This window comes from Sphaerodactylus townsendi, linkage group LG09 (assembly GCF_021028975.2).
Source record: "Sphaerodactylus townsendi isolate TG3544 linkage group LG09, MPM_Stown_v2.3, whole genome shotgun sequence".
Lineage (NCBI taxonomy): Eukaryota > Metazoa > Chordata > Lepidosauria > Squamata > Sphaerodactylidae > Sphaerodactylus > Sphaerodactylus townsendi.
Genome location: NC_059433.1, coordinates 67,449,442 through 67,570,550, shown reverse-complemented (window position 1 = coordinate 67,570,550; position 121,109 = coordinate 67,449,442). Strand labels below are relative to the sequence as shown.

The 121,109-nt window shown below is 50.7% G+C and overlaps 1 protein-coding gene across 1 annotated transcript; it reads right to left on the bottom strand.

Annotated features, from left to right (window-relative positions):
* Nucleotides 1–15,864: 15,864 nt before the first annotated feature.
* Nucleotides 15,865–102,170, bottom strand: LOC125439376 (collagen alpha-1(XXII) chain-like). Its single transcript, XM_048508470.1, has 5 exons — nucleotides 101,847–102,170; nucleotides 54,882–55,030; nucleotides 48,673–49,239; nucleotides 17,649–17,717; nucleotides 15,865–15,974 (listed from the first exon to the last, which is right to left on the bottom strand). The coding sequence occupies exons 2-5, from the start codon at nucleotides 54,970–54,972 to the stop codon at nucleotides 15,967–15,969; spliced, it is 735 nt and encodes a 244-aa protein (XP_048364427.1). The 5' UTR covers nucleotides 54,973–55,030; nucleotides 101,847–102,170; the 3' UTR covers nucleotides 15,865–15,966.
* Between the last annotated feature and the right edge of the window lie 18,939 nt (nucleotides 102,171–121,109).

The following is a 121,109-nucleotide window of genomic DNA, read 5'->3' as shown; positions in this document are numbered from 1 at the left end:
GGGGTGGGGGGGGGGGGGGGTGGGGGGGGGGGGGGGTGGGGGGGGGGGGGGGTGGGGGGGGGGGGGGGTGGGGGGGGGGGGGGGTGGGGGGGGGGGGGGGTGGGGGGGGGGGGGGGTGGGGGGGGGGGGGGGTGGGGGGGGGGGGGGGTGGGGGGGGGGGGGGGTGGGGGGGGGGGGGGGTGGGGGGGGGGGGGGGTGGGGGGGGGGGGGGGTGGGGGGGGGGGGGGGTGGGGGGGGGGGGGGGTGGGGGGGGGGGGGGGTGGGGGGGGGGGGGGGTGGGGGGGGGGGGGGGTGGGGGGGGGGGGGGGTGGGGGGGGGGGGGGGTGGGGGGGGGGGGGGGTGGGGGGGGGGGGGGGTGGGGGGGGGGGGGGGTGGGGGGGGGGGGGGGTGGGGGGGGGGGGGGGTGGGGGGGGGGGGGGGTGGGGGGGGGGGGGGGTGGGGGGGGGGGGGGGTGGGGGGGGGGGGGGGTGGGGGGGGGGGGGGGTGGGGGGGGGGGGGGGTGGGGGGGGGGGGGGGTGGGGGGGGGGGGGGGTGGGGGGGGGGGGGGGTGGGGGGGGGGGGGGGTGGGGGGGGGGGGGGGTGGGGGGGGGGGGGGGTGGGGGGGGGGGGGGGTGGGGGGGGGGGGGGGTGGGGGGGGGGGGGGGTGGGGGGGGGGGGGGGTGGGGGGGGGGGGGGGTGGGGGGGGGGGGGGGTGGGGGGGGGGGGGGGTGGGGGGGGGGGGGGGTGGGGGGGGGGGGGGGTGGGGGGGGGGGGGGGTGGGGGGGGGGGGGGGTGGGGGGGGGGGGGGGTGGGGGGGGGGGGGGGTGGGGGGGGGGGGGGGTGGGGGGGGGGGGGGGTGGGGGGGGGGGGGGGTGGGGGGGGGGGGGGGTGGGGGGGGGGGGGGGTGGGGGGGGGGGGGGGTGGGGGGGGGGGGGGGTGGGGGGGGGGGGGGGTGGGGGGGGGGGGGGGTGGGGGGGGGGGGGGGTGGGGGGGGGGGGGGGTGGGGGGGGGGGGGGGTGGGGGGGGGGGGGGGTGGGGGGGGGGGGGGGTGGGGGGGGGGGGGGGTGGGGGGGGGGGGGGGTGGGGGGGGGGGGGGGTGGGGGGGGGGGGGGGTGGGGGGGGGGGGGGGTGGGGGGGGGGGGGGGTGGGGGGGGGGGGGGGTGGGGGGGGGGGGGGGTGGGGGGGGGGGGGGGTGGGGGGGGGGGGGGGTGGGGGGGGGGGGGGGTGGGGGGGGGGGGGGGTGGGGGGGGGGGGGGGTGGGGGGGGGGGGGGGTGGGGGGGGGGGGGGGTGGGGGGGGGGGGGGGTGGGGGGGGGGGGGGGTGGGGGGGGGGGGGGGTGGGGGGGGGGGGGGGTGGGGGGGGGGGGGGGTGGGGGGGGGGGGGGGTGGGGGGGGGGGGGGGTGGGGGGGGGGGGGGGTGGGGGGGGGGGGGGGTGGGGGGGGGGGGGGGTGGGGGGGGGGGGGGGTGGGGGGGGGGGGGGGTGGGGGGGGGGGGGGGTGGGGGGGGGGGGGGGTGGGGGGGGGGGGGGGTGGGGGGGGGGGGGGGTGGGGGGGGGGGGGGGTGGGGGGGGGGGGGGGTGGGGGGGGGGGGGGGTGGGGGGGGGGGGGGGTGGGGGGGGGGGGGGGTGGGGGGGGGGGGGGGTGGGGGGGGGGGGGGGTGGGGGGGGGGGGGGGTGGGGGGGGGGGGGGGTGGGGGGGGGGGGGGGTGGGGGGGGGGGGGGGTGGGGGGGGGGGGGGGTGGGGGGGGGGGGGGGTGGGGGGGGGGGGGGGTGGGGGGGGGGGGGGGTGGGGGGGGGGGGGGGTGGGGGGGGGGGGGGGTGGGGGGGGGGGGGGGTGGGGGGGGGGGGGGGTGGGGGGGGGGGGGGGTGGGGGGGGGGGGGGGTGGGGGGGGGGGGGGGTGGGGGGGGGGGGGGGTGGGGGGGGGGGGGGGTGGGGGGGGGGGGGGGTGGGGGGGGGGGGGGGTGGGGGGGGGGGGGGGTGGGGGGGGGGGGGGGTGGGGGGGGGGGGGGGTGGGGGGGGGGGGGGGTGGGGGGGGGGGGGGGTGGGGGGGGGGGGGGGTGGGGGGGGGGGGGGGTGGGGGGGGGGGGGGGTGGGGGGGGGGGGGGGTGGGGGGGGGGGGGGGTGGGGGGGGGGGGGGGTGGGGGGGGGGGGGGGTGGGGGGGGGGGGGGGTGGGGGGGGGGGGGGGTGGGGGGGGGGGGGGGTGGGGGGGGGGGGGGGTGGGGGGGGGGGGGGGTGGGGGGGGGGGGGGGTGGGGGGGGGGGGGGGTGGGGGGGGGGGGGGGTGGGGGGGGGGGGGGGTGGGGGGGGGGGGGGGTGGGGGGGGGGGGGGGTGGGGGGGGGGGGGGGTGGGGGGGGGGGGGGGTGGGGGGGGGGGGGGGTGGGGGGGGGGGGGGGTGGGGGGGGGGGGGGGTGGGGGGGGGGGGGGGTGGGGGGGGGGGGGGGTGGGGGGGGGGGGGGGTGGGGGGGGGGGGGGGTGGGGGGGGGGGGGGGTGGGGGGGGGGGGGGGTGGGGGGGGGGGGGGGTGGGGGGGGGGGGGGGTGGGGGGGGGGGGGGGTGGGGGGGGGGGGGGGTGGGGGGGGGGGGGGGTGGGGGGGGGGGGGGGTGGGGGGGGGGGGGGGTGGGGGGGGGGGGGGGTGGGGGGGGGGGGGGGTGGGGGGGGGGGGGGGTGGGGGGGGGGGGGGGTGGGGGGGGGGGGGGGTGGGGGGGGGGGGGGGTGGGGGGGGGGGGGGGTGGGGGGGGGGGGGGGTGGGGGGGGGGGGGGGTGGGGGGGGGGGGGGGTGGGGGGGGGGGGGGGTGGGGGGGGGGGGGGGTGGGGGGGGGGGGGGGTGGGGGGGGGGGGGGGTGGGGGGGGGGGGGGGTGGGGGGGGGGGGGGGTGGGGGGGGGGGGGGGTGGGGGGGGGGGGGGGTGGGGGGGGGGGGGGGTGGGGGGGGGGGGGGGTGGGGGGGGGGGGGGGTGGGGGGGGGGGGGGGTGGGGGGGGGGGGGGGTGGGGGGGGGGGGGGGTGGGGGGGGGGGGGGGTGGGGGGGGGGGGGGGTGGGGGGGGGGGGGGGTGGGGGGGGGGGGGGGTGGGGGGGGGGGGGGGTGGGGGGGGGGGGGGGTGGGGGGGGGGGGGGGTGGGGGGGGGGGGGGGTGGGGGGGGGGGGGGGTGGGGGGGGGGGGGGGTGGGGGGGGGGGGGGGTGGGGGGGGGGGGGGGTGGGGGGGGGGGGGGGTGGGGGGGGGGGGGGGTGGGGGGGGGGGGGGGTGGGGGGGGGGGGGGGTGGGGGGGGGGGGGGGTGGGGGGGGGGGGGGGTGGGGGGGGGGGGGGGTGGGGGGGGGGGGGGGTGGGGGGGGGGGGGGGTGGGGGGGGGGGGGGGTGGGGGGGGGGGGGGGTGGGGGGGGGGGGGGGTGGGGGGGGGGGGGGGTGGGGGGGGGGGGGGGTGGGGGGGGGGGGGGGTGGGGGGGGGGGGGGGTGGGGGGGGGGGGGGGTGGGGGGGGGGGGGGGTGGGGGGGGGGGGGGGTGGGGGGGGGGGGGGGTGGGGGGGGGGGGGGGTGGGGGGGGGGGGGGGTGGGGGGGGGGGGGGGTGGGGGGGGGGGGGGGTGGGGGGGGGGGGGGGTGGGGGGGGGGGGGGGTGGGGGGGGGGGGGGGTGGGGGGGGGGGGGGGTGGGGGGGGGGGGGGGTGGGGGGGGGGGGGGGTGGGGGGGGGGGGGGGTGGGGGGGGGGGGGGGTGGGGGGGGGGGGGGGTGGGGGGGGGGGGGGGTGGGGGGGGGGGGGGGTGGGGGGGGGGGGGGGTGGGGGGGGGGGGGGGTGGGGGGGGGGGGGGGTGGGGGGGGGGGGGGGTGGGGGGGGGGGGGGGTGGGGGGGGGGGGGGGTGGGGGGGGGGGGGGGTGGGGGGGGGGGGGGGTGGGGGGGGGGGGGGGTGGGGGGGGGGGGGGGTGGGGGGGGGGGGGGGTGGGGGGGGGGGGGGGTGGGGGGGGGGGGGGGTGGGGGGGGGGGGGGGTGGGGGGGGGGGGGGGTGGGGGGGGGGGGGGGTGGGGGGGGGGGGGGGTGGGGGGGGGGGGGGGTGGGGGGGGGGGGGGGTGGGGGGGGGGGGGGGTGGGGGGGGGGGGGGGTGGGGGGGGGGGGGGGTGGGGGGGGGGGGGGGTGGGGGGGGGGGGGGGTGGGGGGGGGGGGGGGTGGGGGGGGGGGGGGGTGGGGGGGGGGGGGGGTGGGGGGGGGGGGGGGTGGGGGGGGGGGGGGGTGGGGGGGGGGGGGGGTGGGGGGGGGGGGGGGTGGGGGGGGGGGGGGGTGGGGGGGGGGGGGGGTGGGGGGGGGGGGGGGTGGGGGGGGGGGGGGGTGGGGGGGGGGGGGGGTGGGGGGGGGGGGGGGTGGGGGGGGGGGGGGGTGGGGGGGGGGGGGGGTGGGGGGGGGGGGGGGTGGGGGGGGGGGGGGGTGGGGGGGGGGGGGGGTGGGGGGGGGGGGGGGTGGGGGGGGGGGGGGGTGGGGGGGGGGGGGGGTGGGGGGGGGGGGGGGTGGGGGGGGGGGGGGGTGGGGGGGGGGGGGGGTGGGGGGGGGGGGGGGTGGGGGGGGGGGGGGGTGGGGGGGGGGGGGGGTGGGGGGGGGGGGGGGTGGGGGGGGGGGGGGGTGGGGGGGGGGGGGGGTGGGGGGGGGGGGGGGTGGGGGGGGGGGGGGGTGGGGGGGGGGGGGGGTGGGGGGGGGGGGGGGTGGGGGGGGGGGGGGGTGGGGGGGGGGGGGGGTGGGGGGGGGGGGGGGTGGGGGGGGGGGGGGGTGGGGGGGGGGGGGGGTGGGGGGGGGGGGGGGTGGGGGGGGGGGGGGGTGGGGGGGGGGGGGGGTGGGGGGGGGGGGGGGTGGGGGGGGGGGGGGGTGGGGGGGGGGGGGGGTGGGGGGGGGGGGGGGTGGGGGGGGGGGGGGGTGGGGGGGGGGGGGGGTGGGGGGGGGGGGGGGTGGGGGGGGGGGGGGGTGGGGGGGGGGGGGGGTGGGGGGGGGGGGGGGTGGGGGGGGGGGGGGGTGGGGGGGGGGGGGGGTGGGGGGGGGGGGGGGTGGGGGGGGGGGGGGGTGGGGGGGGGGGGGGGTGGGGGGGGGGGGGGGTGGGGGGGGGGGGGGGTGGGGGGGGGGGGGGGTGGGGGGGGGGGGGGGTGGGGGGGGGGGGGGGTGGGGGGGGGGGGGGGTGGGGGGGGGGGGGGGTGGGGGGGGGGGGGGGTGGGGGGGGGGGGGGGTGGGGGGGGGGGGGGGTGGGGGGGGGGGGGGGTGGGGGGGGGGGGGGGTGGGGGGGGGGGGGGGTGGGGGGGGGGGGGGGTGGGGGGGGGGGGGGGTGGGGGGGGGGGGGGGTGGGGGGGGGGGGGGGTGGGGGGGGGGGGGGGTGGGGGGGGGGGGGGGTGGGGGGGGGGGGGGGTGGGGGGGGGGGGGGGTGGGGGGGGGGGGGGGTGGGGGGGGGGGGGGGTGGGGGGGGGGGGGGGTGGGGGGGGGGGGGGGTGGGGGGGGGGGGGGGTGGGGGGGGGGGGGGGTGGGGGGGGGGGGGGGTGGGGGGGGGGGGGGGTGGGGGGGGGGGGGGGTGGGGGGGGGGGGGGGTGGGGGGGGGGGGGGGTGGGGGGGGGGGGGGGTGGGGGGGGGGGGGGGTGGGGGGGGGGGGGGGTGGGGGGGGGGGGGGGTGGGGGGGGGGGGGGGTGGGGGGGGGGGGGGGTGGGGGGGGGGGGGGGTGGGGGGGGGGGGGGGTGGGGGGGGGGGGGGGTGGGGGGGGGGGGGGGTGGGGGGGGGGGGGGGTGGGGGGGGGGGGGGGTGGGGGGGGGGGGGGGTGGGGGGGGGGGGGGGTGGGGGGGGGGGGGGGTGGGGGGGGGGGGGGGTGGGGGGGGGGGGGGGTGGGGGGGGGGGGGGGTGGGGGGGGGGGGGGGTGGGGGGGGGGGGGGGTGGGGGGGGGGGGGGGTGGGGGGGGGGGGGGGTGGGGGGGGGGGGGGGTGGGGGGGGGGGGGGGTGGGGGGGGGGGGGGGTGGGGGGGGGGGGGGGTGGGGGGGGGGGGGGGTGGGGGGGGGGGGGGGTGGGGGGGGGGGGGGGTGGGGGGGGGGGGGGGTGGGGGGGGGGGGGGGTGGGGGGGGGGGGGGGTGGGGGGGGGGGGGGGTGGGGGGGGGGGGGGGTGGGGGGGGGGGGGGGTGGGGGGGGGGGGGGGTGGGGGGGGGGGGGGGTGGGGGGGGGGGGGGGTGGGGGGGGGGGGGGGTGGGGGGGGGGGGGGGTGGGGGGGGGGGGGGGTGGGGGGGGGGGGGGGTGGGGGGGGGGGGGGGTGGGGGGGGGGGGGGGTGGGGGGGGGGGGGGGTGGGGGGGGGGGGGGGTGGGGGGGGGGGGGGGTGGGGGGGGGGGGGGGTGGGGGGGGGGGGGGGTGGGGGGGGGGGGGGGTGGGGGGGGGGGGGGGTGGGGGGGGGGGGGGGTGGGGGGGGGGGGGGGTGGGGGGGGGGGGGGGTGGGGGGGGGGGGGGGTGGGGGGGGGGGGGGGTGGGGGGGGGGGGGGGTGGGGGGGGGGGGGGGTGGGGGGGGGGGGGGGTGGGGGGGGGGGGGGGTGGGGGGGGGGGGGGGTGGGGGGGGGGGGGGGTGGGGGGGGGGGGGGGTGGGGGGGGGGGGGGGTGGGGGGGGGGGGGGGTGGGGGGGGGGGGGGGTGGGGGGGGGGGGGGGTGGGGGGGGGGGGGGGTGGGGGGGGGGGGGGGTGGGGGGGGGGGGGGGTGGGGGGGGGGGGGGGTGGGGGGGGGGGGGGGTGGGGGGGGGGGGGGGTGGGGGGGGGGGGGGGTGGGGGGGGGGGGGGGTGGGGGGGGGGGGGGGTGGGGGGGGGGGGGGGTGGGGGGGGGGGGGGGTGGGGGGGGGGGGGGGTGGGGGGGGGGGGGGGTGGGGGGGGGGGGGGGTGGGGGGGGGGGGGGGTGGGGGGGGGGGGGGGTGGGGGGGGGGGGGGGTGGGGGGGGGGGGGGGTGGGGGGGGGGGGGGGTGGGGGGGGGGGGGGGTGGGGGGGGGGGGGGGTGGGGGGGGGGGGGGGTGGGGGGGGGGGGGGGTGGGGGGGGGGGGGGGTGGGGGGGGGGGGGGGTGGGGGGGGGGGGGGGTGGGGGGGGGGGGGGGTGGGGGGGGGGGGGGGTGGGGGGGGGGGGGGGTGGGGGGGGGGGGGGGTGGGGGGGGGGGGGGGTGGGGGGGGGGGGGGGTGGGGGGGGGGGGGGGTGGGGGGGGGGGGGGGTGGGGGGGGGGGGGGGTGGGGGGGGGGGGGGGTGGGGGGGGGGGGGGGTGGGGGGGGGGGGGGGTGGGGGGGGGGGGGGGTGGGGGGGGGGGGGGGTGGGGGGGGGGGGGGGTGGGGGGGGGGGGGGGTGGGGGGGGGGGGGGGTGGGGGGGGGGGGGGGTGGGGGGGGGGGGGGGTGGGGGGGGGGGGGGGTGGGGGGGGGGGGGGGTGGGGGGGGGGGGGGGTGGGGGGGGGGGGGGGTGGGGGGGGGGGGGGGTGGGGGGGGGGGGGGGTGGGGGGGGGGGGGGGTGGGGGGGGGGGGGGGTGGGGGGGGGGGGGGGTGGGGGGGGGGGGGGGTGGGGGGGGGGGGGGGTGGGGGGGGGGGGGGGTGGGGGGGGGGGGGGGTGGGGGGGGGGGGGGGTGGGGGGGGGGGGGGGTGGGGGGGGGGGGGGGTGGGGGGGGGGGGGGGTGGGGGGGGGGGGGGGTGGGGGGGGGGGGGGGTGGGGGGGGGGGGGGGTGGGGGGGGGGGGGGGTGGGGGGGGGGGGGGGTGGGGGGGGGGGGGGGTGGGGGGGGGGGGGGGTGGGGGGGGGGGGGGGTGGGGGGGGGGGGGGGTGGGGGGGGGGGGGGGTGGGGGGGGGGGGGGGTGGGGGGGGGGGGGGGTGGGGGGGGGGGGGGGTGGGGGGGGGGGGGGGTGGGGGGGGGGGGGGGTGGGGGGGGGGGGGGGTGGGGGGGGGGGGGGGTGGGGGGGGGGGGGGGTGGGGGGGGGGGGGGGTGGGGGGGGGGGGGGGTGGGGGGGGGGGGGGGTGGGGGGGGGGGGGGGTGGGGGGGGGGGGGGGTGGGGGGGGGGGGGGGTGGGGGGGGGGGGGGGTGGGGGGGGGGGGGGGTGGGGGGGGGGGGGGGTGGGGGGGGGGGGGGGTGGGGGGGGGGGGGGGTGGGGGGGGGGGGGGGTGGGGGGGGGGGGGGGTGGGGGGGGGGGGGGGTGGGGGGGGGGGGGGGTGGGGGGGGGGGGGGGTGGGGGGGGGGGGGGGTGGGGGGGGGGGGGGGTGGGGGGGGGGGGGGGTGGGGGGGGGGGGGGGTGGGGGGGGGGGGGGGTGGGGGGGGGGGGGGGTGGGGGGGGGGGGGGGTGGGGGGGGGGGGGGGTGGGGGGGGGGGGGGGTGGGGGGGGGGGGGGGTGGGGGGGGGGGGGGGTGGGGGGGGGGGGGGGTGGGGGGGGGGGGGGGTGGGGGGGGGGGGGGGTGGGGGGGGGGGGGGGTGGGGGGGGGGGGGGGTGGGGGGGGGGGGGGGTGGGGGGGGGGGGGGGTGGGGGGGGGGGGGGGTGGGGGGGGGGGGGGGTGGGGGGGGGGGGGGGTGGGGGGGGGGGGGGGTGGGGGGGGGGGGGGGTGGGGGGGGGGGGGGGTGGGGGGGGGGGGGGGTGGGGGGGGGGGGGGGTGGGGGGGGGGGGGGGTGGGGGGGGGGGGGGGTGGGGGGGGGGGGGGGTGGGGGGGGGGGGGGGTGGGGGGGGGGGGGGGTGGGGGGGGGGGGGGGTGGGGGGGGGGGGGGGTGGGGGGGGGGGGGGGTGGGGGGGGGGGGGGGTGGGGGGGGGGGGGGGTGGGGGGGGGGGGGGGTGGGGGGGGGGGGGGGTGGGGGGGGGGGGGGGTGGGGGGGGGGGGGGGTGGGGGGGGGGGGGGGTGGGGGGGGGGGGGGGTGGGGGGGGGGGGGGGTGGGGGGGGGGGGGGGTGGGGGGGGGGGGGGGTGGGGGGGGGGGGGGGTGGGGGGGGGGGGGGGTGGGGGGGGGGGGGGGTGGGGGGGGGGGGGGGTGGGGGGGGGGGGGGGTGGGGGGGGGGGGGGGTGGGGGGGGGGGGGGGTGGGGGGGGGGGGGGGTGGGGGGGGGGGGGGGTGGGGGGGGGGGGGGGTGGGGGGGGGGGGGGGTGGGGGGGGGGGGGGGTGGGGGGGGGGGGGGGTGGGGGGGGGGGGGGGTGGGGGGGGGGGGGGGTGGGGGGGGGGGGGGGTGGGGGGGGGGGGGGGTGGGGGGGGGGGGGGGTGGGGGGGGGGGGGGGTGGGGGGGGGGGGGGGTGGGGGGGGGGGGGGGTGGGGGGGGGGGGGGGTGGGGGGGGGGGGGGGTGGGGGGGGGGGGGGGTGGGGGGGGGGGGGGGTGGGGGGGGGGGGGGGTGGGGGGGGGGGGGGGTGGGGGGGGGGGGGGGTGGGGGGGGGGGGGGGTGGGGGGGGGGGGGGGTGGGGGGGGGGGGGGGTGGGGGGGGGGGGGGGTGGGGGGGGGGGGGGGTGGGGGGGGGGGGGGGTGGGGGGGGGGGGGGGTGGGGGGGGGGGGGGGTGGGGGGGGGGGGGGGTGGGGGGGGGGGGGGGTGGGGGGGGGGGGGGGTGGGGGGGGGGGGGGGTGGGGGGGGGGGGGGGTGGGGGGGGGGGGGGGTGGGGGGGGGGGGGGGTGGGGGGGGGGGGGGGTGGGGGGGGGGGGGGGTGGGGGGGGGGGGGGGTGGGGGGGGGGGGGGGTGGGGGGGGGGGGGGGTGGGGGGGGGGGGGGGTGGGGGGGGGGGGGGGTGGGGGGGGGGGGGGGTGGGGGGGGGGGGGGGTGGGGGGGGGGGGGGGTGGGGGGGGGGGGGGGTGGGGGGGGGGGGGGGTGGGGGGGGGGGGGGGTGGGGGGGGGGGGGGGTGGGGGGGGGGGGGGGTGGGGGGGGGGGGGGGTGGGGGGGGGGGGGGGTGGGGGGGGGGGGGGGTGGGGGGGGGGGGGGGTGGGGGGGGGGGGGGGTGGGGGGGGGGGGGGGTGGGGGGGGGGGGGGGTGGGGGGGGGGGGGGGTGGGGGGGGGGGGGGGTGGGGGGGGGGGGGGGTGGGGGGGGGGGGGGGTGGGGGGGGGGGGGGGTGGGGGGGGGGGGGGGTGGGGGGGGGGGGGGGTGGGGGGGGGGGGGGGTGGGGGGGGGGGGGGGTGGGGGGGGGGGGGGGTGGGGGGGGGGGGGGGTGGGGGGGGGGGGGGGTGGGGGGGGGGGGGGGTGGGGGGGGGGGGGGGTGGGGGGGGGGGGGGGTGGGGGGGGGGGGGGGTGGGGGGGGGGGGGGGTGGGGGGGGGGGGGGGTGGGGGGGGGGGGGGGTGGGGGGGGGGGGGGGTGGGGGGGGGGGGGGGTGGGGGGGGGGGGGGGTGGGGGGGGGGGGGGGTGGGGGGGGGGGGGGGTGGGGGGGGGGGGGGGTGGGGGGGGGGGGGGGTGGGGGGGGGGGGGGGTGGGGGGGGGGGGGGGTGGGGGGGGGGGGGGGTGGGGGGGGGGGGGGGTGGGGGGGGGGGGGGGTGGGGGGGGGGGGGGGTGGGGGGGGGGGGGGGTGGGGGGGGGGGGGGGTGGGGGGGGGGGGGGGTGGGGGGGGGGGGGGGTGGGGGGGGGGGGGGGTGGGGGGGGGGGGGGGTGGGGGGGGGGGGGGGTGGGGGGGGGGGGGGGTGGGGGGGGGGGGGGGTGGGGGGGGGGGGGGGTGGGGGGGGGGGGGGGTGGGGGGGGGGGGGGGTGGGGGGGGGGGGGGGTGGGGGGGGGGGGGGGTGGGGGGGGGGGGGGGTGGGGGGGGGGGGGGGTGGGGGGGGGGGGGGGTGGGGGGGGGGGGGGGTGGGGGGGGGGGGGGGTGGGGGGGGGGGGGGGTGGGGGGGGGGGGGGGTGGGGGGGGGGGGGGGTGGGGGGGGGGGGGGGTGGGGGGGGGGGGGGGTGGGGGGGGGGGGGGGTGGGGGGGGGGGGGGGTGGGGGGGGGGGGGGGTGGGGGGGGGGGGGGGTGGGGGGGGGGGGGGGTGGGGGGGGGGGGGGGTGGGGGGGGGGGGGGGTGGGGGGGGGGGGGGGTGGGGGGGGGGGGGGGTGGGGGGGGGGGGGGGTGGGGGGGGGGGGGGGTGGGGGGGGGGGGGGGTGGGGGGGGGGGGGGGTGGGGGGGGGGGGGGGTGGGGGGGGGGGGGGGTGGGGGGGGGGGGGGGTGGGGGGGGGGGGGGGTGGGGGGGGGGGGGGGTGGGGGGGGGGGGGGGTGGGGGGGGGGGGGGGTGGGGGGGGGGGGGGGTGGGGGGGGGGGGGGGTGGGGGGGGGGGGGGGTGGGGGGGGGGGGGGGTGGGGGGGGGGGGGGGTGGGGGGGGGGGGGGGTGGGGGGGGGGGGGGGGGGGGGTGAGGGTGGGTGTGGGGGGGGGGGGGGTGGGTGTGGGGGGGGGGGTGGGGGGAGGGGGGGGGGGGGGGGGGGGGGGTCTTCTTCTTCTTCTTCTTCTTCTTCTTCTTCTTCTTCTTCTTCTTCTAAACATCAGGAAAAACCTCCTGACAGTAAGGGCTGTTCGACAGTGGAATGTATTACCTCTGTGTGTGGTGGAGTCTCCTTGTTTGGAAGTTTTTAAACAAAGGTGGAGGCCCACCTGTCAGGAGTGCTTTGATTATGTATTCCAGCATTGCAGGGAGTTGAACATGGCTCTTGTGGTCTCTTCCAACTCCATGATTCTATGATTCTAACTGCTCAGCCTACCAAAAATGGGAAAAAATGCCACTCTGGCAGTACTTGTGACATGTGCCTCCATGGAAAGGGAGGAGTCCAGAGTCACACCCAGGTTCTCGATGGTGTTAGTTCCACTCCATCTAACTCTGGCAGCTGCTTTCCCAGCTCTGAAACTCCCCAGCCAAACCACAGGCTCTCCATCTTTGATGCATTAACTGTCAGCTGGCTCTGCTTCAACTGTTTCACCACCACTAGAGTGATACCCTCTCTGCCCGTGCTACCTTGTGATGGTGCCTTTCCCTTTGACCTTTCCTGAAGCCAAGGGAAGAAGACTCAAGTTCAAGCAGAAGAAAATAGAAACTCACTGGTATTCCCAGAAGTTTCTGCAACTATTATTTATTTTTATTGCGGGTGCCTCAAGGCCAAAACTGCCAGCAGAGGAGCTCGTAACAGTTGGGTTGAGTCAGTGTTAATAGTGTGTGGCAGCCCTTCTGGCCGACGTGGTGTTTTCAAACCAAGATACAGATGTGCGGCTCCAGATTCACCCAGTGGAGGAATGTAAACAGTGACTAATGGTGCAATTCAGGCAACAGGTCATGAGATGGAAAATAGATTAAGCCTGTTTGCTGTTTCCCCCCCATTGTAATCAGTGCTGTATAATACCAGCTGAGGCCAGCCCCGTCGACGACCTCTACCGCACCACAATGTGCCTGAGGACGCATAAAGGAATGACGGAAAGTTGGCACAAGTTTTCGACTGGCCAGCTCTGTAAGAACACTGTTACTGTTAAGAGGTTTTCAAAAACAGCTTTGGAAATGATGTGTTTTCTTTTGCCCAGGAAGTGTGGCACTCCCAAGAAATCTCAGTAGTCTTCTTGGCTGATTTTTGAATTTCACGCAACTTCTGCAGCTGTTTCATCCAAGATGGAGACCCTAATTTTGCCCAGAAAATTAATTTAGGCTGCTTACATATAATGGCCTTGAAATCTACACCAATAGTATAACTGCAGCACCTGGATCCTAGTAGAGGTGGGAGCAGAGGTGGGATCCAGCAGGTTCTCATCAGTTCCCGAGAGTGGGTTACTAATCGTTTGTGTGTGCCGAGAGGGGGTTACTAATCAGGTCCGCTTTTCCATTAGAAATCCCATTAGGTCCAAAAATCATAAAGTCCTGTTGTTTCCTATGTGGCTGATTAGCGAAGGTAGAAAACGGGATAATTCTCCCTGTTGGGCTGTTTTAAAAACATGTTTTAGAAATATGGTAAAGTTCCTTGTTTAAGGAAAGTATCCTTCTTTTGATTTCTAGAAACAAAATTAATTATTATTATTATTATTATTATTATTATTTATTTGATTTAATATACCGCCCTATCCCCAAAGGGCTCAGGGCGGTGAACAATATAAAAACATATATAAACATAACATATAAAAGTTTAAAATTTTCATTCTAAAACAGTATCCCACGAACCCATATGCAACCCTCCCAAGAAGAATGATGGGTCCCGATGATGTTAGGGACCCTATACAGCAGGGGGGAGGATGAAAGCAGGGCACCCCTCAGCGGGCTGGTCTCGCCCAAGGCACTGGTGGAACAATGCTGGTCTCTTGCAGGCCCTAATGGGACTCTCTCCCAAGGTCCCACATGGGCCCTCGGACAGCTGGGTGGTAGAGTGTTCCACCAGGCGGGGCCAGAGCCAGAAAGGCCCTGGCCCGAGTGGGAGGCCAGCCAGATTGGCTGAGGGGCCAGGGATCTCCCAGTAAATTGGCCCCCTGCTGAGCGCAGAGGCTTCCACTTCGGGACATATGTGGGTAATGCGGTCCCTAAGGTACGTAGGGTCCCAGTCAGCGTAAGGCCTTTTAAAGGTCAACACCAACACCTTGAAGATGATTCTGAACTCCACTGGGGAGCCAAATGCAGCTGGTGCAACACAGGCTGATATGATCCCAGGATGGCACTGCCTGTGAGCAGGACGCGGCAGCTGCAATTTGGACCAGTTTTAGCTTCCGAATCAGACGCGAAGGGAAGGCCCGCTGAGAGCGAAGCTACAATAGTCTAGCCTGGAGGTGACCGCTGTAGGCTGATCACAGTGGCTAGGTCAGCTTGAGAGGAAGGGAGCCAGCCGGCTCGGGCCTGTCAAGATGGAAAACGCAGCCCGGGTTGTATGGGCCATCTGGGTCTCCATTGAAAGAGAGACGCAATCCAGGTGGACTCCCCAGGCTGGGGCATGGACGGAGGAGGTCGGGCGCCAATGTGACCCCTCCCACACCGCAGCTGGAATTCCCCAATCTCTCCCCCCCCCGCCAAGCTACAGAGGATCTCCGCTCCTGGATGGATTAAGTTTTAACCTGCTCTGTTGTAAATCCAACCAGCAACCGCCTCCCAAACAATGCTGTAGAGCTGCAGGGGCGTGACAGCTCCCGCTTCCATCGACAGGTGAATGAGCTGGAGTGTCACTACCAGCATACTGATGGCAGACCAGCCCAAAGCTCCGTAATTCAACTGGAGCAAGGGGTCGTGATATAGATGTTAAAATAACAGTGGGGACAACAATACCCCCTGAGGCACACCACAATGAAGCGGGCACCTCTGGGAAGCTTTGTCCCCACACCACACTTGCTGACTCCGCCCCCGGAGGAACGAGACAACCCATTGAAGGACAGTGCCCCGGACCCCGGAGGCGGCCAGGCGGTGGGCCAAAAGGTCGGGTCGCAAATCGGGGAGGATGAAAGCAGGGCACCCCCCAGCTGCTCTAAATACCCCCCTATAGGGATGTTCAGCAGCTTCAGCCACGAAGCTCTCCACACTCGCTCCGGCCAGACGCCTGAGCACCTGTTTCATCCATGCAAGCTCCTCTGTATACCATGGAGCCTGCCGTGAACGTGGGGCTTAGAGGACGCCGGGGAGCAACAGTCTCGATGGCATCAGAGAGGTGGGAATTCCAATCCTCCACTTGCTCATCGAAAGGTGCCGGCTGGTTCAGGGTCCCGCAGGAGCATTCAGGAAACCAAGTGGGATCCATAAGTCTCTGTGGGCTGGCATAAATCGGCCCGTCTGCCAGCTTCTAGATATTCAGGGCGGCGCAGCATGTCAAGCCAAGCGAGCTCTTCAGGGCATAGTGGTCGGACTCATGGCACTCTATCAATAGAGGATACAACCAGATTAACCCCTCGGACCCAAAAGACCAAATCCAGCCTGCAGCCCGACATCTCATGGGTGTGTTTTGCCAGAATTCTATTAAGGAGAGGCCTAGAGTCAGCCATGGATGACACTTAGGTCCAAGAGTCGCTTATACATGAGGGCGGTGGTTGATGCATGGACATTGAAGTCACCCAGGACAATAAGTCTGGGAAACCTCAACGCCCAGTCAGCCACCACAATTCTAGCAGCCGCAGAAGGTTATTGGTCCCCCGGCGCGCTAGGGTATTAACGGGGTACACCAGAAGGACCACCAACCTCTCCCATGGCCAACCACTCCAGGCCGGCTACACTCCATGCTTCGGGTGATCTCCGGGACGGGACTGCCCTGAAGGGAAATGGAATTCATGGATGAACACGCTTACACCCACCACCCCGCCCCTGGGGGGTAAGTGCATTTGAAAGTATTGGGCATTTGACAGGCAGTCGCATTAGAGGAGAAGTAAGTTTGTTTCCTGTTGGCAGAAGACGAGTAGGAACTTAAGCTATAATGAGTTTAAATCTATGGACAGAAAGATACCTTCCAGCTGGAAATTCAGGGAACTTTTTTTTTTACAGTAAGAGTTTTATACAGTAACAGAGAAATTATTAATGCCTCCGCCCTCTGGAATGCCCGCCACGCCCCTATCAGTGTGTCTCCGCCCCAGCCCCATTGGCACTACACCACTGTTTGAATCCCACCACCATGGGAACCTGTTACTAAAATTTTTGGATCCCACCACTGGGTGGGAGATTTTCTGATGAGGGGGGGTGCTGCCCCAGTGTCAATCACTAATTAGGCTAAGAGCTGAAAGCTTACATATCAAGAACTTAATGGTGTCCCAAGCAGGATTTGGATTTGGCTGTTGGGTCCTCGGAACTTTCATTCCCTGCACCATCAATGCTGCAATAAACAGATCCTCCGGGACTTTACAACTCTTTGGTCACTGTTTTGGAATGAAATCCCAAGCTCACAAAGAAGAAGATGATAAATGGCCAAGGGAAGCCCTTGCTTCACCGGACTGCAACAAGAGGAAAAGCTATCGAGCTGCTGTTGTTTAAAAACTTTTACAACTGTTAATCTACTGATGGGTTATAGATAGCTTTATTAATCTTTTGTAAACTTGGTATCCTAGGAGAGAAACAAAGCCTTGCTAAATGACTGCCTTCTGCCATGTATCTGACCAGGTGCATCGCATCATTCTTCATCCGTTAAGTGCAAACATTGCATATTGATCAACTGCCTAGGACAAGTGAAAGATAGAGATGAGCACAAACGAAGCAAAGAACAAAAAAAGTTATCATCCGGGTGGAATAGCAAGGTTCTCAGCCAATTAGAAAATAACTTTGGTAGGAGCTACTGACACGGAAACAGAGTGATTTATGTTCTTTCTTCGCATCCAGGAGAAAAGACACTGCACTACCTTTAGGAGCTGCTCAATACAAAATGCAGCAGATTGTGGACTCAGGGGTGTTCCCCCCAGGGGGACATATGGGGTCAAATGTCCCCAGGCTGTGGCCATTTAGTCATGTGGGAGTGGAAAATTGCCCCCCACACCCCTCCTCCTTCCCCCTGGTACATACACTGACTTCAAGAACTGGTGCCAAAAAAATTTGTTTGATCGTGGTAGGGAAGGGCGGCCACGTACACAGGGGCAGAGCGGAAAACTCTGGGCTACATTTTCCCTAGATACACCTCTGATTGTGGTCCATACTAAATGTCCAAATCGTAGTCCAGAAATACCGTATATACTCGCATATAAGTTGAGTTTCTCAGCACATTTTTGGTGCAAAAAAAAAAAGCCCCTCCTCAGTTTTTCTTATATGGGGCGAAAGCCAATCACTGCCACCGGCCCGCCCTACCACTGCAGGACTGCCGCTGCCCGGCCACATCCCTGAAGCCAGTTGGGGCACCACTCATCTTTTCCTTTCCCCGCAGGCTCTGAGGCTTGGCTTCAGGGAAACTGCCACTCGGGAAGGGTGTCTCTATGATTTTCTTAAAAGGACAATGCTCCAAAGATTGCTTAAGCAAGGAAACCCCAAAAGCAGTCGAATGCTCCGTCTGGCGTTTCCTTGTTTGCAAGCAAGGAAACGCCAGAGCAGCCAAGGGCTGGGGCTACTGTGGGGATCCAGGAGGCGGCGGGGGAGGGGGAAGTGATCTGGTGGGAAGCAGGCGCCCCAGCTCTTCCCTGCCCCCACCTGCTTTGGAGTTACCACCCTAGACTTATACATGAGTCAATAAATTTTCCCAGGTTTTGGTGGTAAAATTAGGTGCCTCGAGTTATACACGGGCTGACTTATACACGAGTATATACGGTACATCTCCCTTGAGCATCAAAATAATGTTGAGGGATACTTTCTCTTCCCAAGAAGGGTCTCAGATTGAAAATGGAACATTGAGATGTTCCCTGTTTTTGTTCTTGGAAAATCCGCTCAAGTATCTGGGATAAAAGGTATGGGAAGAGACCTGTGCCTAAAGGCTAAAATAGGACATGGAAAAATATGTAAAATGTTCATCAAAAAGCTAGATATTGAGCTAGATAGATGGAGAATCTGACTCAGCAAGAGATAATTGCATAAGTTCAGTTCTGGTAAGCCCAGATGATTTCCTCGAGGTTCTGGTCAGTTTTCCCATCAAGCAAAATTCAAACAGTCAGAAATTCTTCCAAAGGAGGAATTATGGGGAAAGCTCAAAACAATACATTTCAGCACATCTCATCAGATTTCTTAGGCAACGTTGCAAGAAAACAGATCGCTCAGCCACTTGATCGTACTCTCCTTCTTGGCAGACAAATGAATTAAATAGTCTCCCCTCTCTTTCCAGTGGTCGGAATTCAGGAGCACTGGTGAAAGCTGTGTTTTTATATAAAGGGGCCCCCAAAGCTTGCAGTAAGTGGTTATACATGGTATTTCGTTACCTGGAATAGTTGCTCCTTTGGTCTCTTTGAACCTGTCTCCTTCCACGCGGACTCTTGGACACAGCACATCTGAAATGAGAAAAGAATACAAAAGATTACGCTTGTTTATCCAGCATTAAGACTTCCTTGCATATGAAACTTTCCTCAGTTAAGGGATTGTTGTGTTGCTTAAGAACAGCTTCTGGACATAGTAAAGGTAAAGTTAAATGTTTAAAATGCATTGATTTTGTTAGAAGCCACAGAGCTCTATCCGGCATTCCCTGGGCAGAAATATTATGGATCTTTCCCATGTCCTTCTCATACTAATGGAAAAATGATTTGGGAGGCTGCATGACCCGTGTGGAATGGCAGACACACAAGTCCCAGAGTTTCATCGGAGAGAGTGTGAATTTGCTTTTTCATCCCTCATTTATCAGCTATAATCTACAGCAGATGAAGCAGGAACTGACTTTTTTGTTTCTTTTCCCTTCCAATTCCACCAACCTGACCGGTATGTGCTGTTGTTGATCCAACCTGTGCTCTATGTCACATTAAAATAGTGTTTCCCAGGGTTCTCTGAACTGCCTTTGGTTTTGATTGCACTGTATGCCAGACGTCACCCCTCTTTCTCTCCACCAACATGGGCATCAGATTCTGCCTCCTTGGACCTTCCTCTTCTACATCATGTAATTATCACCCTTCCCCCAATGACCTCTACTATTCCCAACCTATCTTTAACCTCTATCTAAATCTTAGGCTTCTTCCAATTTTCTCTGCGTGTGTATTTGGCCAAACCTGCATATATACTTTTATTATTTTTGCTTTTTCCCAATACAATTGTTAAACTTCTAATTCTGGTCTCTTGTGGCTTTTTAAAGGGGGGAAAAATCCCCATAAACTTTGATGGAGATCTCACGGTCCAAACCTCTTGCGTAGTTGGGTTTGTTCCTGCTAATTCCTCAAATTAAAAGGAAACAAACTTCAGACCAGTTTGGGAAACAACGGCAGCTTGCCCCATTCTTCATTTTATCCTCACAACAACAATGCTGTGAATTCGTACCAAATGATTATTATTCTTTTTAAATCTCCAGCTCTTTCAAAAGGATATAATTCTATATCATGATTTCTCCCTATCTTTCTCTTTCTGGACCTATGCCCACGGGAAGCTATTTTTTTTATGTTGTTTTCCTAGATCAATAGTTAATTTCACACTTCTACACAACAGTGAAAAACCAGTCAAGGTAGTGAGTTAATAAAGATTATGAAAAATCTCCAGCTGTATTTCAGAGATTCAACCAAGTTTTCTTTCCCACTACTTTACTGGGTAGTCTGATGAGACACAGAGCACAAGTTCGATCAGCAACAGCCCACACAGGTGCGAGATGCACTGTACAAAATGGTTCACAAACTTGCTTGGATAAATGATCTACACTGGTCTACAATGCGGCATATAGCTCACTATAAGCAGGATCCTATTGTGTAGTTTCGATACTGCTTAAAGTTTCATGGCAATCTTTTTGTTATGCTTCAGATTTTCTCCAGAGGACCTGGTTCCTGAAAATTTGGAGTTCGGTTATCATTCCAGATCTCCAAGCCCCAACTGGAGGATGATGTCAGGATGCCATTACTGGGAGAGGGGAATAGCCGGGGAGAGCTTTAGCTTTTGCAGGTGCCGCTTATCTGTTTCCCTGGTCTCGAAGCTCTGAGCTGGGGCAAGACTTCAGACTGTTTCTACTGTATTGGTTCACATGTGGGGGGTTGGGAATTGCTACATCATATTATCAACTGTTCTGGCACCAACTTGCCAGAACAGTCTTCTGCTGTCTTTCTCATGTCTTCAATAAAATCCTTGAACCCATCAAGTGAGTTCAGAGGTGGGATCCAGCAGGTTCTCACAGGTTCCCGAGAGTAGGTTACTAATAATTTGTGTGTGCCGAGAGGGGGTTACTAATTGGTGATTTTGCCACGTGATTTTTGCCTTAGTTACGCCCCTCCTCTCAGCAGTAGCGGGCAGAACTTGAAGCAGTCTAGCAGGAGGTGCACCGGTGTGCGTGGCAGCCTGCGCCTGCGTGCATTTGTTTCCCACCCAAGGACCGGCGCAGTGGCTGCGTCCTTGCCACAGCCCCACCCAGGAATGCCCCACCCCTGGAATGCCTGGCCACGCCCCTGTTGTGCCCCGCCCCACCCCATTGGTGCTACGCCACAGTTTGAATCCCACCACCATGGGAACCTGTTACTAAAATTTTTGGATCCCACCACTGAGTGAGTTATTGTTTCAACAGGGAATTTGACAGATGATAACCTAGAGACAGCAAGAGCACCACTCTGACCTAATTTCAGAACTCCTCCTGGCATGTTCTAGCAACAAAAGATGGGGCAAATGTCTCCATCCCTTTTAGAGAGCTTGGTCTTTGGTTTACCCCAAGTGATGTTTTGAGGTCTAGATGTGATCATCTTCATAGTTTCCGTGAATGTCATGGGGTTGTTTATGAACCCTTCCACTGACATTTTGAGGACTGGCAATTTTTAGGCAAGGGATCCATCCCCCAAGCAGGCCACGTACTTGTGTGATGACTGTACAGAAAGAAGCCAGAGCAGGCCAACGACGCCATCTCAAGCAAGAGGAAAACATCATAAAATGTCCAACGAGAACACCAGCTCTATCAGGAGACTGTTTTTTCTATCTGACAGCCATCTCATTCCTCTTCAGTCTGGTTTTTTCCTTTCCAGTGTTTGCATCTCAGCCACTGAATAAGAGTTTCCTTTCCTTGGCTGGCCAGAAAAGTCAGAGTTACCGTGCTCCTTTTAGGGCATGACTTGTGTACCTTCAAAGTTTCCCTCATGAAGATGTGACTTTGATAGACTTACACTTGTTAAGCTTATTTTTATTGATATTCCACTTTTGTCTCTGATTGGGGACCAAAGCTGCTTTTCGCATCATTTCCCCAGTCTCCACCCAATCCTCAAAACAACCTCTTTGTGAGGTGACAGGGACGTATCTGCCAAAAACGGTGCCCAGGGCAAGCATTATGGCTTGCCCCACCCCCAAACTCCATGTAGAGTTCAGAGTCAATGTGTGCCAGTTCAACACGGTGCTCAGCTGGGTAGAATTTTAAAGCTCAACCCAGACAGGTTCATCCCAGTGTCAAACTGAGCCCAGGGTCTGACTGGCATACTACTGACTCTCCCACAAGCTCCACCTGACCTTCAGAGGTGGAGCTTGGGGGCGGAGCCAACAGCATAAAGCCAGAGCTGGACAAGAGTGCTCAGTTTGTCCCTGAGCTCAGCTTGGCTAGGTCAGGGTTTAAACAGCAGGCTCAAAGTCCAGCATTGGATAGGGGCACCCTGTTCCCAAATTCCATGTGGAGTTTGGGGGCGGGGAGAGCCCAGTTGAACACTGATTGGATTCAGCATTCACCTGCACACCTGCCCAGAAATGGCAGGTGGAGTCCCTGCCTTTCCCCATCCTACATATGCCTGTGGATGGGTGGTTAGGCTAAGAAATGGTGATGGTCACCTGCGGGATCCTCTAGGGGATTCAAGTTCTGTTGTCCCACGTCCTGGTCTGACACTCTAACCACTGCACCACACCAGCACACTGGTGTTTCCTGCAAAAAAAACCCCTCCTGCTGAGGCCTGGGACCCTCGTACCTTTGGGACCGCATTACCCCATACGTCCCTACTAGGTCTCTGCGTTGAGCAGAGGCCAATCTGCTGCTGGTTCCCGGCCCCTCAATGATGCGGCTGGCCTCCACTCGGGCCAGGGCTTTTATGGCCCTGGCCCCTGCCTGCTGGAACGCTCTTCCTCCAGCTGTCCAGGCCCTGCGGGATCTTGGTGAGTTCCGCAGGGCCTGTAAGACGGAGTTGTTCCGCCGGGCTTTTGGAGTGTCCGGCCGCTGATGTGCTCCCTCCCCCTCCCCTCCCCTACTTTAGCCTCCTGCGTTTGGGGTCCCTTTGCCATCTATGGAACCCCTCCCCCCTCTGGGAGGGTTTTATTAAGGATTTATTGCGGACGCTGTTTTTATATGCTGACCGCTGTTGTTTATTTTAAATGGGTTTTAATTGTATGTCGTATCACTATGTTGTTCACTGCCCAGAGCCCTTTGGGGGTAGGGCGGTATAAAAAACTCAAAAATAAATAAATAAATAATAATTAAAAACACTTCGATGTGAAGTGCAGGGAACGAACATATAGTCTCTGAGAGCTGATGGGATCAAGCTATGCCAAGTTGCCTTCCCTCCCAGCAATAAGTGGTTAAAAAGACTAACAGAGCCCAATCTAGGCAGAGTTATGTGCATATATGTCCTCGAGTCACAGTTGACTTATGGTGACCCCAGCAAGGGGTTTCCAAGGTAAGTAAGAAGCAGAGATGGTTTGCCGTTGCCTTCCACTGCAGAATCTTCCTTAGGGGTCCACCATCCAAATACCAGCCCTGCTGAGTTTTCAAAATCAGATCATACCATCCTATCCCACATCCCCTTTAGGCAGAGTTGCTCCCTTCTGCATCCATTGAAGCTACCCAGGCTTATGAATGTGTAAATCTACTTCTTACTACTTGGTTAGTGCCCCCATTAGCAATATGATCATATCACAAAGACCATCGGACACTGGAGGTGCATTACACAGTAGTAGCTGTAGTATTGTCATCCCACTAATCTCAACCTCTTCATGTCATTCATTCCTCCTTTACCATAACTGTCCTATCAGCTTTTCCTTTGCTGTCTTCTAATGTTTCCAGACAACGACGCTGGATTACTTAGCCGAACGCTCCTCTCAAAAATTGCTGAAACATCATCTCTGCATCTGTGAAAGTGCGGTGGAAGATCTTCCACATTATGTCTTAGATTGCCCTCTGTACGTAGAAGAAGAAGAAGAGTTTAGATTTATATCCCCCCTTTCTCTCCTGCAGGAGACTCAAAGGGGCTTACAATCTCCTTGCCCTTCCCCCCTCACAACAAACACCCTGTGAGGTGGGTGGGGCTGAGAGAGCTCTGAGAAGCTGTGACTAGCCCAAGGTCACCCAGCTGGCGTGTGTGGGAGTGTACAGGCTAATCTGAATCCCCCAGATAAGCCTCCACAGCTCAGGCGGCAGAGCTGGGAATCAAACCCTGTTCCTCCAGATTAGATACATGAGCTCTTAACCTCCTACGCCACTGCTGCTCCTACCTTCATGTAGAACTCTACCTTCACGTAGAACCCAGATCTAAATTGCTTTCCAGGATCTCAATGATGATGCAGTTTCATCCTGACCTTGATAAACCAAACTTTCTGCTTTCAGACACTGACTCTTTTGTATCCAATAGGGTGGCTCTGTTTGCACTGGCAGCCACCAAGATTATAGCCAAGGAGGTAGCAAAGAAAGCCGTCTACTCGGAATAACTTTACTATTATCCTCTACCCTTAAAAGGGTTTTAACACTGTCTATTTGGCTACTGGGAAGAATGTTAAAGTGGGAGTCTTGAGATGGTTGATTTTACATGCCTCTGTAATTTATATTGGATTTCTTTATTTATCTTTTGTTTGATGTCCTGCATTGTGAAGGCCTATGGCTATACAATAAAATCTTTGATATTTGATACTCTAACACTGAACTGTGCCTCCTCTTAACAGATGCGCTCATTCTAGCATGTGATGCCAGCATCACAATTATCCTAGCTGTAGCACATTTTAATGGGTGTACAAATGTGTCATCTGGCTAACTCCAGCACAGCGACCCGCCTAAACGCTCTACCCTGGAGACAGCGAGGATGTCGGGACAAGAATCGGTCTGTGCAAAAATGCCATCTCAATGTGACAGATTTGTTTCTCTGTCTAGTGCATGCCCCAGTTGCCAAAAGAAACAAACCCCCTCCTTCAGCAAACGAGAGCTGAGCTGGGGAACGCCAGCGCTTTCCCCCCTCCGATCGACCTTTGATGGAGTCAGCTCCAGAAATGGTTTGAGGAAATGAAGGGTGAAGAGGAACAAAAAACCTAACATTGAGAAAGCCAGAGGTGAGGTCATCGCCATGGAAACACACGCGCTTCTAATACAGCACGCACTGAAGCCTGTAAGATTGAGTCCTAGGCCCTGCAGCCTTTAATTAACTTGGGAGCGAGGAGAAAAGAAGAGGATTGGTTGGATTGTTAAGGGTGAGCACGTAGGGTTGCCAGCTCCAGGTTGGGATTATGATACAAGAAGAAGAAGAAGACGAAGAGCGTAAGAAGACCGAAAGAAGACGCGTAAGAAGCACTTTTAAGGCAAGACGTAAGAAGACGGGCAGACCTAAGAAGAGCGTAAGAAGAGCGTAAGAAGAAGAAGAGTTTGATTTATATCCCCCCTTTCTCTCCTGCAGGAGACTCCAAAGGGGCGGCGTGACAGATAACTCCTGGCCCTTCCCCCTACAACAAACACCCTGTGAGGTGGGTAGGAGCTGAGAGAGGCTCCGAAGCTGTGGACTAGCTCCAAGGCTGGGTCACCATTTCAGCCATGGCGTGTGTGGGAGTGCACAGGCTAATCTGAATTCCCCAGATAAGCCTCCACAGCTCAGGCGGCAGAGCGGGGAATCAAACCCGGTTCCTCCAGATTAGATACACGCGCTCTTAACCTCCTCCGCCACTGCTGCTCCCTATAAGTATTTATTCGGTCACTGACCCACAAATAAATAAAGGATATACAAACAAGCGGACGATCTTCTAAAGATTAACAATCATTCTATCACAGTATCCTCAACCATAGTTAGTTAACAAATCAATGCTTCAATGCTTCGCAGATTCATTCTCCATAGCTTGTATAATCAATGCATCAAAGGTTACCCCTACCCAGAGGTGGGATGCAGCCTATTCGCACCTATTCGATAGAACCGGTTACTAAAATTTTCTCAGTTCGAAGAACCGGTTATTAATGATTAATTCCACTAGGGACAAGGGGGTAATCTCTGTCCCCGGGTTCAGCAAATCTCGTCAAGTGGGGGATGCAAAATCTCCCCCAGGGCCCCCTGCCCCCCATGGCACCCCCCATGTGTGTGTGAACTGTATGAAATAATACAATATATAGTAATTCTATTTTTTTTGTTCATTGGTATAAAGGTTGGGAAAGTATTATAGGTACAGATTTTTCATTTTCTTTTTTTCCCTTGAAATTTATATTGGAAAGAGAGGACTTTAAACTAGTCTTTTCGATTAAGGATTTTGGATCTCTACCTCTGTTAGTTTTCTTTCAAGTGGAATAGATGAAGTAGTTATAGGAATCTGAAGGGGAAGTAGAAAGTAGGGAGGGAGGGAAATATTATTATTATTATTATTATTATTATTATTATTATTATTATTATTATTATTATTATTATTATTATTATTATTATTAATTCAATTTATATACCACCCGATCCCCATAGGGAAGGAGGGAGGCAATATAGGATGTTTTAGTTGGTGGGGGGGGTTGAGAGAGATAGATAATTAGATATGTTTGTAATATGTTAACAGTTGTAAACAGTTTTTGGTTTCTCTCCTTATGTTAGTATTTAAAATCAATCAATATAATTATATAAAAAAGAAATAATACATTACCATACGGTATATTGCTTTTTTAATACTTTAAACAGTCATTATTCTGGAATTTTTTTAGAAGGCGGGGCTTATAAGGGGAATCATGCACCAGGTATGCTTGCCACAGCCTACTGTCTCCAGGAATGCGTTTCACTTCCCAGAACTCCTCCTGGCTACACGCCTCCCCATCGTGCCCCGCCCAGCCCCATTGGCGCTACGCCACTGTTTGAATCCCACCACCATCGGAACCTGTTACTAAATTTTTTGAATCCCACCACTTCCCCTACCCAACTTTTAAAAAAACATCACATAAATGGGGCGGTGTAGAAGCCCAAAGTATAAATAAATAAATAAATAAAATAAATAAACAGGAGAGGTGAAAGGGAGAGTGAGTTCAGAAAATGGCACTGAGAAAAAAAATCCAGGGACAACAGAGGGGCACGGAAAATGTATTAAGGAGATCGCACAGCAGTGGAGATGTTTCGCTTTTAAAATGTTTCACTGAAAACAGTTTGAGGCTGGAAAGAAAACGTTTTCAGAACCGAAGGGGGAAGAAACGATGCAGAACTCCATGGAGGAAACATTTTATTCCCTGCCTCAGAACATCTTAAAAGGTTTGTGCGGAAAGGGCCTGTGTTGCTAACAGGTATATATGCTCTGGATCAAACCACTGGTCCGTCGAGTCCAGCACTCTGCTTCACACTGTGATCAACATGGCACAGACAAAGGACTTATATACCAGTGCCTCCTACCAATGCAGTTGGCCTTAAGAACCTAAGAACATGAAGAAGAAGAAGAAGAAGAAGAAGAAGAAGAAGAAGAAGAAGAAGAAGAAGAAGAAGGAGGAGGAGGAGGAGGAGGAGGAGGAGGAGGAGGAGGAGGAGTTTGGATTTATATCCCCCTTTCTCTCCTGCAGGAGACTCAAAGGGGCTGACAATCTCCTTGCCCTTCCCCCCTCACAACAAACACCCTGTGAGGTAGGTGGGGCTGAGAGAGCTCTGAGAAGCTGTGACTAGCCTAAGAACATAAGAACTAGCCTGCTGGATCAGACCAGAGTCCATCTAGTCCAGTGGCCCACCAGGTGCCTTTGGGAGCTCATGTGCAGGATGTGAAAGCAATGGCCTTCTGCTGCTGCTGCTGCTCCTGAGCACCTGAGCATTCTCCAGTGGGCCTGGACCAAAACTACAACTTTGTTCCAGACCACAGAGATCAGTTCCCTTGAAGAAAATAGCTCCTCTGTAGAGTAGATTCTATGGCATGATGCTTCTCCGATGTCCTTCCCCATCCTTCTCAAGCCCCAACCCGAAATCTTCAGGAATTTCTCAACCAAGAGCTGCCAACCCTTTCCGGCTCTGATATTTAGCCAGATTCTTGTTTTGGGGCGATGGTTGCTTGCTTTAAACGCCGTTTCACAACATAAATCTGACTGACAGCTGTACAAAAACTCTAGCGCGCTCATATTTCCCCCTTAAAATCTTATTAACAGCTAAGCAAAGTAGGTAAGCTGAAGTTTTTGTTTTAAAAAAAAAACTAAACAAAACGGGGCAGACTATATAAAACCACTCACGCTGGCCTGCGACCAGCTCGCATTTTATTGCCGCTTTGTCCGCTGTGAATTATAGGGAACAGAGAAACAATTACAGTGACTGAGGATCTCGCTGCAAAATCTCAGCCAGGGAGTTTCACGGCCCAGTCGCTTGTGCCTGTGCAGAGTCAGTGCCAGTCCGGCAGGCCATCAATCCAAGCCAGCTGGAGTTCTGTTTTAAAAGGCTATTTCCAGAGGCAAAATGAGAGGCCCGCCTGGCTGGCAGCTGCTCTTCTCATTTGGCGGCCGCCTTCCCCCGAGGCTAAAGCGAGCGTTAACAAAAGAGCCAAAAACGCTGCCTTTGCCGAACGTCAGCGGTGGAGCCGACCGGTAGCGTCGTTTGGCTGGGAAAGTCCGAAGCCTTGTGGGGGAAACAAAACAATTCCTTCTGAATCCTCCAGAAGAGGCCAGGCAGCCAAAATCCCAACAGGTTGTCAGGTTAGCCGAGCCGTTCCCTCACTTTTCATACTGCGTTAGCAGAAAGAGATGCAGGCCTTTCCAATTCCCAATTCCCCAGTAAAGAGGGAAAACAGGGGTCCGTTTGCCAGACGAAGGCATTCCTGCAACTACTTATCCAATATTGAACTACTTGTTGTACTGCATCTGAAGGCCTTTGGCCAATTTTGCTCTTCTTTCCATCAGTTATTGAGGCTATACCCCATGTATGGGGAAATACTGTATGTTTCCACGTAAAAAGCATTTTACATCATTTTCCCTGTCCATTCTGTAAGGAGCTTAGAAGAAGAAGAAGAAGAAGAAGAAGAAGAAGAAGAAGAAGAAGAAGAAGAAGAAGAAGAAGAAGAAGAAGAAGAAGAAGAGGAGGAGGAGGAGGAGGAGGAGGAGGAGGAGGAGGAGGAGGAGGAGTTTGGATTTATATCCCCCCTTTCTCTCCTGCAGGAGACTCAAAGGGGCTTACAATCTCTTTGCCCTTCCCCCCTCACAACAAATACCCTGTGAGGTAGGTGGGGCTGAGAGAGCTCCGAGAAGCTGTGACTAGCCCAAGGTCACCCAGCTGGCGTGTGTGGGAGTGTACAGGCTAATCTGAATTCCCCAGAGAAGCCTCCACAGCTCAGGAGGCAGAGCTGGGAATCAAACCCGGTTCCTCCAGATTAGATACACGAGCTCTTAACCTCCTACGCCACTGCTGCTCCTTAGTGGGGTATCCTTATCTTTCCCCCATTTATTGGCCACAACTGTTGTGAGACTCCTATCAAATACTGGCACCCATGGGATAATGGTTTTTAGTTGCCCTCTTTTTTCTTGTTCTATCCTGTTGTTGGTATTTTATTGTATTCTGTTTTAATTATTCATTACTGTTTTAATATTGTATTATTTGATTATTGTTGGGTGCCGCCCTGTGCCCTTCAGGAATGGGCAGGGTATAAATATGAGAAATAAATACATAACTCAAGGTGGCTTATAAGATCCTTTCCCTTCCTCTCCCCACAACAGACACCCTGTGAGGTAGGTGGGGCTGAGAGAGTTCTGACAGAGAACTGTGACTAGCCCAAGGTCACCCAGCAGGAATGTAGAAGTGCAGAAAAGCATCTGGTACACCAGATAAGCCTCTGCCACTCAGGTGGAGGAGTGGGGACTCAAACCCGGTTCTCCAGATTAGAATCCATCTGCTCTTCACCACTACACCACGCTGGCTTTTCAATGGGCAGAGCGGGACAGAGGGGGTTCAGTCAAATGAGTTCTGTATCCAGTGGACAATAATGGCCTCAGTAAATTATCTGGGTATGGCCTGGGTAAATTATCTGGGTGTGGCCTGGGTAAATTATCTGGGTGTAGCCTAGGTAAATGATCTGGGTGTGGCCTGGGTAAATTATCTGGTGTGTGGGTGGAGTGGGGAGCTCACCAGGTTGTGAAAATAGGACTTTCACAAGCATATAGGTGTGCCCCTATTTTCATCATTTAAAAACTGTACAATTCTCCTTTCCTGTCGCAGCAGCAAATCCCAGCTTGAGAAATGCTAACCTAACACCCAAGAACCCGTATCCTCCTCTGGTCTCCGTTAAACCAGGCTTTCAGAGCAGCAGTGGCGTAGTGGCTAAGAGCAGGTGCACTCTGATCTGGAGGAACCGGGCTTGATTCCCAGCTCTGCCGCCTGAGCTGTGGAGGCTCATCTGGGGAATTCAGATTAGCCTGTGCCCTCCCACACACGCCAGCTGGGTGACCGTGGGGTAGTCACAGCTCTTCGGAGCTCTCAGCCCCACCCACCTCACAGGGTGTTTGTTGTGAGGGGGGAAGGGCAAGGAGCTTGTAAGCCCCTTTGAGTCTCCTATAGGAGAGAAAGGGGGGATATAAATCCAAACTCCTCTTCTTCTTTCGGTTTTGGTTGGGTTTTTTGTTTCCTTTTCACGGTGAGCAAGCCTTCATCCGTCAGAGCAGCCCTTCTGGGCCTGGTGTAAATTGAATGTTGAACATGTGTAACTGACAGGTTTTACAAGACTCAAGCAAGGGAGGTTAGAGGAGAGATCTAAAGAGTCTGAGGCTTGGGATGTTTCACTGAAAGACAGCTGGCTCTCTTTTAAATAAAGAATCTTACAAGTTCTGAATATTCAATTGCTGGGACGGAATGCTCGTTATAGGAATGAGATTTTAAACTTTCTGCAGCCTGGTGTTGCCATGTAAACCACCTGGAGCCCGTAAAGAAAGGAGCAGAACTACAGATATACTCCCAGCATGGTGTAGTGGTTAAGAGTGGCAGACTCTAACCTGGGGAAGTGGATTTGATTCCTCACTCCTACACATGAAGCCTGCTGGGTGACCTTGGGCCAGTCACAGTTCTCTCAGAACTCTCTCAGTCCCACCTGCCTCACAAAGAACCTGTTGCGGGGAGAGGAAGGGAATGCAGTTGTGAGTCACTTTGTGACTCCTTAAAGGTAGAGAAAAGTGGTGTATGAAAAACAATTCTTCTTCTCCTGACATTTTCCCCCTCCCGGCCTTTAGATCAGGCGCCTGTTGTTAATTTGCTTGCCTTAACTGCATTATTTAGTTTTAAAGTAATTTGCTGCTACTCCTAAATTAATTGATTATTTTAATGAATTGTTTTAATGAGATTGTTATTATGCATTTTATGGATTGTTGGTGCTACTACTCGAATCCTTCGAGGGGATGAGGCTGCCTTCCATAAATCCAATCCTATGAATCAATGGAGAGTAGATAGATAGGATAGATAGGATAGATAGATAGATAGATAGATAAGATAGAATAGATAGATAGGATAGATAGATAGATAGATAGATAGATAGATAAGATAGATAGATAGATAGAATAGAATAGATATGATAGATAGATATATAGATAGATAAGATAGATCTCGTCAGATAGATAGACAGGTAGGCAGGTAGGCTAGGTAGGTAGGCAGGCAGAGTGCAGAGTAGGTGCAGAGCAGGCAGGCAGGCTAGGCAGGCAAGGCAGGCATTGGTGCAGGCTAGGGTAGGTAGGTAGCTAGCTAGCTAGCTAGATAGATAGATAGATAGATAGATAGATAGATAGATAGATAGATAGATAGATAGATAGATAGATAGATAGATAGATAGATAGATAGATAGATAGATAGATAGATAGATAGATAGATAGATAGATAGATAGATAGATAGATAGACCAACTGCAGGAAAACTGGGAGCTCGGTTTCAATTTTTTAAAAAAATCAATTTTCCTTTCTTGCTCAGCCTGGCTTTTAAATCGTTTCCTCACAATGTCTCTTCCGTGGATTGATGGAAATCTGATCTTTTCCGCGTCTGTTTTGGCCCATAGTCTGAAGCCTTTGGTTTCAAATCAGCCTTTTGCCCTGGGGACAGTTCAATTCCATCTCCAAAATGGGGAATGACACACAGCAGCTGAGCTCTCCTCCATGAGCAAATTGTCGCATGGGCCCTAACCCAACAGCAAAGTGCACTTTGGACGAAAATAAATACACTGAAAAAGCAACAACAGGGTCCTGAGATGTTACAAAGACACTAGGCATATTGTTCGATCCGTCACAAAGTCGCGTTAATAAATGTGTCGAACAGCTGTTCCTGTCCAGCACGCAGACCCCAATACAACTGTTCTTAGCCTTGAATCCCCAGACCACCTTGGCCTCACAGTATGGCCCCATCTGGCCGGGCAATAAAGCATATAGTGGGATGATCTCTGTCAAGACCCCCAGAAGAAATGAAGACAAATAGCCCTTCTGAAACGCAGCCGGCTTCTACAGCTGTCGACTCCTGCAGGTCACCTCCAAACTCAATAGTGCACGCCAGTCTCCCAGCAAGAATCTTGACAGGTCAACCAGCATGAGGCTATGTTGACGATGATTGGGCTGCCAAAGACAGAAGCCGGAGCTCTGAAGCTGGCGTGTTTTTGTGCATTAGCATCTCTGTGGCCCTTCTGAGAGGGAGAGGGAGAGGGAGGCCTTTCCGCAAGTCGCATGCTCTCGGCCGTCAGTGAGAGGGCCCCCGTTTAGCCGAGCAACCTCTATGGCTGTTGAGTGAGTCATTGGGAATCCTGTTATCTGTTTAGAGCAGAGGTGGGATCCAGCAGGTTCTCACAGGTTCCCGAGAGTAGGTTACTAATTATTTGTGTGTGCCGAGAGGGGGTTAATAATGGGTGATTTTGCCACGTGATTTTTGCCTTAGTTACGCCCCTCCTCTCAGCAGTAGCGTGCAGAACTTGAAGCAGTCTAGCAGGAGGTGCACCGGCGTGCGTGGCAGCCTGCGCCTGCGTGCATTCGTTTCCCGCCCAAGGACTGGGGCAGCGGCTGCGTCCTTGCCACAGCCCCACCCAGGAATGCCCCGCCCCTGGAATGCCCCGCCCCCTGAATGCCCCACCCAGCCCCATTGGTGCTATGCCACAATTTAGAGGTATGCCACTGGTTTAGAGGTATGTCAGGAAAATCTAGTGGTATAGTTTTCTATGGATTATGCTGTTTTGGAGGAGAGGGATTACATTAAAATAATCCACTCACAGGGGTGTTGTGTGGTTTCCAGGTTGTATGGCTGTGTTCTAGAGCATTTTCTCCTGACATTTCACCTGCATCTGTGGCTGGCACCTTCCACAATACAAATCCACACACATTTTTTTTTAAGTGCATATCATCCTGGATGCGTCAACTTGGCCATTTCCCTAACATCTCTTTTATTATATTTATTTATTTTGTTGGATTTATATCCCGCCCTATCCCCAAACGGCTCTGGGCGGGTTCCAACCTAATTTAAAACAATCCATAAACGTTAAGCATAAAAAATATAAATCCAGACCAAATCATCATTTAAAAAACACTGAGATGGTCATTAAAAGAAATTCATCATTCCCACCTTCCACCTTACCCACCTCCTTCTCCCCCTCCCCCCCCCAGAGGCTGAAGATGTTATAGTATGCTCAATCAACCATAAGAACGTAAGAAAGAGCCTGCTGGATCAGACCAGAGTCCATCCAGTCCAGCACTCTGCTACTCGCAGTGGCCCACCAGGTGCCTTTGGGAGCTCACGTGCAGGAGGTGAAAGCAATGGCCTTCTGCTGCTGCTGCTCCCGAGCACCTGGTCTGCTAAGGCATTTGCAATCTCAGATCAAGGAGGATCAAGATTGGTAGCCATAGATCGACTTCTCCTCCATAAATCTGTCCAAGCCCTTTTTAAAGCTATCCAGGTGAGTGGCCATCACCACCTCCTGTGGCAGCATATTCCAAACACTGATCATGCATTGCGTGAAGAAGTGTTTCCTTTTATTAGTCCTAATTCTTCCCCCCAGAATTTTCAATCCAGCTGGCTAGCTGGGAAAGGCCTGGTGGAACAGCCTGGTCTTGCAGGCCCTGCGGAACTGACACAACTCCGGCAGGGCCCTGACGTCACCAGGCAGCCTCTCCCAGCCCACAAGTTTGCCACCTCCACACCTGAACTCAGAAGCTGCTTTCTACAGAATCACTGCCTTGGTCAATCTACCTTGGCAGCATCCATTTTTGGCTGGCAGTGACCCTCCATGGTCTCAAACAGTGAAAGACCATGCCTAGCACTCGCTCTCTGACATCTTTAAATTTGGGACCACCTCCATACAGAGCACCTACTAGGGCAGCCAGGCAATGCCTGACAAGTGCTGGAAGAACTGTGGGGCAGGGATATGGGGTGTGTGTGATCCAGGCTGTAGCATCATGTCAGTTTCATTCTGAAAGGAAGTGACAATGGGTAGCTCTAGGAATTACTAAAAACTCTATGGTTTTACTTAGATTCCTAGAGCTACCTTTTCTCACTTTTGCTCTTTTAATAGATGTGACATGAAGCGGCAGCTGGCACTGAATTTTTAAGAAGAAGAGTTTGGATTTATATCCTCCCTTTCTCTCCTACAGGAGACTCAAAGGGGCTTACAATCTCCTTGCCCTTCCCCCCTCACAACAAACACCCTGTGAGGTAGGTGGGGCTGAGAGAGCTCCGAGAAGCTGTGACTAACCCAAGGTGATCCTGGCGTGTGTGGGAGTGCGCAGGCTAATCTGAATTCCCCAGATAAGCCTCCACAGCTCAGGCGGCAGAGCGGGGAATCAAACCCGGTTCCTCCAGATTAGATACACGAGCTCTTAACCTCCTACGCCACTGCTGCTCCTGCTTGCACTCACTGTGATGGCAGGCAATGGAAGTGTGGGGCAGGGGACCCACTGGTCTGGAAGTCATGGTACCTACCCTGCTACAGAGTCCCAACTCTTCCCCAGTAGCTGCCGTACCACTTCCAGGTCCATATATAATCAAAAATTTCATAGTGGGGCTAGTTATCACATGAAATAATCCTGTGAGAGAAATGTAACGAAGTTCGAGCTTTAATAATAATTTAATTCACCTTCCTAAGAGCGGATCAGCAACCTCACTGGTGCACCCTAAAAGGTACTCAAAGCAGGATGGACTGAGCACAGCCAGCTCTTCTGCTGATGAAAAAAGGGAGACGGGTCCTCTCTAAGCACCCAAAAAAGCTATGCTAAAGGTCATGTGCAGAGGTGGGATCCAGCAGGTTCTCACCAGTTCCCGAGAGTGGGTTACTAATTATTTGTATGTGCCGAGAGGGGGTTACTAATTGGGTCCGCTTTTCCATTAGAAATTCCATTAGGTCCAACAATCATAAAGTCCTGTTGTTTCCTATATGGCTGGTTAGCGAAGGTAGAAAACGGGATAATTCTCCCTGTTGGGCTGTTTTAAAAACATGTTTTAGAAATATGGTAAAGTTCCTTGTTTCAGGAAAGTATCCTTCTTTTGATTTCTAGGAACAAAATTAAGTATTTGAAAGTATTAAGTATTAGACAGGCAGTCAATTAGAGGAGAAGTCGTTTCTGTTGGCAGTAGACGATAGGACTTGCTATAATGAGTTTAAATTATGGACAGAAAGATACCAGCTGGAAATTAGGAACTTTTTTTTTACAGTAGGAGTTTTTTACAGTAACAGAGAAATTATTAATGCCCCGCCCCCAGAATGCCCGGCCACGCCCCCGTCATGCCCCGCCCAGCCCCATTGGCACTACACCACTGTTTGAATCCCACCACCATGGGAACCTGTTACTAAAATTTTTGGATCCCACCACTGGTCATGTGACTTGCATGTGGCATGGGGGATCTAATAAGGATGGGAATCGGATGGGATGTCATGGAAAACTCTGGTGGGATCGAGTCTGTTAATTCTTGAGGAATCAACATGTGAATCCAGCCAATTTTTGCTAACCGTCATTTTGGTTTTAATCTATTCAATCGTAACCCCCTTCCAATATCTTGGCAGGAAAGTGGCACATTACCTGCATTACCAAACAAACAAACACTCCTGTGCTGCCTTTCTTTGCAGACAGAGGCTCTCTGTCCTCGATGGAAATCTTTTGGTGAGGCTTATTTCCACCTTCGGCCAAGCCGGAAGGGGGCAAAAAGTGAAACGTCCCTGTCGACCCAGCTGTTGATCTTGGGACTTGGGCAGGGAATTTAAATGCCAGGATAATGATCTGGTAGAGCGAGACAGGAAGAGCACAGGGCCTTTGATTATTCTGACACCTCATTAAAAAGTAACCCAGGACGCATTAATAATAGCAATCAGAACGGGACCGGTGTCACAGTGCTTTGTCAAAGTTAAGAGCTATTTGGTAACAGGGCTGTCGAGAAGCCGAATTAGCCCCAGAGGACGGAGGAAACAAAGCAGGGGGAATTGGCAGCTGTCCAATAAAAGACACCACCTTCCCCATTTCCGCATTTTCAGGTGTCGGTGTAAGGATGCTGAGGCTCAGCCTAATAGCCTCACCTGCCTGTGTGGGAGGCAGAGGGCCACAGGTTGTAAATCACAGCCAGGCGTCAAGCTGATCTCTGTCCCTTTTGCCAGGTGCTGAGATTTGTCAAAACAGACACTGTTTCTTCCCTCCTCCGTCCCTGCTCAGTGACCGTTGAAGGTCAACTGGGCCACTCTTTGCCAGGGAAAAAGAAAGATGTACTAGAACAAGCTTTTCCAACAAGCTATTCCTGCCCCCCATTCTAAATTGCCTTTGGAAGGATTTCAGTAAATAATGTGGAGGGAAGGGGCATCACCAGAAGTGGGATCCAGCAGGTTCTCACAGGTTCCCAAGAGTAGGTTACTAATTATTTGTGTGTGCTGAGAGGGGGTTACTAATTGGTGATTTTGCCACGTGATTTTTGCCTTAGTTATGCCCCTCCTCTCAGCAGTAGCGCGCAGAACTTGAAGCAGTCTAGCAGGAGGTGCACCGGTGTGTGTGGCAGCCTGCGCCTGCGTGCATTCGTTTCCCGCCCAAGGACCGGCGCAGCGGCTGCGTCCTTGCCACAGCCCCGCCCAGGAATGCCCCGCCTCCGGAATGCCCGGCCATGCCCCCGTCGTGCCCCGCCCAGCCCCATTGTTGCTACGCCACAGTTTGAATCCCACCACTATGGGAACCTGTTACTAAAATTTTTGGATCCCACCACTGGGCATCACTGACAGCATATATACGGTTGCCAATTTGACGGTGGGAAATTCCTGGAGAGTTGGGGTGGAGCCTGAAGGGGGTGGAGTTTGAGGAGAGGCGGGAGCTCAACAATAATGTAAAATGGAAATGCTCACCCTTCAACGCTGGTGCAGTTCTGCAGGGCCTTCAAGACGGAGCTGCTCAGCCAGGTTTATGGTTAAAGGCAGCAACAATATTCCAGTACTGAGAGTACTGAGAGCCAGTGTGGTGTAGTGGGTATAAGCAGTGGAATCTAATCTGGAGAACTGGGTTTGATTCCCCATTCCTCCACATGAGAGGCGGACTCCTATCTGGTGAACTGCATTTGTTTCCCCACTGCTCCACAAGAAACCTGCTGGGTGGCCTTGGGTAGGCTGACCAGACGTCCCGCTTTTGGCGGGACAGTCCCGCCTTATAACAATTCGTCCCACGTCCCGCGGGTTTTATCAAGTGTCCCGATTTTTGGAAGGCACTGCCTTCTGGTGTGCAAAGCAGTGTGGCAGCCTCCTGCGTGCGCGGCCGCAGGGGCGCATGGTCTTCTGGGGCGCTCCCATTTCCCGCCCTGTCTTACAGGGCGGGAAACAGGAGCACCCAGAAGGCCGTGAGCTCCTGCGGCTGTGTGCGCGGCCACCCGCCTACCCGCCCGTCCCGGTTCACAAAGGTGACCATCTGGTCACCTTAGCCTTGGGTCAATCCCAGTTCTCTCAGAACTCTCTCAGCCCCACTTGCCTCACAAGGAACCTATTGTGGGGAGAGGAAGGGAATGCAGTTGTGAGTCACTTTGTGACTCCTTAAAGGTAGAGGAAAGCAGCGTATAAGAACCAATTCTTCTTCTTCTCCATAAACGCAAGTGCAGGAAAGCTGGAAGCTTGGTTTCAATTAAAAAACAAAAAAAATCAATTTTCCTTTCTTGCTCAGCCTTGTTTTAAATCATTTCCTCACAATGTCTCTTTCATGGATTGATGGAAGTTTGATCTTTTCCACGACTGTTTTGGCCCATAGCCTGTGGTTTTAAATCAGCCTTTTGCCCTGGGGAGAGTTCAGTTCCATCTCCAAAATGGGAAATGACATGCCGCAGCCGAATTCTCCTCCATGAGCAAATTGTTGCATAGGCCCTAACCCAACAGCAAAATATGGTTTGGAGGGGAAAAAAATAAACTTAAAAAAGCAACAACATGGTCCTGGGATGTTATAAAGGCACTAGGCGTATTGTTTGATTGATCACAAAGGTGTGTTAATAAATGTGCTAGACAGCTGTTCTCTCAGAACTCTTTCAGCCCTGCCTACCTCACAAGGTGCCTGTTGCAGGGAATGGAAGGGAAAGGAGTTTGTACACAGCCTTGAGTCTCCTTACAGGAAAGAAAGGCAGCATATAAGTCAAAATGCGTCTTCATTTTTTTGGCTTTCCTTCTTTTCCTTCTTTTTCTTGTTTTTCCTTTTCCTTTCCATTTTTCCAATCCTTCCATTTTCTAGACCAATATGAATGGGGCTGTCAATATGATTTTTTATTCCCCGCCCCTTAAAATGATTTTACGGTGCTGCCCCTGCTGGAATACGTGAGGATTTCACTGTATTTATGATGTCTATGTTGTATGACGCCGTGAGCCCATTTGGGGAAGGCCATCTCATAAATTTAATTAATTAATTGGTTGATTCATTAATTTCCTCCAGGGGAATGAATCTCTGTCATCTGGGAGATTTCCAGCCCCATCTGGAGCTCAATAACCCCAGACAGCATGGCAGAGAAGTTGAAACAGCATTTGAGTTTTCTAACTTTAAACAGTATTTTTTTTTCCGCCGCGAGATAAAGGAGCCGAGCAGTTTTTGAGTTGAATAAACACAGTAAATGGAAATTTGTAGCCCTATTCTCAGACACTCAAGGTAGTTACAAATGCAAGCAATTATACAATCATATAAAATGCTATACACTTCAGCAGAAACCATAAACGAAGTGCAGATCGATGATAATATAAAACACAGCCGACAACAAACCCTAAAATTTTTTGTGATAGGACATGGTCAGCGGATCTCCTGATATCTAGAAGAGATGAAACTTGGTAAATCAATATTAAGAAGGAATTCTAAAACTTACCACTTCTGGCTAGAACACCTAGCAGGAGCCTTGGGTTCAAATCCTCACTCCATCATGAAGCTTTTTTAGTGAGAGCCAGAGCGGTGTAGTGGTTTAGAACAGGTGGGTTCTAATTTGGAGAACTGGGTTTGATTCCACACTTCTCTACCTGAGTGGCAGAGGCTTACCTGGTGAATCAGATGTGTTTCCGCACTCCGCCATTCCTGCTGAGTTCTAGTCACAGTTCTTTGGAACTCTCTCAGCCCCACCTACCTCACAAGGTGTCTGTTGTGGGGAGAGGAAGGGAAAGGAGCTTGTAAGCCACCTTGAGTCTTCTTACAACTCCTTGTGTCTCCTTGAAACTCTTCCTTCTCCTCCTCCTCCTTTCTTTCTTTCTTTCTTTCTTTCTTTCTTTCTTTCTTTCTTTCTTTCTTTCTTTCTTTCTTTCTTTCTTTCTTTCTTTCTTTCTTTCTTTCTTTTTCTTCTTCATAATTTTGGATCAGTCCTCATCTTCCAACAACAAATTGCGATCACTACTGATTATCCCTGTTGATTATACACACTCTAGGCTACAGTCCATCAAATACTCACCTGGGAGTCAGTCAACCCACTGAATGACTAAAGACGTGCAGGATTGCAATGCAAACGTATAACCTCTGGTTCGCAGATTTTGATTTGAGCTTCAGTTATTCCTTTATTTTTCGATCAAGTGCAAAGCATGAAGATTATTTTACGCCTCCTTTTCTTTTTGCATTGACATGGAAACTGCTCTTTATGGGGCATACATCTCCCAAGTGACAGAAGGGGGGAGGACCATTATTGAATCCCAGGCACCGTTCAAGCCAACCAGTTAATTTGCTTCAATCTATATCACAGGCAATATTGGCTCAACAGAAACTCGAATCAATAGCCTCTCTGCCCTGCGTTGGGCAACCCTCTTCATCATACAGAGGCAGAACAAAGATGCACAATTAATAAAGTTTCTAGGCCTGGGAGAGTGGCCCAAATCTCCCCGGCTCTAGCATTCTCAGCTTCCCAGTAATTAAGACAAGGGGCACAATGAAGAAGGAAGGGTCAGTTCGTTTCACTGTGCCTCCTTCTCCTTCACAACTCAACATTACCTTTAAGGCTGTTAGCCGTCTTGGACCTGCATACCTGAGGGACCGCGTCTTCCCGTATTTAAGGTGACCAAATTTTCACCTTTTAAAAGCGGGGTGCGCGTGCGCGCATGCACGCACACAGCCGCAGCAGCGCACTGCCTTCTGGGGCGCTCCCCTGTGACAGGGCAGGAAACGGGAGCACCCCAGAAGGCAGTGCGGCAGCGCGGGAGGTAGTGACCAAACCCCTGTTTCCCACCCTGCCACAGGGGAGCACCCCAGAAGGCAGTGTGACAGCCTCCCACGCTGCCGTGCTGCCTTCTGGGGCGCTCTTATTTCCCGCCCTGTAACAGGGTGGGAAAAGGGGAGCGCCCCAGGAGGCAGTGCGGCAGCCTTCTAAAAATCGGGACATTTTAAAAACCCCGCGGGACACGGGACGAGGGACAAATCTGTCAAAAGCGGGACTGTCCCGCCAAAAGCGGGACGTCTGGTCACACTACCCGTATTGCCCTGTTCGGTCTCTCCGCTCCTTGGAGGGAAATCTTTTGGAGGTCCCAGGCCCACAGGATATCCAGTTGGCCACTACGAGTGCCAGGGTTTTTGTGGCCCTGGCTCCTATCTGGTGGAATAAGCCCCCGAATGAGATCAGAGCCTTGTGGGACCTGCATTGTTTTCGCAGGGCCTGTAACACAGAGCTTTTCCACCAAGTATTTTGCCAGCCAGCCTGACTTGAATGTTACTCTTGGCCCTGCGGACACGGCAGGGAGGAAGGAAAGTCGCCATCTGAGTTGAGTTGCTTTATTGTTGTTTTTATTGGGTTTTATGTATTTTATAGTGTTTTGTGGTTATGTGTTGTTTGCCGTCCTGAGCCCTATGGGGGAGGGCGGAATATAAATGAAAAAATAAAATAAATAAACATTTAGGAGCCAAGCGCCATTAGGATTTTTCCTTGTCCTACTGGAGGGAATCGTTTGCCTTAGGGGGTAACCTAGTGGTAACCTAGATGACCCAGGACAGCCAGAACTTACGAGACCTTGAAAGCTAAGCAGGGTCTGCCCCTGTTAGTATTTGGATCAGAGGTGGGATCCAGCAGGTTCTCACCAGTTCCCGAGAGTGGGTTAAGTACAACAACAACAACAACCTTTATTTGGCATTTAAAAATAGGTTCTAGAGACCGAGAGTGGGTTACTAATTATTTGTGTGTGCCGAGAATGGGTTACTAATTGGGTCTGCTTTTCCGCTAAAAATTCCATTAGGTCCAAAAATCATAAAGTCCTATGTGGCTGGTTAGCGAAGGTAGAAAACGGGATAAATTCTCCCTGTTGGGCTGTTTTAAAAACATGATTTAGAAATATGGTCAAGTTCCTTGTTTAAGGAAAGTATCCTTCTTTTGATTTCTAGAAACAAAATTAAGTATTTGAAAGTATTAAGTATTTGACAGACAACCCGGTTTCTCCAGATCAGAGTGCACCTGCTCTTAGCCACTGCTCTTAGCCACTACGCCACTGCTGCTCAAATTGTAATGAGGCTCAAATTGTAATCAAAGACCAATAACCAGCTAAAGAACTGGCAGCTGCGATATCAACCAACAACCAGCTAAAGCACAGACAGCTGTGATAGTAAAGAAAATTGAAGAATAATAATACATTAAAACCTTGTATTCATTACATAGGGTGACATGGATTTTTTTTAAGTACGCTGAAGTTTTAAACAATTCCCAGTAGGTGGCACTGCAGCTCACCAAAGCATAGCTTTCTTAATTTGCATTTTAAAGTATGAGATTTTCCTCCCAGGCTTAAAAGAGAAACTGATCTAAAAAAAATCTCACCTGACACCATGTCAAAAAACAGAGATTCAAGAGGACCTGTACTGCTGCATAAATCTTATTGTAAGTAAGATCCTATTATGTATTTCTGTATTAGTATTATTATTATTACTACTACTATTTATTCGATTATTAGACAGCTCCCCTATCGCCCATTTGTATGGGCTTGGTGTTGTTCACATCAAAGTTCTTCCATACAGTTAGATTAATTAAAATATCATAGAAGAAGAAGAAGAAGAAGAAGAAGAAGAAGAGGAGGAGGAGGAGGAGGAGGAGGAGGAGGAGGAGGAGGAGGAGGAGGAGGAGGAGGAGTTTGAATTTATATCCCCCTTTCTCTCCTGTAGGAGACTCAAAGTGGCTTACAATCTCCTTGACCTTCTCCCCTCACAAGAAACACCCTGTGAGGTAGGTGGAGCTGAGAGAGCTCCGAGAAGCTGTGACTAGCCCAAGGTCACCCAGCTGGCGTGTGTGGGAGTGTACAGGCTAATCTGAATTCCCCAGATAAGCCTCCACAGCTCAGGTGGCAGAGCTGGGAATCAAACCCAGTTCCTCCAGATTAGATACACGAGCTCTTAACCTGGTGGGCCACTGCAAGTAGCAGAGAGCTGGACTAGATGGACTCTGGTCCAATCCAGCAGGCTAGTTCTTATGTTCTTATGAACACCCACACCCCTCCAAAAACAACCTGGTACAAAAAATTATCCAGGAGCTGGTAAGGGGAGGGAAGAGTTAACTGAGCATCCTTAGCACTAGGGCACAGGTGTCAAACTTGCAGCCCTCCAGATGTTATGGACTACAGTTCCCATCATCACCTGCCACGAGTTTGACACCTATGCACCAGGGCATCAGTTCCTACCACAGGCACCTCCTGTGGCTACATTTCAAGCACATTTCGATGATATTTGATCTCGAACTCCTAACCTAAGATGCAGCCTAGCCCCCACTGTGCAACCTTTATCATATTATCTATTGGAGCAGAATGCTCTGTAAGTCGACCGCACAGGTGATGCTCAGCAATGTTTCAGTTGTTTTTGTGCACCACACAGTACATTGGATCTGGCAAAAAGCACACACATGTCAAAAATGAATGTGAGAAGCTGACTGGGTGATTTGCAGAATCCAGTTCCTTTCTGGCCAAACGAGGAGGACCAGCAACACAACACGCATGGTCTGTCCTGCCACGCAGCCCTGCAATACGTTCGCGCATTTTGGCAGACCCAAAGCTGACAACCGCAATTTGTTCTCCAGATTCCCATCGCTCCCTGAAGAAGGAACTCAAATGAGAAAGCGTTTGCACGCTTCAACATTCCTTGAGCAACTGAAATGGAATCTGAGGAAGGAAAAGCAATTTGGGGACCCGGGAGGCAGACAAAGGCTGCTTAGGCCGTTCCGGCTTAGCGTGGGATTTTACGATCTCATTGCAGATCCATGGAGAATGGCATTGAGGGGGCGGAGAAATATTCAGAACTGAAAAGCTGACAGTTTCTGGAACGGGAACAAGTTGGAAACTGGAGGAGAAGTGAAAGGGAGAGAGAGAGAGAGAGAGAGAGAGAGAGAGAAATAAAACCCAACAGCTGGGACCAGTACCCCCTCGCTCGGGCCCTGATGGCCAGGTCTCCTGTTATAAAGGAAGCCCTCCTGCCCTCGGTCCAACTGTTGCTTAGTAGAGCAGCAGGAGCAATGCTTCAGGTGCAAGCCAGGAAGTGATGTCACTGCACTGAGGTGATACTGTAAGATTCACCCAGTGGTGGGATCCAAAAATTTTAGTAACAGGTTCCCTCGTCAGCCCCCCATCAGCAAAGGGGGCAGAGGCATACCTAGGCAAACCTGAGCCCTGGGCAAAACTTGAGTTGGATGCCCCCCATGGGCAGCCACCCCACCACGACCCCCCAAAGTTTTTTGGGACCAGGTCATTTCTAAATCATCATCATATTATAGAAAATGCCCCAACTCACAAATCTGAACACAGCAATGGTGAAACACATAGGTTCTTTGATAGAGACTGGTGAGATAAAAGGTACGAAATGCTGAGAATCCATGAATTGCCGTACCTGAAAGGGATTAACCCAGTTCAGGGAGTTACATTATTAGTTGCAATTGCTCTATGGAACCTTCACGTTCAAAGGCAGGATGCCTCTCGGGGAGGCGAGGGCGTGGAGGTGGGAAAGCGGACCCAATTAGTAACCCCCTCTCGGCACACACAAATAATTAGTAACCCACTCTCGGGTACTGGTGAGAACCTGCTGGATCCCACCTCTGGATTCACCCCAAACACTGTAGTTGTTCCCTCCACCCCACCCCAATGTCTCCCACTGCTTGGCTGGCAACCCTGTAGCTAGGACAGGATTCTTCTCAAAATTAACCCCTTCCCAAGAAAAAAGTACGTTCCCAAGTACTGGCCAGGAATTCTCAAGGAAGAATCTTGTCCAAATGATTGATGCACCCAGAGGTTATCAAGGATTATTCTCTTACACATAAAGCTCGACCTGGTTGTGTGTTGTGTAACCATTGGATTTTTTAGTATGGAGATTTTACCCACACTGATCCCAAGAAATTAAGAGGCTGGGTGTAACTGCTTAAGGTCTCGAGGGAGACTGAACGCCTTACCCTGCAATTTTAGCTAACAAAAATAACCCGCTGGCTTCAAACTGAGTTTGTTTGCTGCACCGTGGAGGAAGCAGTATTCTTAGCTGACCAGGGCAACGTGATCAGCCTTAATTGCTACTATGTCTGTGTGTAAAGTACATGTAGAACAAAGTGTAGGCTGAGATTCCTGCATTTCTCTGGAAATCTCAGGAGACTGATTTGTGCAGCTTTTTTTGTACAATTAGGATAGAATGTTTGCATATGAATATTTGTGTTGTAAAAAGATAAATACAGGCTTGGGGGCAGATATAAAACTTATTTGCTATTTCAATTAACTGTATATATGATCTCAGCAGCAAGAAAATTAATAGCCAGAAACTGGAAATCTGAAGATATTCCAACTGCTGAAGACTGGCTGAATGGGCTACTGGTATATGCTGCGATAGATAAGTTACTGACATTGTTAAAATATAAACATGTTAGAAACTTCTCTTAAATATTGGAACCCGCTTATGAATTATACTAAGCAAATAAATGTTTTCATGCATTTGTGAACATATTTACAACATTAAGATTAAGAACAGTCTGTAGGATTAAGACATAAGAACATACGAACTAGCCTGCTGGATCAGACCAGAGTCCATCTAGTCCAGCACTCTGCTACTCGCAGTGGCCCACCAGGTGCCTTTGGGAGCTCACCTGCAGGAGGTGAAAGCAATGGCCTTCTGCTGCTGCTGCTCCCAAGCACCTGGTCTGCTAAGGCATTTGCAATCTGAGATCAAGGAGGATCAAGATTGGTAGCCAGAGATCGACTTCTCCTCCATAAATCTGTCCAAGCCCTTTTTAAAGCGATCCAGGTTAGTGGCCATCACCACCTCCTGTGGCAGCATATTCCAAACACCAATCACACGTTGCGTGAAGAAGTGTTTCCTTTTATTAGTCCTAATTCTTCCCCCCAGCAGTACAGTAGGAGTACAGTAGCAGTACAGTAGCAGTAATTTAAAATATATATACTAATTTAGAAAACTGTAAGAATCTAGACCAGAGGTGTCCAACTCTGGCGCTTCAGATGTTCGTGGACTACAATTCTTATCAGCCCCTGCTGGCATGACCAATTGGCTATGCCAGCAAGGGCTGATGGGAATTGTAGTCCATGAACATCTGAAATGCCAGAGTTGGACACCCCTGACCTTGACTAAGGATTGTTAAAAATTATATTATGATGAAAACTTGAGGCTAGTAGGAAGTGAACCAGATGCGTATTTTTGTTTGTTTTTTATAGTTGTATAAATTGTGTATAATGGTTTTATGAGTGATATATTGTTTGTTTTGTGTTTTGACCGCAGGGGCGTACTGCCCAGGGGAACATATGGGGTCAAATGTCCCCTGACTGTGGCCATTTAGTCATGTGTGGGGTTTAAAATCGCTCCCCCCCCCACACACACACACACACCCCGGGTCCATACTCTGACTTCAAGACCTGGTGCAAAAAAAATTTGGTTGTGGTGGGAGAGGGTGGCCGCCCATACGGGAGGCAGGGTGGTGGTGGTAAACTCAGATTTTGCACTGGGCTACATTTTCCCTCTGATCGACCGAACTATCATATTCCTGTATTGTCGAAGGCTTTCACGGCCGGAATCACTGGAGTGCTGTGTGGTTTCCGGGCTGTATGGCCGTGTTCTAGCAGCATTCTCTCCTGATGTTTTGCCTGCATCTGTGGCTGGCATCTTCAGAGGATCTGATGTAAGAAAGGAAAGCAAGCGTAGTATATATACTGTGAAGTCAATAGGTGAGGCCATCTGAATAGAAGTAGCTTGGCATGTGAGTAACAATGAAGTCTGTAGCATGTGAGTCACAATTGACCTTTCTATCTTCATTGTGACTCACATGCTACAGACTTCATTGTTACCCACATGCCAAGCTACTTCTATTCAGATGGCCTCACCTATTGACCTCACAGTATATATACTACACTTGCTTTCCTTTCTTACATCAGATCCTCTGAAGATGCCAGCCACAGATGCAGGCGAAACGTCAGGAGAGAATGCTGCTAGAACACGGCCATACAGCCCAGAAACCACACAGCACTATTATATTCCTGTGCAACAGAGTATAAAAACAGTGACCCCAGACAACCAGGACTCTGATGACATTGGGGCATCACTCAGCCAAAAAGAATTTGGCTTTGTGAAGACATCATAAAGTCAGTTCAGAGCAAAGGACAATTATTGTTCTTCTGCCTCTGACAGTTTGATTCTCTAAATTTTCATTCTTAGTTGCTTTGCTGCTTGTTTTAGGATAATGTCAGCTGATAGTTTTAGATTATCCTGGGGCTTCCCTGTTTTCTGATGATCATTTTGTAATGATCGTTTGATTGCCGTTTTTTCATTATTTTATTTGATGGTTGTAAATCACATCTAAAACAATTTCATGTATCTGTTTAAAAATATGCATAGAATTGTTTCTCCATGAACATGCACCCAACAGTACACAATTCAGTTCGAAACCATCTCATTATGAGATAAACCAAAATAACATTTTACATCAAATTAATAGAACAATGAAAACCAGACAAAGCAATTCATTATGCTACCACTAAGACGATCACTTTCAAGGTATATCTGGAGGACCGTGAACCTACAGCATTGTCCTTGATAGTTAAAATGGGGAATGGCTAAACACTTGGGATCACTCCAAATACTACATAGCAAAGAATGTATGTCTGATGGCATGTGTACATGCTACAAAAGGCTGTAGCTGATTCTATCATGCACCCTGCAGCATGCATTCATATTTACTTATTTATAGATAGATAGATAGATAGATAGATAGATAGAGAGAGAGAGAGAGAGAGAGAGAGAGAGAGAGAGAGAGAGAGAGAGAGAGAGAGAGAGAGAGAGAGAGATACTCTGCTTTTCTCCCCCATGGTAACAGCTTACAACATTGTCGAAGGCTTTCATGGCTGGAATCACTGGGGTGCTGTGTGGTTTCCGGGCTGTATGGCCGTGTTCTATCAGCATTCTCTCCTGATGTTCCGCCTGCATCTGTGGCTGGCATCTTCAGAGGATAGTCTGAAGATGCCAGCCACAGATGCAGGTGAAACATCAGGAGAGAATGCTGACAGAACACAGCCATACAGCCCGGAAACCACACAGCACCCCAGCTTACAACATTATTCTACCCTCTTCTACATTATCTTCACAACAAAAACCTTCTGAGGTGGGTTTCAAACCTGTGTCTCTGAGATCCTAATCTAATACACTATCCACTATACCACACTAGTTCATCTTACAACAGTTGCATGCGCATACAGCCAAACATTCTCAGCATGCAGCTATTACGGTATCACAGGAATAAAGTCTGTAAAGAAGGATCTAAAACAGTGGTGGCGAACCTATGGCATGGGTGCCAGAGGTGGCACTCAGAGCCCTCTCTGTGGCCACGCGTGCACAGAGTTTGTCATGTGGGGGGGGGAAATCCCCCCCAATCTAGGCTGGCATGAGCTGCTGGACTTGATGTGCGTGCACCTCAGCGAGCAGGGAGGACTCGGCTGGTGGGTCTGGTGCCTGTGCTCCAGGTGGTTGTTGCCCGAGGGGAGGGGGCAGAGGCAGCAGAGATGCTAGAGCAGCGCACAGCGGCGCATGTGGGACTTGCTGTAGGCTTCAGCAGTGCTGTAGGCTTCAGAATTGCTGCGTTGGCACTTTGCGATAAATAAGTGGGTTTTGGGTTGCAATTTGGGCACTCGGTCTCGAAAAGGTTCGCCATCACTGATCTAAAACATATCATCCTCCAAAAAAATACAGTGGCTTCCAAACAATTGATTTTTTTCCCCGCCACCCCCACATACAAAATTGTTGTGCAGTTTTTCACCATGGTGGTTTTCCCCAAGTTTGATGACTCACTAATATGGCACTACTCCTTTGTCAATGTGGGTTAAATCCTATCAACTTTTTATCTAAGTCTTATCCCAATTATCTTCCTTTTTACATCCCCCCTAATACATAGTTTTGGTCCATAGAGTTCTCACAGTCCCCAGCACAGTATTTTTGGGTAGTTCTTTTTCCAGTAATGAAAAACCTGGTAGGATCCAACCTTACGCATGCGATAAGAAATGTACAGATTTGATCTAGCTAGCATTCCTTAGGACAAGGAATGAGAGGTATAATATATAAAAGATGGTACAGGAAATTTTACACTATGACAGGAAATGTGGTTTAAGGAAAGAACACATGCTTTATAAGGAGATAGCCTCTCAGTTCAAACCTCAATATCTCCATCTAGATAAGCTCAAGTATTAGATATAAACCAGCGGGGGATCCACAAGGACTTCGAGGAGCATTTCATTTCCCCTTCCCTGACTATTTCTTGTTTCTCTTCCTTGACAGTCTTCACAGCATCTTCCTTTCCCTCCTTCCTTCTCTCTTTTTACTCATCAACCAGCTCTCCTTTATCTGCCTCTCTGTCTTTAGTTTAGAGTTGCCAATACAAGACTGGCAACCTGTGGAAAGCTGGCCACTGGCGAGAAGAACTCACTGGCAACCAGAGGAGTAGCAAGGGGGGAAAGCACCTGGTGCACTGGTGCGTCCTCTGCCCCCACCCCAGAATGATCCTGGAACACCCCTGGAATGCCCTTGCCACACCCCCACAGGGGTGCGCACCTGGTGCGTCACTCACCCCCCAGTCCCCTTAGAGATACGCCTCTGCTGGCAATGTAATGATGTTGCTATCAATGCACTGATAGCCCACAAGATAGAAAACAGTGTGCCAAGCACAATGCAATAGAACCGAACAACTCAAAATTTCAAAATTGGCACACTGACCTGGATTTGTATGTAGACATCATTTACAATAATTCAAAGCAACATTTACTCAAATTTATTTTTTCATTGTTATTGCACACCTATAAATCCACTTACACTAATGCTAACCCTATTCTAATATACTATAATGAAAAAAATTAAAGTGCATAATATATATAGTGTCAATACATCATATCAATGTACAATTTCATAATTTCGTTCAAGATATAATGACAAGGTCCATATGAGACTTCCAACTAATGAGTTCCAAAAATTTCTTGATATGATTTATTTATATGATTTATTGACACTGGCACTCTTTATATATTATGCACTTTAATGTTTTTCATTGTAGTATATTAGAATAGGGTTAGCATTAGTGCAAGTGGATTTATATGTGTGCAATAACAATGAAAAAATAAATTTGAGTAAATGTTGCTTTGAATTATTGTAAATGATGTCTACATACAAATCCAGGTCAGTGTGCCAATTTTGAATTTTTGAGTTGTTCGGTTCTATTGCATCAATGCACTGATGTCATGACTTGTCATTGGCAGTGCTCTAACATTTGGCCCAAACTCCATTTTAACCGCAGAGTTTTGACTAAGGAAAGGCGTTACTCACTCTCACAAAGCCGTTTCCTCAGCTGTTCTCGTATCTTGTCGATCGCGTTGTAGTCGGAAACATGGAACGTGTAAGCAGACTTTGGTTCGGAGGCAATTTCTTCCAACTCTTCCTTAAGAGCTTCGCCAACTCCCAGAGCAAAGATTTTGATGCCTGCTTTGTGCGCCGCCGCCGCCGGCTCCAAGACGTGATCCTGACTCCTGCCATCGGTCAGAAGGATGGCCACTTTTTTAATGCTGGGATCACTGGGCCTCCCACCAGCCCCTGCGGAAAAGCTGTGGGTGGTGATGTACCGCAGGGCATCCCCCGTGTTTGTGTTGCCCCCGTGGTATCTGATCTTCCTTGCAGCTGCCTTGACCTGCTCTCCGGTGCTGTAGGTGCCAAGTTCAAACTCTGTCATCGGCTGAGTGCTGTAACGGACGACGCCGACGCGGGTTTTGTCTGGGCCAATCTCAAAACTGTCCACCAGATCGACCACCCACTGGCGGACCTTCTGGAAGTCGTCAATGCCAACGCTGGAAGACGCGTCCAAGAGGAAGATGAGGTCATAGTGAACACTCTTGCAACCTGGAAGGGAAACACAAGGGACTCCTGAGAGGTAGCTGAGGAGAAAAGTCATCATCCCCGCTGACTCCACATACATTCCTGTTCTTGTTAGTCTCCTTCACCCAAAGTGGGTGTGCCATCTTGGAGCACCATTGTTCTCCGATTCTTCCTTTTGTTCTAAAGGGGATCTGAACAGAACTGTTGCCTTGTTATGCATACTTTCTCTCTCTCTTTCTCTCTCTGCAGTGTTTCAGTCCAGCCCTTTCGCCTACTCCTGTCTGAATGTCTATGAGACAGCTATTTTGCTTTGAAATCCCAACAAACTTCTCTCTGTTTCTCTTTTAATGCAATATGCTGGGGGGGGGAGGGGGCAGATTTATTGAGGCCAGCCATCACTCTGCCTTTGGGGATGGAAAACAAGTCACCACTGACTTAACGTGAATCCTCAGGGTCTTAAAGGCAAGAGACAAACCAAGGCGGTCTGCCGTTGCTTGCCTCTTTAGAGCAACCCTTTTGGAGCACCTTCCTTATGAGGAGAGGCTGCAGCGTTTGGGACTCTTGCAGCAGTGGCGTAGGAGGTTAAGAGCTCATATGTCTAATCTGGAGGAACCGGGTTTGATTCCCAGCTCTGCCGCCTGAGCTGTGGAGGCTTATCTGGGGAATTCAGATTAGCCTGTGCACTCCCACACACGCCAGCTGGGTGACCTTGGGCTAGTCACAGCTTTCTGGAGCTCTCTCAGCCCCACCTACCTCACAGGGTGTTTGTTGTGAGGGGGGAAGGGCAAGGAGATTGTAAGCCCCTTTGAGTCTCCTGCAGGAGAGAAAGGGGATATAAATCCAAACTTTGCTAATGCTTTAGTTTTGGAGAGGAGACGTCTGAGGGGGGGATATGATTGAAGTCTATAAAAAATGATGCATGGGGTAGAAAATGTTGACAGAGAGAATTTTTTCTCTCTTTCTCACAATACTAGAACCAGGGGGCATACATTGAAAATGCTGGGGGGAAGAATTAGGACTAATAAAAGGAAACACTTCTTCACGCAACGTGTGATTGGTGTTTGGAATATGCTGCCGCAGGAGGTGGTGATGGCCACTAACCTGGATAGCTTTAAAAGGGGCTTGGACAGATTTATGGAGGAGAAGTCGATCTCTGGCTACCAATCTCTGCCTCATGGCCTTCTACATCTGGGACCTGCCATTCCTCCCTCTTGGGGAGAGGATTTTGAATATGGAGCTGCTGGACGCCATTTATATTTATTATTGTATTTTTATTGTATTTTATTGTATTGTATTTATAAGATTTAGCTTTTACTGTTTTATCACTGCTTTTAAAGATTTAGCCATTTTATGTTCTATTATTATTATTATTATTATTATTATTATTATTATTATTATTATTATTATTATTATTATTATTATTATTATTATTATTATTATTTATTAAACTTGCTATACCGCCCTATCCCCGGAGGGCTCAGGGCGGTGAACAACATAAAATCATACAAAACATAAAATCTTAAACAGGTATATTCTACAATAGGGCCCAAGGTGACCCATATACCACCCTCTTCCAGTAAAATGAGGAGGGTCCTAATGATGTTAGGGGACCCTACTAGCAGGGCGGGCATTATCGGGCGGTTGGACTCTCCAAAGGCCCGGAATAATTCGTTTCTTTACAGGCTCTATGAACTTCCAAGGTCCCGGTGAGGTCTGAATAGCTGGTGGTAATGTGTTCCACCAGGCCGTGCTAGGGTTGTGAAAGCCCTGGCTCAGGTGGAGGCCAGCCGCCATCATGCCTGGATCTCCAGTAGATCTCGCTTCTCTGCTGATCGCAGAGGACGAGCCGATTATGGGGTACGCGTCCCGGCGGCACGAGGTCCCACGCGATAGCCCCAGCTGTCAACACCTGGCCACCTGAACATGATTCGAATTGATAGGTAACTGGGAATGCAGGCGCGCAACACAGGGAGATGTGTTCACGAAAGGCACCCTTCAGGAGCAACCGCAGATGTTGACCACCCCAGTTTCCGATCAGCGCAGCGGGAAGCCGCCCGTGAGAGCCGAAGCAATAGTCCAGTCTGGAGGTGACCGCTGTAATGGATCAAGGTGGCTGTGGCCGCGTTAGAGAAAAGGCCAGCCGACGGCCTGTCGTAAGATGGAAAAAACGCGAACCCGGCTATATGGGCCACCCGGGTCTCCATTGAAAAGAGACGAATCCAGGTGGACTCTCAGGCCATGAACGGAGGGGGGGTCGGTGCCAATATGGCCCCTCCCCACACCGCGGCTGGAAATCCCTAATCTCACCCCCCCACGACCAAGCCAAAGGGATCTCCGTCTCGGCGGTGGATTAAGTTTCTTAACCTGCTCTGCTGTAACCAACCAGCCGCATCACTTCCAAACATTGCTGTAGAGCTCGCAGGCAGCGCAGCTCTCCATCAACAGAATGAGCTGGAGTGTCATCAGCGATTGATGGCAGATCAGCCCAAAAGCCCGCATCAGCTGAGCAAGTGGTCGATATAGATGTTTAAATAACAGTATAGTAATGCCCCTGAGTACACCGCAATGAAGGGCACCTCCGAAGCTTGCCTGGCCACTCATTACCTTGTTGACTACTCGAGGAACGCAGGCAATCCATCGAAGGATAACAGCTCAACCCCGAAGCGCCAGGTGGTGGGTCAAAGGTCGTGATCGCACTATAATAAACGCTGCGGTGAGATCTAACAAATACCAGCAGCGCATCTGCTCTCGTCTAGCTGCGGTATACGGAGCGATCTGTGATGTTTGTGAGAACTCGCCTCTCGGCCCTATTCCAGCACGGAAGCCGATCGAAGGGATCGGCGTCGATGTCATCCAGAAGCCCTGAAGCTGCGCGTTCCAACATTCACTCTTCCTTCACCACTTCTGAAACGAAGATTCGGTGACGGGCGTAATTGGCCAGATCTCCAGGATCTAAGGATGGTCTTTTCTAAGAGCGTGGCGACTACCTTCAACCTATCATCTGGAAAGACTCTTTGCTCAAGGGAGCTGGGTCATTGATGATCTTTCAACAGATGGGTTATCGTAGGGCCCTCCCGCACGATTTAATCAGCCTGGTGAAGGGCACGGATCCAGAGGACAGGTAGTAGGGTCTTAACAGCAGCCAGCTCCTGTCAACAGCGCTTCAGAGAGCAGGGAAAACTGGGCCAAATCCAAATGGAAGACGCAAGGAGCCTTCCAGTTCGCCTTCATTGCAGTTAAGGTAATGGAAGGTCCTGGCGATGACGCCACTTTATTCAAGTTAAAAGCTCATAAAAGCCTCACAGCCAACAACCAATCCATGACGGTAGAACCCTCTGATAAAGAGGTCAAAGATCGAATTATCCTGGAATAATTGTGCCGTATGAGCTTGGCAGATGCAGAGAGGAGGAGAAGAAGGCCTTCGCTTCTCCTTCGTCATATCTCATAGGCTTTCATAAACGCCCTATAAGATGTTCCGCAGAGCTTCGCACGCAGATTTCTCCACACTTCGCCGGTAGGACGCCTGAGCACCCGCTTTATGTGGCGGCTCTCCGTGATACCACGGAGCCTGCCTTGAGCGGGCGCAGAGGACGCCGTATACAGTCTCGATGGCATCAGAGAGGCGGAGTTCCAACTCTCCACCTGCCTTACCGAAAGTGTGCCGCAGGTCTGTGGTCCCGCGAGCATCTAGGAAACCAATTGGATCCATAGTCTCCTCCGCTGGCGGGTATAAAAAAATCGCCAGTTCGCCGCCGTGACAGGGTAGCGCGGGCGGCATGTCCAGCCGCAGCTTCCAGGGCATAGTGGTCGACCATGGCACTCTGTCTTGTAGAGGATAATGCACTTAAGCACCCCTCACCCAAAGCATTCAAATCCAGCGCAGGACCGGCTTCTGGGGCCAGAATTATTATGAGAGGCTAGTGTCGCCATGGATGACACTATCCCAGCCATACAAGAGGCGTATCGCATGGACGCTGGAGTGAGATCACCCAAGACAATAAGTCTGGGAAACCGCGAACGCCGCCACTCACCTCCAGCAACCGAGAAGGCCGCCCCTCGCTTAGGCGCATCGTACACCACAGGAAGGATAGCCAACCTCTCCTCGCGGGCTAACCACTTCCAGGGCCGCATTACACTCCATGCCAGTGATCTCCGATCGACCGTCTGAAGGGGATGGAATTGGCGATGGTACATTGCCACGCCGCTCTCGCCCTGTTCGAGATCAGGAGGCACGCTAAACCTGGTGGTGACTCGTTCAGAGCAACGGTCCACCTTCACGGACTCCAGGTACTCGCGACACAAGCCAGGTCCACTTTGCAGATCTCCGAAAATCCCGAGAACTGGCGTGTCTTATTGTTTATAACGGCATTGATCAACACCAGGGACTTAAGCAGAGTATATCCCTTGAACCTGTCCATCCTCGCTCCTAGGATAGGTCGGATACAGTCAGATGCAGCATATCCATTTCGCCGCCGTCTATCATAGTATGGGTCAGCCGGGCCACCGCTGTATTTACCCCGTCCCATTAAAACTGGGATCCTCAGCCCCAACCCTGGTGCCCCCCTTATGTTTATTGTTGTGCACTGCCCGGAGCCCCTCGGGGATAGGGCGGTATAAAAATCTAACAAATAAATACAAATAAAATTAAAATCTTGATCCTCCTTGATCTGAGATTGCAAATGCCTTAGCAGACCAGGTGCTCAAAAGCAACAGCAGCAGAAGGCCATTGCTTTCACATCCTGCACCTGAGCTCCCAAAGGCACCTGGTGGGCATGGCTGACTTTAGTCGGCCCCCAGAGCCTGATCAGCCCCTGTGAGCCGGTGGAGTCACTCGCAGAGATATGCCATGATTTTCATGGTGTATCTCTATTCCGCCCTATGGGGGAATGTTAAGGTGAGTGTTTTATGTCACCCTTTTCAGGCTTCCCATGCCACGGGAAAGCCTTTTGGAGCAGGCGGGGCCATCCCCATCTGTCCAACAGCTCTTGATTATACTGTTCACCATAGGAGAATCCTGTTATGTCAAAAGCAGTTCACATCCAAGAAATATACATCGGATTTCAACTGAGATCACAAGGACTGTGGTTCTAATTGTTGTCATGGTTACCACAGTCTGGTTAGTGGACCTCACACAAACGACCACCTCTGAAATTTAACCTAGCTGATCTACTTTGCAGGGTGGTTGTAAAGATGATCAGAAGTAAAATATGTTAAGCGTTAAGAAGAAGAAGAGTTTGGATTTAAATCCCCCCTTTCTCTCCTGCAGGAGACTCAAAGGGGCTGACAATCTCCTTGCCCTTCCCCCCTCACAACAAACACCCTGTGAGGTGGGTGGGGCTGAGAGAGCTCCGAGAAGCTGTGACTAGCCCAAGGTCACCCAGCTGGCGTGTGTGGGAATGTACAGGCTAATCTGAATTCCCCAGAGAAGCCTCCACAGCTCAGGCGGCAGAGCTGGGAATCAAACCCGGTCCCTCAAGATTAGATACACGAGCTCTTAACCTCCTACGCCACTGCTAACTCTAACCACTGCTAACTCTAACAGCCGTATGAAACTTGACAATTTCCACTCAAACCTTCGTTACGCTCTTGCGTCCCTTTTTTCTACAACCGGTATTTCCATTATGATCAAATCCCCAGTTACTCTTTGCAGATTAACGCGTACTTACCTGCTCTTGGAACTTGAGTGCTCTCTCCTCCCCAAGGGAGAAGGAGAAGTATTAACACACAAGATATTCGGCATCTTTCTGAAAAGGGCATGTCTCCCTTCAACGCAGACTTCACTTTTACTGTTGGTTGTTCTAGAAATCCACCATGTCTAAAAAGAAAACAAGGGGAAGAAAATTATTATCTTACGGAATGGTCTTTTGAGGGGAAGAGACAGGAAAACTAAGGAACGTTTACAACACTACACGCTCTTGCTTGGGTGTGCCGTCCTCTCTCTCCGGTTCCTCTCGAGAGGCAGAATGAACACAGACAAAGATACGAAGGTCACCAGTGTTAGAAAGGGCAGCTTAAAATGGCTCTTGTTGAAGGCACCACGCTACTTGGGTTGAAACAAGTTCAACTTAGGCCAACGAACCGGAAACTATCCCCAAGGAAACTATTATCCTTCCGAGTTAGGCTTCCGAATCATTGGGAGGGAGACGACGGCCCTGAGGTGGATTTGATAGGACAATGAGTGTAATATCCCCAGTGATTGACCCGGCAATTGTCATAAATGCTTGACCCCCTGACTCCGTCTCTGCGTAGACCTCAGTGCTCAGGAATCCCTCTGTTGTGAGATGTTGATGGACAGGCTGGATGGCGCGGAATGGAACTGACAGACAAAGGCCAGATAATCAAGCAGAGAAACTCCTAACTGACTCAGAATGTTCCCAATGAACCATTCCACAGCAAGACTTTGTGCCTTCTCTCAAGGAAGGGAAAAGGCTTTTGGGGTGGAGAAAAGCTTCAAACAGGTAGGCCTGCCATCCTCCAGGTGGGGCCAGAAGGTCTCCTGGAATTACAACCATTCTTCAAACTACTGAGATCAGTTTTTATGGAGAAAATGGTGGCTTTATGGCATTATAACCTGCCAAGGTCTCGCAGGTCACTAGGATCCAGCCCCAAATTCTAGAAATTTATCAACGCAGAACTAGCAGCCTCACATATAGGCATTAGAAGTTAAGGAAGGGCTAGCCTAACCTCTGAAAAGTAGTCATGCATTAGGCTGTGGAGGATTTTGAAGACAGCTTTGACGATCAGTGCAGAAAGCTGGAGGCGGTTGCAGAACCTAAAGCTGGATGTTCAGTTGATTAAAAAAAAATTGGTCAATTGATCAACTATTTTATTTATTCATTCATTCATTCAATCAATCATTCATTTATTACATTTTTTATAGTCTGCTTTTCTCACTGGGACTCAAGGCGAATTACGCAGAGGGAGGCCATAAAGTCCACAAAGTGGGACATTCAATGAACAATGAAATAGGGTTTGGGCTGCAGAACCAACCAAAAGTCTGAAAAACAGAACTGATATAAAGCAAAAGTGTTAACATTATTATTATTATTATTATTATTATTATTATTATTATTATTATTATTATTATTATTATTATTATTATTATTATTATTATTATTATTATTTATTAAACTTGCTATACCGCCCTATCCCCGGAGGGTCTTTTGAGGGGAAGATGACACATTAAATTATGTAAACGGTACACAACAGGTGCCCACCCAAAGCAAACTATATATACAGTAGTGCAGACCACAGTCCCCAATAATTTATCCAAGTAACATGTGAAGACTGTTGTAACATTGCTACCCTATTGGCTGTATAGAAAAACTCTCTCTTCAGTTTTGATTAGTTTTCAGATTGCCAGAGATGTGAGAGCATTCCTGACCTCCCCAAACAGGCCATTCCACAAGTTGGGGCACACAACTACAGGCAGTTGTTGACTTCACCCTACTTGCAGGTTGGCATCTGCAGAAGACCTTACTCAGATGAGTGACGTTGTCGGTCGTAGTGACCTCTGTGGGGTGGCATGCAGATGTTGTCCTACACAGCACACAGGAGACTCTGGAAGCTTCAGCAGAGTAAGTTGCCAGTGGTGAAGACAATCATACATCCTAGCAACAACAACCAACAAACCCTCCATGACAGTGAACTGAGGACCCTGACATGCAAGTCTTGAGGGGGAAACCTACACTAGGTTGTGAGGGGTCATGAAGAAGAAGAAGAAGAAGAAGAAGAAGAAGAAGAAGAAGAAGAAGAAGAAGAAGAAGAAGAAGAAGAAGAAAGAAGAAGAAGAAGAAGAAGAAGAAGAAGAAGAAAGAAGAAGAAGAAGAAAGAAGAAGAAGAAGAAGAAGAAGAAGAAGAAAGAAGAAGAAGAAGAAGAAGAAGAAAGAAGAAGAAGAAGAAGAAGAAGAAGAAGAAGAAGAAGAAGAAGAAGAGTCGCCTCTTTTTTAAATCGTCCCTCAGACGTCTTAATTGCACTGTGTTGAATGGACCAGTGTGACTTATTGCTTTCTTGCAATTTGTCTGCAAAGCATCCCCATTTCAAGGTCATAATCCTTACAGTCTGAAAGTTTTCCAAACTTGATATCAGCATCAAGAAGCATCTGTTCTCCAGGCATAACAGCAAGTTTGACAGGTGCCGTTGAGCAATTCTCCCAGTAGTCACAATCAGTCACAAGCCTTTATTGGCATAAAATAAACATACAAAATCCGCATACAAAATTTGCCCATTATTGCTCACAATTATAGACGCTGGGACTAAAATACTAAATACTAAAATATATACATGGTCCTTCTGTAACTACAGGACATTCCTTCAGCTAAGTTAACCCACCCAAACGTCACCGGACACTGACAGAAGCCAGCAAAATCACTGCTGGCTATATGCGGTCATAATACATAGACATTGGTTGGTATTCATCTAGGCTTACGTCTATTATTGTTAGCAGAAATTTTGCTACATTCTCACACACTGTGGGATCCATGTTGTTCAAAAGCATAGGTATCTTAAGAGCATCAGTTAGATTGTTATACAGAAATGGGATAAGTGCAGATTGTGACATTCTGATTTTTGCAAACCTTACACAATGAAAGAGGGTATGATGTCCCAGTAGATGTCCCTATTTCTTTCCATGTTGTTTTTAATTCTCTGTTACAGTCTTGTGGATTTGTTTGTAGTGTCTAGATAGTGAGGGGTGTTTTTTTTTTTAAAAAAAAGTTACTTCGTTTACACAGCACTTATGCATTCAGCATACATGATGTGCATTAATTACATATAATTCTGATCTAGAGACGCACAAACAGGAAAAGACAGAAACAAAGAAAACACGCCTCGGGATGAGGAGGCACAGATTTGATTTGCACAAGAGCAAAAACAAGTTGAAACAAGACTTCTCAGCATAAACAGCGGAGAGGAGAAACTCAGACTCTTTTCCAACATGGGCATGATGTATGTTCACCCTTGTTGTTGCTCCAAAGAAAAGTAACCAAGATGCCAGCAGCGATTTCTATTTTTGAGAGCAGCTTTGTCAACTCAGCAAAACCTCCTCTACCCTCTGCAATTTACTGTTTTCATAGGCTGTTTCCAATTCATCTTTTGGACGGCTCTTCCAATAGTCCGTTCACTGTGCTTCAATTTTAACTACTCCAGTTATTCCAGAACCTTGCTCCTTTTGAGGCAATTCTGGGCTCAATTCCACTCCTTCAGAGAGGTCTCCTTAGGCGTCCCTGAAGGCCTTGGAATAAAGTTGCCAACCTCCAGCCAGGCCCCAAAGTTCTCTTGAGATCACAAGTGATTTCCAGCCCTCAGTTTCTGAGATCTGACAAGATCAGCCTCACCAGGGCTACCCAGGTAAGGAACAATATTTATTAGCCTGCAATAACTCTGATGTCAAGTTACGAAGCGGACTGTTCTTTCTTTCATGGTTCAAAACAGCTCACAATAATTGTCTGGTTAAAAGATACACTAATGATCTTGACCTGGATGGGCCAGGTTAGCACAGTTGTTAGATCTCAGAAGCTAAGCAGGATTGGCCCTGGTTGATACTTGGATGGAAGATTGTCAAGGAAGCCCAGGGGGAAGACAATGGCAAACCAATGGCAAACCAGCAGCAGTGGCATAGGAGGTTAAGAGCTCGTGTATCTAATCTGGAGGAACCGGGTTTGATTCCCAGCTCTGCCGCCTGAGCTGTGGAGGCTTATCTGGGGAATTCAGATTAGCCTGTGCACTCCCACACACGCCAGCTGGGTGACCTTGGGCTAGTCACAGCTTCTCAGAGCTCTCTCAGCCCCACCCACCTCACAGGGTGTTTGTTGTGAGGGGGGAAGGGCAAGGAGATTGTAAGCCCCTTGGAGTCTCCTATAGGAGAGAAAAGGGGGATATAAATCCAAACTCCTCCTCCTCCTCCTCCTCCTCCTCCTCCTCCTCCTCCTCTTCTTCTTCTTCTTCTTCTTCTCCTTCTTCTTCTTCTTCTTCTTCTTCTTCTTCTTCTTCTTCTTCTTTTTCTTCTTCTTCTTCTTCTTCCCTTGAAAACCTTACCAGGTTGCCGTAAGTCAGCTGTGTCTTGACAGCACTTTGCATTTCCAATGATCCTATTATATGTTATCTACCAACAGTGCAAAATGTACCACAGTAACTGTAGTAAGTAGAATGGAGGCTCACCGCATGGTGCTAACGTTTGTGAAAATTTATCTAGATGTGCTCTAGATCTGGGGGTGCCTCCATACACTTGTTCAGAGATTTCAATTCAGGGCAGGGGGCCACCCCTGAAAAACAGCACAAACAACTCACACTAACCAGTCAGCTCCAGAGCAAACAAATGGGGAACAAATGGGGCTGAGGCGTAGCTCCAAGGGGACGGGGGCGCAACGCACCGGGCCTCTGTGGGGTTGTGGCAAGGGCATTTCCAGGGGCAGGATGGGGGCATTCTGGAGCAGGATGGGGGCGTTCCAGGGCTGGACAGAGGACGCACTCATGCACCAGGCGTGTTTCCCCCTTGCTACGCCTCTGAAATGGGGCCAGTGATTCCCCAGAAAATAACATCTGTCCTGGTGAACACAGGCAGCCGCTTCATATATAATGGGGTTCCCTGAACCAAAAGATCTATCTGGACCTACCCTTAAGTGGTGCAAAGTGCGCCATTGACATCAAGTGTAGCTGATGTTACTTCTGGAGATATAATTAAGACAGCTCGAGGTAATGGATGTCAATGCCCTGTCTATAGTAGAAAAAAATAACTGTGATCAAAGGCAGATGCTCCTTGCTAGACCTGAGCTCTCTTTCCATTATCCACTGCCGCCATTTTTCTGCAACTGTACTACCTTAACAAGCAGTCACCTGGCTTACTGTAAGAATATCTATACCCTTGTTTTCTATGCTAACGTGGCCCCAGTGCTTTGCTGGCCTCTAATGATAATAGAGAACCCTTCCACAGATAGCTTTATCTTCTTGGCACTGGTTAAATACAAGCTAATCCATTCCACAGAAGTTTAATTGCTCTCTGTGTTGCATACAGGGAAAGAAAAACCCAAACAGATGGCAGAACTTAGTCCGAGATGAATAGGATCAGGGTTTTGTTTCTTAATTAATAATCCCTTGGTCTCTGAACTATGCCGAGATCACAATACTACACAGGCATCGATCTCTTGCACAGATACGGCTGCTTCGGGGAAAGCTATAAATGGTCCCTTGACAGAGTAGCAACTTTCACATTCCACAGCGACGACCAGCTGAGACTCCAGAAATGTATTTTTGCCCACTGCAGACAGACGCGTGGAGTCGGAAGGCTGCAAAAGTTAGCCGAACACCCTGCAGTGCGATTGGATAGCTCTTTCATCCAGATAATCAAATAAGCATTTCTGTATGGTTTTAGAAGGAGAATATTGGGATAGAAGGGTATCTCTCTGAACCTCACTTCTCAGAGCAGGTAGGAAATTACCAGTGTCAGCCTATCCATTTCACAGTTCTAAAACTGGCTCCAACACAAGGCCTGACTTAAACTTTTTTCACACCAGAAACAGAGCCAAAGATACTCTCTCTCTCTCTCTCTCTCTCTCTCTCTCTCTCTCTCTCTCTCTCTCTCTCTCTCTCTCTCTCTCTCTCTCTCTCTGGCCGCTTTTTCAAGCAGGTGCACCGAAAAGGAAGCTTCATGATCGGCCACCCAGGGTAGCAATTTCCTCTTTCTTCCTGTAAAGTCTGGAAGAGTTTCCTTCTCACTTGACTGATTTGCTCCCATATCTGTTCAGTAATGATGGGATTAGGAGTTAGTCTGAATTTTTCAACTGACCATTTCAGTCCGTTTTATTTCCTTTCTTCCTTGTGCAAATCAAACCCATGTTTGTTTGTTTCCTCAAGAAAAGACAGTGGGACTTGACAACCCTCACCTGTTCACCTGTGCTCCTTAATGATATATGTGTCCATTTTTTATCGATAATTTCATATACAGGCAAATAACAAAATATAAAAGTAAATGAGCAATTAAACCTCGACAGATCAAAATTGTGAAACATTACAACTAGATATAAAATGAGTCTTCATATTTGATACATTCTGAATTCGAGAAAGCTTTTCTTATCCATTAAAATAGCATTATTCCATTAAATTCGCAATTCTTACTAACTGCAATACACACACTGGCAAGAAATGAAATACCCTAAGTTATACTAGTCCCAAAATTATCTACTTATGACCATGCAAAAGTCCTGGCCCACCTGGCCCAAAAACAGTTAAAACAACGATCAGGCAAGCTCTATGTTGCTTTTTTAGACTTTAAAAAAGCCTTTGATTCACTATCTAGAGACTTGTTATGGAAGAAAATGGAGGATTTGAACATCAACCCCAGACTGCTTTTTTTAATCAGGCAATTACTCACTAACACCTCTTGCTGGGTAAAATGCACTCAGGACATTTAAGGGACATACCATTGGAACTAAAGGATATTGATGGACACAGCCCCAAACTGGGAAATACACATTTACCGGCGCTTCTTTATGCAGATGATACTATTATAATGTCGTACACTAGGGTAGGCCTGTTACGTTTAATGAACAGATGCTACAGCTACTGCAAATTAAAGAAGTTAGTCCCAATATTACAATTTTTTACCATCAATATTAGTATAAAATACTCTACCCCATATATTTCAAACAATCAACACAATACATAAAATATAACTTCCACTTCTCATGAAACTCCCATTTTGGGCATCTGTTTACAAGTCTATGTCTATTTCTGAGACTTGTCTATATGTTTTTACAGATTCCCCTGACAAAGCAAAGGCAAAAAGATCATTAACTTAATAAATGTAACTTTTGAATGGCATCAGTTTTTGTTTTTTTTGGTTATTAGTGCCGCCCTCTCTCATTTGGGCCTTTTCCCACACCATGCTGTTCCCTCTCTGTAAATGCATGCCGTGAATTTTACACACATCCAGCATTAGTTGAGCATGACTAAATCAGTATGTGTTTTCACACAGATAAATGATGTATATTGTGCATAAATACTGTAGAAATTTCATAAGAAAACCAGGCAGCTAAAAATACTAACAGGTAAATAAAACTGTCAATGGAAAACAACCTTCAAGTGGGGCCTGGAATTCTGGCAGAATTACAACTCATCCGCAGCCTACAGAGGTCTGTTCCCCTGGAGGAAATGGAAGCTTTGTAAGACAGACTCTATGATATACCATACAGTATAGGAGAAATGTAAGTCCTAGAATGACATCACATCCATTTTGAGCAGAGACGTATGGCCTATTACCTCCATACCTTAACGAACCCACGCGCAAGGAGAGCCCTTACGATTGCGCGTTTTAACTGGGCTGCCTGATCTGACTAGGTTATCTCTATTGTTAAACAACTCGGACCCCGGTCTTTGTGAAGAGATCGCCAATTTCATTGCGGAGATAGTTGAGAGTTCCCAGCAGAACGTATTTGTTGTGCTCCCTGTGGGGCCTTTTATCTATCATGTATTCGTGCAATTGTTCCTGATTTATGTAACTCTTTCTGACTATGCCAATAAAGGCTTATGTATGTATGTATGAATGACATCACATCCCTTCTGTGCTCACTATCTTACCCATATTCTGCCTTCCTAAGCTGCTGCCCCCAAATCACTTAGGCCGTTTCCGCACGGCCCCCCAGGTGCCCCCACGCCAGCAAGAATTCTGCCGGCGTGGGGGTGGAGGCCGTTCGCACGCAAGCGTGCAAGCGGCCGCAGGAGAGGCCGGCAGACGACAGGCGGCTCCGCCTGGAGCCTCCTCTGCCCCCTTCCCTGTCCCACACACCTTGTCCCCGTCGTCGGCCTGCTGGCCTCCGAAGTCCCGCCCACGCTGCCCTCCGACCTCCAGGGGTCAGAGGACAGTGAGGGAGGGGCTTCGGAGGCCAGCAGGCCAACGATGGGGACAAGGTGAGTGGGAAAGGGAAAGGAAACAGCGTGTTCCCGGCGGTGCAGTCCGCACCGCGCCGCCGGGAACACGCTGTTGGGGCAAAGCAACCCTTTAAAGGGTTGTTTTTTAGGGCGGCCTGACGCCGCCCTGGGGGAGGGGGAGCGAAGCCAGGTCGGCGCTGCTGCGTTGCAGCAGCGCCGCCTGTGCGAATGGCTCCCTGGGAACGGCATTTTTGCCGTCTCCAGGGCGCCATAAAAGGGCCGTGCGGAAACGGCCTTAGATATTTCCCAAGCTAGACGTAGCAACCCAATTGCAAAGAAATAAAAGCGAATGCAAATAGAAACAAAATAAGTAACGGTCCTTCATCTCTAGACAAAAACAAGGCACAAGGGGATGAAATAGGTAGAAATGGAAAATGGTGCATGGTCCATTCAAAGCAGAGACTTTGTCTATATTCTCAGCTTAGCAGAAAAAATAAACTTTTTTTCCCCGAGTGCCACAGGATAGATGAAATGGAAAGCGAGAGGGTGATAAATTGTTATACAACCAAGAAATGGGATAAATTCATTCCCCAAGGACTTTAATCAAAACCCTGCCTTAGCTATGGTCCTCTTGAGAATTTCCATACCTTGGATAGTGGAAACATAAAGCTGTTTTGTGAGACAGGTAATTCTGCAAACAAGTTCCCATGTGGACAAAAATAACCATTTCAGAAGTTCCTGCATTAGGGAAGGGAGTCTACCACGAAAAAGTTGTGTTGAGCTGCATGCAGTGATCACACACACTCAAATTTCCAGACACTTCTTAAAATTTGTGAATGGACACGTATACATCTGTGGCAAATTAATCTCATCCTCCACTAGGGCCCCTCTCCCCTGGGAGTGGAGTCCAACAGAAACCAAAGACTCCCTGTGAGATGTAAATATTTCCAGGTTTTCAGACTGCACCAAAGAAGATCTTTCAATGCACCGAAGAGCTTTCTCTAATTTAGTTGCACATCCATCGTGAAATTTAAACTGAATCTCTCCAGTATGGAGGAGTTGGAGGGATTTCAAGAGATGCCCAACAGCTCCAATTTATTAGAAACGTTTTGTCCCCTCCCACGCAAGAGGTTTTACAGTTCGGTTTCTATCAGGGAAGGGAAGGAATCAGTGTGGTGTAGTGGTTAAGAGTGGTGGACCCTAATCTGGACAACCAGGTTTGATCCCCCACTCCTCCACATCAGCAGCGAACTCTAATCTGGTGAATCAGGTTTGTTTTTCCTTACCTTTGAGGTAGAGAAAATTAGGGTATGAAAACCAGCTCTTCTTCTTCTTAAACTGGTTTCCAATTAACAGTTGCCAAAAGACCCAGATTTTTACACTCACCCAGGGATAGCTTTATGCTTTTTATATCCACGAGGAAAGTATTCCGGCTCCATGGATGAAATCTAACCTTTTCGTTTTTAGCACACTGCAGGATTGTGTCAATAAAAGAGCCCATGTGTCATGCCTTTTTATAGGCAAGGGGAGCAACTGAGGAATGGGCAACGGGACTAAATCTGGTTTGGAAAAATGTCACTCATTTCCTGTACAAAGGGCTAAACGTGAAAAGGGGTTGGCTTCTTTGATGTGCATTATTGGGTAAGCTGATACAGGCCTACAAGCTCTTCTATGCGCAGTGTTATATTTTATTTAATAAGTACTAGCGATTAACAAAAACCAAAAACATGAGGGGAAAGTGATTTGAAGAAGAAGAGTTTGGATTTATATCCCCCCTTTCTCTCCTGCAGGAGACTCAAAGGGGCTTACAATCTCCTTGCCCTTCCCCCCTCACAACAAACACCCTGTGAGGTAGGTGGGGCTGAGAGAGCTCCGAGAAGCTGTGACTAGCCCCAGGTCACCCAGCTGGCGTGTGTGGGAGTGTACAAACTAATCTGAATTCCCCAGATAAGCCTCCACAGCTCAGGCAGCAGAGCTGGGAATCAAACCCAGTTACTCCAGATTAGATGCACAAGCTCTTAACCTCCTACGCCACTGCTGTGTGTGTCCAATGAAGAAGAAAAAGAAGACGCGTCTGGATTTATACCCCGCCTCTCCTGAAAGGAGCCTCAAAGCAGTTTACAAGCTCCTTTCCCTTCCTCTCCCCATAACAGACACCTTGTGAGGTAGGTGGGGCTGAGAGAGTTCTGAGGGAACTGTGACTGGCCCAAGGTCACCCAGCAGGCTTCATGTGGAGGAACGAGGAAACAAATCTGATTCATCAGATGAGAGTCCTGCCCTCATGTGGAGGAGTGGGGAATCAAATTCAGTTCTCCAGATTAGAGACCACCGCTGTTTACCACAACACCACACCAGTTCTGGGGAAACCAGATATAAACCCCCATTCTGCCATTGGTGCTTGCCAGGTGACATTGGGACAGTCACATTTTCTCAGCCTAACTTATAAGTTCTGAGGACCTCAGCCTAACTTTACGTCACTTCAAAGGATCCAATGGAGGAGAGGAGAATTATGTAAGCCACCTTGGGTCCCCATGGAAAAGAAAGCAGGGATGTAAATATAGAACAAACAATAAAATAAATGAAATAACCATACCCTGGCTGGTTAGGGTTACCACAACCAGAATGGTGTAGTGGTTAAGATTATTAACTTAAGAGCAGGTGGATTCTAATCTGGAGAACCGGGTTTGATTCCCCACTCCTCCATCTGAGTGGCAGAGGCTTATCTGGTGAACCAGATGTGTTCCCACACTCCTACATTCCTGCTGGGTGACCTTGGGCTACTCACAGTTCTTTGGAACTCTCTCAGCCCCACCTACTTCACAAGGGCTGTTTCTGCACGGGCAGAATACAGCGACCCTGGGGGAGGGGTTTGCACAGCCATCACTGCTGCATCGCAGCAGCAGCGGCCTCGCAACCCCCGAGCGGCGCAAAGCCGCTGTTTCTGAACCTCACTCCCTGAGCAAGGTATTTCGGAAACAGCAGCTTCCAACTGCTGCAGTGCGAATGGCAGCGGCTGGAAGGCACCTTTCCCCCTTTCCCGAACACCTTACCATCCCTCCAACCTTCCGGTGCATCGCCCCGGCCAGGGGACATGCCCCCCTGCCTTGCAACTCCAGAACTGTCACACAGGGCAGTGGGGCGTGTCCCCTGGCTTGGGCGACGCGCCGGAAGGTCAGAGGAATGGTAAAGCATTCGGGCAATGGTGCAGCCTCCGCGCAGGCTGCGTGTTCTTCCCTGCCCCTACCGGGACCGTTCATGCATATACGCCGACGCACCCCCCGAGCGTGGCCATGCGGAAACAGCCAAGGTGTCTATTGTGGGGAAAGGAAGTGAAAGCAGCTTGTAAGCCACCTTGAGTCTCCTTACAGTAGAGAAAAGTGGGGTATAAATCCAAACTCTACTTCTTCTTCTTCCCCTCTCTGGGCTGGGAAACATCTAAATATCTGGGGCAGGGGAACGTGAAGTTGGGAAAGGCAAAGCGTGGAGACCAGAGAGACCTTAGAGGAGTACAGTGCTGTGGGGTCTGCCCTCCAAAGCAAATACTTGCTCCAGGGGAGATGATCTCTGTAGTCTGGAAATCAGTCGTAACATTGAAAGATCTCTACGCTTCAACGGGCAGCTGGCAATCGTATGGCCGCCTCTTCGATGAAACAGGAAGCTGCTGCTATACGAACAAACAAATGGATCCCGAGAACATTGCTCCAGGCAAAACATCTGCAAGAATTTTGAAGGTAGCCAAAAATACACTCCGGTGAAATGGGTGAAATTCCTCACGACAGTGGCACACCACAGATATGCGAAATTACAGGGCCGTGCGCCTCTACACATTGCCGGTGACAAGGCGGCCGTTCCCGGCAGCAGTTCTGCAAAAAGCAATAGCCAGTGAAGGAAGTTAAAAATGTCTGGCAGGGGAAAGGATCGAGCGGTACAGTGAGTGGGATGGTAGTCTGGAAACATCTTCACGTTTGTCGCTGCTGATTAAAAGGAGACGGCTGGGTTTCTCTCATAGTCTGGAGTATGAAGGGAAGAGAGCGGGATAAGAGAGATCAAGGAACAGGAAAGGGAAATCTCCCCAGTCAAGAATACAGAGAATGGACTCTCAGGAATTTCCTCTTATGGCCCACACTGATTTCTCATTGCTGTTGCTCTTGGAGAAAACAACACAAACTCGACTGAAGAATCTTTGCTGCTGGCAGCCAGACTCAACCTCTCTAGCACAAGAGGCACTCCGGGGTCATCGCAATTCGTTCTCTCAACAGTGTCTTGGCCGTGTCCTGCTGCCACTCCGGTGTCTCTGGCAGGTGTTGACGCAAGGGGAGTCCACAAAGCCAGCATTCACTAGAAAGAATTTAGGCCTCTTCCGCACATGCAGAATAATGCACTTTCAATTTACTTTCAATGCACTTTGCAGCTGGATTTTACTGTGCGGAATAGCAAACAACTGTGACAGGGCGGGAACTGGGAGCACCCCAGAAGGCAAAATCGGGACAGGTACAAAACCCATCGGTACGCGGGACAGATTGGTGTAAGGCGGGACTGTCCCACCAAAAGCGGGATGTCTGGTCACCTTACCTTAGACTATCTTGCTGGAAAGTTTTGCTCAATTTCTCTTTGTCCCTCCCGCCTCCTGTTGCCCGTTCTTCTACTTCTATTCACAAACCTGAGAGATATCATGTTTGCAGACAAACATCTCGGCAAAACAGGACATGGTTAAACAAGTCACATTCTGTGGGGGAAAAAGAGGCAGTGGGATGGGAACAGTGGAAGGAGAGTGAACTGAATTTCACTTCTTTCAGAAGACTGACCTGTAAATATATACAAGACACAGTAAATATAACTCAAAGCATTCTGGAGTGCTAAACTGGTTTAAAGCCCAATCCAGATGGGAGGCTGAATGCTCACAGGGAGCGGCAGTTTGCCCCCTCTGCTGGCACAAGGGGCACCCCTACCCATGGAAGGGGCAGAGGCAGCAGCAGCTGGCTACCCCTCAGCTGGCTGACCCGGCATTCACCCCACAGCTGTGCTCTGCCCCTCCCCCACCGGGTAGGGTGCAGATGAAGCCCAACAAGTGGGGCAAGCTCCCCCACACCCAGCCTCCATATGCAGGAGGGGTGGAGTCACATAAAGATTGCAAACAGCTTGCCTGCCTTTTTCTTCATAAGGAGGTCAGGTGTGGGGTGGCCCACACTTGACTTCCAAATGGAGGGGGAGCATCACGAGCCCGTTCGAGTCTGGCTAAGATCAGATTTGGATCCAGCTCTGAGTCTGCTCAGAGGTGGGATCCAGCAGGTTCTCACAGGTTCCCGAAAGTAAGTTACTAATTATTTGTGTGTGCCGAGAGGGGGTTACTAATTGGTGATTTTGCCACGTGATTTTTGCCTTAGTTACGCCCCTCCTCTCAGCAGTAGCGCGCAGAACTTGAAGCAGTCTAGCAGGAGGTGCACTGGCGTGCGTGGCAGCCTGTGCCTGTGTGCATTCATTTCCCACCCAAGGACCAGTGCAGTGGCTGCGTCCTTGCCACAGCCCCACCCAGGAATGCCCCACCCCTGGAATGCCCAGCCACGCCCCCATCATGCCCCACCTAGCCCCATTGGCGCTACGCCACAGTTTGAATCCCACCACCATGGGAACCTGTTACTAAAATTTTTGGATCCCACCACTGCCTTATTCCTTCCTTTGCTTGCTGTCCGAAGCCCCCATGGAGGTGACGCAGCAACATCTTCACAGTGTTGTCCTTGGCCACCTCCGCTTAACCCTCCATCTTGATTGCACTCTTCATTTGTGAAGGGAAACCACAGATATCGTGAAGCTAATTTACATTCAAAATTTACCTCAGATTTGCAAACATAAAGCTTTGTTTATCAATTCCTAATTTGTTCGTTTCAAATCGTTCCTATTTTGATTTCTAACGAGAATGTTTATTTAACACTTCTAAATAGCACATAACATAGAAAGATAAAGAAAAGATCCCGATCTTGTTCCCCCTTTCCCCATGATAATAATACTAAATGAAAAGGGGAAAGAATATACAAAAACACCGAAACATATACATGGTGACTTTCAGCTACTTCCCTAAGGATCCAAGCATAAATCTAACTCTGTATTTATAATTAATATCTACATTTTTCCACTTCATAAAGTTGTCTTAACACAATATTCTGTTTTCGTTTAACTCTCGAATCCTGCCATTGTTTCTCTGTATGTGTTTTCAATAAGTGGTCCGCAAAGGATTTCCAGTCTTTCAGAAAATTGCCTGTATTCTTGTCTCTTATATATTTTGATTTCTAGACCGTCCTTCCCCTTCAGGACTCAGGGTGGCTTCCAACAAATAATATAGAACAGTTCAACAGTTCACTTTCTAAAACCATGGCACCCGACATATGTCTCAACTTAGAAGGGAATTAAGTTTATCAAACGAAGAGCTTTAAACAGTAACAAAAGCAAAAAGGGGAAGGGAAAGGAACCACTGCTGCCTTCAACCATAGGCCTGGTAGAACAGCCCTGTCTCACAGGCCTGTGAACTGTGATGAGACCCCTAGGACTCAGGTCTAGGGTTGGTAGATTGGAAAAAAATTCGGCCCAGGTTCGGGATCGGGCCCATTTCAGATGTGTGGGGTCGGATCTCCCGAGATCCGAGCCTGCCAGGCTCGGATCCACCCGAAATTACAGCAGCATCCGAGATTCTCGGATGCGTTTTTATTTTTTTGGTGTTTTTTGCGTTTTGGCCTGCAGGAGGCGCATTTTTAGAGGTATCAGCACCAAAATTTCAGGGTACCTCCAGGAGACTCTCCTGATGATACTCCTCAAGTTTGGTGAAGTTTGGTTGAGGGGGGCCAAAGTTATGGACCCTCAAAGTGGGTGCCCCTATCCCCCATTGTTTCCAATGGGAGCTAAGCAGATGGGGCTACCCCTTTTGAGGGTCTATAACTTTGCCCCCCCCTCAACCAAACTTCACCAAACTTGGGGTGTGCCATAAGGACAGTATCTCTATGATACCCTGAAATTCTGGTTCGGATAGGTCCAAAAATGAGCCTCCTGCAGGCACCCCTAGAAATGTGCCCAAGATTCTTCATTTCTCTGTGAATTTGCTCCATGTCTCTCAATGGGAAATTTCTGGGGGTGCCTGCAGGAGGCTCATTTTTGGACCTATCTGCACCACAATTTCTGGGTATCATGAAGAGACTCTCCTGATGATACTCCCCAAGTTTGGTGAAGTTTGGTTGAGGATGGCCAAAGTTATGGACCCTCAAAAGGGATAGCTCCCATCTGCTTCGCTCCCATTTGAAACAATGGGGGAAGGAGTACCCCTTTGGGAGTGCATAACTTGGGCCCCCCTCAACAAAACTTCACCAAACTTGGGGGATATGATCAGGAAAGTGTCCTGAAGATACCCTGAAATTTTAGTGTCACTAACTTTAAAAAATTTTGTGTGTTTCAGTGCTATTGCACATGGAGGTTCCACAAAAAAATTTTTAAAGTTAGTGACACTAAAATTTCAGGGTATCTTCAGGACACTTTCCTGATCATATCCCCCAAGTTTGGTTGAGGGGGGCCAAAGTTAGGATTAGGATCTGTGAGGATCCATGCTTTTTGACCATGTTTTGGGGCACTATTGGGCCATGAAGCATGGGATGTGTGATTGAGTCCAAGGACTTGTGCCATGATGTGGTGGTGATTTTGGGGTGACCAAGTGAAGAAAGCATTAGGATCCATGAGGATCCATGCTTTTTAAACAGGTTTTGGTGGCACTATTGGGCCATGAAGCATTGGATGTATGATTGCTTTGTGCAGACATGTGTCTAAGTACCTGTGCCATGATGTGGTGGTGATTTTGGGGTGACCAAGTGAAAAAAGCATTAGGATCCGTGAGGAGCCATGCTTTTTGACCATGTTTTTGGGGCACTGTTGGGCCATGAAGCATCGGATGTATGATTGCTTTAGCGCGGGGTTCGGCACTCCCCACTGAGAGGGGCGGCGACAGCGCAGCCGCCCCGGCTGCTGCTGTCAGCCCCTCAGCGCACAGCATCCTAGGCGCTCTTGGGCCTTTCCCTACTCCCTTCCATCCCCTTATGCGGCGCTGCTCTCAGCGGCGGCATCCCAAGTATGCGCCCAAGCGTCCCCATGACCCCACGCTCTGTGCAGGGTGCGTCAAAAGCGCCGTTCAGAAAAGCGCCTGGGATGCCGTCGCTGAGGGGTGCGACAGCGGCAGCGTCGGGGCAGCTGATCTGTGGCCGGCCCTGTCGTGGGGAGGGGGAGGTATCCCCGCGCTACTCTCCTCAAGTAGCACAGGGCTTACGGTAAGTGGGGAAAGGCCCCTTCTTAATGGCACCTTTTGAGGGCCCCGCGCAGAGCGCGGGGTCGTGGGGATGGCCGGGCGTGCGCCTGGGATGCTGGCAGCTGAGGGCAGCGCAGTGGCATAGAGGAGAGATGGGAGTGGGGAAAGGCCCTAAGTTTTTGTGCCATGATGTGGTGGTGATTTTGGGGTGACCAAGTGAAAAAAGAATTAGGATCCGTAGGATCCATGCTTTTTGACCATGTTTGGGGGGCACTGTTGTTGGGCCATGAAGCATCGGATGTGTGATTGCTTTGTGCAGACATGTGTCTAAGGATTTGTGCCATGATGTGGTGGTGATTTTGGGGTGACCAAGTGAAAAAAGCATTAGGATCCATGAGGATCCATGCTTTTGACCATGTTTTGGGGCACTGTTCAGCCATGAAGCATCAGATCTGGGATTGCTTTGTGCAGACATTTTTTACACCACTGCGGTGCCACAGAGCATGGGATGCATGATTGGTTTGGATTGAATTCATAAGGATCCATTGAACTTCAGGGAGATTCTTCCCCCCCCCCCCGCTCTGGGATCCTTCCAGATGGAAGGAAGTGGTGGGGTAAGAGAGGTTGCAGGCAGTTTGGCCACTGCCGGGATGGGTGGAGTGGCTTCTCTGTTTCCTCCCCGCCCGCCGCCCGCCCGCCAGCGTATCCGGCTGCCGCCAATCCTTCCAATTGGAAGAAAGCATGGAGGCAAAGTGTGGAGGCTGCCAGGCGCCAGCTGCCCTTTTGCAGGCTCAGAGCGGGGCTGCAAGGTATTTTCCCCCAGCTGGCTCGGAGAAGCCGCAGCTTGGGGGAAGGGGCCAATCCGAACGAGTAGCGTTCGGATCTCGCCTAGTGCAGAGGAGGTGGGCTCGGCTTCTTGGCCCTCCGCCCCTCCCCGAACTGGCTGATCTCGGCAGAATTGCCGTTCGGGGAGGGGCCGAACCGCCAACCCTACTCAGGTCTCGTTTGACAGAGCATCCCACCAGCCTGTGGGCAGAGCTAAAAAAGCTCTGGTCCAAGTAAAGGCAGATGGATAGCTTTATGGCAAGGGAAAACCAACTAGTTGTTTACAGCACGCAGTGCAGAGCAGTGGAGAGTTTAGGGCTATCTTCACAGCAAACTTATGGAAACCTCATTTGTCATCAAGGAGTTTGTAACTGTGTGATCTATCAAAACTGTGTGATCTAGACAGCGAGTTGATGAAAGGACTAAATACCTTTCAAATCATCGAAATACTCTTTCAAATGATAGTGGTCACCCTACGTTATTGTGTTTTTAAATTTTGGTTTGGATACTCCAGCTCAGAGGTGGGATCCAGCAGGTTCTCACAAGTTCTCGAGGGTGGGTTACTAATTATTTGTGTGTGCCGAGAGGGGGTTACTAATTGGGTCTGCTTTTCCGTTAGAAATTGCATTAGGTCCAAAAATCATAAAGTCCTGTTGTTTCCTATGTGGCTGGTTGGCGAAGGTAGAAAACGGGAGAATTCTCTCTGTTGGGCTGTTTTAAAAACATGTTTTAGAAATATGGTAAAGTTCCTTGTTTAAGGAAAGTATCCTTCTTTTGATTTCTAGAAACAAAATTAAGTATTTGAAAGTATTAAGTATTTGACAGGCAGTCAATTAGAGGAGAAGTAGTTGTTTCTGTTGGAAGTAGACAATAGGACTTGCTATATGGACAGAAAGATACCAGCTGGAAATTAGGAACTTTTTTTTACAGTAAGAGTTTTTTACAGTAACAGAGAAATTATTAATGCCCCACCCCTGGAATGCCCAGCCACGCCCCCGTCGTGCCCCGCCCATCCCCATTGGCGCTACGCCATTGTTTGAATCCCACCACCATGGGAACCTGTTACTAAAATTTTTGGATCCCACCACTGCTCCAGCTCCAACATCAACCAAAAAGGAGACTGGAACCAAGAACTCAGGAGACTGAGGCTAGGAAGGGCAGCCATGAAAGATGTATATATAATAGCTATAGTAATAGCAGGGGCGTACTGCCCAGGGGTACACATGGGGTCAAATGTCCCTGAACTGCAGCCATTTAGTCACATGGGGTGGAAAATCCCCCCACACCCCTCCTCTTTCCCCCCGAGTTCATACTCTGACTTCAAGACCTGGTGCAAAAAAAGTTGTTTGGTCATGGTGGGGGAGGGCGGCCGCCCATATGGGGGGGCAGAAAACTCAGATTTTGCACCGGGTTACATTTTCCCTAGATACGCCTCTGAGTAATACAATTATAATTTAGCAACACTCCCTTATATTTAACAGTGTTCGGATGCTGTTAGCTTACAGACTTGTCCCTAAGAACACACAATCTTAGTTTGTTGTTTACATGCTGCTGTACAAGATGTGTCAATTGTTCTTTGTATTCAAATTGTTCTTAGTCATGTCACATTCTGGCAGCTGTAGACCCTTAAATATTACAGTCGCCACCTTAACAATATATCCCCCAAAACTTGTTGGTCCTAAGATACTACTGGACTCAAATCTAATTATCTATACAGACTGCCACAAATAACTTCGGAGATTATAACAGTTTATGGTAGTAATGGCAAACCTTTTTGAGACCGAGTGCCCAAACTGCAACCCAAAACCCACTTATTTATCGCAAAGTGCCAACACGGCAATTTAACCTGAATACTGAGGTTTTAGTTAAGAAAAAATGGCTGGCTCGGAGGCGTGCGTTACTCGGGAGTAAGCTTGGTGGTAGTCAGTGGCTTGGCACTGAAGCAACCGAGCAACTCTTCCAATGGGTGAATCACGACCCTAGGAGGGTTTACTCAGAAGCAAGCCCCATTGCCAGCAACCGAGCTTACTCCCAGGTAAAGGATCGTGCTTTAGTTCTTTGCATGAAAATCAGTGGGGTTTAACAGCGCTTGACAGGGTTACCTACACTGCTTCCCCAAAACTAGGTCTTAGCTTTAATGCTAATAATCGAGCCCAGCAGCCCAGGCCAGCCTAGATGTGTGTGTGTGGGGGGGAGTGATTTTCCACCCCCCACATGATGAACTCTGTGCATGCCCACAGAGAGGGCTCTGAGTGCCACCTCTGGCACCCGTGCCATAGGTTCGCCATCACTGGTTTATGGAAACAATTTGGTGCGAGGAAACAGAATTCCAAAATAAAGAATCCTGGGGCTAATTTGCGCAAAGGAGGGTGAGAAAGATACTGGACTTTTCTGGATAGAACAAAAGAGATCAGAAATATAAGTTCATCCCTACTTTGTATACCAGTGATACTTTTGCTAGTGGAAGCAGTTTGGAGCTAATTATCCCTTTAATGCACAGGCTAATGAAGACCCTCCCGTTAGGAAAAGTTGCTCACTGATGAACAAATGTTTCAAAGCTCTCCAAGAGAGCTTTGCAACGCTCCGTTGATCTCCACTGCAACTCATCTCACTATTTTCTCCTTGGTCAACATTCTTTTTAAAGGTCCCTAGGAAAATACAACCATCCTCCATTAATTTGGGATCTTTGTAAAAACACTTTAGGTTGGGTGTTCGCATTCAGCGGATGGTGCTACATTTCATCCTCTGGTCCATGCTCCGAGGGTTGCAGGGACAACATACACAGTTCCTTCCTGGATTCTGACCTTGTCAAAGAGAGGGGGTTATCTGTTACCTCTGACAAGGGGAGCATTTTGAAACATTTGTGCCAAAGAATTGGAATCCTTTGGGCACATTTGAATGAATCCCATGAACTGTGGATGGAAGATATCCATGGGATGAGTCCCATGAACTTCTCCTTTCTCTTATCTTTACCCTCTACAACTCCCTGAAATGTTGCTCCTCATGGGAAGAGTGAGATGCAGCATAATAGGATAGGCTGATTCCACATGGGCCAAAAACATTGGTGTGAAAACAGTGTGAAAACAGTATAAACCCTTTTACACCATTTTAAACCCTTTTACACCATTTTCACACCGTTTTCACAGTGCTGTTTTTGGCCCATGTGGAATCAGCCATAGAGTTGCCAACCCCCAAGTGATGCCTGAGGATCTCCCAGAATTACAACTGGTCTCCAGATAATGGACACCAGTTTCCCCTGGGAGAGGAGGAGGAGGAGGAGGAGGAGGAGGAGGAGGAGGAGGAGTTTGGATTTATACCCCACCTTTGTCTCCTGTAAGGAGACTCAAGATGGCTTACAAACTCCTTTCCCCTCCTCTCCCCACAACAGACGCCTTGGGAGGTAGGTGGGGCTGAGAGAGTTACAAAGAACTGTGACTAGCCCAAGGTCACCCAGCAGGAATGTAGGAGTGCAGAAACACATCTGCCACTCAGGTGTAAGAGGGGGGAATCAAACCCAGTTCTCCAGATTAGAATCCACCTGCTCTTAACCGCCACAGCTCTCTTTGGAGGGTGGACTTTATGGCATTATGCCACACTGAGCTACCTCCCCTTTCCAAAACCTCACTGTTACCATATTTGACCAGCAAATATCTGGGAATTTCCCGTCCTTGAGTTTGCAACCCTATTGGGAGGGGGAGGCTAATGGGGAAAATCAGTATAAGCCATCTCCCTCTGTTCTTGCATTATTTATTCACTTCATAAGCCACTCATTTTGTGTGCTGCTGCAGACTCTCCGTGAAGATTCCCCATCGAGGTTTCCTCTACGTGCAACTCATCCACACACAATTTCACTGTAAAAAGTAAATGAATAAAGTTTGTTTTGCCTAATGATCCCGTGCACACATCCTTTCCCCTTTTCTTATTGGAGCATGTCTGCTAAGCTATGATGACGTGATTAGAGAAGCTGCAAGGTGTGTATATTTATGTTGCTGTAGCTTTGCAAACATCCCCCTCAAAACAAAACTAAAAGTAATACATAAGAACATAAGAACATAAGAACTAGCCTGCTGGATCAGACCAGAGTCCGTCTAGTCCAGCACTCTGCTACTCGCAGTGGCCCACCAGGTGCCTTTGGGAGCTCACGTGCAGGATGTGAAAGCAATGGCCTTCTGCTGCTGCTGCTCCCGAGCACCTGGTCTGCTAAGGCATTTGCAATCTCAGATCAAGGAGCATACATTGACTTCTCCTCCATAAATCTGCCCAAGCCCTTTTTAAAGCTATCCAGGTGAGTGGCCATCACCCCCTCCTGTGGCAGCATATTCCAAACACCAATCACACGTTGCGTGAAGAAGTGTTTCCTTTTATTAGTCCTAATTCTTCCCCCCAGCATTTTCAATGGATGCCCCCTGGTTCTAGTATTGTGGGGGCATTCATTGAAAATACAACATGTGCGTGGAATCACTAGGCAAATCAAACTTTATTCATCTACTTTTTACAGCAAAATCACGTATGGATGAGATGAAAGCAGAGGAAACCTTTACTGGGAATCTCCATGGAGGACCGGCTGCAGCAACAAAATGGCGGCCGTGAGCGGCAGAAACCAAAGTCAGAGGTTCGGGTGGGAGAAAGAACGTGTTTCCTGCCTACTGGCATTCACTCAGCAGTCAGGAAGCATGTTCAGCCCAGGTTTGGGGGGAAAGATCTCTAGGGGTGTTTCCCCACTCAGCTTGATCCCCCCTATGCCGCGCGCTGCTCTCAGCACGCGGCATCCCTGGCACGCGCCCAGGCGTCCCCACGACCCCACGCTCTGCGCGGGGTCATCAAAAGGCACCCTTTGCAAGAGCGCCAGGAATGCCGCGTGCTGAGAGGGCGCGACAGCAGTAGTGTTGAGGCGGCTGCGCTGTCGCCGCCCCTCTCGTGGGGAGTACCGGGAGACCCTGCGCTACTCTCCTCAAGTAGCGCGGGGCTTAAGGTAAGTGGGGAAAGGTCCACTTTATTGAATTTTGAATTTTATAGTTTATTGAATTTTGAAAAACCCAGGTTGAGAGGAGTATAACTGCTGCATTCGTTTTGGGGAAGAGAGCTGTACGAAGGTCTTCCCCAAAACGTTTTTTATAACGTCCTAAAGATGTTACGTTTATGCTGTGCGGAATCTACCGCTGATTCATGTCTTCTTAGAAAGGTGTAACAGTTCTTAGAATAGTCTCTTAGAATCTGTATGCGAAGGATATTATCACGAGATCTCACGCAAGGAAGACATTCACCACATGTTCCCTATAGTAATAATAAAGCAGGCAGTCCTGCTATTTTTGGCCCTATTGCTGAATATAGCACTATTCATTGCGAAATGGCAAAGCAGTCATTTGGGTGTAGGAAACTTTCAATAGCAGCGGTGCCTACATGTGTAATTAAAGGTAACACCATTAAATGTAGCCCACTATGACCACTTCAAAGCGTGGTTTAAAAATGATTTACACATACCCATGCAGTCTCTCACGAGTATTTTGCTCCAGACACTAGGGCACGGAGTAATGGATTCAAGCTATGGAAAAAGAGATTCCACCTAAACATTAGGAAGAACTTCCTGATGGTAAGGACTGTTCAAAAGTGGAATATCCTTCCTCGGAGGGCGGCAGGGTCTCTTTCTTTGGAGGCTTTTAAACAGAGGCTGGGTGGCCATCTTTTGGGAGTGCTTTGATTGTGTCTTCCCACATGGCAGGGGTTAAGACTTGATGGCCCTTGTGGTCTCTTCCAACTCAATGGTTTTTTTTCTACGAGATAAATGCAGTAGTGTGTGAGATGGCATCAAACAGGTATTCTGGGAAGGCGTTCCAGAATAAGGGACAGCAAAGAAGAACAGAATAATTTGAGAGAACGAGAGATTTTTTTGGCTGGCTAAGGGTGGTAGAATGGGAGGAACTAAGGCTTTTTCCGCAAGGGGGAATAAACACGGGTTAAGGGCAAGATGAAACCAGGCTGGGGGGAGGGACTTCACATGGATTCCTAAAGCAAGCCCGCTCCATGTCCCTAACCTCCCCCCACCCGGATTTTCAAGAATCACACTATCTGTGATTTTTTTTTTAACACACTATGCAGCCAGGCATCTGCGGAGGCAGGCAGGCACGTCTGGCATCAGTAAGGCTCTGGGGGTGCATCTGTGCCTGTCTGTGTAGCTGCACATTGGTGGGAGATAGATACAAAAAACCCGACACGCCTCCATGCAAAGGCGCGTCAGTGGCCTGTGTTAGCTCTGGGGGAGGGGGCCTCCCCTTCCTCCCCTCCCTTGCATGCCACCCCTCCCTCCATCCCCTTACATGCCATCCCTCCCTCCACTAGAGTGGGTGGTCCATGTCCAGATGCCGGACCCCTTCGCTCCCCTCCCTTGCATACCACCCCTCCCCTTCCCTCTGCTAGGGGGGGTGGAACATGTCCTGATGCCAGGCCCCCTTCCTCCCATCCCTTGCATGCCACCTCTCCCTCCCCTCCCCTCCCTCCCCTTCCCCCCCTCCGCTAGGGTGGGTGGTCCATGTCCAGATGCTGGGCCCCTTCGCTCCCCTCCCTTGCATGCCACCCCTCCCCTTCCCTCTGCTAGGGTGGGTGGGCCATGTCCTGATGCCACGCCCCTTCCCTCCCCTCCCTTGCATGCCACCCCTCCCTCCCTCCCTCCCCTTCCCTTGCATGCCACCCTGCATGGAGCCATACAAACATCCCGGGGCTGCACCAGGCTCATTTACCCCAGCTGCATCTATTGGCCTGTGTGGAAAGGGCCTAAGGCAGTGGTGGCGAACCTTTGGCACTCTCGATGTTATGGACTACAATTCCCATCAGCCCCTGCCAATTGGCCATGCTAGGAGGGGCTGATGGGAATTGTAGTCCATACCATCTGGAGTGCCAAAGGTTCGCCACCACGGGCCTAAGGTAACGGGCAAGCGTGTCATGGCCCAGAATGCCGAACTCTACCAAGAATTTTTCCTTTGATTGCTGAGGCTACCCTGAGATATTTCGTTTCACACATAAATAATGCATTTCACATAAGTCTATTTTAGCATGGTGTACTTTCCCCCACCACCTGTCATTAAGCGGTCTGGTGTCTATTATTATGTGGTCTGTAATGCCATCGCCAAGTTTGCCTGAAGTTGGGAGGGGCAAGCAGGAAGTCTGAAACTCTGTTATTACCCTGTACACTTGCTGTACAACTTCAGGTGCTGGCCACATTGCAGAAATAGACTTTTGAGCTAAAAGGATCTGAGCGCCCAGCTCTCAGCATCCCCAGATGTTCAGAGGCTCACGCGCCGGCGTTTCTATAGAACATCTTGTGCAAGATCTAGTTCATCTCACTGACAGGAAATAAATCCAAGGGCTGGTAAAATACCGAGTGCCATAGCTGGAAAATTACATTAGAAAGGGGTGACCAGCAGGCAAGCAAGACATTAAGAAGTTCAGAGCAAACGAAGGCAAAGGAGAAGAGCTTGTTTTTCTGAATTATGTTCGAGAGAGCTGGCGTAGTATAGTGGTTAAGAGCAGGTGGAGTCTAATCTGGAGAACCGGGTTTGATTTTCCACTCTTCCACCTTCGTGGCAGAGGCTTCTCTGGTGAACCAGATGTCTTTCCCCACTACTGAATATTGCTGCTGGGTGACCTTGGGCTAGTCACAGTTCTTCAGAACTCTCTCAGCGCCACCTCACCAGGAGTCTGTTGTGGGGAGAGGAAGGGAAAGGAACTTGTAAGCCACCTTGAATCTCCTTACAGAAGAAAAAGGTGGGGTATAAATCCAAACTACCACTATTACTACTACAACTACTTTTCTTCCTCCTCCTCCTCCTCCTTCTTCTTCCTCCTCCTTCTTCCTTCTTCTTCTTCCTCCTTCTTCCTTCTTCCTTCTTCTTCTTCCTTCTTCTTCTTCCTTCCTTCTTCTTCTTCTTCCTCCTTCTTCTTCTTCCTCTTCTTCTTCCTCTTCTTCTTCTTCTTCTTCTTCCTCCTCCTCCTCCTTCTTCTTCTTCCTCTTCTTCTTCTTCTTCTTCTTCTTCTTCTTCTTCTTCTTCCTCCTCCTCCTCCTCCTCCTCCTCCTCCTCCTCCTCCTTCTTCTTCTTCTTCTTCTTCCTCCTTCTTCTTCTTCTTCTTCCTCTTCTTCTTCCTCTTCTTCTTCTTCTTCTTCTTCTTCTTCTTCCTCCTCCTCCTCCTCCTCCTCCTCCTTCTTCTTCTTCTTCTTCTTCTTCTTCCTCTTCTTCTTCTTCTTCTTCTTCTTCCTCCTCCTCCTCCTCCTCCTCCTTCTTCTTTTTCTTCTTCTTCTTCTTAACTGTAAGGAGTCTCAAAGCAACTTACAAACTCCTTTATCCTTCTTTCCCTGTTACTGCCAAGCAGCAGCTATGTTTGACTTGGGAGGGGGGATTCTTCTTTGACTAACAGCCCAATTGAAGGGGGAGGGGCTTAAAGCAGCTGTTGGGGACTGTGCCCCAGCAGCTCACCTGTGCCACCTCCAATGGGGTTTCAGGCAGAACAGAAAGGGGACTGGGTGAGAAACTTGGCCCCCTGAAAAATCCCATTGGGAACACCAACTCACACCACACTTTCGGTGGCAGAAGTTGGCTGCCAACATAATGGGCATTTGTAGACTAAAAATCAGCAGTGGGATCCAAAAATTTTAGTAACAGGTTCCCTCGCCAGCCCCCGCCCCCAGCAAAGGGGGCAGAGGCGTACCTGGGCAAACCTGAGCCCTGGGAAAAACCTGAGTTGGATTCCCCCCCATAGGCAGCCACCCCACCACGCCCCCCCCCCCCCAAAATTTTTTGCACCAGGTCATTTCTAAATCATCATCATATTATAGAAAATGCCCCAACTCACAAATCTGAACACAGCAATGGTGAAACACACAGGTTCTTTGATAGAGACTGGTGAGATAAAATGCACGAAAGGATGAGAATCCATGAATTGCAGGACCTGGAAGGGATTAACCCAGTTCAGGGAGTGACATTATTAGTCGCAATTGCTATACGGAACCTTCACGTTCAAAGGCAGGATGCCTCTCAGGGAGGCGAGGGCGTGGAGACGGAAAAGCAGACCCAATTAGTAACTCCCTCTCGGCACACACGAATAATTAGTAGCCCACTCTCGGGAACTGGTGAGAACCTGCTGGATCCCACCTCTGCTAAAAGTCCTTTGGGAGACAAAACACCCCTTTCCACAGAGCAGAGGCTGTTGCAGCGGAGGTCCACTGCTGCAGAGCTGAACTTTTGGGGTTGGGAACTGCGGCACCTGCCCAGCAACATACAAGTCCCTTTGCAGCGGCATCTGTGCCACTTTGCAAGGTGCTGGTCGCACCGATGCCAGCACAAGTCTTCCATCACGTCCAATTTGGATTTCCGCCACCCCCCGATTTCCGCCACCCCCCATTTGGATTGCACAGGCAGATGCTCATATATCATCCAAACCAGAAATAAATCTGCTTCACAATCAGATAAAATACAAAACTGATATATAAATAAGCCCAATTGAAAGCCTGATGGTTGCAAATGATTTGGGAAATTCTCCATATGGTGATATTTTCCTGTTTTCAGCCATCTTGAAGATGCAATCTATGGCTTGGATCCTGTGAGATCCTCCACCAACAGATGTGTCCTTCCACCTTCAAAGATGAAGCGCAGAATCCAAGCCAATTCGAAATGAGAACATGTCATCATTCATCCAAACACAGGAACAACGTCTTATCAGCCTCTATCATACATGCCCAGCTGCTGAAATCCATACCATGCATAGGTGAAATACAAAGACCAACCCTTTCCCAAACCTAAACCATCATCATGGAGAAGTTATCTCAAAAGGGGGGGTATAAATATGCATTGGAACCTGTTGTCCTATCACTAGCAGACCTCATGCCTCTACAGAATGCTAGCTTTATAGTCAATGTCACAGTCCCAGTGGCCTCAGACCAGAGTTGTAATGATCTGCTTATGAGAAAGTTCCCGTTCCAGTTGCCGCACTCAAAAAACATGTTAGCTTACCATTTTTCAAAGAATGGTATGCAACAACAAAACTAATAAGTAAAGCTACCAATCTCTATGGCTACCAATCTTGGCTACCAATCTTGATCCTCTTTGATCTGAGCTCTGAAGAACCGTCACCCTCAAGAGTCCAGAAGAGTCCAGAAGAAGAAGAAGAAGAAGCGATCCTGGCTTGGCTGGCACCACATCCTGCATGTGAGCTCCCAATGTGAGCTCCCAACCTGGAGGAACCCTGGACTGGGACTGTGTAGCGAGCAGAGGAAGAAGATGGGGACTCTGGAGGGAGGACTCTGGTCTGATCCAGCTGGCTCGTTCTTATGTTCTTATGTTCTTATTCCTCTTCAAACAGTCTCTGGAGGATAGCCTTCATGCTCCCAAAGTGCTGTTCATAATCTCCCTCTGTGCTCTGTTTCTTCCTCTTCACAACCAGGAAACACCCCGATGAGGTGGTGGGGCTGAGAGAGCTCTGAGAAGCTGTGACTGAGCCACAAGGTCAAACCATACCTGCATGTGGGTATGCAGGCACAGGCTGAGGGAAGCTGAGGAAAGAGAGTAGATTTGCGAGGTGGATTTAAGCTTTTACAAACCCTCATGTGGGACACAGAGCTGGGGAATCTGGACTAGATGGACTCTGGTCTGATCCAGCTGGCTTGTTCTTACGTTCTTATGTTCTTAAGGCTTCGTCTCTTGTAAAATATGACTGCTAAGCAAGAAGTAACTCTTTTCCTGGCCTGAGAGACTACCAGGTTACTACCGTGTTTCCCTGAAAATAAGACAGGGTCTTATATTTATTTTTGCTCCAAAAGATGTGTTATGGTTTATTTTCAGGGGATGTCTTATTTTTTTCCCCATGATTTTGCGCCCCCCACGTAACCAGATCAGCTGCTCTGGGAAATCTGTAACTAGGGCTTATTTTTGGAGTAGGGCTTATATTTTAAGCATCCTCCAAAAATCCCCAAAAAATCATGCTGGGGCAGTGGTGGCAAACCTATGGCACGGGTGCCAGAGGTGGCACTCAGAGCCCTCTCTGTGGGCACGCGCAGAGTGGCCTCCCCCACACACACATATCTAGGCTGGCCTGGGGCGCTGGGCTCGATTATTAGCTTTAAACCTAAGACCTAGTTTTGGGGAAGCAGTGTAGGTAACCCTGTTAAGCGCTGTTAAATCCCACTGATTTTCATGGGAAGAACTAAAGCGCGATCCTTTACCTGGGAGTAAGCTCGGTTGTTGGCAATGGGGCTTGCTTCTGAGTAAACCCTCCTAGGGTCGTGATTCACCCATCGGAAGAGTTGCACGGTTGCTTCAAAGCAAAACCACTGACTACCACCAAGCTTACTCCTGAGTAACGCCCGCCTCGGAGCCAACCGTTTTTTTCTAAACTAAAACCTCAGTATTCAGATTAAATTGCTGTGTTGGCACTTTGCAATAAATAAGTGGGTTTTGGGTTGCAATTTGGGCACTCGGCCTCGAAAAGGTTCGCCGAAAAGGGCTTCTTTTCGGAATAGGGCTCATTTTCGGGTAAATAGTGGGCTGAATACCACCATTGGAAGGCCACCCTGTCTCTCTAAGGAATCTTTTTTGTTGGGTGATGTTCTCAAGGTATCTTGGTTTTCAAGTTCATTTCAGGCTAGTCATGTAGCTCTGCACTAGGAGAGCAAGATTGAAGTCTAGTAGCATCTTAAACACCAATAAGGCTCCCAGGGTGTCAATTTTAAGTTCCCTTTGTCAGATATGAGTTCTCTTCATCAGACTCGTGTCTGGCAAAGGCAACTTGACCTCTCAAAAGCTTATAGTCTGAAAATCTTGTTGGTCTTTAGGTGCTACTAGACTCAAATCTTGGTTTTCAAGAGAGTCTTGAGAGAGGCAGTCCACTCCAGTGAGCCATGAATGACACAAACAAAATTAATTGCATATGATCCAGACTGTGAGGACTGTTAATTAAGAATACCAAGGACAGAAACGCCAGAACTAATGAAAATAGTTTTAAATCATGAGAGGAGAAAGCAAGCAGAGGCAAAGAAATATGGCTCAGACATGCCGATTCTCTGCAAATTCTTTCTACATCCACATATTGTACATATTACCACAGGTGCTGCAAAAAAAGAGAAAAAAATCACTGTTACATTGACCCCATCAGTAAACTGTCCTTGTTTTTCACAGGGGCTACTTAACTGGGGAGTACAAAAAATAACAAATAACTGGAATGCCTGTCTTTCACCACTCTCTATGACGAAGCACCGTGTTTTTTAAAAAGTGAAAACTGGTCAAGATTGTGTTTCAAGCTACCGTAGGAATATCTTACCAAGCATATTTAAAAATAAATAAATATGACATCTCAACCAAAAGCAGTCATAGATAGGTATGGAGGATGCTAACACAACAATCATTATGGTTTCATGTTAATGCATGACGAGGCCCAATTCTATGATTCTAAGGTAGCAAACAATTTCAAAATACAAGCTATGAGATCGAACTGTGCTTGTAACTATATTCCTCATATTTGCACCAGAGGTGGGATCCAGCAGGTTCTCACAGGTTCCTGAGAGTAGGTTACTAATTATTTGTGTGTGCCGAGAGGGGGTTACTAATGGGTGATTTTGCCATGTGATTTTTGCCTTAGTTACGCCCCTCCTCTGCTCCTCAGCAGCAGCGCGCAGAACTTGAAGCAGTCTAGCAGGAGGTGCACCGGCAAGCGTGGCAGCCTGTGCCTGCGTGCATTCATTTCCTTGCCACAGCCCCGCCCAGCAATGCCCCGCCCCCAGAATGCCTGGCCACACACCCGTCGTGCCCCGCCCAGCCCCATTGGCGCTACGCCACTGTTTGAATCCCACCACCATGGGAACCTGTTACTAAAATTTTTGGATCCCACCACTGGTTTGCACACATGGATTGCGAAGCTCAATTGACTCATTATGCATTTAAAGACTATCCTCTGATTTCATATAGCATCTTGGGATAATTTCACGCTTCAATGTGGATTGAAGGTCCTTGACAATATTTTCTGTAGTCCGCTTGCAAAGTTAGTAGAACAGCAAAGAGGCCATGTTCAACTTCAAGTGAGGAGGAAAGGTCTTTGTTTGAAAGCAAAGATCCACTGCTAGTGAAAGAAAATTACATTATGTGCAAGAACTCACACACTGGACATCACCTGCCCTTAGAAGGCACCCTCATATATTCTGAATGTTTGCCAGTCATAAATAGGCAATATATGGGTGCTTACCTTGGGCAGTGCCACCTTTAAGGCCTTACATGTCAGACCAGAGGCATTCCTGATTGGGCAAAGTATGGGCAGTTGCCCTAAAGCCACCTTGTGGTGGGCGACTAATGTGCAGGCCTGTGAGGGATTTTGGTATTGTCAATGTTTTTCCTGTTTTGGTCTGCAGGGGGCGTGCAGATTTCAGGCTAAAGCAGCATCAAAATTTCAGGGATTTTTGGGGAGATTCTCCTGACAGATCACCCAGGTTTGGTGAGCTTAGGAGTTCAGGTGTCCAAAGTTATGGACTCCCAAAGGGAGTGCCCCCATCCCTCAGCTTGTTTCCAATGGGAGCTAATAGGAGAGATGGGTTACACCTCTTTAGGGTCCATAACTTTGGACCCCCTGAACCAGACTTCCCACCAAAATTGAGTGGTATCATCAGTAGGGTCTCAATAGATAATTTTGAAATTTTGGTGTTGCTATCTTAATAATTTCAAAATCCCCTGAGTCAGGCACCCCCTAAATTTCCCCCAGATTAATTTTTTTAAATTCACTCCCTTCCCACCCAATGCTTGTTTTTCTTCTTTCTTTTATTCTCCTCAAAAGAGTTCTAATAAAGGTTGTTGTTGCTGTTGTTGTTAAAGCAATCTACCCCCTTCGGCATGGATTTGAAGGGAGAAACTGAGAACCCTGCTTTCAACACCATTAACAGTGATGCTGGTTTAGGGTGATCATCTCCAGCATCTACCTGTTTAAACCAGGAAGTTCATAGCACTCTTCCTTTTAAATCCACCTTAAAGGGAGAATCTGCCCCCACTTCCAGTTTAAATAACATTGAAAGTGATGCTGTTTCCCTGCAATTGGGGGGATTGGATAAAACACCATAAAATGTTAGTGTCAGTTAGTGCACAAAACATTTTGAAAGCATTTTGAAAATACCAAATATTATTTCAGCTGTGTGGCAATGGCCCAGTCATAAGTTCAGATTTGTGAGCTGGGAGAGATTCAGTAATGTGAGGCGGATCTTGAAACGACCTGGTGGAAAAAATCATTGTTTGGTCATGGTGGGGGAGGGTGGCCACCCATGGGGGGGGCATCAAACTCAGGTTTTGCCCAGGGCTGAAATTCGCCTAGGTACGCCCCTGCCTGGGACCCTCATACCCATTCCACATTACTCCCATAAGGTCCTAGCTAGGCCTCTGAGCTCAGCAGAGGCCAATTTAAGCTGACAGTCCCTGGTTCCTCCATGATGCGGCTGGTTTCCACTCTGGCCAGGACCCTTACAGCCCTGGCTCCTGCCTGGTGGAACACTCTTCCTCTAGTTAATCCTCCCTGCGGGACTCATGGCGAGTTCCGGCAGGGCTTTATTTTGAGTTGTCGTTCCTACCGGGCTTTTGGAGTGTCCAGCCTCTGAAAACGCCCCCCCTCCCTCCTTCTCCTTTTTGTGGACAGGGTCTATTACCATCTGTAGGACCCACTCCCTTTCTCTCTCTCCTCTCGGGAGGGCTTAAGAGGGACTAGCGGGCATTGCTATGTTGTATTATGTATTAATTGCTGTGTTTTAATTAATGTTATTTAATGACTGATTGGTATTTGATTTTATGTTTTTTGTATTGAATTTTATGTTGTTCACCGCCCAGAGCCCTTCGGGGGTTGGGCGGTATATAAATCTGAAAATAAATAAATAAAATATATATTTATACTGGTTTATACCTGGATTTCAGCAAAATCCACATTTGTCCATTATTCATTATCCATCCTGTAAATGTTTTATCCCAGCTTTGTCAGGAAAGTTACGTTGCAGACATTGCTTGCTGTTCTGTTCACAACAAGCTGTTGGACCTGGTCGTCTTGGCAGAGTTTGACTCCCAGCAAATATCTGGATAATTGAAATCCCCCATTGCTACTATTTCTGTTCTTTGTGCAAGTTTGGTCATCTGCTCCAGGAAAGCATCATCCAACTCTTCAGTCTGGTTTGGGGGTCTGTAATAGACCCCCACAATGAGATCACTGTTGTTTTTCTCCCCCTTATTTTTTACCCAGATACTCTCAACCTGGTTCCCAGGATTTAAGTCATGGACCTGCTCACAGGCGTAATCATCCCTGACATGTAGTGCTCCTCCACCTTTCCTAGCTGATCTATTTTGCTGGAATAGATTGCACCCCTCAATTATTACATTCCAATCATGAGATTCATCCCACCAGGTTTCAGTGATGCCTATTATATTTATTATGCCATGTTAAGGGTTCCAGTTCATCCTGTTTATTACCCATGTTCCTCTGCACCATTTTCTGAGCTCACTTGGTTCTGTCTCACCTGGTTATTTTTTTTTAATAAAGCTTTTATTGTAACTTGCAAATATACACAAAAAATAAGGTTACATTATTCTCTGTCTTGTCATACATCTACAAATACCTTTACACCGTACTCTATTACACAGATTACTACCATTGTAGCTGACTTTATATAACAGGATTAAAATCAATAACTTCCTCTACGACTGCCGAGATATCAAAGAAAGGAAAAGAAAGAGAACAACTTCATAAAGCTTTTCTGTCTCGTAATAATACACCTATATACTTATTTGTTTGTTCGTTTTTTCTTTTGTTTTTTAAGCTATTGTACAAATCAAAGTGCCTCTACTATTGTACTGTCAATATATAAAACTTCATTACATGTAAATATTTATATTAAAATAAAACATTAAAAAAACATCTGATGACTCTTCCTTTGTATTGACTGGAGACTTCCATTCATAATTCTACTTGCTTAAATAAAAATGGGTATTTTCTTCAATTCTGTTTTTTTTGGGGGGGGGGATTAAAATGAAGCTTACCTGAACTATGGTGAACTACAGCATGAAGCATTGAGGCACTGAAGTATTGAATCCACAAATAATGTTTTTAAAATGGAAAAGTCACAACATGGCAGCCAGAAAACATTTTGAAGGGGTGAGTGCAGACAATTTGGGGCGGGGGATTGAAAACATTTTGCAGATGTTTTGCAAATGTTTTCAGTGACTTGTGCAAAAAGGGCCTGTGAGATGATTAGAAGAATCACATGCGATTTGCCCAGTGGTAGGATCCAAAAATTTTAGTAACAGGTTCCCATGGTGGTGGGATTCAAACAGTGGCGTAGCGCCAATGGGGCTGGGCGGGGCACGACAGGGGCAGGGCATTAATAATTTCTCTGTTACTGTAAAAAACTCTTACTGTAAAAAAAAGTTCCTAATTTCCAGCTGGTATCTTTCTGTCCATAATTTAAACTCCTTATAGCAAGTCCTATCCTCGACTGCCTACAGAAACAACTACTTCTCCTCTAATTGACTGCCTGTCAAATACTTAATACTTTCAAATACTTAATTTTGTTTCTAGAAATCAAAAGAAGGATACTTTCCTTAAACAAAGAACTTTACCATATTACTAAAACATGTTTTTAAAACAGCCCAACAGGGAGAATTATCCCGTTTTCAACCTTCGCTAACCAGCCACATAGGAAACAACAGGACTTTAGGATTTTTGGACCTAATGGAATTTCTAACGGAAAAGCAGACCCAATTAGTAACCCCCTCTCGGCACACACAAATAATTAGTAACCCACTCTCGGGAACTGGTGAGAACCTGCTGGATCCCACCTCTGGATTTGCCCATGGTCATCGGCGAAGCTCCATGGGAGAGTGGGGGATTTGATTATGCATGTCCCAGACCCTGGGCTAACACTGGAACTCCTTCACCAGATTGGCTCAGGTAGTAGGTGCAATCCTCAGAACCTGGAGTAAAACCCACTGAATAAAACAGGACTCGCTTCTTTGCAGACCTACTTAAAACGTCTCCCTTTGTTTCCTATCATCTGCATTTATCAAACACGCCCGGAAAGCCGAAAGCCTGCATTTCGATGATGCTAAATACATTCCTGCTGCATGAAAAACTCAACGAGGCTTATTAAAAAAATACATATGGAGAGCATACTCTAAAAACAAAAGGAAACTCATATAAGTGAATCTAATATAATTGAGGAGAAAGAAAAGATGGGCTTGTTTTGAATTAAAGGAAGAGAGAAGCAGCGTGGTATTGCAAAACACTATTAGTGTCAATAATTGGACATAAAAAGTACTTAGGCGTGTAATTGGGAAGAATTGCACACCCTGGCACCAAAAAACAACTCTTGAAATTACACTACAGGGGACGGTGTAATTAAACAGCAAAGGAGGAGAAATTACTAAGCCAAGCATTAGGAAACACGAGCGCCAACAGGAAAAAGTGTCCTCATTCCATCTGGAAGAAGGGCCTTCTGGAAGGAAACGCACTTCCTGGCAGCACGTCGTTAAATGGGGGAATTGATTTTCTTCATCTCTTGCAAGAGGAAGCGGAGAACGCAGCTTGGCTGTGTCCGTAGGAAAGCAATGCAACTTCTCCTGGGGCTGTCCCGGCCTCCGCTATCCCATTGGGAATGACCCACAATGAGTTTTAGTGAAATGGAGAAGATATAAAAAAGACTGTACACCTCCATCCAAAAAAGACAAAGGATGAAGAAGAAGAAGAAGAAGAAGAAGAAGAAGAAGAAGAAGAAGAAGAAGAAGAAGAAGAAGAAGAAGAAGAAGAAGAAGAAGAAGAAGAAGAAGAAGAAGAAGAAGAAGAAGAAGAAGAAGAAGAAGAAGAAGAAGAAGAGCAGCAGGAACAGGAGTTTGGATTTATATCCCCCTTTTCTCTCCTGCAGGAGACTCAAAGGGGCTGACAATCTCCTTGTAACAACAAACGCCCTGTGAGGCGGGTGGGACTGAGAGAGCTCCAAAAAGCTGTGACTAGCCCAAGGTCACCCAGCTGGTGTGTGTGGGAGTGCACAGGCTAATCTGAATTCCCCAGATAAGCCTCCACAGCTCAGGCAGCAGAGCTGGGAATCAAACCCGGTTCCTCCAGATTAGATACACGAGCTCTTAACCTCCTACGCCACTGCTGCATGACAGTGGATGCGGATCCCCACCCCTCCATAGCAGGGAGTGAAACTACACTTCCTTATTCCACTTAGGGGGTTACAATTCCTGTTCTTTTGGTGGTGGAGAGTGCCATCAAATTGCAGCCGATGTGTAGTGTCCTCAGATGGTGGTCAAGACAACAAATGAAGACAGGTGATTTTCCACTGTTTGCCTTTGTGTAACAACCTTAGGCTCCCTTGGGGGTCTCCCATCGAAGTACTAACCAGGGCCAACTCCACTTAGCTTCTGACAAGATCAGGATAGCCTGGCAGCCCCATCAAGAGGAGGGGTGAATCCACAGCTGGGAGCAACATGGGGCGATACTGCCAAATTTGCCCTTCCAGGGGTGTTTGCTAGGGAGGTAGCCAGGGAGGTGGGATCCAGTGCAGATCTGCCAGCAGGCCAGTTCCACCATTGGGCCCCTCTAGTGGGTTACCAGCCAGCATCCCGGCACCCCCACCAGCATAGCAGAGGTAGTCTGGAGGTATGGTTGGGGGAGGAGCCAGGAGGTGGGATCCAGCAGGTTCTCACCAGTTCCTGGGAGTGGGTTACTAATTATTTGTGTGTGCCGAGAGGGGGTTACTAATTGGGTCCGCTTTCCCATCTCCACGCCCTCGCCTCCCCGAGAGGCATCCTGCCTTTGAACATGAAGGTTCCATCTAGCAATGGCGACTAATAATGTAACTCCCTGAACTGGGTTAATCCCTTTTAGGTACTGCAATTCATGGATTTTCAGCCTTTCATACCTTTTATCTCACCAGTCTCTATCAAAGAACCTGTGCGTTTCACCATTGCTGTGTTCAGATTTGTGAGTTGGGGTATTTTCTATAATGTGATGATGATTTAGAAATGACCTGGTCCCAAAAAAAATTTGGGGGGTCGTGGGCGGGGTGGAGTTGCCCATGGGGCATCCAACTTCAGGTTTCCTGCCCAGGGCTCAGGTTTCTCAGGCACGCTCTGTCTCCTTTGCTGAGGTACTGCCCTTGTGGAACCTGTTACTAAAAGTTTTGGATCCCACCACTGGGTAGGGAACCTGTGCCTAGTTGTTTTGATCCCACTCATCCATTGCCTCCCATTGCCTGAGGGGCTACTGCTAGCTTGGACTTCCACTCACGCCAGTGGTGCAAGCTCATTAGGGTCTAATGGGTTTTCCAGCTGTGACTTTTTTTTGTGTTTTCTGCCTCCCACCTCTTGGGATTGCAGTGTTGGCGAGCCATGTGTGGGCATGTGGCCCTTTGGATGGGGTTGTGGTCCAACTAGATGATAATAGAACTCCCATTAACAAACTGGAAAACAAAGCAGATGGACATGGTCTAATTCTACACCATGTACACAGATGTTTCCATTCAGCCCTTATGCCATTGCCTCATCTTGTGAAAATTCTTTTGAGCTTGGACTCAGTGCACCCACGCTTTGACAGATCTGGCTAACATTCTTAGGGTTCAATGGGGTTTTCCAGCGGTGACTTTTTTGTGTTTTCTGCCTCCCAATTCCTCTTGGGATTGGTGGGGTGGAGCAGCCATGGCGCCATGTGTGGGCATGTGGCCCTTTGGATGGGGTTGTGGTCCAACTAGATGATAATAGAACTCCCATTAACAAACTGGAAAACAAAGCAGATGGACATGAATCTCGAATTCCTACACCATGTACACAGAGATGTTTCCTGGGGTCAGTCTTGTGACACGGTGTCATCTGTGAAATCTCTTTGACTTTGAAAAGATAGATTCACTAACATTCTTCACACATGGACATTTGGAAGATTTTCCAGACTTGACTTCGTCTAGAAGGATAAATCTTACAGCTGATTCTCTCATGACATCATGGTTTGAACTAATAAACATTTTTGAGGTTTAATAAGTGGGCATTTGGTGAAGTTCGTTCTAGAATGAACTCAGAATTTGTAATTTGGTGTCCCAATTACAGCGCCCCATTGGCGCTATGCCACAGTTTGAATCCCACCACCATGGGAACCTGTTACTAAAATTGTTGGATCCCACCACTGCCAGAAAGGTTCATCACTGGTGAAAACAAGAAAGAATGGACTAAACTGTCACATCCCATCTCTCTTACTAAATGTGTCTGAATGCATCTGCAATAAAGAAGACCAAAGGCAGAGCGAGGGGGAATGGTGCCCGTGGCACGCAAGCACCCTGTGCCCTGCCATGCCCTGCCACACCCCGGAAGGCCCTTGCCCTGACCCAGAATGCCCCATCATGCCTAATCCACACCCATGCGTTGGCATGCGCCTGGGGCGTCCCCCCCCCTGCCCCACTGGCACTATGCCACTGAAAAAGAGGCATGTTCAAATTTTTCTTACAGCCACGGGTGCCAGGCTAATTCACAACACAGAGCCTACTTCATTGGATCCTTCACCTCTCAGTCTAAGGCCCCTTCCGCACATGCAGAATAATGCATTTTCAAACCACTTTCACAACTGTTTGCAAGTGGATTTTGCTATTCTGCACAGCTTCAAAGAGCCTTGAAAACAGTTTGAAAGTGCATTATTCTACATGTGCGGAATGAGCCTGAGAAAGAAGACCGGCTATCCCTTAGCAGGGATAATATGGGGGAAAGAACACAAGAATATATGGATCTGCCTTATACTGAATCAGACTTTTGGTCCACCAAGGTCAGCATCAGCTACTCGGGTTGGCAGCTGCTCTCCAGAGTCAAAGGTAACAATCCTTCTCACCATGGTCCTTTTAACTGGAGAGACCATAGATTGAACTCGCGACCTTCTGCAAGCCGAGCAGATTCCCTACCACAGCCTGTGCCCTGCAACAGGGTCATAATTCCATGGAAACTAACAGAAGGATTCCTTCCATTTAACTTTGCAACGACTTGGCCAGTACTATTTTCCTACTCTCTTATCTCCATCACTTTCTTCTGCATGTTTTCTTGTTAATGCACATCATCTGCTACTAGCTGTGGTTCAGAGGAGCTCAGTTGGCATAGTTCCTGCTCTGCATGCAGGTATTGAAAAGAATGATATCTCTCTTGAGGAGACCTTGAAGAGAAGATACCAGTCAGAATTAGATTTGCCAGGGCTGAACTGGGAAATTTGTACAGATTTGGGGGACAAGTCTTCAAAGATCAGTTACCCTGGAGAAAATGTATCCTTTGGAGGGTGGCATTACACCCCACTGAGGTGAGACCAAGAGTGGTGTAGGGGTTAAGAGCAGTGGACTCCAATCTGGGAAATCTGGTTTGATTTCCTACTCCCAGAGGTGGGATCCAGCAGGTTCTCACAGGTTCCCGAGAGCAGGTTACTAATCATTTGTGTGTGCCGAGAGGGGGTTACTAATTGGTGATTTTGCCCCGTGATTTTTGCCTCAGTTACATGCCTGGCATGCCTGCGTGCATTCTCCTCCATTATCATTTCCCCGCCCAAGGACCGGTGCAGCAGCTGCGTCCTTGCCACAGCCCCGCCCAGCAATGCCCCGCCCACGGAATGCCTGCCCCCGCCCCCACTGTGCCCCGCCCATCCCCATTGGCACTACGCCACAGTTTGAATCCCACCACCATGGGAACCTGTTACTAAAATTTTTGGATCCCACCACTGCCTCCATAGGAGTGGCAGTCTCTAGTCTAGTGAACACGGTTTGTTTCTCCACTTCTCCTCCTGCTGGGTGACCTTGGGCCAGTCACAGTTTTCTCAGAACTCTCTCATCTCCACCTACCTCACAAAGTGTCTGTTGAGGGGAGCGGAAAGGAAGTTGACTGTAAGCTGTTTCGAGGCTCCTTATGGTAGAGAAAAGTGGGGTATAAAAACCAGCTCTTCCGCTTCACCTCCCTTCCCTTCCCAAACCCTGTCCTCCATGAGTTCCGCCACAAATCTCTGGCAATTTCTGATCCAAGAGTCATCACTCTTACCAACAGATGAGCCGAACCATTTGGTATCCCTTATGAGGCACTCGGAACCATGGCCAAACAGAAGGGCTCAAAATGGTGTCGGACTAGGATCTGAGAGACCCAAGTTCAAATTCCCACGCTGCGGAAACTGGCCAGATGACCTTGCCTAGACCAATCTCTCCAGCTGACCTACCTCACAAAGTCGTTGTGAGGAGAAATCAGCGGAGTGGAGAATAACGTTGACTGCCTTGAGCTCTTTGTGAGAAGGGCGAAATAAAAATTTTAAAAAAAATAAACGCAGACCGCACCACAGGAATGGCGGGAAACTGCAAATATGGTTCACTCAGCACATTCTCGGAGGACGTCTGCTCTTTCACTCACCTTTCCTTAACAGGGAAGCCTGAGAGGGAAGTTTCAAGGCTGATTAAAAATGTGCACCTCAAGGGAGAAATGCTACAACGCAATAAATAAAAGAATGTCGTTGAAACCGACATGTCTACATAGCATTCCACAAGAAACATTTGCTGAGGTATCTCCCGGCACCTATCTGAGGGAGCGGGCATCAGTATCTGTCCGACGTGTCATAATCATTTTTCCAGCATCAAAAACTTGCTCTGATGTGCAGCGTAGTCATTTTTACCCTGAAACAATCCATGACAGAAGGCACGAAAGAATTTGTATGATTTCACAAGCGCACGCAAGCACGTTAGGAATGCCAGTGTTCAAATGGGACCCGGGGATTCCCCGGAAGTATGTCAGGGACTGGGCCTAGTTGATTGAGATGCATACCTCACTCAATGTAATCGCTACAAGATATATGTAACCGGCCTGCTATAAGTTACCACTGTTGTAATTCTTTCCTTGTTCTTAAGAACATAAGAACAAGCCAGCTGGATCAGACCAGAGTCCATCTAGTCCAGCACTCTGCTACTCGCAGCGGCCCACCAGGTGCCTTTGGGAGCTCCCGTGCAGGATGTGAAAGCAATGGCCTTCTGCTGCTGCTGCTGCTCCTGAGCACCTGGTCTGCTAAGGCATTTGCAATCTCAGATCAAGGAGGATCAAGATTGGTAGCCATAAATCGACTTCTCCTCCATCAATCTGTCCAAACCCTTTTTAAAGCTAGCCAGGTTAGTAGCCATCACCACCTCCTGTGGCGGCATATTCCAAACTCCAATCACACGTTGCGTGAAGAAGTGTTTCCTTTTATTAGTCCTAATTCTCCCCCCCTCGCCAGCATTTTCAATGAATGCCCCCTGGTTCTAGTATTGTGAGAAAGAGGGAAAAATTTCTCTCTGGCAACATTTTCTACCCCATGCATAATTTTATAGACTTCAATCATATCCCCCCTCAGACGTCTCCTCTCCAAACTAAAGAGTCCCAAGCTGCAGCCTCTCCCCTTATTTTATGGCTTCACATGCTGAGTAGATAACTAGGCTTACCCCTGATACTTCTGGTCCCATGGGAAACAGGATGTTTCCGTTGTCCTGTGGGGGCAGGGGGCCAGGTGACTTTATCTCTATCTATCACCCACCTTGGGGCACCTCAGATCCGAAATAATTATTTCTCACATTTTTTGGGAAAACAGAAGGGGGGATCTAATTCTGAATAAAAGGGACAGTAAAAGCCAGATTTGGCAGAACTGGCTTTTCCAAGCTGGGTGCTTCACTGCCTATCAATAAATGCTGCTGATCAAATATACAGAGTCTGTTTATTGCTTCAGGATTCGAGACATAACAAAGTACTGTTCATCTCCAGACTACAGAGACCAGTTTCCCTGGAGAAAATGAATGATTTGGAGGGTATACTCTAGGGAATTATGCCCAATGGTGTCCCTGTCCTCTGAGGCCCCACCCCCAAATATCCAGATGTTTCCCCATCTGGATCTGGCAATCCAACCCCCATCCCCTACCTGTGGTCAGAGGGAAAAAACAGGCTCTGCTATTTATTTCTAAGAAGGTGGAATATCCTGCATCTGGTAAGTGCTAGGATATCAGCCCTAAAGATTTACACTTTCTAATGGTACAGTCGACACTCTGATATCTGGAGGCCAAGTTGAGAGACTTGGGAATATTCAAATCAAACCCATCACATTTTATTGCATTGGCCATTGGCCTTCACGATCAATACACATAATGTTAAAAGCTACCGTGTTTCCCCGAATATAAGACAGTGTCTTGTATTAATTTTTGCTCCCAAAGATGCGCTATGTCTTATTTTCAGGGGATGTCTTATTTTTCTGTGTTCTGTTCATTGGGCATGCTTCCGAACAAAACCTTTGCTACGTCTTACTTTCGGGGGATGCCTTATATTTCGCATTTCAGCAAAACTTCTACTACATCTTATTTTCAGGGGATGTCTTATATTTGGGGAAACAGGGTATACATCAATAGTTCCCTGGACATAAAGAAGGGAGTTGCCAGTCTGGGTCTGGAGTTTAGATTAGATAAAATTAAACCAGTGGTGGGATCCAAATATTTTAGTAACAGGTTCCCATGGTGGTGGGATTCAAACAGTGGAGTAGCACCAGTGGGGCTGGGTGGGGCACGATGGGGGCGTGGCCGGGCATTCTGGGGGCGGGGCATTAATAATTTCTCTGTTTCTGTAAAAAACTCTTACTGTAAAAAAAAGTTCCTAATTTCCAGCTGGTATCTTTCTGTCCATAATTTAAACTCATTATAGCAAGTCCTATCGTCTACTGCCAACAGAAACAACTACTTCTCCTCTAATTGACTGCCTGTCAAATACTTAATACGTTCAAATACTTAATTTTGTTTCTAGAAATCAAAAGAAGGATACTTTCCTTAAACAAGGAACTTTACTATATTTCTAAAACATATTTTTAAAACAGCCCAACAGGGAGAATTATCCTGTTTTCTACCTTCGCTAACCAGCCACATAGGAAACAACAGGACTTTATGATTTTTGGACCTAATGGCATTTCTAACGGAAAAGCAGACCCAATTAGTAACCCCCTCTCGACACACACAAATAATTAGTAACCCACTCTCGGGAACTGGTGAGAACCTGCTGGATCCCACCTCTGAATTAAACCATGTCTGTGTTATTTGCAATCTAATCTTTCTAGCTACCAGTGCAAATAGAACGACTCTTTCAGAGACATGGGGATTGGAATCAGACACAAAAAAATAAATAAATTTCCCATGATTGGACATATCTGGCCTCTTAAGCAATAACCTATTAATATATTTACCTCTTGGCTCACTGTAAAGGGAGCAAACAAGCAAGTCGTGCGGTAGATTTTCAACCATGCCAACTCTGCAAACACAAAGGCATCGAGGAACAAAGATATGTAGAAAACAACCGCTTCACATTGCTGATGGCCGATCATTACTGCTCGAGCCGTTAAGTTCACGAAATACAGAATTCTACCTTGGTCTGGGAATGTTTAGTCTGGAGAACAGGAGGTTGGGGGCAGGGGAGACGATTGTTCTCCTTAAGTGTTTTAAGGGTTGTCACTTAGAGGAAGGTAGGGAGCTGTTCCTGTTGGCAGCGGAGGATAGGACTTGCAATTATGGGTTTAAATTACAAGCAGAAAGGTTCCAAATGGATATTAGGAAATAAATGTTTGCAGTAAGAGTTGTGCAATCAGCTGCTTAGGGAGGTGGGGAGCTCCCCCGCACTGGCAGTCTTCAAGCAGCAGCTGGACAAACACTTGTCTGGGATGCTCCAGTGTCTAGTCTATGTCTGCAATGAGCAGAGGGTTGGACTAGATGGCCTCTATGGCACCTTCCAACTGTACAATTTTATAAGTTACCCGTTCCTTCAGAGGAACTGGTCTCTAATGTCGGGATCAAGTGCAAACTCCAAGGCCCCTTCCGCACGAGCCAATAGTAATAATAATAATAATAATAATAATAATAATAATAATAATAATAATAATAATAATAATAATAATAATAATAATAATAATAATAATAATAATAATAATAATAATAATAATAAACATCACACAGTCCTAGATGCTTGGGAAGTGTACGACGTGTGATGTAATACAAAATCCAGCATATTGATCTTGCTTGCTGTGTGTAACTGTTTTGTATCAATAATAATAATAATAATAATAATAATAATAATAATAATAATAATAATAATAATAAGAAGAAGAAGAAGAAGAAGAAGAAGAAGAAGAAGAAGAGGAGGAGGAGGAGGAGGAGGAGGAGGAGGAGGAGGAGGAAGAGTTTGGATTTACATCCCCCCTTTCTCTCCTGCAGGAGACTCAAAGGGGCTTACAATCTCCTTGCCCTTCCCCCATCACAACAAACACCCTGTGAGGTAGGTGGGGCTGAGAGAGCTCCAGAAGCTGTGACTAGCCCAAGGTCACCCAGCTGGCGTTTGTGGGAGTGCACAGGCTAATCTGAATTCCCCAGATAAGCCTCCACAGCTCAGGTGGCAGAGCTGGAAATCAAACCCGGTTCCTCCAGATTAGACACACGAGCTCTTAACCTCCTACGCCACTGCTGCTCCTAGACAACCTGGGCTAACCATGGGTTAAAACCCAGTGTTGGGGCAGAACTTTGCACACATCCCAGTCCTAATGTGGGTCCACTCTATGGCTATTTTCCCGCTTCAATTGAAAGCTGAGGCAGACCGTGCTCATAAGAAACGGGTGTTCTTGAGCGTGGGTTAATGCCTCCCCACCCCAGTCAGCCTTCACCCTCCCTCCCTCCCGCGACCGTTCTTCCCTCGCGCGCTCTCCAGCCCACAGCGCCGGCGACTCAACCCAAGGGGGGGGGGGCGGATCCACGCCCATAGCCAGCAGAGGGGAAAGGCTCTGCGCAGGGTTTTCCAAAAGGCGCCCTTCCGTACAGGAGCAAAAAAGACCTGCGCTGAGGAGCCAGAAGAGCGGCAGAATCGGGGTGGCTGCGTTGTCACCAGTGGTGCAGTGGGGAGTGCACCACAACCCCGGGTTACTTGCCGTGAGTACCCCGCACCAAACAGTGAGTGGGGAAACAGCCTATGTTTCCCCCCTCCCCAACCTGGGTTTTCCCAGAACTGCGTTATCAGCTATTCTTTTGTCTTGCTTCACCTTGCAGCCACGGCCAAGCAAACGGCCCCAGGTGGGTGGCCCTTCAGTCAGGCTGTGTTCTCACAGTCTACAGAACACAGGCACAGCCAATCAAAATGTTTCTTTTTTTCCTGCCTGCTGAGCTCTGGTCAGCTTCAGAGTTGCGCCTGCCATTTTGTGCGCTGCTGCAGAGATTCTCCTGCCTCTGACATATGATGAAGGTTCTTCACAGAGGTTTCCTCTGCCTGCCGCTCATCCGCACGCAATTTCCACGTTAAAAGAAAAAGAAGTAGATGACTAAAGTCTGTACTGTCTAGTGATCCTGCACACGTGTCATTTTTCCTTTGTTTTTAGGGGTATGTCAGCAAAGCTACGATGACACAAGTATGCACGCATTGCGCCTTCTGTAATCATGAGGTCGTAGCTTCACAGACATCCCCCTAAAAACAAAAAAGGAAAAAACAACACAGGCACAAGATCGCTAGACAAAACAAATTTTATTCGTCTACTTTTTACATGGACACTGTGTATGGATAAGCTGCAAGTAGAGGAACCCTCCATGAGGAATCTTTAAAGAACTTCTGCTGTAGCACACAAAATGGCAGACACAAATGGCGAAAATGAAAGTAAGAGGTTTGGGCAGGAAAAATAAAGCATTTCCTGCCTGCTTTTGTTCATGCAGAAGGCAGGAAATGTCTTCAACCTGGGTTGGGGGGGTGGGGAAAAGATTTTTGAAATTTATGCTGATTCCGCATGGATCAAAAAAAGTGGTGTGAAAATGGTGTGAAAACAGTATAAACCCTTTTACACCATTTTCACACTGTTTTCACACCGCTCTTTTTGGCCCATGCAGAATGAGCCTTAGTTTAGCGATTTTTGAAAAACCCAGGTTGAGAGGAATAAAACATTTTGAAGATGTTTTGGGGGAGGGAGCTGTGTGAACTTCTTCCCCGAAAAGGTTTTTAAGGAGTCCTCAAGATGTTTTATTTCCGCTGTGTGGAAATCATCTTCCTTGACAGTCTCACACCCAAGGACTAATTCTGCTTAGCTTCCAAGATCTGAGGGATCAGACAGGTTTCACCAGTGATGGCGAACCTTTTCGAGACCAAGTGCCCAAATTGCAACCCAAAACCCATTTATTTATCGCGAAGTGCCAACACAACAATTTAACCTGAATACTGAGGTTTTAGCTTAGAAAAAACGGTTGGCTCCAAGGCGTGTGCTACTCAGGAGCAAGCTTGGTGGTAGTCTGTGGCTTTGCTTTGAAGCAACCGTGCAACTCTTCCAACGTGTGAACCACGACCCTAGGAGGGTTTACTCAGAAGCAAGCCTCATTGCCAGCAACCGAGCTTACTCCCAGGTAAAGGATCGCGCTTTAGTTCTTCGCATGAAAATCAATGGGGTTTAACAGCGCTTAACAGGGTTACCTACATTGCTTCCACAAAACTAGGTGTTAGGTTTAATGCTAATAATCTAGCCCAGTGGCCCAGGCCAGCCTAGATGTGTGTGGGGGGGGTGACTCTGCGCGTGCCCACAGAGAGGGCTCTGAGTGCCACCTCTGGCACCCGTGCCATAGGTTTGCCACCACTGGGCTACACCTTCTTATTTTCCCTCCATCAATTTGTTACAATTCAGTTTTAAAAAAAATTAAACCAGCAGCAAAAATCAGACACAATGAAGAAGACTTCGGAAGTGACTTGCTGGAACCAATCCTTTCACAATAGAGCAGTCTTAAGAGAGCTCTTTAAGGACCAAGCTCTTAATAGGGGTGTCACCACCAACAAATCCCTGTTTATAGTGGCAGATAACTCTTCCTCTTGACTGTAGTTGTGCCTGTATTTACCAGCGTCTCGTCATTCCAACTTTATCCTATTCTTAAACTCTTACAGAAGTCACTGTAGGAACATAATTAGATGTCAGCTGAGAGGACAGCGCAGTACAGTGAAGGCATCAGGCTAGGCATGACCTGAAATAACAGTTTGTTTGGGATCTGTTGAGAACTATGGATACAGACCAACACTAATTTTAAAAGGTACATTGCTCGGTTTACGGCATAACTTTGCTCAGTTGATACTCTTGCCCAAGTTGAAGGGTGAGATCCATAAATAACGTACTGTAGAGTAGCCTCATCGGCTATTTATTCCAAAGAAAATGGGCCACATCTCAGATAGCCACCGTACAAGTATATATCTGCTACACTGAATGGGGAAAAAAAATCCACTACAGAACATTACAAGCATTAAACATATTTAAAATCTGCGACTTCCCCTACCTGTTCCAACATGAGACACGAGTCTCGTGCATAGGAAAAAGTATGAACGTGCCAAGAAAGTTCTTTCAAGGAAAAAAAAGGAAAGAAAAGCAACTTTTCTATGTTAACGTCAGCCTGGCCATGTGCGATTTTCGACACCTTGACAGTAATTAGTGTTCTGTACCAGTTTAAAAGCTCGCTTCCAGTTTTGCAAGCAATAAGGGGTCTTCGCCTCACTAATTCAGCCACACATAAGAAAAAAAATGCATCAGTTTTTCCCCAAGGGGCCCCCAGTAAACAAGAACAAGAAACAACCAGGGAAGCAATCAATTTTTCACAGCAGTTTAAGAGATTACAAGAATTCACCTTACCTGTTGCAGAAAGGCACGAAAAGTTTCCAGTAATTGCTTGAGCAGTTTCCTCCCGAGGCTCAGCCGAAACGCTGTTGAAGTCAAAGCAGAAACTTCTCCCTGTTTAAAGCAAAGCAGTCTGATCTCAGCAGGGGAAACCGTAGCAGGAATAAGGAGGAAGCCAGGAATCTCTGTCCAGCCCAGCCTGTGAAATTACTTTTTTGTAAAAAAAAAAAAACAACCCGAAGAGACTGATGTTTAGGGAAAAGACAGGACAGAGGTGTCCTGTAACTCCAGAAATTTCACAGTAGTCGCCACAGAGAGAGAAGATCTGTGTTGCTCCAAGTGAGGCTGACTTCAGTGGGATGAAAATGGTTTAAGGGGGAGGCCGGGGAGGGGTGTGTAGAGGTGGAGGTTAAAGGAAACTTCTGGGAGAAAAAAACTAGGGAAATGCTCTCTGTTTAAGTGAGTTTACAGACCCCCCCTCTCCCAGATTTGCTTCAGAGCACACTGGGTTCTTTGTGAGGCGATTGTCAAATTCTGCTGCTTTTGTTGACTTTTAATTGATACTGACTACTATTTTTCCCCCCTGGTTTTTAATTTCTTTTCTGCCTTGAGATTACTTTTGGAGCACTTTCTTTTTTAAATAAGAGGGAACACTGCGGATGTGCATTGTAAATAAATAAATCTATAAAGGGGTCATGGTGAGTTTACCGGGCTGTGTGGCCGTGGTCTGGTAGATCTTGTTCCTGACATTTCACTGGCATCTGTGGCTGGCATCTTCAGAGGTGTATCACAGAGATAAGTCTGTTACGCACTGTTACACATCTCTGAAGATGCCAGCCACAGATGCAGGCAAAATGTTAGGAACAAGATCTACCAGACCACGGCCACACAGTCTGGAAAACCCACAGCAACCAGTTGAATCCAGCTGTGAAAGCCTTCGACAATGCATTTAAAGGGGTTGATTACAACCCAGTATCCAGGCATTTCTCTTGTTTTTGCATTTCCCCCCCCCTTTTTTTTCAATGACAAGCCCCCCCCCCCCCGGCTGCTGAGGGTTGGGCGCCATCTTACAGGAACAGCAGTGGCATAGGAGGTTAAGAGCTCCTGTATCTAATCTGGAGGGAACCGGGTTTGATTCCCAGCTCTGCCGCCTGAGCTGTGGAGGCTTCTCTGGGGAATTCAGATAGGCCTGTGCACTCCCACATACGCCAGCTGGGTGACCTTGGGCTAGTCACAGCTTCTCGGAGCTCTCTCAGCCCCACCTACCTCACAGGGTGTTTGTTGTGAGGGGGGAAGGTCAAGGAGATTGTAAGCCCCTTTGAGTCTCCTACAGGATATAAATCCAAACTCCTCTTCTTCTTCTTCTTCTTCTTCTTCTTCTTCTTCTTCTTCTTCTTCTTCTTCTTCTTCTTCTTCTTCTTCTTCTTCTTCTTCTTCTTCTTCTTCTTCTTCTTCCCACCTACACCCTCCTTTATTTAGTTTTTATTCATGACCCACTGTCAACTCTAAGGCCTCTTCCGCACCTGCAGAATAATGCACATTCAATCCACTTTCACAATTGTGTGAAAGTGGATTTTGCTCTTCCGCACAGTAAAATCCAGCTTCGAAGTGCATTAAAAGTGGATTGAAAGTGCATCATTCTGCAGGTGCGGAAGGAAGGGTCCTCAGTCTGGGGGGGTAAAGTAGATTTCTGCCATTGAGAGGGTATACTTGGACATGACCAAAAGAGTCCTTGATACTGTGTCGGGTTGAATCCTACCAAATGTGTCGGGTTGAGGGCAACATGGAGGTTTTATATACCAGAAATAAGTTCATTCTGTTGGTAAACGTGACTTGTAATTCCTGCCCCCTTGCACCTGCGAGCTGACATGGGCTGAATCCCCACTGAAAATTTAATCTAGATACAACCAAGTTGCAAAAGAATCGGCACCTTTTCATCCAGGTTCCAACATCCTCATTGCAGCATGTTTCTAGCGAAGACGTCGAGGCCTGCCCTTTGGGGGGGGGGTGCCTGCTGTCAAAGGTGCAATTGTTAAGCTAGCAGCACCAAAATTTCAGAGTCTCTTTAGGAGACTCTCCTGATGAGACCACCCAGTTTGGTGAAGTTTGGTTCACGGGGGCCAAAGTTATGGACCCTCCAATGTGTAGCCCCCATCTCCTATTAGCTCCCATTGGAGTGTTTCTTCAAACAGGTGCATATACAAGCAGGTCCAGGAAAATCCCGCGATAAGGGCGGTGGGGAGCGCCAGAAATGGGACTGATCTGTGTTCTGCGGTTCAGCAGTGGGGAGATCACGAGGAAACCTGGATATTTTGGGTGACTATCCCAGGATTAATCAACAGTGGGAAATCGCCCCTGGTTACCAGGGCAGGGAGGTGCTTTATATGGAGGAGGAGGAGTAGTTTGGATTTATATCCCCCTTTCTCTCCTGTAAGGAGACTCAAAGGGGCTTATAATCTCCTTGACCTTCCTTCCTCACAACAAACACCCTGTGAAGTGGGTGGGGCTGAGAGAGCTCCGAGAAGCTGTGACTAGCCCAAGGTCACCCAGCTGGCGTGTGTGGGAGTGCACAGGCCTATCTGAATTCCCCAGAGAAGCCTCCACAGCTCAGGCGGCAGAGCTGGGAATCAAACCCGGTTCCCTCCAGATGAGATACACGAGCTCTTAACCTCCTACGCCACTGCTGCTCCTGGTTGGGTTGGGAACTCTGGGTGAGGAGATTCCTGGAGCTTTTTGAGGGGAGCTTGGGATGGGCAGAGTTTGGGGAGGGACCTTGTTGGGGTATATTTCCACAGAGTACACCCTCCAAAGCAGCCATTTTCTCCCGGGGAAATGATCTCTGCTTGGAGAGATTTGTTTCCCTGCTCCTACACACGAAGCCTGCTGGGTGACCTTGGGCCCATCACAGTTTTCTCAGAACTCTCTCAACTTCACCTACTTTGCAAGGTGCTTGGAGATCGATTGCAATTCCAAAGGATCTCCAGGTCCCACCTGAAGGCTCGCAACCCTAGCTTATACTTTTTTAAAAAGAGCATTTGCCCTTTCAGCACTTCCGTCTTAAGCACCGTGGTGAGACAGATTGAATAAGTGCACAGTTTCTTTTCTAGGAACAGCCACCTGAGTCCCACCTGTCAAAACCCATTGCTATAATCCTTACCAAACTCCCTGACTATACCTTTTTTCTGCATAAAGAAGACAGGAGATGTGAGGATCAATACACCACATCTTCCTGAACATAAGAACATAAGAACTAGCCTGCTGGATCAGACCAGAGTCCATCTAGTCCAGCACTCTGGACCTTTTGTTTGGAGGAATGCCTCCAGGAGCAGCAGTGGCGTAGGAGGTTAAGAGCTCGCGTATCTAATCTGGAGGAACCAGGTTTGATTCCCAGCTCTGCCGCCTGAGCTGTGGAGGCTTATCTGGGGAATTCAGATTAGCCTGTGCACTCCCACACATGCCAGCTGGGTGACCTTGGGCCAGTCACAGCTTCTTGGAGCTCTCTCAGCCCCACCCACCTCACAGGGTGTTTGTTGTGAGGGGGGAAGGGCAAGGAGATTGTAAGCCCCTTTGAGTCTCCTGCAGGAGAGAAAGGGGAGATATAAATCCAAACTCCTCCTCCTCCTCCTCCTCCTCCTCCTCCTCCTCCTCCTCCTCTTCTTCTTCTTCTTCTTCTTCTTCTTCTTCTTCTTCTTCTTCTTCTTCTTCTTCTTCTTCTTCAGGGTCTTAGTGCTTGCATTCCCCCCTTCCGATTCTCTTTTAAGCCTAGAGAACCATATCGTACTGCTGGCCCAAACCATTATCCTCTACAATGTTCAGCAGAGCTCACTTTAATAAAAGATCATTTATAGTTCTCTGGATGGCTTGTAGCAACACTTTCGCTGTTCTACAGTTGCGCCCGCCATTTTGTTTCTCATGGCAGCATGGAGCCTATGAAGTGGCGGGCACAACGAGAAAAGTGAAAAAGTGTTGCTAGAACACTTTTATGAAGGTACTCTGTTTAATGTTGCGGAGGATAATGGCTTGGGTGAAGCCAACGCCTCTGTATGATTCTCTGGCCTTAAAAGAGAATTGGGACCTCTTTGAAACATGGAGGCATGCTCGTTTTAGGATTATATGTTTTAAGGGGGCTTTTAACCCCATGGTGTAAGTATAGATAGATAGATAGATAGATAGATAGATAGATAGATAGAGAGAGAGAGAGAGAGAGAGAGAGAGAGAGAGAGAGAGAATTTGGCATCCACCGAACAACGCATGACCACACTGTCTTCTTTATGCCGAAAAGGGTATAGTCCAGCATACCTCCTATCCCTTTTCCCACCCAAACCCAACTGCCGTTTTTTGTCAGTTGGTTGTTGACAGTTAAATTCAACTCAAGGCTCCTCCCCCTGAGAATTTTATTCAGTCTATTTGAATCTAATTGGTTGGTTCAGAGCAGGGAGTAAAAGTCATGGCAGGAGTCAGGGCAGCCGGAAAAGGAAGCCATGTCAGGAAATAAGGGGGAAGGGACATAGCATGTAAGTGAGCAGCAGTGGCGTAGGAGGTTAAGAGCTCGTGTATCTAATCTGGAGAAACTGGGTTTGATTCCCAGCTCTGCTGCCTGAGCTGTGGAGGCTTATCTGGGGAATTCAGATTAGCCTGTGCGCTCCCACACACGTCAGCTGGGTGACCTTGGGCTAGTCAGAGCTTCTGGGAGCTCTCCAAGCCCCACCTACCTCAGCCCCACCTGTTTATTGTGAGGGGGGAAGGGCAAGGAGATTGTAAGCCCCTTTGAGTCTCCTGCAGGAGAGAAAGGGGGGATATAAATCCAAACTCTTCTTCTTCTTCTAAGAGCTTGCCAGCTTGGGGGTGCTCTGAAGAAGAGGAGTCTGATGGGAAGATATTTTGGACAAAATCAAGGGTCATCTGGGGAGGCAGAGGATAGAAAAAGAGGGAACTAGAAAGGGGTCTCCTTAAGTAGGGAAACTTTGGAAGCACTTAAACCCTGAACTTGGAAATGCGTAAGTCTTTATTGCTTTGTTAGAAGAGAAATGTAAAAGCTCAAGGAATAAGAGCAGGCTAGAATTAGCCCTAAATCATGGGGGTCTTCTTTAACAGTTGTACCATAAACAATACATTGCTTTTTATACCAATTTAACTGCCATAGCTTGACCCAAATAATGTGGGGATCATTGTTTGGGGATGGTGCTGAAACTAAAGAACTTGTATGGCTAGCCATTCCTGGGAGGTGGGTAGTTATGGGACTAGAATCATCAGCCTGTGACTGGCAGCCAGTATGAGATCCTGGGGTTTGGGGACCTTATTGGGAGCAACAGTGGCGTAGTGGCTAAGAGCAGTGGCTAAGAGCAGGTGCACTCTGATCTGGAGGAACCGGGTTTGATTCCCAGCTCTGCCGCTTTGAGTTGTGGAGGCTTGTCTGGGGAATTCTTCTGAGCTCTCTCAGCCCCCCCTACCTCACAGGGTGTTTGTTGTGAGGGTGGAAGGGCAAGGAGATTGTAAGCCTCTTTGAGTCTCCTACAGGAGAGAAATGGGGGGGATCTTAGTGAGTTCCGCAGGGCCTGTAAGACTGAGCTGTTCCTCCGGGCCTTTGGGGAGGCCGGCCGCTGATGGCCCCCGGTAACATCTGTAACATCTGTAACATCATTGGATCCTGCTGCCGCCCCTCCTTTTGGTTTTTAGGGGATTGATAGTAGGTGCCATCTATTATGCTGATTTCAGTATGCTGCGTTTTAATGGGGTGGGGTTATTTTATTTTATATAGAGCCAATTTAATTAATATCTAATGGATTTTAGTCTTTGGTTCATGTGCTCTATTTTTGTTTTGCTGTTCACCACCCTGAGCCCTTCGGGGGAGGGCGGAGTATAAGTTCAACCAAGCAACCAACCAACCAACCAACAAACAAACAAATAAATAAATCCAAACTACTACTACTACTACTACTACTACTACTACTACTACTACTACTACTACTACTACTACTACTACTACTACTACTACTACTATTGTTGTTGTTGTTGGTGGTGGTGGTGGTGGTGGTGGTGGTGGTGGTGGTGGTGGTCCTGGTGGTGTTGGTGGTGGTGGCGGCATTGTACGGAGCTGATGATATCACTTCCTGTGTGACCTAGAAGTGATGTCATTGCTACAGTTTTGGGTGGGTGGTAGAATGTTGGCCAACGTGGAGAAAATGGCTGCTTTGGAGGATGGACTCTATGGAATTATTCCCTGTTGATGCGCCTCCCCTTCCCAAAATAAAGTCTTCTCAGGTTCCGCATTGAAACTTCCAGAGGTCGGCAACCAGAATGTGGCATCTCTTCCACCATGAACTTGGAAATAACATCACTGGATTGATGCAATGCCCCATTTTGTTCCTTATGCTCACTGAGAGCATCAAAGCAGGGAGAGCATGGGTGCCCAGTAACCACACAGTGAACTACAATTCCTAGAATTCCTTCAGAAGCAGGCATGCCCGTTCAATTGGGTTGTACTGTCCATTTCCTAATGCCCAGTAAGTGCCTTTAAAAGGTAAATGAGGCTACTGAGGGTTTTTGCTGAGCAAGCTTCTAACTACTTATGCCGATCAAAAGGCGCCATGTTAGAACACCAAAACAACTAGCGTATATGATAAAAGGACTTTGTTCTACATGCTGGCACTGTGGAGACCAAGAGGCATATTCTAGCCATATGTGGATAGAATGTGCAGAAGTAAAAAAAAAATTGGACAATTGTATTGTTATATATCGAGAAACTGGTGAAGAGAAATATTGATTTAAATAATGACTTAATGTTCATGGGTGTAATGGAAGACAGAAGGGTGGACAAACAATATAGTTATCTGTATAAAATAATGGTCAAAGCAGCCCATGCAACAATAGCCTTGGGCTGGAAAGAAAAGAAAAAATGGACACTTCAGAGATGGTTAGAATATATCTGGGAACAAGTGACACTTGATATTTTTGATATACTAACCCAAAATAAGACGTGGCAAGACAAACAGAATGAAATTTTGAAGATATGGACAATATACGTGGACTGGATGAAAGAAGCTCGAGTCGACGAAGAAATATGGGAGAAGAGGCCACAGAGAATGAACTTACTGCTGTTTGTGCGACAAAGCTATGAAGAAGAAGCAATGGAGGGAGGGAGAAAAGGGGGGAAAAGTATTGTTTGGAAATGTATGAAGAAGAAAATTACTATAAACTGTAAAATTCAAATGATACAATTAAAAAATTAAATTAAAAAAAAAAAACAAATAAAGGCGCCATGTTAAACTGTGCTTGTGCCTGAAATGTTGAAGAGGTATTATTTGAGTTATATATAACCTCGCTCCCTGATATTTTGTAGTTGGCTTTGCCCACTCTGACAGCCATTTTATTCTTGTACCCACAGCCCTGTGTCAGAATTCCAAAGTTACGCATTGGCTCTGAAATGTTGGGGGGTCCAGATATAGGTACGAAAATTAAAATGGACCTACCTCCGTGTCTGTTCCTCTCTATATCAGGAAATGTTACACATTGAGAGCACGTATACTGTATTGTTAATAGTATTGTGACAACAGGAATTTTAGTAGGTGCTGCTTCAGATATCATAGTGCCCCAAGGATGGCTAATTTTAAAAATCCCTTTTCTACACAGGTATGAAAGGTTCAATAGCTTGGTTTTCTGGGGGAGGCGTTAAAACCCCCAGCATGACAACATATAAGAGCCTAAATTGGCATCCAAAGCAATCTCGTGACAAATTTTACACACTCTTCTCCATTTTGCTTTGAAATGTGGGCACTTTTTGTGAGCTGGCACCCCTGTTTCTGTATTGCAGGTAGAGTCACTTTGATCCACCTGAGAATCGGTATCCTCCATGAGGCCGTGTGTTGTCCTGACCCCAGGCTAATGACCTCATGAGGCAGCCAATGAGAGGGTAGCTACAGAGGACGAAAAGTTGACCGACTGCAGTCCTATGAACAATTTGTGGGGAGTGAGGCCCACTGAATAAAATATAAACTGGCTTAAGATGGCTTCATTACTGTCCTCTTATTTCCCCTTGACTTTGAGCACCTGCCAGCTATGAAGCCATATTTCATTCTGTTCCTTTTCTTCTTCCTCCAGGCAATTGGCAATCCAAGTTGGGAAGCACAAAAAATAGGACAACTATCACTACTCTGAGTTTCTTGGAGGGTAGGACAGAAAAAAACCAAGCAAACATACAAAGTACATTGCAGGTGTGCCCAATATCCACAGTTTTTGTGCCTAACGTTTCCCTTCATTGGTACCCGTTCTTAAAGGTCAACTTTCACATGATGATGGATATATTTTATCTGAAAACCACAGTGTTGGTAGCAAGGTGCATGGATTGGGACCATTGGTCTGGGAAAGGATTTTAACTCTCCCATTCTTCTGTGTTAAGCCATAGTAGGGGGGAAAAAGACACACACTGTATGAGCTCCTACTAATCACGGGAAGAGGGAGGCATTTCTTAGCAGAGGATAGGCACTAAGTGAGGGTGCCTTCTGGCCCCATTACCTACCCCATTTTTCACAGTTGCTAGTTGATTCTGAATTACTCAGTAGGAGATCAGTGTTGGAAATCCAGTGTCATGTGGTAGAGATTCAGGTAGACCACCGGGAGGTGGTTGAAGTCATTGGATCCCCCAAGAGAGGTACCCGATTGCACCTTCTTTCTCTGTTTGATCACAAGGGTTGTTAAATAAGGTTGTCAAACGCTAGACCGAGCCAGCGGTTCTCCCTGAATTGCCCTTGATCTCCATACTACAAAAATCAGTCTCTCTGGAGGAAATGGCAGCATCAAAATGTAGATGCTATGATGTCATATCCCTGACGAGTTCCCTTCCCTGTCCAAACTTCATCCTTCCTAAGCTCTGCGCCCAAATATTAATATTATTTAATTCTGTTTAATATCACAGCTGCCAGTTCTCTTGCTGGTTGTTGGCCTTGCATTACAATTCAAGCCCCACCCAGAGGCTTAGGATGTTGAAATGTATCGGTGTAGAATTTGTGCAGATCCCAGCAGGGCTGCCTTCTGAATTTGACAGATGTTAATTTTGTCAATTCGAAGATGTTTCAAGTGCTGCCCTAGTGTTTTTGGGATGGTGCCCAGCATGCCGATTACCACTGGGACAACCTCAGATGATGATGATGATGATGATGATGATGATGATGATTGTAGATTTCACAGCTGCCAGATCTTTGGCTAGTTGTTGGTTTTCATTACAATTCAAGCCTCACCCAGAGGCCTAAGAAGTTGTAATGTATTGGCGTAGTATTCGTGCAGATCCCAGCAGGGCTGCCTTCTGAATTGAACAGATGTTAATTTTTGATGTTTTAAGTGCTGCCCTAGTGTTTTTGGGATGGCGCCCAGCGTGCCGATTACCACTGGGACTACCTCAGCTGGTTTGTGCCATAGATGCTGAAGCTCAATGTTCAAATCATGGTATCTAGTGACCTTCTCGTGTTCTTTTTCACCAACTCTGCTGTCACTGGGTACTGCTATGTCGATGATGGTCACTTTCTTGTTCTCTGTCACTGCAATGTCTGGTATATTAGGTGCAAACACTTTGTTTGTTTGGATTCAAAAGTCCCATAAGACCTTGACCTTCTCATTTTCCATGAATGCATTATTATTACCATTATTATTTAATTTGGGTTAATATCACAGCTGCCCGTTCTTTAGCTGGGTGCTGGCCTTTCATTACAACTTGAGCCTCACCCAGAGGACTTGGCTGTATCAGCATAGTAGGATGTATCGGCATAGTATTTGTGCAGATCCCAGCAGGGCTGCCTTCTGAATCTGACCAGTGTTGATTTTGTCAATTTTAAGATGTTTCAAGTGCTGCCCTAGTGTTTTTGGAATGACACACAGGGTACCGATTACCACTGGGATGACCTCAGCTGGGTTGTGCCATAGACGCTGAAGCTTGATTTTCAAATCATGGTATCTAGTGACCTTCTTGTGTTCTTTTTCACCGAACCTGCTGTCACTGGGTACTGCTATGTCGATGATGGTCACTTTCTTGTCCTCTGTCACTGCAATGTCTGGTATATTAGGTGCAAACACTTTGTTTGTTTGGATTCAAAAGTCCCATAAGACCTTGACCTTCTCATTTTCCATGAATGCATTATTATTACCATTATTATTTAATTTGGGTTAATATCACAGCTGCCCGTTCTTTAGCTGGGTGCTGGCCTTTCATTACAACTTGAGCCTCACCCAGAGGACTTGGCTGTATCAGCATAGTAGGATGTATCGGCGTAGTATTTGTGCAGATCCCAGCAGGGCTGCCTTCTGAATCTGACCAGTGTTGATTTTGTCAATTTTAAGATGTTTCAAGTGCTGCCCTAAATTGTTGTTGTTGTTGTTGTCATCGTCATCATTGTCTTCACTATCATCCTTATCATCATTATTCAATTAATTAAATTTCTATACCACCCCTCCCCTTCTGGGCTCAATATCCAGGAATTTTCCAACTTGGACGCAGCAATGCTAGGATGGGAATCAAGATTTTGCAGTCTGACTTGAGCAGAGAAATCTTGAGTAGAGAAAAGCAGCAAATGAGCACAAAATGAAGAAGAAGAAGAAGAAGAAGAAGAAGAAGAAGAAGAAGAAGAAGAAGAAGAAGAGGAGGAGGAGGAGGAGGAGGAGGAGGAGGAGGAGGAGGAGGAGGAGGAGGAGGAGGAGGAGGAGTTTGGATTTATATCCCCCCTTTCTCTCCTGCAGGAGACTCAAAGGGGCTTACAATCTCTTTGCCCTTCCCCCCTCACAATAAATACCCTGTGAGGTAGGTGGGGCTGAGAGAGCTCCGAGAAGCTGTGACTAGCCCAAGGTCACCCAGCTGGCATGTGTGGGAGTACACAGGCTAATCTGAATTCCCCAGATAAGCCTCCACAGCTGAGGCAGCAGAGCTGGGAATCAAACCCAGTTCCTCCAGATTAGATACACGAGCTCTTAACCTCCTACACCACTGAAGAGGAAAATGAACAGTTAGCAGACTTTAAGGTATTATCCAAGGTGATGAGTACCTAGTACCCCCATTCATGACTGGTCAGGGAAAGGGGAAATCAAAATTATGGGAAGAAGACACTAAGGCTGTTTCCACACGGCCAAAAAACAGCGCCCTAGGGACGGAAAAAACACCCTCCCTGGGGTGCTGTTCACACAGGAGTGGCACGAAGACCACCCCCCAAGTGGCACGAAGACGATGCTTTTAAACTGCGCTCAGGGGGCGAGGTTTTTTTAATACGCCAGCTTCCACCCGTTGCTGAGCCAACGGCAGCGGGTGGAAGCTGGCATATTCCCTGCGCCAACCCCAAACAGCTTCTTACCTTCTCCTGGCTTCCGTCACTCTGAGGAGGCCAAAGGACACGCATCCTGACCTCCGTCGGTGCAGCCATTGTTCTGACCTTGACGTGTGTCCCCTGGCCTCCTCAGAGTGACGGAAGCCAGGACAAGGTAAGAAGCCATTTGGGGGGCTGCGTGGCTGTGCGGAGCCTGCTCTGCCCGCTGTGCAGCCCATGGGGCTGTTCATGCGAACGGCCCCGGGGCTTGCATCGGCATGAATCATGCCGATGCAGCCCCGCAAATCTGGCTGTGCGGAAACAGCCAAAGAGAAGCCAGAAACACATGGGCCAATTTTAGCCTCCCTTGGCCAAGGATTTTTGTCTCTTTATAGCTGCTTCTGAAATAACTCACTCCACGGGGAGGGGAGATGATATGCAGGGAAAGTTGACACTGATACTAAAGAATCCCCCCCCCCCCTGCCCGCCACCCGATAAATCTACTCAGGTACTTTGCTTTGTTGCTTAAAAAAGAGAACAATGAGGCAGGCCTCGTCTCCGCTGACATATGGTGTGGGCAGAGCGGGATGAGAGTTGTCTTCTGAAGAGACGATTCTTGCCAAATTGCTTCCTCACTTGTGGTCTAAATTAAAAGGCCCTGGCCAGGAGTATTTTGGGAGGAACTTCAGCTGTGGCTGCATGGCTGGAGCCACCCAAGCCCTTGCACGGGATCCCAGGTTTTTATTTCTGTTCAGTCTCATTGGGCAGAACAGATTTTAGGCATCTGTGATGTGGTAGAGAGCGGGCGGCTGCCAGACTCCAATGTTTCTTCCCGGAGAGTTAGGACTCAACCTGTTTCATTCTACTCAACAAACCTTGTACCTGCCAGAGAGAAGGTCTCAAGGATGTCTTTTGTTGGGACAAGTTTCTCCATCTCAGCTGCAAGAGTCAAATCTACCCTTTTTTTAAAAAAAAATATTTTTTATTGATATTTCGGAATTATTACAGATTTATATTGTACATCTTATATTTCATCCTCCGTATCCTTTCCCCGCCCTTCTTTCCCTCCCCCCTCTTCTTTTCTTCTTTAGATGTGCAGCAGCAGATCCATTCTTTTCAATCGTCTTATCCAGTTTTCTTCTGTAATTCCAATTTCTTTTAGCCAGTCTTTGAATTCCATCCAGATCCAGATCCACGTTGACTTTTAGTGATCACAACATTCCCTTCTAAGTGCTTATAGATTGTCTGTTTCATAATCTGCTCTGAAATCTTTCCTGGCATTGATATCAGGATGATTGGGCAGTAATTGCTTGGATCCTCTTTCGCTCCACCTCATATCTTTTTGTTTTTCTTGCCATATTTGGTCTCTTGACATTATGTCAAAATTTTCTAATTGCGTTTGCTCCTATATATATTCCAACCATTTCTGCATTGTCCAGATTTTTTTGTCTTTCCACCCCAATGCTATTACTGCATGGGCCGCTCTGATCATGAGTTTGAAAAGCTTTCTCTTTCTTTGTTCTATTATTGTATAATCCAATATGCCTATAAATAATAAATCTATGTTTATCTTTATTTTCACCTTCACATATTTTTCTATATATATTATAACATTTCCCCACAAATGTTTTACCTCTGGACATTCTAGCCACATATGGGTATATATTGCATTTTTATCCCCACAATGCCAACATTTCAGACTGAGTCCACTTATCATATATGCCAACTGTTTTGGTGTTCTATACCATTTTAATATTAGTTTCTTCTCCAATTCTGCATAGTTCTCTATTTTTATCTTATTTATATTGTGAGCCAAATCTAACCTGAAAGCTGGACAGGAAAACATTCCCAAGCACCTCAACGCTTGTGTGGAAGTTGGAAATACAATCTGAGCATGAGAGCTTGGAATGCAGTGCCGACTTTAAGTATCTCTGGCTTATATTATTTCTTACAGAAGAAGAAGAGTTTGGATTTATACCCTGCCTTTCTCTCCTGTAAAGAGACTCAAGGTGGCTCACAAACTTTTTTCCCTTCCTCTCCCCACAGCGGACACCTTGCAAAGTGGGTGGGGTTGAGAGAGTTCTGAGAGAACTGTGACTGGCCCAAGGTCACCCAGCAGGCTTCGTGTGTAGGAGAAGGGAAACAAATCCAGTTCACCAGATTAAGAATCCCCTGTTCATGGGGAGCAGCGGGGATCAAACCCGCTTCTCAAGATTAGAGCCTGCCTGCTCTTCACCACTACACCACGCTGGCGCTATTAAAACTTATATCCCACCTTTTCTGTTAAAACCAAAAATAAAATAGCCAACCCCAAATCTCCCCCTCCCCATCAAAGATGCCTGCCATTCAAACCTGCTCAAAAGCCTGGTAGACAAGCAGGCCTTGTGGTGCCCCACCTACCTCACAAGGTATCTGTTGTGGGGAGAGGAAGGGAAAGGAGCTGGTAAGCCACCTTGAGTCTCCTTACCGGATGTAAATCCAAATTCTTCTTATTGTTATTTTAATGTTTTGAAATCATGAATGCAGATGAGTGAAAAAGAATGCAGGGAAATTTTACCTTCCTTCCCCTCCCCGCTATAGCCTTTCCTCCTTTTAGTCAAACAGATCCCATAATTCAAGGAACGACCTTGCAAAGTTTGAAAGGAACTGTAAGGGAGAGGATGATACAGGGGAAATCTGTGTGTCTTCTGCAGATGGCTGGTTGGATCCAAACCAACATCTGCTTTGTTCTATAGATGCAATTTACTTGGTCTACAATCAACTTGATGGATGGAGCTGGTAAAAGTGCAACTGAAGGGATTCACTTTTGATTTACAGATGATCGTGTGAACTAGCAGTCCCAAAAGGAATGCCATATAAAAGAAAGAAGCATGATAAAAGGGGAAAGGAAGAAAGCTGAAGAAACAGAGAATAAATTGTTATTATTCCCCTTCTGACAGTTTTATGGTACAGGCAATCCCCAAATAAGTTAAGATTAAAGTTTTACTGAAGACTCAAGAAGGACAGTAGAGAAGGACTCCCGTGGCAGTAGAACTTAAGAGCTGACCATTATGGTGCGGGTCAAAGACCTTTTCAATAGACGGGCACTGTCATCTGCTGGATACTTTAGGAAGTGCAGCTTACACTTTAAGAAGGAGCAGCAGTGGCGTAGTGGCTAAGAGCAGGTGCACTCTGATCTGGAGGAACCGGGTTTGATTCCCAGCTCTGCCGCTCGAGTTCTGGAGGCTTATCTGGGGAATTCAGATTAGCCTGCGCACTCCCACACACACCAGCTGGGTGACCTTGGGCTAACCACAACTTTCCGGAGCTCTCTCAGCCCCACTCACCTCACAGGGTGTCTGTTGTGAGGGGGGAAGGGCAAGGAGATTGTGAGCCCCTTTGAGTCTCCTGCAGGAGAGAAAGGGGGGATATAAATCCAAACTCCTCTTCTTCAAACTCTTCTTACCTTACTCCCAATGGTGATGTGTGTTACTCATCAAAGATTTTTCTTGCTTACCAGTAGGAAAGAGAAAAACAGTGAATCATTCCCTAATGAGGTCTTTTCCCATCCCAAACCCCTATTCCATTATATAAGTAATTAATAAAAGTATTAAATAGCATTGGACAGGACAGAACCCAGTGGAACCCCAATTGCCACTTCTCTCCTGGCTGAACACTTTGGGTTTGGTCAGTCAACCAACTACAAATCCATCTAACAGTAGCATTTTATTAGCTTGCTTGAAAGAATATCACGGGGGACCTTGTCAAAGGCTTTACTGAAGTCAGTATATGCTACATACCATAGCATTTCCCCTTTATATATGCTAGTATATGCTACATACCATAGCATTTCCCCTTTACTCACTTATTTTTACTATTCCATCTTTGTTTACTTCTTCGTTACCCTCTTAGGGAGGAATCCGGCCGTTCCCTCCTTTTGGTGAGGCATTTAATGAATTGGGTTATGGGACGCCTGTTATTATTGCTTTGACCGCTGTTTTAATGGATTTTAATGGATTTTAGTAAGTGTAACAATTGTTTATGTGGTCACTATTGTGATCTTTTGTTATACATTGTATATATGCTGACGCTGTTGTGCACCGCCCAGAGCCCCTTGGGGATGGGGCGGTCTACAAATCCAAATAACAAATAAATAATAAAATAAATAAATAAATAAATCGACCAAGCTTGTCATTGAATTTTTTTAAAAAAGAGAGAGATAAGATTAGCCTGACATGACTTGTTTTTGAGAAACCCATGTTGACTTTTAGTGATCACAACATTCCCTTCTAAGTGCTTATAGATTGTCTGTTTCATGATCTGCTCTGAAATCTTTCCTGGTATTGATGTCAGGATGACTGGCCAGTAATTGTTTGGATCCTCTTTTGCTCCCTTTTTGAAGACGGGGACAACATTTGCCCTCGTCCAGCCTGCTGGGAATGTCACAGTTCTCTCCAAACTCTCTCATTGCCACCTACTTCACAAGGTGCCTATTGCAGGGAGAGCAAAGGAAGGTGATTGTAAGCTGCTTGTGTAACCTCTAACTGTGAGTTCTGTGGGGCAGAACTTGGAATGAGTTTGCAACAACAAATTTAAAAAACAAAATGGTTTACTTTCTTAACATATAACATCAACATTTAACATCACACTTCAAGGTCCTGTTCAGGTTGCATTTTCAAGTCCTTATATTTACAGTCTACTGATACTGCCAAGTCCAATTCTTCTTTGCAAGTGGGTTGGCTCCTGAAGACTCCAAGGGCTTGATGAACAGGATTCAACATGATGAAGGTTTCCAGGAGAACTCTCACCCATTACAACCACAAAAAACCCTGAAACAATAAACTCCAACATTTACAACATAGCAAAAACAAACAACTACCTTCCCAGTAGTTCCCAACAACATTGCAGTTACCTTAACAAGGTGTTAAGGGCTTATACAAATCAAGGTCCGAGTCTGGTAGCCTTGTCTCCTCCAAACTACATGAGGTCTGCAGCTTTGAGTCTCCACCCCTTTCTGGGTCAACCCATTCTGAGCATGGGGGTTACACTTGGGCTGCCTAATCCAGAGGCCGTGGTGGCTGGTCATGGTCCTGATGCCATGCCGTCATGCAGAAGTGTAGCTAGGGGAAATGGAGCCCGGTGCAAAATTGGAGTTTTGCTTCCCCCACTCTCCCCACGTTGGTTTGTGTTTTTTATATTTTTAGTGTTTTTTCAGTTTTCGGTTTGCATGGGGCATAGGTTTTAGACTAGCAGCATCAAAATTTCAGGGTATCTTTAGGTGACTCTTCTGATGATACCTCACATGTTTGGTGAAGTTTGGTTAAGGGTGTCCAAAGTTACTAACCCTCAAAAGGGTAGCCCCATTTACTATTAACTCCCATTGGAAACAATGGGAGATGGGGCACCCCTTTGGGGGTCCATAACTTTGGACCCCCCAAACAAAACTTCACCAAACCTGGCTGGTATCAGCAGGAGTGTCGCCAGACAATATCCTGACATTTTGGTGCTGCTATCCTAAAAACTGCGCCCCCTGCCAGCTGACAAAATAAAAACACTAAAAATATCAAAAATACATTTTGCTGCACCCCCCCAGGCGCGCGTTTGGTGCAATGCACATACCCTTCCCCGTGATAGCTACGCCACTGCCGTCATGCTGCCCCCAGAGGGCTTCCAGGGGAGAAGAGAAGGCAGAACAAAATGGAAAATCCCTGGCTGCCTGAAACCCTCCATAAGGCTAAATGGAGTTACACCACCCAAAAGGGTGGCATACATCTGAGCCTTGCCCTGGAGGGGCGGGGGTTTCCAAAGTTAGCTCCACCCTCAGGAATGCCCCAGCCCACCCCAACCTGTGCCAGTGACAAAGGTTTAGGTGGCACAGCATGGCGGGAAGCAGGGTCTTCTGGATTGGGTGCCATGGATTTCTGTGCATGCTCCTTGGGACTTCCAAATACTATTTTAATTAATTTACTCCCTTACCTAAGATCAGATCAGTTGGGGCCTTTTCCATAGAATTAAATAGAAGCAAAATAACAGATTTTTTAAAATAAAAAGACATCGTTCAGGGATAACGGGTTCATTTTCACTCCTGATTGCAAATCCGTGTTTCTAAAAATTTCCTTTTTAGTACAGAGCCAGAACTTCCTCTTTCAAAGTTGAGAGATGGCTATCTTCACAGCCGTTAAGAAAGCAGTCAGATGTGTTCTGTCATACGATGTAGGCAAGCAGACCAAGAAAGTACAAGGGACGGGGTGCATCTCCCATCCATCTTGCACCTTTTGATGAGCGACATCATTTTTACTTTTGACTTTGGAACTTTCCACCAAGTGTTTCCATCACTGGTCTTCTTAGCACAAGACATCGGGCCAACTTTGTATTCTACTCAACATCGAACAGTAAGTTTTAATCCTATGTGGGGAAACGGGGGCATTTAGGGATTAATGTTTGCATTCCCCTTTTTCAATACATGACCTTCACTGCATGTAAATCAATTCTGCCTATCGATTGTCTATAAATATGGTGTTTGGGTACTTGGAATGACTGCTGACATTTGGAGACATATCCAGGGGTGGGATCCAACCAGTTCTCACCACTTCTCTAGAAGTGGTTACTAATTTTTTCTGAGTGCCTAGAATGGGTTACTAAAGCAACCTCCCTGCCCAACCTTCTCCTATCGTCACCACCTGTACAGAAACATTTGTTTGTCTGTTTTCCCTGGAGGTGCGTGTGTGCGACGGCGCCACTGTTTGAATTCCACCACCATCGGAACCTGTTATTAAAATTTTTGGATCCCAGCACTGGACATATCCTTATAAAGAACATAGAGTGTGGGAGTTTACAGGTGATCCCTGTTGATTAGTTGGGAAAGACCTATAGACTCTAAAAGTTAGAAAGCAATCAAAGAAGTGAGCAAATAGTGTTTCCAGATGATATTATGGGTTCAATCTGATGATGATGATAATGACGACAACACTATTTGATGATGATGATTACAATTATTATGATTATTATTTCAATCAATATCTATGATGATGATTACAATTATTATGATTATTATTTCAATCTATATCCCACCTTTTACAATAGTCTCAGGGTGGGGACCCAGCAAAGTTAAAATCACTGTGATCGTTTCTGGCTTTCCTGAATGCTCTCTAACTGCCCACTACTCCACCCTTGTCTAGTCATCAGGGATCCTCTGCAAAGTCCCATCTTCCATAATCCTTTTAAGGAGGTGTCTCTAAATTACAGCAAGCACTGTAGTGGTCTGGTCTGCACTCATAGAAAAGTCTAACAGACCCCAAAATGCCAAGGTGTAAGAAAGAAGTAGGGAGCCTCTAACTTTGATATGAATTCTTCCATGAAACAAGGTGAATAAACTGGGGTGCTGTGTGGTTTCCGGGCTGTATGACTGTGTTCTAGCAGCATTCTCTCCTGACATTTTGCCTGCTTCTTCAGAGGATCCTCTGAAGATGCCAGTCACAGATGCAGGCAAAATGTCAGGAGAGAATGCTGCTAGAACACGGCCATACAGTCCGGAGACCACACAACACCCCAGTGATTCCGGCCGTGAAAGCCTTCGACAATAGAAGGTGAATAAACCTTCACTGCTGGAGTAAATGGAGGGGAAAATCGGGGAAATTATTCTAGGAGGTAAATTAGGTATGTCTCTAAAATAGGAGATGGTTGGAGAACTCCTGCTTTTAGAACTGACCTCCAGGCAACAGAGACCATAGTAAAGGGTGGGGAATAAACAAACAAGCAAATGTATTGTTGAAGGCTTTCATGGCCAGATTCAACTGGTTCTGGAGGGTTTTCCGGGCTGTGTGGCCGTGGTCTGGTGGATTTTGTTCCTAACGTTTCGCCTGCATCTGTGGCTGGCATCTTCAGAGGTGTATTACAGAGAAAAGTCTGTTTCTCACTGTGTCTCTGGCTCATTCCGCACATGCAGAATAATGCACTTTCAAACTGCTTTCAGTGCATTTTTTAAGTACTGGGAGCCAGTGCTCTTTGAAGCTGTGCGGAA

Bases quoted from the DNA above. Each gene is read 5' to 3' on its own strand.
- LOC125439376 (XM_048508470.1), bottom strand. From the start codon at position 54,972: ATGCCCTTTTCAGAAAGATGCCGAATATCTTGTGTGTTAATACTTCTC. The intron at 49,240-54,881 runs GTAAGTACGCGT...TTTCCCTTCCAG, and splicing joins CACTCAAGTTCCAAGAGCAG to GTTGCAAGAGTGTTCACTAT. The intron at 17,718-48,672 runs GTGAGTAACGCC...TTCTCATTTCAG, and splicing joins GAGGAAACGGCTTTGTGAGA to ATGTGCTGTGTCCAAGAGTC.